Genomic DNA, 135,455 nt, shown 5'->3' with positions numbered 1-135,455 from the left:
ATGGGTATATGACTGGTGGCAGACCTTTGGAACTTCTGGAAGTATTTTCTCAGAAGTCCTCGGCTATATAAATATCATATCGTATTTTATGATATTTACTTCATATGGCTTGGAGAAGACCCTTAGGAAGTCAACAAAGCCAGGGATGTTGCAGGAAGTCGTGCAGAAACAAAAGTTCATCTTAACGGGTGTATCTAGTTTTGTTAGAGATGTTATGATTTCCATTGTAATTATTACTCTTTATTTCACATCTATGGATAACTCGATCCATATGAATCTACGGTTAGGGAGTAGCATTTATTTTAGTTATTCTTGTCCTTAATCCCTCCAGTAAAGAAATAAATAAGTAACGTAAAGATCAGATAAACAAGGAAATCCTAGGATAGTTATTTCATCAAAACTCAAGCTTTACTAGGATTTGTTGTCCTAGCGTTTATTCTCAAGTTAATAACTACATTGACTCTTGTTAATTATTTCTATCGTGTATCAACACTCATGGATATAGTATTTACACAAAGTATATAATCTAATCAAAGCTATCATCAATCAATGATTCACATTAGTCAAAGTAACAATCAATCAGTTAAAAAATAAACCAAGGAGTCTTTAAAAGTAAAACAAGTTCTAAACATTAAACAATAAAAAGAACTACATAGCGTTAATTAATCTCACCCCTTATGATGCTATGAATTTAGCCTATAGACAGACAAACCAAATTAATAATTGCAAAATAAAACATGTTCAATTTAACAAAAAATAGATAAAATCCGAAAGAATTACTATTCCTCTGCTTGATCTCCATTGAATGTTTTGCTCCTTATAAAAGATGTTGGAATTTATGTGTAAAGTCAGAGAAGGAATAAGACTCAAAGATTAATGATTTGATGTATGTTTTAGGGTATTTATAGGCTTGAAAAATGTAAATATATGGTAGAAATTGAATCCTATATAACTTCAATAGGAAAAATATTGGGCTTCATGAAAATGCTCTGCACCCGCCAAGGCCGGCTGACATTGCAATGCACGAGCAGTCTTTGTCAATCGACCATAACTTTATCAACAGAACTCGGATTGAGACGTGCGGGATATCCACACAAAGCTCTTTCGAAGACGAAGATAATGATATCCATTAAGAACTATTTTAGAATTCATTAATTTCAGCCATTATTCCTTCAAATGTCAGTAAACATGCAAATTACTAAAATGTAGAAATATATGCAATAATGAACATAATTCACATGACATGAAATTAAAACAAGCTAAATATAGGCCTTAAAAACATGTAAATGTAGTGTTGATCAATCATCAATGACTAATTTCTTGATTGCATCTGTGTAATTTCTTCTTAATATATTTTCTCTTTTTAATTGATGCAATTGTTTTTGTTTCGTGACGTTATTTAAAATATGATGAAAATTTAATTTTTATGTTTAAGAAACATTAAAAGCATGAAAAAAACTCAAGTCTCAAACATAGTTACATTTCTTCTATTATTGTAATTAAGATGATACTTGTGACTTGTGAGTATACTATATTTTAGACTATATTTTTAATGCAATCTAGAAAATATAGGAAAAACATAAACAAGCTCCTGGATTGATGGAGAAGAGCAATTACAAGGAATGGTATTCCTCAAATTTCTATTTCAAAACAACGGACACCATTAGGAGAAGTTCATCCAACTATATATATATGTATACAAGTTTTAATTAGAGGAAAATAAAAGGTTATATAATTAAAAGAATGGAGAAAAAGGTCGTGGCGAGTTTGATGGTGATGGTTGTGGTGATGAGTGATTTTGTGGCTGCGGAAAATGACGGTTTTGAACAAAGTAATGCATATCTAAGCCACCCAGCGCTCGAATTTGGGAGGGGCTTTTACAAAATGCCGCCGGCAAACGAATATCACCATGCCGTTAACGAGTGAGAAACCTGTCATCGTGTTACGGACTCAATTCCCACATTGGTTGTGAGAATTGTAATAAATTTATGTGATAAATTTGTGATAAGTTTATGTGATAAATTTGTGATAAATTTGTGATAAGTTTATATCCATGTGACCGTGGCTAAAAGAAGGTCGCAATCTGATAGGATTATCCAATCGGAGCTACCTGAGAACCCCAGAATACCAGCTACAGCGGAGACGCACGAGGGAGAGGCTCTGAAGCCGCCACGAGCGAAGGCAAAGCGACGACGAAGGAGGAATGGCCCACGACATGTGCGGTACACCGAATGAAGAATTGGAACGTATCTTAGTTACTTAGTTTATTATTGTTTTTTAATTAATTATTTGACATTTATTTAGAATAGATTGAGTTAAATCTTCTCGGGTTTTCTTCTTGATTCTTTCTCAGGTCGTAAAGTCGAATCAAGCAAAAAGAATTTTATATGCTATAGAATTTTCATAGATTGAGTCTTTGAATATTAAAGTAATAAAAATCATCTTTTCTTCGAAAAACCTAGCACCTTAACTTGCGATCATCTTCACAAACATGTGCTCTCTTCCATCGATAGGATCTCAAATCCTATCAACTGCGGCTTCATTGAGTTACTCTTCCCCCACTACGCCCGACCCGACGCCCTATTTCAATGGCGACGGAGTCTCGCGATGGATTAAGAATAATCACCAAAAATATCACAAACTGAGCAAACCGATTATGCTTAAGGAAGAGGAAAAGTCACCTAGCTAAATCTCGTATCACGGTCTATTCACCGTCATCGGCCAGAATCGTGATTCCGAGGTATCTGAGATAGTGCCGATCAGGGACGCAGCTGATGTCACAGATTTGGGCCGCGCTCTAAGATTATGCTTCGGTCTTTGAGACTCCGACGGGGCCTGCCTCCGGCACGCCACTGGGATCATCGTATCCATATAATAAACTAACTGCTTAATATCATACGTGTACAATGTCAATATTATATTGTGTTGACATACTCAAGGCATTGCGTTGATATCTTTAATACACTATATTGATAATGCGATTCAAAACCCTAAATGTAGTAGTTATTTTTATCCTTCTAATATTAAAAATGAAATTACACATGACAAATTATAGACTATTAGATCTCTTAACTCCTATGGTCATAAATTAGTTGTAGTTAACAACAATCGAATCGCAGACATCGTTTTCCTGTCTAGCAGCTCACACTCCGCTTGTTTCATCTTTTTGGGTTTGAATTTTAGAGCATAATCATTAATCTGCATCTTCCCCAAATCCGTTGAACTTCTCCATAATAATCTTTTTGTCGATTCATATCGTGATTTATTCTCCTTGAACCATAGACTCTTGATATTAATTGTTAGGAATATACAGTTAATCACAAACATAAAATAGGTGAACACGTGTGATGGGGTACGTACTAAACAAGCCCAAAAGCAGTGACAGCTCAGCTAGCCCAAGGAAGAGTATGAGTTCGGCATTACCAAAGAGTTCGGCCTCAGCCTACAGCTCGGTAAAAGCCAACCTATCAAGCTCTGCTCTCAGGTCGGCATCAAGCTCTACTCTCAGATCGGCAACCAAAGCAGGAGTATGAGTTCGGCATTACCAAAGAGTTCGGCCTCAGCCTACAGCTCGGCAAAAGCCAACCAATCAAGCTCTGCTCTTAGGTCGGCATCAAGCTCTACTCTCAGATCGGCAACCAAAGCAGTTCGGTCTCAGTATTCGACCGAACAAGGAGTTAGTGGACCCATGCAGGGTTTCCACAACTTCCAACACACCCACTACCACGTGGTGTCAACTCAGGCCACGATCGTAGGCCATGACCTACACGACATCCACGACTTAGTGATGATGTAAGCCACGATCTTAGTTCAATGTATAAATAGAACTTAGATCTGGTAGAAAAGGGTTAGAATCTCTCTAGAGATAAAACACCATATAGCAAATAGCAAGTTTGTATTTGTAAGCTGTAGAAAACAGATCAAGCAATACAACTCTGCCCCCTTTTCTTCCCGTGGACGTAGATTTACCTCAGTAAATCGAACCACGTAAATTCTTTGTGTCTGCATTTTCATTCTCTACCAGCATTTGCTAACATCAGAAATTCGCCGATTCATCACTGGCGCCGTCTGTGGGAACGAAGAACAAAATGTGTGATAAAGCGAATTTTTGATCCATTTTTTCCACCCAAAAAATGCATACCAGATCGCAGAGTACCCGTATTCCCGCCCGTGAGAACCAGGAGGAAGCCAATCCATCCCACAGGTCTGGGGAACAGCCTAGGGATAAATCCACCACCAGTTCTCATGGCGAAGGAACAAGCCGCTCCAAAAATCGTCCCACCGAGTCTTCCCAGCAGCCTGATTTGAATGAGGCTGTCAAGCTGTTCTTGGCTGAGAAGCAGGATGAGTTCTTAGCCTTCCTGCAAAAGAGCCAACAGACGAAGACGAAAACGGTAGATTCTCCTTCCTCGTCCAGACATGAAAGTCACTACCGCAGTAGTACCGTGTCTTCCAGGAAGAAGAATCCTCAACCCCGACACATTCCTGTTCCTCCTCGGTACCGGAATCACAGGAGATCTCCATCTCCTCCATACCGAAGAGATGTCGGGTTCGCCATGTACGGAGCATTGAAGACTCCGTTCTCGGACGATATCACCCGAACTCCCCTTCCACAGAACTACCGAACTCCGTCGATAACCTATGACGGACTCGTGGATCCTCATGACTTCCTGGGACGCTATCAGTATAATATGGCGAACCAAGGTCTCAATGAGGTCCATATGTGCAAGCTGTTCCCCGAGCTGCTCATCGGGAACGCCAGAAGGTGGTTCGACAGCCTTCCTCAAGGCAGCATTAGATCCTACCGAGATCTAATGGATGCTTTCCACAGGAGGTTCTTTCAGAAAGCGGAAGCCCGAAGCACTTCGGCTCAGCTGCTTTCTATACGTCAAGGTCGCGACGAAAAGATCAGCGACTTCCTGACGAGATTCCATAAGGAATGCCTACAAGTAGATAATCTCAATGATCTACTTGTCATTTCGGCATTCCAAAATGGAATTCTGCCCGGAGCTCTCTACAGAAAGCTCGTGGAATGCAGTCCGCAAACAGCTCAAGAGATGTGGGACATTGCAGACCAGTTCTCCCGAGCCGATGAGGCAGACCGTCGAAAACGGTCTTTAGACAGCTCATCTAGAGGAGACGAAAAGAAGCCCGATCATAGCGATCAGAGGCTTCCTCGCCGAACACCTTCCCCACCAAAGGAGGGATAGCGGTCATACGAGGTGATCGAAAAAGAGCAAGTGTGTTCGCAGATTGCGCTTAAAAGTGCCGAGCAATCAGTTCGGCACCATCAAGCATAGCAATCACAGCAGCCGGAGTCAGAAGCAGGCGAAATGACCGAAGTCACACCGGAGCCGAACTCAATAGTGTACGGCATTGAAGCCGTGATTCCGGTTTAGATCGGCATACCCAGTCCCCGAACTCAATTTCTCCTCAGAAATGAATGGTGACGGACTGAGAGCCGAACTAGATCTTGCCGAAGAAAGAAGAGAATTGGCCTGCATAAAAGCAGCCAAGTACAAGGAGCAAGTAGCCCGGTTTTACAACCAAAGGGTGAAGAAGCTGCAATTTCAAGTGGGAGATCTCGTCTTGAGAAACAACGAAGTAAGCCGAGCAGAAAAGCTGGGCGAGCTCGAACCCACAGGGGAAGGTCCATATCGGGTGTCAGAAGTCCTCGGCAAAGGGTCTTACAAATTGACTCACGTGTCAGGAGCACAAGTACCCCGAACATGGTACGTTTCCAACCTCAAAAAGTTTCATTTGTAAGAGACAGTCCGGTCAGTCAGTCTTATGTGTTTTCTTTGTTTTTTACTTGTTCTTGTCTCTACGTGCGTTGTGTCTGTCTATGTGAGTGTCGTCTCTTACAAATATAACTGAGGTATCTCGTTCTTCGAAGGCTGATCCCCTTTTTAGAACATACAAGCCAAAGATTGTGTGTCAAAGCTTCTAAAGAGGATACAAGACCACAATTCAGCTTAAACAAGCAGTTCGTCCGAAACGAGCTGCAACAAGCCAACGATTGTGCGTCAAAGCTTCTAAAGAGGATACAAGACCACAATTCAGCTTAAACAAGCAGTTCGTCCGAAACGAGCTGCAACAAGCCAACGATTGTGCGTCAAAGCTTCTAAAGAGGATACAAGACCACAATTCAGCTTAAACAAGCAGTTCGTCCGAAACGAGCTGCAACAAGCCAAAGATTGTGTGTCAAAGCTTCTAAAGAGGATACAAGACCACAATTCTGCTTAAAAATCAAGCACTTCGTCTGAAACGAACTGCAACAAAAGTCCGATTCTCGCGATAAAACTTGCCTGAATTAGGACAAGGGAAAGTCCAATCCATGCGATAAAACTCGCCGAATTAGGACGACCAAGTTCGGTCAAAGCAGTTTACCTCATAAAACCGAGGACGACCATGTCTAGTCAAAGAGGTTTACTGCATAAGACCACTTCGGTTAACTGGGAAAGTCCGATCCACGCGATAAAACTCGCCGAATTAGGACAAGGGAAAGTTCGATCCCGGCGACAAAAATCGCCAAATTAGAACACAGACCAAAGACGAGTCCGGTCAAAAGATGTTTATTTCATCAGACCAAAGACGAGTCCGGTCAAAGATGTTTATTTCATCCGACCAAAGACGAGTCCGGTCAAAGATGTTTATTTCATCAGACCAAAGACGAGTCCGGTCAAAGATGTTTATTTCATCAGACCAAAGACGAGTCCGGTCAAAGATGTTTATTTCATCAGACCAAAGACGAGTCCGGTCAAAAGATGTTTATTTCATCAGACCAAAGACGAGTCCGGTCAAAGATGTTTATTTCATCCGACCAAAGACGAGTCCGGTCAAAGATGTTTATTTCATCAGACCAAAGACGAGTCCGGTCAAAGATGTTTATTTCATCAGACCAAAGACGAGTCCGGTCAAAGATGTTTATTTCATCAGACCAAAGACGAGTCCGGTCAAAGATGTTTATTTCATCAGACCAAAGACGAGTCCGGTCAAAGATGTTTATTTCATCAGACCAAAGACGAGTCCGGTCAAAGATGTTTATTTCATCAGACCAAAGACAAGTCCGGTCAAAGAAGTTTACTTCATAAGACCGAGGACAAGTACGATGAAATTTTTCGCTAAGCTGTAAATACAGTGTTAGAAGCGAAAACAAAATTTCATTTTTCAAATCTTGTTCGGCACACAACTCCGCTACCCTACGAGATGGCGTTACGCTATTACAAAGGACTATTCTACTGTCCAGGGTTGCTAAAGTTGAGCCATCTATTCACAAAATCCTCGTGAAGCTGAGTTCGGGCGTTCCAGGCAGCCGCAGAATAAGCAGGTCGACGAGATGCTCTAATCGACCTGCCACCTCTTCTCTGAGCCCGGGAAGCCCTAGCACCTCGGCGGCGAAGAGTCTCTTCACGAAGCATTTGCCGATCTTGCTCACTCATAACCACAGCTCCTCTGCGAACTTCAGTCCGTCCTCGACTTGACGTCTCCGGTTGTCCCTGAGTTCGTTGCTGACTTGGAGTAGGGTTTTGAGCAAGTGAATCAGAGGTTTGAGCTGGAGTACTAGCATCTGTTGGCGGGAAATGCCGGAGGAATCTCTCAATTGAGGGACGCCGGGCAAGAACTATGTCGTACCGAGAGGCCCAGCGCCGCAATGATGTCACGACTTGTTGGCAAGCCGAGCTCTCCAGCGCATTGTTCCTCCGGAGTACATTATATTCCTCCCACAGTTCGTCAACTCGACTCTGAACATCTGATATGGTCATTCCCCCGCGCACACGGATGTAATCCTCGTACGCAGTCCTCTCAGCAATGGTCGTGTTCAGCTCGGCCTCCAGATCATTCTTATCGGACTCTAAGTCCTTATTATCGGCCTCCAGCTTCACTAAACGAGCCAGAAGCTCGTCATTCTTCGTCTGATCGGCTATAGCTCTTTTCTCAGCTTCGTCTAAAGCCGAAGAGTACAGCCGTTTCCAGTGAAGTATCTCCATCTCCTTGAGTACAAAGCAGCTACGTTAGTTCGGCATTTCAGCTTACCGAGCAGGTAGTAAACCACAACAGGAGTAAGAGAGTACGAAAGGCTAAACGAAGACACAAGAGCAGAAAGAAGATTTTTTTCATTCATAAGAAAAAATTTTTTCTATACAAGGAGGGCTTCAAGGCCATTTTACATAAAGGAAGAAACTAAACTAAGAAAAGGGAGACGAAATCATACTTCGCTAACCTCGTCTCCGCCTTCTCGGTGAGGTTCAGCTTCCTTCTCCTTATCTGCTTCAGCTTCAGCCTCTGCCTCCTTGCTCTCCCCAGCCTGTTCGGCGCCACCGTAGCCGATCTGCTGCGCCTCCTGATCGGCCTGCTTATCGCCGGCCTCCAGCTCCAGCGGCTCGGCCTCACCCTCTCCGTTGTAAGTCGAAGCGGGTGAAACGGGTCCCACGGAGGCAAAGATAGCCTCCAGGTTCTCGTCCCGATCAGCTCGACAACTCCGGACTCGGTCTGCAGAAAGCAGGACCGAGGATGAAGCGAGCTCCTCAAGGAGCGGCAGATTCTGAAGCCGAGCTGCTATCTCTCGGCTGTACAGAGGCAGCACGACGTCGGCCCCCTGCTCGCCCTTATCGGCAATTAGCCTTACCAGACTACCGACAAAAGCCGAGAACTGGCTGCTCAAAAAGAGTTTCTCCGTGTAAACACGGAGAGCCTCCCCCTGGGCAACCACGGCGGCAGCACCACTCCGTTTCGTCTGCTCTCGCTGGATGACGAGCTGGTTTTTGGCAAACTGAGCTTCATCCTGGGCCGAAATCCTAGCAGCTCTGGCTTTCTCAAAGTTTGCCTCAGCCTGCTCGGCCCGGTGACAAGCAGCCGCCAATTTCCTCTGCATCTCAGCATAGTCGTTGGACGCTTTGGAGAGTTCGACGGCGACGAGCTTGGAGAGCATGTCGTTCCTCTGAAAATGGATAAAGAAAAAAGTCAACAGAGGGCACCAAAAATACAGGAAAAAAGCAAGACCATAAAGTCAAGAAGAGAATTCACCTCGGCAAAGTCCGTGGGCCATAAAAATGGCTCAGAGATATGCTCCGAAGGAGGCGCCAAGACCACGTCTTTCTCTGGCGCTCTCGGGGGCTTCTGGGCCCTCCCCTTCCCCTCTGCCGAAGTCGACTCCGGCTTCTTCGGATCCGAAGAGGTTTTTTGCCTTTTCGGAGTCCTCTCGGCATCAGACGCCGAGCTGGTGGTTTTCGGCCTCTCCGGCTCCTGGGACTCCGAAGATTTTCGGGTAGCCTTGTTCAGCATGAACACTGCCAAAAAGCAAGAAAACAAGGTTAGTTTTCTTCGTTAAAGCAGTAGAGCATAAAGATAAAGAGGAATCCTCACCCTCGGCCTCTTCGTCCGAAGACGAGATATTGAACACGAGGTCGCCCTTGACGAGCTCAGTTTCCGAATACTGTTTCCTAATCATAGGAATCTTATTGAGCTCGCCCTCGAGCTCGGCCAACGGTTCTAACCGAGGATGGGGAATCACGGACTTCGGCCTTCTCCAAGGAAAGCCCGGAGCCGAAGTCCTATTATAAAAAAAGAAACGGTTTTGCCATTTCGGCCACTTGGTTTTGCAGAAGGCCCTAAAAGGCTGTAAGGGGATCAAGTAAAACCAAGATCCTTTCCTTTTAAACTGGAAAAAATTAAGGATTGCCCTCAGAGACAGATCCTTATCTAGCCTACGCAGTTCGGCAGCAAAAGCCGATAAGTGCCTCCAAGAGTTCGGAGTCACCTGACCTAAAGGGAGTTGAAAAAAATCAAGAAGCTCTACAAAAGGTGGGGGAAGAGGAAAACGAAGCCCGCATTCTAAGCAGGCTTCGTAAACGGTGGCATAACCCTCCGGCGGGTCGTTAGCCCTATGATCATCATCGGGAACCACCGCTTTCCCCCCAGGAAAAGAGTATTTTTCATGAAGGGATATCACAGTATCCTTACTCAAGATACTGTGAAAATACTCTACGGTCTTCTCCCCGGATTCTTTCCGGCTAGAAGACCCCTTACCCCCTTTTCCACCGCTACCAGACTCAGACGAAGAAGAAGCAGACATGGTCCTTACTCTTTGCAAAATCTGAGGAAATCTTTGAAAGCGGAAGGAAATTTTTCACGCAAAAGATAGAGAGTGCAGAAGAAGCCAATAGCAAAGGTGTTCAAACGATGAAGAAAGGCGGTATTTATCAGATTTGGAAAAGATTTCAAATCATCGCACCGTTTCATATCCCACCTTTTCAGGATTCGACGGCCGGATTTTACTGTCGCATTTAATGCCGCATTTAATGCAGTCACGCGCAAGGCACGTCCCCTGACTTCAGCCTCCCCCGTACCCTTATCCGGAATGCCGAAGTGACTCGCTTCGCCGAAGTGATTCACTTCGCTTTTCGGGGGGGGTAGTGATGGGGTACGTACTAAACAAGCCCAAAAGCAGTGACAGCTCAGCTAGCCCAAGGAAGAGTATGAGTTCGGCATTACCAAAGAGTTCGGCCTCAGCCTACAGCTCGGTAAAAGCCAACCTATCAAGCTCTGCTCTCAGGTCGGCATCAAGCTCTACTCTCAGATCGGCAACCAAAGCAGGAGTATGAGTTCGGCATTACCAAAGAGTTCGGCCTCAGCCTACAGCTCGGCAAAAGCCAACCAATCAAGCTTGCTCTTAGGTCGGCATCAAGCTCTACTCTCAGATCGGCAACCAAAGCAGTTCGGTCTCAGTATTCGACCGAACAAGGAGTTAGTGGACCCATGCAGGGTTTCCACAACTTCCAACACACCCACTACCACGTGGTGTCAACTCAGGCCACGATCGTAGGCCATGACCTACACGACATCCACGACTTAGTGGTGATGCAAGCCACGATCTTAGTTCATTGTATAAATAGAACTTAGATCTGGTAGAAAAAGGTTAAGCTCTCTAGAGATAAAACACCATATAGCAAATAGCAAGTTTGTATTTGTAAGCTGTAGAAAACAGATCAAGCAATACAACTCTGCCCCCTTTTCTTCCCGTGGACGTAGATTTACCTCAGTAAATCGAACCACGTAAATTCTTTGTGTCTGCATTTTCATTCTCTACCAGCATTTGCTAACATCAGAAATTCGCCGATTCATCACTGGCGCCGTCTGTGGGAACGAAGAACAAAATGTGTGATAAAGCGAATTTTTGATCCATTTTTTCCACCCAAAAAATGCATACCAGATCGCAGAGTACCCGTATTCCCGCCCGTGAGAACCAGGAGGAAGCCAATCCATCCCACAGGTCTGGGGAACAGCCTAGGGATAAATCCACCACCAGTTCTCATGGCGAAGGAACAAGCCGCTCCAAAAATCGTCCCACCGAGTCTTCCCAGCAGCCTGATTTGAATGAGGCTGTCAAGCTGTTCTTGGCTGAGAAGCAGGATGAGTTCTTAGCCTTCCTGCAAAAGAGCCAACAGACGAAGACGAAAACGGTAGATTCTCCTTCCTCGTCCAGACATGAAAGTCACTACCGCAGTAGTACCGTGTCTTCCAGGAAGAAGAATCCTCAACCCCGACACATTCCTGTTCCTCCTCGGTACCGGAATCACAGGAGATCTCCATCTCCTCCATACCGAAGAGATGTCGGGTTCGCCATGTACGGAGCATTGAAGACTCCGTTCTCGGACGATATCACCCGAACTCCCCTTCCACAGAACTACCGAACTCCGTCGATAACCTATGACGGACTCGTGGATCCTCATGACTTCCTGGGACGCTATCAGTATAATATGGCGAACCAAGGTCTCAATGAGGTCCATATGTGCAAGCTGTTCCCCGAGCTGCTCATCGGGAACGCCAGAAGGTGGTTCGACAGCCTTCCTCAAGGCAGCATTAGATCCTACCGAGATCTAATGGATGCTTTCCACAGGAGGTTCTTTCAGAAAGCGGAAGCCCGAAGCACTTCGGCTCAGCTGCTTTCTATACGTCAAGGTCGCGACGAAAAGATCAGCGACTTCCTGACGAGATTCCATAAGGAATGCCTACAAGTAGATAATATATATTTATTTGTGTTTTACATTATTGCAGATAGTATGACATGGTGTGTCAATTTATATTGGGATAGAAAGATAATTCCCGGAGCAGTTATTTCATATGATCCTCCTTTTTCAAAATGATTCATTATATTGGATGAAAGTGTTTCCTATGATAAGCTTGTGGAAACAATTTGTGAAAGGATGAGGATAAGCATATTTAAAAACAAAGTTCAAATAATATGGAAACGTACTATATGCGTTGGATCCGGAGTCACGTTTATAGGTATTCTACTAGAAGAAGTATGCATGCCACTAATGTTTAATGAGAGTATGACTATAGGAGGTCAAATTGAATTATTTGTTGAGTATTCGACAATTACTCAATAAAATAGTCATCATGTCATAAGTTATGATATTGGTACGTCTACGAGAGCCCAAGAACCAAGTTTCGCTACAACACAAAATTTTGATGTTGGATGTGTGCATTTAGGGGACAGTGACAATTGTCATGTGGTTGATGACATTATAGGTCCTGATAAAGCCGACTTTCTTGATCCACAATCACCTTATGATTCTGAAGATGTAAACATTGTTAGTACAGACTCAGATGGTGGTCCGTCTGATGATGAACAATTTGTTGATTCAAGTGTTGGGGTTTTGGAGCCCCTTGCACAGCGGAAGACTTGTACAAAATAAATAAATCAGACGTAGGATCTGTTTGACAGATTAGGGGATTAATCAATTCACATGTCAATACAGAATTGCATGCTAGAATGCAAATAAGTCATGATTAAAGAATATAAATCCTAAAACATGAATTCTACGGTTTAGGGTTACCGATTTGATTCTCCAAAGAATCGTTGATTGCTCGCGCCTTCTCTACGATGATCTTCAATACTAGACCACAGATCTTCTGACTGGTGTCCCGAACTGTATTCCGAAATCAGGGTGGGCTGATCTTATCAAAATACTAGGACTCGTATAAAGAAGACACAAATTCCTCACGGAGGAAGAGAGAGAATTTTCGAGCTCCTCTCAAAATAGAGGGGGACGGAATTTTTCACTTTTAAAATTCTTATCTTTCTGTCTCCTTTATTCTCCTATTTATAATAGTTCATATTGGGCCCAGTCAGGGATCTATGGAAGGTTTTGGATATGGGCTCCCTCAATTAGCTTTTTACTAATTAAATTGAACCCACAATTTAATACAAATTTATATTAGAATATTACGAGCAGCCACTACAGAAGTAATATTGAACTCCCCATCCAAATCTGAAATTACAAGTAATCCGGGTTTCCATTTTATTTACCATTTATTTCCCGTGCTTAAGATATAAATGTCCATTAATTAATTAAAGTCTGCTATGGACTTAATTAATTAACATCTTATTCATTCCAAGAGTGGACTTAGCAAGAAACACTTATTTATTATTCATGGAATAATTAAATTCCAACTGGCCAGTTTCCGAATAATAAAACCTTGTTCAAGCTCTTCTTGAGGACATTATCAAACGAGACTCACCTCGTGCACGATTCAACATAATAGCAATCCTAGCACCGCTAGATAATGATCACCACTACCCAATATACCTGGATCGTTGGGTGACGAAAAACCCGCACCTTTGGTAAGTCAAAGTAGTAGATACTCAATGTCGTATGCTCAATACTAACGTATGTAGATTAAATTAATTATCAAGACCTCGTCTTTCAGTAGATAGCATAAAGACTCGTCTTGCTGTTAGATCCATTCAGTGCTATACCACACCAACGTCATCTTATTTCAATAAGGCTTAGAAATAATCGGACTGACATTGCAACCTTTCACGATAGGTAGCCAAAGCCTATCTAGGTTGTGAAATTCTTCTTTTCTTTTACAAAGCATTGCTTAGAACCGACTGTAGTACCTTAAAGTGAGCGCAGCCCACGACCAGTCTACAAAGCAAAAGACTTAGGCTTTGTTTACTTATTATGCATTTAAATGTTTATAAAACATCTTATAAACGCACAAGCAAACACAATGTAATAATATATTGATTCTATTCGTACAAACTGCTTGAATGATACTGAATCGGGTCAAAAGTGGATTGTAGAGTTTTTCCGTAAAAACGCCAACCACGTTGGCGAGTCAATACATAATGGTTGTATTGCGTTATGTAGAAACACCCTCAAACATCAAAGGATAAAATGCCAACGGGACTGGCGTTTTTCTTAAAAACACCAACCAAGTTGGCGTGTTCTGGTAAAAACGCCTTTCACGTTGGCGTTTTTAGTCAGAAAGTTTGCCATTAAGTTTCAGCCAACCGTTTCTACCCAATCCTGCTTATTACAATGCTTATTCAAAATATTGCAATCATTCTCACTTCAAAAATATAAATAAGAATAGAAATATGAGTTGTAAAATTATCAAATATAAAGATTTTAAGGTTCACAAACACGAAGTTCAACTCAATAAACAAATAAAAATAGATGTAGTTTAGTTCAGTCGTCTCGCCTTCTCCGCATAAACAAGCCACGGATCCCATTCCCGATTCTGGAAGTAGGGAGTCTAGAGGGAGGAGTGTCTTGAACAACAACATTCTCTAAATCCACCCCAAAAAAGTCATCTCGTACTGAAGACCGAGGTGGAGAATGGTGGACATCACTGAGACCAATATCTTCACCTGTACCACCAGTGTGGCTGACAGAATGACGACCTCGAACTGCAGATCTAGGTGGAGGTGGAGGCATAAAATCTTCATCGGAATCATCTACCAAATGAGCATCCATCCTTGAAGATGATGACTCTCCACAAGCAGTTTTCCTCTTTCCACGTCGTTTCCCTTTTTGTCTCACGGGCATGTCAATGTCCAGCTCAGAGCGCTGGGAAGGACGGTAGTCCATCATCTCAGCCTCCCCAGTTATCTGCAGACCATCTTCAACCATCCTCGAAATTGTTACCAAATCTGGTCATCCTGTCATATCTTGCCCACTTAGAAAGTGACGTATTTTTTGAAGCGTCTCCACCTACAATTTTCAAAGTTAATTTCATTTCATTATATGAATTTAAATAATTAATAGTTGTTTTTATTTACCGCGAAGCTATGAGAAGATGTCGTTTCATGGAAGCCCTCTTGAGCATGCACGCCAGGTTTAGTTAAGTACACCACATTTATTCGGCGAAACCAATCCATATATTCATCAGTTGTAATAGGCTCATTTGAGTACTCCAGATCAGTCCATACCAAGTTGTGCCTATTGTCTCACTCCTGTATATGATTGGCGTGGTACTCAACCCAATTTCGGCCAAATTTACCACGACGATTCTGTTTCACAAAATCAGTACCGTGGAACCGGTTGAGGAGCGGGATATTTAAGGGGTTGGCAGCGAAAGCGTGCAACATTTAATGATCACATAAATTTGATCTATTAAGCAGATTGTTTGGACAAATTCTATTCGCGTAATTATCACATGTATCATGCTCATAACTTGAATTAAAACATGCTTTAGCATATAAAATCCCTAAAACATGCTTACTACGGAATTAGCCAATTTACCTCGTTGATATAATCAAGAATCGATGATGGCTTGCTCCGTCTCCACGTGAAGATCTTCAATACTCGACCTTGGATCTTCTGACTGGTGTCTCGGAACGCTGATATTTGTGTGGGCAAATCTCACCAACGTACTAGGACTTGAATAACGAAGACAGAACTCAGCTCACGGATGAGGCAAAATTTCGAGCTCTCTCTTTCTTAGAGGGGGGCGAAAATTTGATAGAGTAATAATGTGTATTTTCTATCTCCTTTATTCTCCTATTTATATTAAGTCACATATTGAGCCCAGTCAGGGATCTAAGGAAGAATTTGGAACATGCCTCACCCAATTAGCTTTTTACCAATTAAATTGAACCCACAATTTAATATAAGCTTATATTGGAATATTACAAGCAGCCACTACAGAAGTAATATTGCACTGCCTTCCAAATCCGAAATTACAAGTATTCCGGGTTTCATATAGTTGCATTTAATTTATTTTCTCGCGCTTAAGATAGAAACATCCATTAATTAATTATTGTCTGCTATGGACTTAATTAATTAACATATTTTAATCTCCAAGAGTGGACTTAGCAAGAAACTCTTATTTATTATTCATGGAGTAATTAAACTCCAACTAGCTAGGTTCCGAATAATAAAACCTTGTTTCGAGCTCCTCTTGTGGATGTTATCAAACGAGACTCTCCTCGCGCACGATTCAACGTAATAGCCATCCTAGCACCGCTAGATAATGATCACCACTACCCAATATACCTGAATCATTGGGTGACGAAAAACTCGCACCTTTTGTAAGTCAAAGTAGTAGATACTCAATATCGTATGCTCAATGCTAACGTACATTGATTAAGAAATTAATTATCAAGACCTCGTCTTTCAGTAGATAGTATAAAGACTCGTCTTGCTTTTAGATCCATTCAGTGTTATACCACACCAACGTCATCTTATTTTAATAAGGCTTAGAAATAATCGAACTGACATTGCAACCTTTCACGATAGGTAGTCTACGCCTATCTAGGTTGTGAAATTCTTATTTTTCTTTGTTTAGAACTGACCGTGTTACTTTAAATTGGACGACGCCCACAACCGGTCTACTAAAACAAAGACTTAGACTTTGTTACGTTTGTTTACACATTTAAATATGCAATAAACAACCATTAAATGTAAACATAACAACATTATGACAAAAAATAATCTGTTGCATTTATTGGAAAATAACAATTAGAGTTTTACAGTATCCAATCACTCGAAAGGTGATTTCTAGTATACAAAACCCTAACAATCTCTCACTTATACTCAAAACAGCTTTCGAGTATACAAAATGGTAGTGCACACGTCTAAAATTTCTCCCACTTATACTGAAAGCAAGTTGAGGTCTTGAATGTGTCGAACGCTCATCCCTTCAACGTGGCACTCGAACGGTTTCACCGCCAAAGCCTTTGTAAAAGGATCTGCCAGGTTGTTCTCTGACGCAATCTTGACCACTTGTATGTCTCATCTCTGCACTATATCCCTGATGATATGATACTTCCGCTCTATGTGTTTGCTCCCTTTGTGAGCTCTTGGTTCTTTCGAGTTTGCCACAGCACCAGAATTGTCACAATAAATGGTGATGCTCTTGGGCAGATTCGAAACCACACCTAAATCCATAAGGAAGTTCTTGAACCATGCAGCCTCTTTTGCAGCCTCTTTTGCAGCCTCTGAAGCGGCCACATACTCGGCTTCCATGGTCGAGTCCGAGATGCATTTCTGCTTCATACTCTTCCAAATTACGGCTCCACCTCCTAAGGTGAACACATATCCTGAAGTAGATTTTCTCGAGTCCTGATCAGCTTGAAAGTCTGAGTCAGTATATCCCAAAGGATAGAGCTCGACTACATTGTAAACTAGAGCATAGTCCTTAGTCCATTTAAGGTACTTGAGTATGTTCTTTACGGCAGTCCAATGTCCTTGGCCCGGATTCGACTGATATCTTGCCACCATGCCAACAACAAAGCAAATATCAGGTCTAGTACAAAGCATAGCATACATGAGACTTCCAACTGCCGAAGCGTATGGAATCCTTCTCTTTGCTTGTATCTCAGACGGCGTTTTAGGGGACATCTCTTGAGATAAATGGATGCCGTGTCTAAAAGGTAAGAAACCTTTCTTGGCGTCCTGCATGCTAAAACGACTAAGTACTGTGCTGATGTAAGGTTCTTGAGATAAGCACAACATCTTCTTTTCTCGATTCCGAAGAACCTTGATCCCGAGGATGTGTCCCACGTCTCCCATATACTTCATCTCGAACTGGTTCGACAACCATGTTCGTACTGATGACAACATCTTTTTATTGTTTCCAATTAGAAGAATGTCATCTACATATAAAACTAAGAACACCACATTCCCCTTATCAACTTTCTTATACACGCAGCTTTCACTTGGGAACTTTTCGAATTCAAACTTGCGAACAGTTTGATCGAAACATTGGTTCCACGATCTAGATGCTTGCTTGAGGCCATAAATGACCTTCTTAAGCTTCCAAACCATGTGTTCTTTGCCCTTTATGGCATATCCTTCGGGTTGTTCCATGTAGATGGCTCCTCAAGACCAACGTTTAGAAACGCAGTCTTAACGTCCATCTGCCATACATCCCAATCCATATAAGCCGCAATAGACAATAGTATCCGGATCGATTTGAGCATGGCCACTGGGGAGAAGGTCTCGTCATAATCGACGCCTTCCTTTTGGGTATACCCCTTGGCCACTAGTCTTGCCTTAAAGGCTTTAACTCGTCCATCGGGTCCACGTTTACGCTTATATATCCACTTGCTCCCAATGGCAGTACAACCTTCGAGTAGGACGGAATCGTAGACGTCTTTGTCTATCATAGATTGTAGTTCCGAATCCATTGCTTTCACCCATTCGCAATGATCGACATCTGCCTGCGCCTCCGCAAAGTTCCAGGGATCTAATACATTGCTGTCCGAGGAGTGATCCATAGATTCTCCCAAACCAATGTATCTGTCGGGCTCATTCAAGACCCTCCCACTGCAGGGCGGCACTACAATATTTTGAGTAGAAGTTGAAGTTTCGGGAATTGTTTGTACACTTGGTACTTGTTCTTGGTTAATGGAACTTGTGACAGAAGTTAGCTCATCAAGAGCCACTTCACTGCTGGGTTTATGATTCATTACATAGTCTTCCTCTAAGAATGTCACGTGAGTACTCACAATGACTTTCTTGTCTCAGAGACTAAAGAATTCATAATCTTTCGTCCCTTTGGGGTATCCTATAAACAAACATACCTCCGTCCTTGATCCTAGCTTAGTTGGATCCTTTTCCAATACATGAGCCGAGCAACCCCAAATCTTGAGATGTGCTAGATTGGGCTTGCGCCCAGTCCACAACTCACAAGGAGTAGTAGGTACGGATTTTGATGGTAAATTGTCTAAAATATGGCTTCCAGAAAGCAAGGCATGTCCCCAAAATGAAATAGACAGACGTGCATAACTCATTATCGATCGAACCATATTTAACAAGGTCCCGTTCCTTCTTTTAGCCACGCCGTTCTGCTGGGGCGTGCCCGGCGCAGTCAGTTGGGATTCAATACCCGACTTCGATAAGTAGTCCAAAAATTCGGCACTGAGGTATTCGCCTCCAAGTAGAAGAATGGAATTTTATTTCCGCAGGCGTTCGGGATCATCAGAACACTAAGTAAAAGCAGACAATAAACACGAGCACGTTGAACATATATATAGTAGTCGTGTTCATCACTCAACTCAATCCTTAATTGATTTGATAATCTTGTCTATTTCAAAACCAATTCTTTCAACTCAATTGTATCTGGTACAAATCCAAGATAATCCAGAGAAAGTTGCATCCAATAGTTGACATCCTTAGTGGGGATGTAACCCGTCAAAGCATCACCGTCAACTTTGAGGCCCCATAAGACCTCCACGTCTTCCAATGTCACTGTTGCTTCACCGACTGGAAAGTGAAACGTGTGAGTCTCTGGCCTCCATCATTCAATTAACGCGGTGATAAGATGGTGGTCAATGTCATTTGGTTGACCACATCTCAATATGTCGCCGAACCCCATCTCGTCTATTACTGCCAAAACACGCGGATATATGGGAACATCCCAAATGATTCTTTCATATCTTCTGCAACGTACGTCTTCTGATTCAACTCCTGCCCATATATTATTAGAGACGTGTTGTCTCTGAAGATACAATACGGAAGGGTCCTCAGGACCACATAAGAGTCTTCGATGAGAAGTTGAAGATGTTGCCATAATTCACCTACACAACATTCACAATTCAAATTAAACAATACACAAACCTAAACAATTTCAATAATTGGATACTATTCAACCCAATATCGCAAAATGAAACGCCAATATCAAATAAGGCACAATAGCTCGTGTCTGCCACATTACACAAATTCACCTTCATAAGATTACACAAATTCACCTACACAATATTACACAAAATTGTAACATAATTCACCTACACAACATTCACAATTCAAACAAAACAATATACATAAACCTAAAAAATTTCAATAATTTGTCACTATTGAACCCACTATCAAATAATGCAACACCAATTTAAAACCCACATAAACCAAATCAAGTTGTCCAATTTTTAAGCTAGAACAACACTACATAGTTTGGTTTTTAATCAAATTTATACCCTAACTAAACACCAATATCTCAACTAATAATCAACAATAATGTCATTGAAACAAGTCAATATGCTAAATAATAATGCAACACAGAATTTCAACTCAATTTACAACTCATTACAAACCCTAAGTAACTATCAAACAATTACTCTAATATTGTAAAAAAATAAGCATACTAACGGAAAAATATATCAAATATGCGGAAGAATAGCATCGATTCACTCCTTGTTAATGCAATTGATGGAGGGAGGGCCAAATCACCGAGAAGCCGCCGTTGTGTGTGGGTTTCGCGATGTGTGTGGTGTGGGTTTCGCGATTTGAGGGAGGATGTTGGCGTTTCTAAGTTAAACACGCCAATGATGTTGGCGTTTCTAAATTATAATTTCGGATTTATTTTATCTTAAATTTGCTTTAAAACGCCAACACGGTTGGCGATTTTACTTAACAACACGCCAATGTGGGTGGCGTTTTTCCCATAGATGGAAGAAATATCAAAATGAGTACATTTTCGTTATTATAGTAGTAGAGTGCCCCACGGATCCGATTTTCTCCACAAATGCATCTCCTTCGCCCACGCTAGTGACTTCTATGCCAGCCGAGAATAACAGCTCTATTATGAAAGAAAGCAACAAACATACTTAAATATGCTAACTACTATGTTGTATATTCCCTCTGTCCAATTAGAAATGAAACGTTTTCCTTTTTGAGTTGTTCCAATAAAAATGAAATGTTTCCTAAAATGGAAATAGCACTATCTCTACTTTTTGTTCTATCTTACTTTACTCTCTCTTCATTAACTCACAAAACAACACTGCATAAAATCCTGTGTCGGAAACCAAATGTTGCATATTTATTGGGACGGAGGGAGTATTATATAGACTGGAAGCTAGAGTGATACTCCCTCCATTCCGCTGTAGTGGTGGAGGCATTTATTTTCGGTACATGATTTAAAAAAAATATATATTAAGTGAGTTAAGTAAAGAAAGAATAAAGTAGGAAATGAAAAAGATAGAGAGATGAAAAGAGGATAAAGTAAGAGACAGTAGAGTAAGTGAGAAGAAATGTGTTGACTTTTACTAAAAAAGAAAAATAATTCTACTACTATGAAACACACAAAAATAGCAAAATGACTCTACTGCTATCGAACAGAGGGAGTACTAAGATAGTCTATTTTACCAAATTGCACATTAAAACACGTATCATTTACAAGTTAGTCTATTTTATAGGACGAAGAGAGTATTATTTTAAAAAATAATATTTTGCTTTAGTTATTTAATTTCTTATAAATCGGGTTTAAATAATGTAAAATAGATTATTATCGTGTAAATCAAGTTGAAAATTTAGATTTAATCTTGTGATACTATGCTTAATCGTGTAATATCAGGTTTTAATAGTGTAATATCATGTTCTAGTCGCTATCGTATCGTGTCGACCTATATTATATTGTGTCATCCAGGGATTCAGGTCGTGTTCAGATTTGAAGGTAGCAGGCCGAGTTCGTGTTAGGATTGACAGTTTCCTTAACACGTCGGGTTTGGGTTATGCCTTATTGGATTTAGTCGTTATCAGATTGACCCTAATAACGACCCGATCCGCATGATTTGACACCCCTAGAATAATTAAAGCATTTTGTTTGATTCATTCTGCAAAACATCTCTATTCCATTTTTCATGATTTTAGTTTCATCTATGATGGACTATAATAGTGTCATTGATTTATACTTTAATTTCGGTGCCAATCATTTTCCTATGTAATTCCGTGGACATAATAAATAAATAAAAATAACACAACTCCTCACAAAAAATAGTATAAATGGAAAACTCAGAGACTTTCGGATCAACGCAAATTGAAATGAATGGTCCTCCCCAAAAATACAAACATGCCTCTTAATTACAATCCTTTCTCCTATATAAAGCCACGAGACTATTAAACATAAAATAAACCAAGAAAATAGTGCAATTTCAGGAGGAAAAAAAAATCATCTTTACACATTAATTTCAATTTCCATTCAAAGAAAAAAAGTTGCTAGCATGGCCAAGACTGCAGCATTGATGTTAGTTGCATTATTTGCCATGAGCGATCTTTTTTCAACGTCTGAATCCGCCACTGCCATTGACTATAGTGATCTCATAGCTAAGTCCATTCCGGCCCGCCCAGGCCCAATAGACCGCGCCATAAGGCCTTGCCTAGCAATTCATCAATGCCGCGGTGGCAACCGGAAGCTTTTGAGTGGTTCGGAGATGTCAATCTCCGTGGCGGTCCAGGCTACCGAAAAAAAAGCTCAGGATTTGAAGACACAGTTCATCAGCCTCATCCATTATTGATTGATTTTGTCTCTTGAAAAATAAGCACGGACCATATTATGGTTTGTTTTCTTTCATTTGATGATTTAAAAAAAAATCGTTTCATCGATAATTGTAATTGATCATTTCGTGTAATATTATTGCGCAAGGGGATCATTTATGAATAAAGAAGATGAAATATTTCTTTTATTTGTTACCGAGTCGAATTTCGTCAAGGAGTTGAATTACTTTTTTCTAAAGGAAATAAAAGAATATATAAAAAGAGGATATTATGTAAGGGTACATTTTATACTACTACATACCAAAGGTATAAAATAATTAACTGTAAATTTTTTTACTTGGATTTATAATTTAAGATTATTCTTACAAATTAACCCGAACTTCGATTTTTTAGTATATGTTACAATAACTTTGTTCATTTTATAGCATGAGCTAAAATTTTGGCTTGTCAACACAGATAAAATGCATTCGACTATGCCATGCACTAGATTCATTAACATTATCAATTTGTGAGGTTTGTTATTCTATTTGTCTCATTAATTTAATCATAATTTTTTGGACTGTGCCGACCTGGATGAAGCATTTATTATTTTTATATTTTAATTTATTTTCTCTTCAACAATTTATTATTTCTCTCACTTTAGTATTATTTTTTTGGCAATTTTTTTTACACTGTATTTTTTTTCCGTACCTCATTAAACATCATTTTCTTAAGTTTCGTATCAAAATTAGTGTCTTAACATGGGATGAAGCGAATATATAATATTAAACGTCAAATATACTTTTATGATATACTACATCACTTGACTTAATTCTAACTCAAGCTATAAAGTGACAACAAATATAATATACTAGGGATGTGTTCGGTTTATTAGATAAAATAGTATACTACTTTCATCCGCAAAAAATAGACAATGTTATAAATGACGCGAGTTTTAATGCGTAATTGGTAAAGTAAGAAAGAGAGTGAGAAAATGTGATGGAAATAGTGTTAGTGGATTGTGAGATTCACATTTAGAATGATGTGTAAGGGTAGTATTTGTTTAAAACTTTCCATATTTAGAATTGGTCTAATTTTGGTGGACACCCAAAAATGGTAAAATTAGTCTATCTTTTGTGGACAGAGATAGTATAGTTGGATTAAGTTGTAAGATTATTTTAGTGGGAGAGAGTTGGCTATGTCTAATTATCTATCTAGTAATGAGTCGTGGGATTCAATCTCATAAACCAAACACACTACATATTTAATTCTGAGATACAATCTTGCAAATCAAATATCTTCTCAAACTATACTTATTATGAGATACAATCTTACAAATCAAACATCTTCTCAAAGTATACTTACCTTAAGTTATAGTCTTTGTGAATTGTAATTATTGTACATTTTCAATGAGAACAACCTTGTGAGGACTTAAAATCTCAATCAATGAAATGAAAGAGAATCATCTTATCAACCGAATTATCCGTCTAACTTCTTATGCATTCCAAAGAGCATAAACAGGACATCAACATTAATTCTACTTCATTTTTTCAACTAATACTGCAATATTATTCTCATTATTGTTTATTACTTCTACTGAAAATCTAATTAATTAGCAGCTGCAGATTTATCCTCGCCCCCCTTTGATAACGCTTTTCTATTAGAAGAATAATTATTAGTAGTTGTAGGTTTCACCTTAATTAATTTGCTAACTCGATGGTTTCATCTATCAACCTCACCAATCACCACCATGTTTAATTTTTCTTTTTTATTGCTCTTCGGATTTCTCCAGTTGCTCTTTTTTTATTGGGATATGCTGAGTTTATGTATAATTCCATTTTGAACTATTTAGTGTAGTAACTAATAAGTAATTATACCGAAAAATTGCTCATTTCTTCAATTAAATCGGTGTGAATTAATAGTATTTTAATTAAGCAAATAAGTACATACATACCATCTAATTTATACTCCATCCATCCGCGAATAGGAGTCATGTTTTGCAATTTTAGTCCGTCCATGAATAGGAGTCCCAGTTCATCATTACCAGTGGCGGACACATGATTTTCATAGTGAGGGGTCCCAGTTCTACATTATTACCTGGACTGTTTGGGATATCAGGAATAAGGTTGTTTTCCAAGGCCTCAACCCGAAATGGGAGCTTGAGAAAAAAAAAATTGTTTTGGCGCCTCGGCATGTGGACTCGGGGTTGGTGTAACGATTTTCCCTTCTTGCCCGGACAAATTCTTGATAATTTGGAGGAAGTCAGGAAGTGGGCAGGTTCTTGTCAACCTGAGGCTAGGTGGTAAGCTTTTCGCGGCCTCCTTGATAGTGGTTTTTCATACCTTTTGTTTGTCGTAGTTTTTCTTTTCTAACTCTGTTTGGAGAGGAGTTTGTTGCTCCTTTTCCTGCTGTTTGGATGTTTTGTTCCTACTTGTAATCCACAGCTCGCTTCTCTTGGCTCGAGCATTTTGATTAATCAAAAAAAATAGTGGGGGGTCTTGTTGCATATAAGTTGTAAATAAAATGATGTATATGAATAATGTGTTGTTTTCTGGTACGGAGGGAGTATAATCCACATGTACTATATAAATATGTATAAATTAATAGAGCTAAAGAATTATTTTCTTATTTTTAGATTATAAATCTGATAATAATAATAATAATAATAATAATAATAATAATATTTATACACATGAAGAATTACACAAATATTACTAAAGTGAAATAATATAAATTAATTAATTATTAATAAATAATGTAAATAAATGGAGTAAGGTTTAGGTAAGAAAATCAACAACAGCGCCGGGAGCAGAAATCGGATACCTGACCTCTACGACGCAAGTTGAGGCTGATGACCAATTTCACTACATTATGTGTTGTATTGTGTTCTATAAATACTGTATACATAATAAAATAAAAAATGGTTGGGGCTTCTATACAAATAAAATAAAAAATGGTTGGGACTTCCAAGAAACCCCAATGCCTCCGCTTAGGTCCGCCGCTGATTATTACTATAAATGATAAGAAGTCTCACATTCTATTAACTAATTTCACTCATAGATCATTTAAAATTAAGTATATACAAGTGTGATCTATATTCTACTAACATTTTTCTATCCATTTTTTTTTTAACATTTCTCAAAACCTGGACAGGAAAAGAATGGAACTCCTATTCGCGTAAGCAGGGAGTAGTTCTTAAGTGAACTAAATTAGCATAATTTTATTCTCCGAGAGTATTAATAAAAGTTTCCAATCACAAGACCACAATGTCTTCAAATCACTTAAATAAATATGTACTAGTATTTCATAACTTTGATTTTTCATCGTGAAGGAGCTGCGCGGTATACTCGGTATGAATATACTCCACAAAATACCTACATTTAGGCAATAAAAAATGGAATATCCATATTCTCTTTCCATAAAATTTTCTTGAATTTACATTTTCTTGAATTTTCAACACCTCTAGCATCCTAGAATTATGGTCCTCCACTAAACTTAGCAATCTTCCGTTAATAATTCAACGGTATTCATCACTATATAATGATTTGGAATTCTCAAAATAAGTTGAAAATTCAAAACACAAACTAAACTTATACGTAAAAAAAATAGATAAAATAAGTAAAACGCCAACCATGGCGAAGACGCTGCTTTTAATAATGGCCGCGCTGCTTATCATCGGCGCTAATCTTCCGTCGTCGTCAGCGCAAGATGTTGCCCGAGATGTCGCGGGGCTTGAGGCCGAGGCCGGGGACAAAGTTTCCTTGGCCGCAAGCGAGGGGATGGAGCCAAAAGATGGCTCGGCTCCTCAAGCTGAAGGTGGCTTGGCTCCCCAAGCTGAGCCGACTCCTAAAGATGAGCCGGCTAAGGAGGAGTCGGCTGAGAAAGATAAACCGGATGACAAAGATAAATCGGATGAGAAAGAGAAGTCAGATGATAAGGAAAAAGACAAAGACAAAGAGAAGGACAAAGACAAAGACGATAAAAATAAGAAAAAGAAGTGTGACAAAAAAGACAAAAAGAAGTCGGATGACAAGGACGAAAACAAGGATGAGAAAAAGGAGAAAAAGAAAGATAAGGACGAGAAGAAGGACAAGGAGAAGTCGGATGACAAAGACAAGGATGAGAAGAAGGGTAAGGAGAAGAAGGAGAAAGAGAAAGACGAGAAGAAGGACAAGGAGAAGTCGGATGACAAAGACAAGGATAAGGAGAAGAAGGAGAAAGAGAAAGACGAGAAGAAGGATAAAGAGAAGTCGGATGAGAAAGACAAAGAGAAAGATGAGAAAAAGGAGAAAGAAAAGTCAAAAGAAAAAGATGAGTCGGCGAAAAACAAGGTTCCAATGGGGCGGAGGCTGCTGGCGGACGTCGGGGACGCCGTATGAAAGATAAGGTTGCCGGCTATTTTTAATTGAGTTATTCAAGTTATGTAATAAAATGTGTTTAGCTATTATGGTTGATGATTTTTTTTTTCTTTTGGGGATAGTGGTTGATCTATATCCCCTGTTAGAATTTTTGGGCTTCCATATGACTACTTAATGTGTATGGCTATCTTTCAGTTGCCCAATTAAAGTGATCGATTAAATATTAAAGTTTGGGCTAAAGTGTATTTATTTGTTATGGTAATAAGTGTAGATACCATATGAGATTTTCTATTTGATGAGGGACCGAATATAAGCTATGGTTATGGTCTCCAGACGTCAGAAGAACATTTGATCTTGGTGAGTTTTATGGGAATTTTGTTCCGTACAGTTACCGAAAATTTTTGTTTGTTTTGGTTGATGTTATGAATTCTTTCCTTTATCGAGTTTTGATGTTTGAATCAATGTTACGTTTCGGTGGTTGTGGAATCTGTTTTCAGTTATTAAAATTGATTCTTCATATTTCAATTCATATTGTGAAGAGTTCTAATTGTGGATGTTTATGCACACTTACCAAGATTGAATGATTGACTTTGTTGTATAAACATGTTTTGCATAATTGACTTCTTTGGTTTAGGAATTGATATTTCAATTCATGTACACGGCATAAGGTAAGTCTTTTTTGGTTTACGAATTGGTTTTATGCACACAAATTAAGTCAAACTACTTGCTAATATAATTTCTCAATTCTTAGTTTCACGATTATAAACTTACGAGGCTTTGGGTGAATGAATTGAGAATTCATTCATGTTTGTCTTGCTTTGATGGTGGTCAACTGCAATTCTTTAGATGAGTTGAGAATTTATGTTTACGTATGTATACATGTTGATTATAACATGATTATGTGTTATGTTGATAATTTGCAAATTGTATATCCTTGTTCGGTGGTTCGGATTTCATGTTGATAACTTAGGATATGTATTTTGTGGATTTAGCTTAGTTATTTTGATGTTGCTTTTGGCTGTTTAGCTGTTTATGTTTGTTGATTTCGATATTGGGAACATCAAAATTCGGATTTTTATCGATTTTTGTGGAAAATTCGAAATTAGAAAAATTATGTGGAACTATTGGACTGGCCGTCAGGATTTAACGACTTGCTGAGTTTGCAAGGTATGTGACCCCAGTGTCTCGATGGCTAGCCACTATATTCCGAAAAGTTATTAACGACTCGCTTGTGAGTGTTGATATTCGGTTTTCAGTTTTATTTTTAAATTCAAATTTTTGGGTACATCTCATGTTCCTTATTTTCTACTAATGAGTGTGTATTTTAATGCGGATATTAGTCGGCCAAAAGGAAGATTAATATTTGGCACGAAATACACATATACTTGTGGTAATAAATACGTGACAATTATTCAGTTTTCTTGTGAGTGGTGTGATGCTAAAAGGTGGACGCTACTTAACAGGATCTTATTGTCAGTGTTTAACCACTATAAGGAAGTTGCCATTTACAAGTTCATATTACTGTCAAAAGACTTGATGTGGATGTTGTACTCGGAACCTCGTAATGTTTTACTAATGTTCAAAGTAGATTAGTCAAAGCTAGACGTTGCAAAAGTAACCTCTCTTGTTTAGATTTCTTTATTGCGAATGTTAGGACGGTATGTGTGTGTGTATTTTAATGGGGATGTTAGTCGGCCAAAAGGAAGATTAATGTTTGGCACAGAATACATACATACCTGTGGTGATAAATACGTGATAATTATTCAGTGTTCATGTGAGTAGTGTGATGCCAAAAGGTGGACACTACTTGACCGATCTTATTGTCAGTGTCTGATCACTACGATGAGGTTATCAATTACAAATTCATATTACTGTCAAAAGACTTGATATGGATGTTGTGTCGGTACCTCGAGATGTTACCTTCTTGTTTGAATTTTATTATGTGAGCATGACAATTATTTCGGTTTTGTTCTCTGTTCATTTATGACCTCTGCTTCTGCGGTTTCTTCCAACATGAACAATATGTTAGTGTTGAGTGGGTCTAATTTTAAGGATTGCAATGATTATATTTGATTGCTCTAGGTAGCATGGATCTGGATTACGCGCTAAGGATTGAGCAACCTACTTCTCCTACGGACGGTAGTAATTCTTATCAAAGGAGAAACTACGAGAAGTAGGAATACTCGAATCGCGTAAGTCTACTGATAATTGGGTTTAGCATCCTAGAAGCCTTTCGAGGAACTGCATCTAAGTATATCACTAAGGCAGTGAATATACCTTGCCAAAAATTAAGGAACGTTTTGCGAAAAACATTAAGGCTGAGACAAGCATGCTTGATCTCAATAAAGTATAAGGGCAAGGGCAACATAAGGGAGCACATTATGAAAATGTCTTACGTTGCTTCACTTAAGCTTGAATTCTAAAGACTTGCTTGTGCATTTGGTGTTGCACATCTGGTCAGTATCTCAAGAAATAAAGTAAAGGGCATTAAGAAAAGTGTATTGAGAATGCTACTATAAATAAGGGTTCATCATAAAAGAAACAACATAAGGATAATGATAGTTGTTTCCTTTGTGGTAATATGGATATAAAAAAAATAGAATTGTATCAAAATCACACATGGCGTGGAAAGAAAGGTGCAATTCTTGCTTTGGTCTGTTTTAAAGTTAATTTGGATTTAATCCGTAATGATATTTAGTGGGTAGATTCTGGTGCTACTGCTCACATAAGGTTATCAATGTAAGACTGTCTGAGCTACCGAAAGTCAATTGATGGGGAAAGATACATCTATGTGTGATATGACAAATCGGTGGAAGTATAGACTATTGGGCATTGTAGATTGTTATTAAAGACTGAAATTTTTCTGGTTTTGAAGGATACTCTATTGTACTGTCTTTAGACAGAATTTGGTTTCTATTTATGCTTTGGACAAATTTGGTTTCTCTTGTTCATTCAGAAATAGTAAAGTTCTTCCTTCAAATAATTTTAATATTGTGGGCATTGTTTCCTTAAGTGCATATAACAATCTTTGTATGCTCAATTATGTTACTTCAGATTCAGAAGCTTTACATGTTGAATAAAAAAAGACCAAACATAAGAAATTAGGTGCCGACAAAGGTATAGACATCTTAGAATTGATATATACGGACATTTGTGGCTCATTCCCTTTGGTTTCATGGAATGGTCAACAATATTTTATATCAAGTATAGACGACTGTTCTCATTATGGGTACCTATATTTAACTAATGAAAAGTCTGAGGTTCTAGACAAGTTCAAAATATTCAGGGCTGATGTGGAGCTCCAACTCAACAAAGGCATTAAGAGAGTCAAATCTGGCCCGTGGTGGCGAATACTACTATAGAAATGACTGCTCAGGTGAACAATATCAAAGACCTTTTGTCCTCTATTCGGAAGAGTGATCGTCCCTTAGTACACCATGTCGGGATCGCACAGAATGAGTGGTGTAGCTGAAAGACGAAATAGAACTTTTAAAGATACGTGAAGGAGTATGATTTATCATTCTTCTTTGTCACATTCGCTTTGGGGAGAGGCATTAAAGACTATAGCATATATATTCTCATTTGGTCATCCAGAAAAATTTAGGGATTTTTAAATTTTATGATCCCACAAAATGAACTAATTTGGGACGAGATATATAGTATTCTTTGAGGATGTTGAGTTTGGGGGGAAGAATGTATTAAGGAACATTACTTCTGAGGAGGAGTCTGTATAGACACCTACTACTGCTTCTGACAATGTTCAGGTATCAATTACTATCATTGAAGAAGAAGCAAATTAAGAACCTCAAGATAATAATGTTGTAAACATTCAATCTCATGTGGATGATGTCATTTAAAGTCAATCTCAACAACCTCAATTAAGACTCTCGTAAATGGTACTACAAATTTTATAAAGTAGTTCTTTTATTTGGATTCAGAAAGAATGCTATTGATGGTTGTGTGTATCACAAGTTCAGTGGGAGCAAATGCATCTTCTTGGAGAATATTGCACAGCACCAAGAATCACTCTCGAAGAAATTTGAGGTGAAAGATCTTAAGAGAACCTCTTTTGTATTTGGAATCGAAATAAATTAAGATAGCTCTCGAGATATTCTTCGGTTGTCACAAAAGGGATATATTGAAAAAGTGTCTAAAGTATTTGAGATGCATAATTGCAAGTAAAGAAATACCTCTATAACTAAGGGAGACAAACCTAGTCTCATTCAATGCCCTAAGATAAATCTTGAGACTTAGAAAATGCAGAAGGTTCCATATGATTCGGCGATTGAGAGCCTAATGTGTGCTCAAGTGTGTATTAGACCCAATTTGGTTTTAATTGTTTATATGTTGGGCAGATATCTCAATAACCCGACATGGATCATTAGGAAGCAGCAAAACGGGTTATGAGATATTTACAGAGAACTAAACATTACATGCTCGCATACAGAAAATCAGATCATTTGGAGAGATCTTTTGGCATTTTGATTCTGATTTTGTTAGATGCCAATACAGTAAATGATCTATTTTAGGTTACGTGTGTCTGTTGGCTGTGGAGCCATTTCGTGGAGAAGTGCTGAGCAAACACTTGTAGCTACTTCTGCCACGACAACAAAATTCGTAACTTGTTTTGGGCATCTAGTTATTGAATATGACTATGAAATTTTGTCACTAAGCTGCATATTGTTAAAGGTATTGAAAGACCACTAAAGTTATGTTGTGACAATAACCCTGCAGTATTCTATTCCAAACGACAATAGCTCTGCTATGTCATAGTTTCTTGGTTGTAAATTAAAGTTAAGAATGGACAAATACCTATTGAGCATGAGGGATCGCATTTGATAGCAAATTCATTCACTAAAGGACTAACACTCAAGGTCTTTCATGTGCATGTAGCCCAAATAGGTGTTATGTTGTTTAAGGGTACTTTCGTTCAGTGGGAGTAATTTTGGTTATTGCTCTAAATTGTGTTTTAAACACGCAGTTATAAAACTCATGTTATTCTCTGCAGAAATAAAGTATTATGTTTTGTCCATTATTTGTGTTATTTGGTTTGGGTTTGATCTCATTAAGAATTTGGGAGGACCAGTTGGAAATAGGCATGTATGATCACCTTGCATGAAATTTTCATGCTACACTCCATAATTGATCTGTTGTTGATTATATTTGCATATGTGATTACTGATGGGTTTAATCATGAAAAAATATGGTGACTGCCTCTTTAGTCCTATGCTGGTATGGTTGATAATAAGATTGTTCGGGAATACACTATGTGATAGCACTTTTGAGCGCTCATTCGGTTAGTACACATTTATTTGGTGTCATGTATTGCCCAAGTGGGAGATTGTTAGAATTTTTGGGCTTCCACATGACCAATTTAATGTGTATGGACATCTTTCAGTTACACAATTAAAGTGATCTATTAAAGATTAAAGTTTGGGCTAAAGTGTATTTATTTGTTATGGAAATAAGTGTAGATACCATATGAGATTTTCTATTTGATGAGAGACCAAATAGAAAATAAAGGGGTTTATATTTAATATAAATATAAGCTAGGGTTATGGTCCCCAAGCGTCAGAAGAACATTCGATATCTCCGGCAGACTATTGCGAAGAATGTCTCTGATCGTTTGGAAGATCCATAGTCGCTGCAAAACAATTATGCCTTTCAATTCGTTATAGATCAAGGTACGCTTCCGCTCTACCGTTTATGCTCCTTCTTCATCGTTCTTAGTTAATCATCATAGAGAGCTTTATGTAATTGTTCAATCAATTATTCCAACCTCCCCTCATGCAACTCATCTTATTGTGGGAAATTATTACACAATATTGATGGTAGTGTTTTTTATGGAGTTAGTTGGCAAGGTGAAATTTTTGTTGTTGTTTAGGATTTAATAATAAATTAAAATTCAAATATTTGAGATTGTGGAAGTAATTAATAAAATGTAGATGTATTATATTTATTTTTTGAATTAATTAGTAGTATTACATATTTGGAACTGTTTTGGTTTTTGTTACTCGTTGCACTTCCACTGATGTGAAAATACCACATTCCATTTATCACTAAGTATTTTTTTTTATGTTTATAACCCCTAATCTGTTTTGTAATTTAATGTTTAGTTACTATTTTATGTACTTCTTAGTTAGGGTTTATAGTTATTTATACTTTTTTCCAGTAGTTGATAACTGAATCTATTATTTTATTAAATTATTTTCAATTGCAGTTATTTTAGTAATGCGTTCACTATTACTGTTAGGATCTCTAATTATAGAATAAAATTTACATTTTTTAGTTTCATTCATTTGGGTTGATTATTCTATTATATTATGGTTTGTAGTTATTTTAGCTTAGTTAATGATAATAAATATTTTCATATCATGATATAATTTATTCTTATTGCATCTTTAGCATTATAGTTCTTACTTCTTAATTCATAGTGTTGCCGGACATTTTAATTGAACGTGGGTGGTTGGAATAAAAAAACACGAACTTAGAAGAATAGGTTGACAACAAACATAATTTATTTTGTCACTTACAACACAAACATAATTTATTTTGTCATTCGAATGAACTCTGATTCAAGACCTCAAAAGCACAGGCTGAGCTTTGACAGTACCAAAATTTAAGAAATTTGGAATATAGATCAACAAACAACCCTAGTGTCCAGCAATTAATTAGTTTTGATGTTTAATTTTATTAAGTTGCAACAAAAATAGAAAAGTTGAATACTTGTTTGATACGATATTAAAACTAAGTATGAGATTACAAACTACAGTACTCCGTCAATTAAAAATAAAAATAGTCTTATTCATAGACAACACGAGTTTTAATGCATTATTAATAAAATAGAAGAGAAACAAACAAAATAAATATGAGATTAAGGAAAAAATTTAATAAATAGAAAGGAGACTAATTTAGTCAAACGAAAAAAATGAAAAAATAAGACCATTTCCATGGACGAAATGGAGTATTATAAGTAGAAAGATTATTGTAGGAGAATTACCCGTGAGGTAAAAAAAATGAGTATCATTTAGGTTTAGCAGTAACCATAAAATATTGATTGTACAAATTTACAAATAAGTTCAATATATCAGAATCATCCCAGGTAGGACCTGAAGCCACCCACCTGCCTCATGGACAAGCCAACCCTATGTTGGGTTGGCGACGATGACTAGTTCTTCTGATGGACAGCGATTTGGTGTATATCCATGTCCTTGAGCATCACGGATCGCCCACATGAATCACACGGTGCAGTTCTAGATCCGCACACACTCTCGTGTTCTGATAATCCTCTGATACGGTCTCGGGCATCATCAGCAGACCTCCCAGCCTGAACCATATCTCCACAAAACCGGCATGTAATGAGGCGCAAGGAGCAAGTCGAGGACTGGTGTTGCACCTGCAGAGTACACATCGGATTAGTCAGGTCGAAAAGGAAAACACCTGCATTGTATATTCGACAAAGATCCGCATGCAGGGTTCAATGCAAGGTAGTCTAACTGCAGCCTCGCCTTCTGAATTGTAGCAAAATATATACGTCTATCAGATAAAGGGAAAATTGTGGTGACATGATTTTTTTCAAGATCCAACAGCTTGTTTTCTTTGTATTTCTTGGGAAAAAAATCATGAATCATGCCACAACAATTTCCGTTCATCGGATAGCATCTGGTATGCTACAAATCAAAAGGTGATGCCGTTATTGAAACAAGTCATTTATGAGACCCCACTACGAGTGAGACAAAAGCCTTAACTACATAATGAAATGAAGTTCAGTTGGTTAGACACAAGCCCTCCAACCAATAGGTTGGGGGTTCGGATCATATAGTGTGGGTGAGACAGTAGGTGTAGGTGTAGGTGTGTGAGAGGTGTACAGTGATCTACCATCATAAAGCTAAGCTATGCAGCACATTTCATAGACACAAACAGTGGCACGATTTATCTCATGGGAATGGGCAAATACCAGAGATCACAGAAGAAATCGAAACAATAAGCCAAAGAGCAGACGATTAAAAACAAGACGCAAAGAGCTTAGTTCTTACCATTTCCTCCTTCTCAAGAACAATCCCACAAGGGCAATGAAGCGGCTCGTGAAAAACTTTCATATGTTTCTCGATCTCTTCCCTTTGGAACGCTTTACTGCATTTTTCACAATGAACATGCCTCTCACTCTCCTCGATCCTCAAAACAACCCCACAACCGGGATGCTGGCAAATGGTATTATGCCTACTACAATAGGCTTCGTGAAGGGAAATTGTTCTTGATGGGATATGACGCTTACAGTTTCTGCACTCCACAGTATCTACCTCCCCTGACGAGGTTGAAGAAGCAGAATGCTGCCCCACCCTCTGCGTAGCAACGTCTTGAACATTCACTGAGACCTCGTACTTTGATGTCCCTTTGTAGCCATACACAGCAATGGTGTATGTACCTACTCCCAAGTTCTGATCCTCAGCCCCTAGCAGTAAAGCTTTCAAACCCAAATCATGAGACGACCACATGTGTTGGTGCTGAGTCGGGAACAAAAGGGGATGCCTAGAAACATACAGGTCGGTGTCTCCATCCTGTATCTGTGTCTCCAAACTAACAAAAACATTTGCATCCTTGGAAGAAATTCGTTCCCAAGTCTCTCCATCCAAGGAGAACTTATAATACATGTACTTCCCTTCCTCAACCACCCCTTGCTCCGATTTTCCCAAGGCGAGAGGCCTCAGCATATACTGGTTTGAGTTATCTACCGACTCTGGACCTATGATGTCGACCTCGATATCCGTTTCCAGAACAGATGCACTCGGCGAAGGCTTCAGCTCGAGAACACGCAGATGATAAGTCAGTGCACCATGATTGACAATGAGGAGATCCCCTTGAGAAAGAGTCGCATGCTGTCGAAGACTTGTCTCCAACACCGCCTTGTGATTGGGAATGTCGGAGAAGCCGAATTCCACAGTCTGAAGTTTCGCATACGTTCCTTTGGGGAGCCAAACATAACGCACTTCCACTGCAGCAGAGCCCGGAGCCTCATCCGGGAATAGATTGCTCCAACAGTGCTGAGGAAGAGCTACAAAACCTTCCTCGACTGTGAACTCGAGGACACCAGCATGTGTAATCCGGGGCGTTCCTTCATGACCACCATCTATGTGCATAGCGCCCTCGGGACGAATCAACGATAGAGAGAAATGCAGAGGCCCTTTGTCAAAAGCTCCCTGATCAGAAAGCTCAGTGAAACAGGAAGGCGGAAGTTTGATCTTATCTCCGATGCCCTGATAAGGCACGGCTTCTAAAATACGAGAGAACATAACTCCTCGGCCAGCAAGTGAGCTCTCCTCTGCTAGCTGATTAGCCTGAGATAGAAACATATCCATAATCATAAAGAAAATCGCTTCAAACATGTGATTATTGATTTAGAAAGAACCGTAGAGTTTCTAAATATATTTCCTAAATCCTAATTTCCAACATGAATTCTATACAATCACAGAATCACTAGACTATAAATTATACTAACATAATCTCGCATCACAAAAGAATATTCATTTTCCTCCTTTTCTTGTTATAGAATGCAAAATTGGGAAAGAGATCTCCACATACACACAATAGATCACATTTCACTAAAATTCCGCAGCAATTAAACATCCAAAACATTACAATAAAGGTTTTCAGCAATTCACTAACCTAGAAATTTCTACCTCGGAATAGCACTCTACCAACTGAAAATCAAATCGAATTTAAACCCTAAAAGAAGTGCAGCAGTAAAGGATCAGTGGCGGAGATCAAATCGAACCTTGGATTCAGCTTCCGCGGCATCGAGGCGGCGCTGCCGCTGAGTCGCTTCTATGGCTTCCCGCTGACGAGCGGCTTCCTGCTTAACCTTCCTTTCTTTATCTAACTTGAGCTTCGCCCTCTGTTTCCTATCCCTTTGCTCCTTCTCCAGCTTCTCCGTTGCCCTCCTCAATTCGAAATCCATTGCACAATTAGGCAAAGACACACAATAAAACCTCTTTTTTAAACAAAGAAAATGATCGATCCGACTAGAATTCCTTAGATTCAATGATATATACACAACATTTCTTGGACAGAAAGACTTCGTTGATCGCTGAAATTTCAATTGCAAAAAAAAAAAGAAATCGAATTCTGCTACCTACAAATAAACAATTGTAAACTGCAATTCGAGAAAGATCTGGGCTTTTCGAGAAAAAAACCCCATCAATTTGGGCTTGACAATTTAGCCCGTTGTTAAAACCCGTTATCGATTTGGACTGACAATTTGGCCCATTAGAATACTATTTCTTTTCTTTTTCCTTTTTCTAAATCGATAGATATCATTTTTCTAGCACCTAAATTTTGAATTAAAAGTTTTGAAAATCTTAAGGTATTTAATTTTTTTTATTTTCAACAAATTTGGCCATTTTTCTATATGAAAGTTAAAATTCTGAATAGATTATATTACCAATATGTCAAATAAGAAAAAATGGAGTAGAAGATTTTGGAGGGTCATCTTTTTATTTGAAAAAAATATGTTTTGCAATGTTTGGAATTAGATGAACAAATATAGTGGCCATATCAGGTTGAATTCTATTTTGAGATTAGCATTTAAAAGAGCAATAAACATTGTTTTTTGTGAATTCAAGTTAACGATCTATTAACAAACTATACATATAATAAAAAAAATGCACCACATTTTTCATTGTTATCATTGATTGTCACGTTCCTAAAGCAAGGTCAGGTCACGTTTAAGGTGGTTATATGCGTCGAGGGCTGCTCTGTTCTTAGCAATGACTCTCTTGGCTTTATATTCGGCTCTTCCAACGCATGCGTCGTCAATCACAAACTCGACAACTCCATCGTCTCTCCACGAGTCTCTCATCTTCAAACTCAACCTTCTGCTTTGACACAGTTCTAGCAGCTGCGAAACCGGATGTTTTGGTAGAGTTGCCAGAGTTATTACCGGTTCCAACAGCTTCTTCACTACCTGAAAAACAATTAAAAATAACACTAAAGTCCAAAATTGATCTCGTACATTTACTAAAAAAACCTTCTTCCTACTCATTAATTAAGTATGTTGGTCTTAGACAATATATTTTGGTTCATATTTAACAGTTTTGGCCAACCACATTTTGATCTAATTAATGAGTTAAATATGAACCGATTTTATGCAAATATACGAGACCAATTTTGAACTTTAAAACACAATTTGACCCTTAATTTTTTATATAGTTTGTTTTGGACCAGAATCCAATATATTTAATGTATATAAGAACAAAATATCTTTGGTAGAAAGAAAGTACCTCCCATGTTGTGTCAAAAGAGCTTTTGCAGTCAAGAAATATGGCTCCTATCAAGGCTTCAAATATGTCTGCCAACACTTTTGGGGCATCAATTAAACCTGATGAATGCAAAGGATATTTCGCGATTGCCTCTCTAAATTCTTCTATCTAAATACAACAAACAAATACTATGCGTTACGCATTTATTTCACAGTAAATAAAATAACTACTAAAATTCAATATTTATATTTCTTAAATTCATCTCTTAAAATTAGAAATTTTCTATTTAAAAAATATAGTGTATTTCTTTTTAATGAGACTCATTCTCACTTGAAAGGAATAGTATGAACAACCTCTACAATACTTAAGAATTCCCTAACAACTTGTGTCTTTTTAAACAAAAGTCGAATTTATTGGCCTAACAATTCAAATATCTGCCAAATTAATAACGCGTCATCAAAGAACTCAATAATTTGGGGATAAAAAAAACTGGTGTTTTTTTAATCAATTACTATCAATTAAGTATAATTTGGTACAAATCTCAGTTTATAAAAAAATTAAACTAATTCGGGATATGTTCAAACTTCAAATATTATTAAAAAAAAAACTTACTTGGGGCTCAAGTAAAAATATGTTATGCCGTAGAAATTCGTGCAGTTCGAGCTTCAAGGTGGCACGTGCGAGCTTCTCGGTGTCCACGTTGGCAGAGCGGAGCCTGGTCAGCATACCCGGGTCCAAATCCGGGTAGAGAACACACTGGTCTTTGGTGACCGCAAAAGTCAAAATCGCATCACCAATATACGCAAGACGGTCCAACGAGGAGCAACCCTCCTCGTAGGAGTGGTGCGTGAACGCTTGCTGCAAGATCATCGGGTCGTTGAATTCGTACCCGATGATCTCTCGAACATCGTTCACCCGCCTAAAGCTCTCTTCTCGCCCTTGTGAGAGAACGAGGGTTTGGAACGAAACAAGCATCTCTTCTTCTCTCATGACTATCCTATCTGTGATTGTAATTATGATTTATGTGAAATTCCTATCGGTAGTATATTTATATCCTACTAAACATTGACAAAAATAGCATGAAAAGGGCAGGAGTTTTAAATTGTGATGAATAGTCATTCGCAGAATATATAGTTTTTTAATGCGCCGCCCTCAATAATTATTACGTAATGTATATCAATAAGAATAAGTCTTAAGTTAGGTAATAAAATTTTAATTAGGGTAAATCATTGTTATTTAGGAAACATTCATTATACCATCTATATGGACAATTGTATTATCTTAAATATAAAAATTAGTAGTAATATTTTTTAATTTCCTATATATATATATATATATATATATAGAGTTGTGATCAATGTCGAACCAATTTTAAAGACCGAACTAGAGACCAAATCTGGGTCATTAGATCTAGTTTTTTTGATGAGATGTGCTGCTGTGTAAAATTTTCGGTCTTCATTACAAGCTCATTTTACTTCATTGTATAGGTTTATTACTTCATTCCGTACGTAATACCTTGAAACTACAACATATTTTTACTTTCTTCTAGTACGTTTTGAAATGATTCAACATATGTTTCATTTGAATTCATTGACTTGAGTTTTTACTTTATTTACATTAAAAAATGCAATTTATTCAAGTGTGTTTATTACTTCATTCAGAAACGTTATTACTTCATTGTATAAGGTTTTTACTTCATCCCAGTAGGATTTCAAATGCTTCTACAAATACTTCATTCCAATAATTTATTACATCATTCCATGTGTTTATTACACCATATCAACGTTGTGGCGGTGGTGATAGATATTGTAGAGAGAAAGAACGGCACGCGATGGCGAAACCGCATTTACGTACTGGAATGAAGTAATAATCATATGGGAATGAAGTAAAAACCTAATGGAATGAAGTTAAATCTTCGTAACATGTTAGTATGACTTATTTACCTTCGGATGAATTAAAATAGGCTCGTGATGATGGCAAAAATAATTGATAAATTTGTGTCTCTCATCCATAAAAAACTAGATCTAAAAACCCTAATTTGGTATGGTTCGGTGGTTCGGTCTTTAAGAGTGGATTTGTGAATAATGGGACTCTATATATATATATATATATATATATATATATATATATATTGGTTGAAATAATGTTGGATTATATTTTAAATTTAAATAATTATTAAATAAATTTAAAAGATATTAATGTCAATTCTTACAGTATATGGTAGTTACAACTAATTATATTTTATCTCCTCAAAATCATTTTAAAATTTTAAATTTACATAACTCTCTCGATTTAAATTATATTTTCGTAAAAAATATATCAAATGGAAGTAATTTTATAAGGATTCTAACGAGAATTGTATACGTTCTGACGATGATCGGAATATAAAATTTTATACTCCCTCCGTCCTGGCTAAGATGACACATTTCTTGGCCGGCACGGGATTTTAGGAGTTATTGGTTAAAGTGTTTAATTGGAGAGAGAAAAGGTGGGTGAAAGTATTAAAATAGAGAGAGAAAGAAATAAGGATATTTTAATAGGAGTAAGAAAAAGTGGTTGGGTGTATTAATTGGAAAGAGAAAGTTTCCAAAAAATGAAATGTGTCATCTTAGTTGGGACAAACTAAAAAGGAAAATGTATCCAAGCCCCTAGCTCAAGTGGTTGAGAAGGGTGGTAAGGATATGGCACCATCCTTGAGGTCTTGAGTTCGACTCCTGGATGGCGCGACTTTGGGATTAATTTCCCTGTGGGCATGTTCAAGGTTGTTTCCTTGGAGCTTGGCAAGCTTTCAAGCCTGAACGCATCTGAGGGTGACGGGTAGTCTACCGGGGTTGAACTCGTCGGAGGAAGTGCAGTCTACGAGCCAACATTGGCTAGTTCACGCCCGAACCCGTCAGAGGGAAGCTAAAGTATTCGAGCCACGAGGGGCTGTGGCGGGCTAGTTCGCTTGCTGAATGTATCTCGAACTCCTATGTATGAAAAAAAAAACTTAAAAGGAAAATGTGTCATCTTAAGCGGGATGAAGGGAGTAATTTCTATTTCAATTTCGTATATGTTGATAAGCGGATTTTATATCAATAAATGTGTCGAAAAATTTCAATACAATGCAGGTACAATATCAATAAAACTGTGTTGATATTTTCGGGTACTTTGTGTTGAAATTCGCATGTCATTATGTTGATATTTGTAATAGATTTATGTTGATAATAAAAAAACCATGAAAGTTGTTAATTATAGCAGATTGACTATCTTACCCTGTTGTTGATATTTTGTCTACTATTTATTGAAATTCGTGAGTTTTAATTTTATCCACTCATTTAAGATCTAATGGTGTATAATTGACCTTATAGTGGATTGGAGTACTACATGTATTTTATCATGACCCACACTATATACTTAACATATTTATATGTGCACATAGTTGTGATTAATGTGGAACTAATTTTAAAGATCGAACCTGAGACCAAATTAGGACAATTACATCTAGTTTTTTTATGAGATGCGCTGATGTGTAAATTATTTCGGTTTTCATTACAAGCTCATTTTTACTTTATTCTAGTAGGTTTATTACTTCATTCTGTTCGTAATACCTTGAAATTACAGTATGTTTTTACTTACTTCCAGTAGGTTTTGAAATAATTCAACACATGCTCATTCGAATTCATTGTACTGAGTTTTTACTTTATTTCACTTTAAAAAATACAATTCATTCCAGTATATTTTTTACTTCATTCAAAAAACATTATTACTTCATTAGACAAGGTTTTTTATTTCATTCCAGTAGGACTTCAAATGCTTCTACACATACTTCATTCAAATACTCATTCTGTCCGCGAATAGGAGTCCCGTTTTTTCATTTTAGTCTGTCTGCGAATAGGAGTCTCGGTTCACTTTTACCATAAATGGTAATAGGGTCTCACCTTCCACTAACTCATTCTACTTACATTTTATTTGAAACTAATATATACAAGTGGGATCCTATTCCCAACTTTTTTCCAACCACTTTTCTTAACATTTCTTAAAACCACTTGTCGCCCATAAATGAGACTCCTAATGGCGGACTAAGGGAATAGTTTATTATTATATCATTCGAGTGCTTATTACACAATTCAATTAAACTATCACTTCATTTTGTTGTCATAGCTGAAATTTCGAGACTATCGCAACGTTGATGAGATGGTCTTGACGTCTCCGTCTGCCGACACCTGCCGAGAGAACGAATGGAGACAAGACTGATCACGGCGCTGATGTGTGTGGAGTTGATTCACAACAGCGACTAGAGAGTGCTACGGCAGCGGGATAGACATTGCGATAGAAAGAATAGTACTCGACGGAAAAACCGTCTGCCTATACGTACTGGAATGAAGTAATATAGTATTCTAGAATGAAGTAATATAGTATTCTAGAATGAAGTTAAATCCTCCTAATATGTTATGACTTATTTGGCCTGGACTGAAGTAAAATAGACTTGTGATGGAGGCGGAAATAATTTATACATTTGCGCATCGCATCCATAAAAACTAGATCTAAAAACTCTAATTTGATCTATAGTTCTGCAGTTTTGCAATAACGAGTGGATTTGCATATAATGAGACTCTACTCCTTACTTTATCAGTTGTACATTAAAATCAATTGTACATTAAAACCACCCGTGACGTTTCAATTATTACTCCACTATATTAGTGTAGAAAATCCAATACGGAATAAAATATAAAATGAAACTATCGTTTTATTCAGTATCTATATCTATGTTCAATTTGATGGCTTAACAAACCACCTGTTTAAATACAAGCAACTGTATAATACACACACAAAAACATCTACAAAAAATAAATATAGAAATACATACATGTATAATACAGTACAAGATGGATTCTCCGATAGATGCTCATCTCTAGATGTTACCTCCCAGACATGAGATTCAAGAGGTTCTGGTTGCCGTAGAAATTGCCGACATCCCAATTATCCGTCGATGACGACAGCGTCATCAATGCAACCACGATCGAACGCATGCTCGGTCGTAGTTGTGGATTCTCATGAGTACAAGCTCTGGCAAGCTGTGCAACCTATGATCACATCGATACCTCATGATCACAATCACAAAACCACAACGACACAAAAAGAGAAACGAAAAACAGATTTTAGAGATACTGACTTTGAGGACAGAGTCGAGCGGGTAGTTATCCCCGAGCCTAGGATCGATCAGCTTCTTCAGATCCTCAGTCAGGTCGGGCTGAGTTAGAGTGTCTTCAAACTACACGAACAAGGCTTATAAATAGCCAAGTCTAGCATTGACAACAACAACAAAGTCTAAGAGAGTCGAGCAACTTACCAAAGCAACAAGGCCTCTCGAGTCTGCTGCATTCCCGTTTTGTTTAACTATAGCCTCCTTCGCCGATATAAGCTCGTAGATCACGACACCAAAAGCATACACATCGACTTTGGGGGAAACATCGCCATATTGTGCATACCTGAATGAATTCACAGTCCTTTAGACAGTAAAAAACCTAAGGGCTCTTGGAATTTATTGCAGTTAAATCAACCAACTATAGGATAAGCAGAATCAATCATTCGTATCTGGGGATTTTCTTGATTTTTGGAACTTAGCTTAAATTAGATAAGAATTGTGAAGAGCCGCAGGCAGACTAGCTAAGTATAGCCCAAATGGGATCGATAAATGTGAAGAGGATCGGAGAACCTACTCAGGAGGCATGTAGCCGAATGTACCCACAAGCCGCCCCGTTGGTAGTGAGTTACTTCCGACATCAGTAAGTTTCGCCAAGCCAAAATCTGCAACCTGCAGAAATAAATCACACCGTTGATTTATTAAACGAGTTGTTAAGTTTGACTAATATAGGTATGCTAGAGTCCCAACCTTGGCATGCGAATTCTTGTCTATCAAAATATTTGCTGGCTTGATATCTCGATGGATGTACACAGGGACCGTGTGCTCATGGATATATTCGAGACCTCTAGCTGAATCAAGAGCAATTTGTATCCTAGTCGACCAAGGGAGCGGCTCCCTGCCTGCAAAAGGACACAGTAAGAAACGTACTCCACAAATTCTATAGTTTAGTACAGTCTGAACCCATCATCCATACCAGATCCTCGGAGATGCTGGCTTAAGTTTCCATTCTCAATGTATTCGTACACAAGGAAAAGAGAGCCCTCGGTACAGTATCCTATCAGGCGCACCTGTTGGCAGCGATCATATGTAGATTAATCACACAGTCAGTGTAGATTCTTTTCCCTTACTTACGACCTATGAAACTTACTAGCGAAACCAATTTGCACAAATGAATAGTAAGAGAGCAATTACCAGGTTGAGGTGATGAACATTCGTCAAAACCTTCAGCTCAGCGAGAAACTCGTTAGTCGCTTGCATATCCATTTTCTTGATCGCCGCTTTCTGCACAGAAGAGAAACTTTTGTAGCAAACACCAGGAACTGATTATGCAACGGAACTTTCGGACTTCTTTTCAGGTTAGGGTAGACGAAATAAAATCAAGAATATACTCACCTCGCCTCGAAGCTCAGCGTAGTAAACAGCACCAAATCCACCTTCACCGATCTTATTAGCCAGGCTGAAGTTTTCAGTTGAGCTAGCAAGTTCTTCATATGAAAACTCAACAGATTTTTCAACAGTAATGCCAAGAGCTGGAGATGCACTAGCGCGAGTACTACCAGAATCTTGTGGTTTGAAATTAGAGCCGTCGGTACCTAATCAAGCAGATGTAAATAACTAACCAGCAGAGCTATATACGGCTCACCAAGCAATTAAGGGGCAGCTAACTTTGAGCAATAAGATGTCCAGAGCCTTTGTCTAGCGGCAAAGAGCTTAGACATTATTGCATGAGGTGCCGAGTTTGAGCCCTCTTGACATCAGTTATAATTTCCTCCTATCTATAGTATAGGAGTTTATTTGTAATTTCCTCCCTTATATAGGAGTTAATTTAAAAAAAAAAAAAACTTTGAGCAATAAGATGTAAAGATAAAAATCATCCAAGCGAATCCACCAACTTAACCTTCAAATACTCAATCATAGTAATTTCTATCAATCTACACAAATTATTACCACCATGAACCTTACAAACATACAAAGAAAAAATCTTCTTTTGTGATCCACAAACAATAGAAAAAAATAGCAATGCTGCCAACAACATGCTAAAGTTATTTGCTCATAACCGCATCACTTTACTAGTTTTCAGCTAAATCATCATCAGCCCAAACTAAAACGCAAAGCATTTGCAAGCAAGCACAACTAGACCACACGTTTCAACGATCTGGGAAATCTCAACAGCGAGTTCAATGCAACTGACCTTCAGATGCTGAGAGTAACTTGATCTTCTCCTTGTTCTTCTTCCTCCGCAGCACTACATATACCCAACCAGAAACTACCACTGCCCCAACTACTACTGCAATCACTATCCCAGCAATGGCGCCACTAGATAGTCCTAAATTAGTGAAAACCAGCAGTTATAAAATAAATAGCTAAAACAATTTCATAGATGATAGCAGAAACCATTCTAAGAGGAGAACACCAAACCACCTTTGCTGCAAAAAATTGGAAAAGATTGTATAAGTATAAGACTTTTACATAATATGCTATAAAATGTGCAGAAAACAGTAAAAGGAAGCACAAAACTAATACAAGATCAAAGATATAAAGCTACCTGCTCGGTATAGGCGGAAATATCCTATTTTGATCTGCAAAGAAATCAAGATAATCATAAGAATGAAACATATGGATAGTATAAAACAATAATAGGTTATGGTTTTTCACACCATTAACGAACTTAAAAATCTGCTGCCATTACTTAACTTTTAATCTAATTTTGATAATGAGCTTGGATTCCAGCAAAATGTTCCCATCAATGTTCAAACTGCTAATGGTTAATTATGTGTGAAATTTAATGCAAAATTGGTGATGTTTCGGCAGGTAACACCAGCAGATTTAGCCAACTGGTATTTTCAAGCAGCATGTCAACATTGAATTAGGCAGGAATCCAACTCTTAGCAAAAAGATGTGAAATTCAAATTTATGCAATTATAAAGTACACATTTAAAGTACAAACAAGAAAACCATACCAGACTTTTACATCAGCTCCATACATTCAACAACAAATATGTCAACATTATAACTAGAAAATCATAGTATAATTAAATTAAAAATTATCTTAAGAAAATAAGCTACTGACCTCTTCCTGGAATATACACCAATCCACTGCCTGAGTTGAAATTAGCTGAAGGATTATACCTACTAACTATATCGGCGGTCAAATTATTAGCCGCCGCGACCGATTCCAGCGTATCCCCCGGCCTCAAAGGCCACGTGATGAACAATCCATAATCCTTGGAGACATTCTCATCCCCGCAGCTGCAATTCACCACCACCTTCAGCGTGACGCCGGTGTCAGGAATATTCGACGCCGGATACGTATTGAACCTCTGCAGCGAATCAACCGTCGTCAGATTCGAATAGTAGGTTTGCGCGATCGTCAGGTAAGTGACGCCTGGAAAAGTCGTGAAATTGAACTCGTGGCCGAGGAATTCTCCGTTTTCGAGGCAATCACACCGGAAAGGAACGTTGACGCGTGCGCCGGCCTGAACGCTGTCCTGATTGGGGATTGAAGGGTTGTAGGAGAGGATTGTGGGGATTGGGGTTTGAGTCATCCGAGAAACGAAGGTTAAGTTGGAATCCAGCCACATGTAGTAGGAGGCTAGCGCGGTGTCGCAGCCGCGGCTGCAGCGGGCGTCGGAGGCGGCGGCGAGGATCGCGATGAGGAGGATTCCGGTGAGGAGCTTCATCGGCATTTCGTCGAATGGGTCGTGAGCATAGCTGGAGAATCGTTGAAGGGGAAAAAGGAAATGATTCAAGTCGACGGTGGTCAGAGTTGACTTGAATGGCTGCTGCTGCGCATAACTTCCACTATTTTTAAATTCTATATGCGGAATTTGTTTATATTATCTAAATACCAATTTTAAAATTTTGTCTTTCTTATTATGGTTTTAGACTTTTAGTTCTATTAAATGATCTCATCTATTTCCCACTGCATTTAAATATTGGTATAACTTTCTTGAAAAATATCCATCGCAATACATGGTTTTTATCTGGATTAAAAATATAAAACTATCTTCATAGTACACTAGCATTGCATTATAGTTGAGTCATTCTCTATTTCAATCTTACACGTTTTTACTATGTCTGATAGAAATTCATGGGTTCCATCTTAAAACCAATTGGTGATAAGAGGAGAGGCTCATGAGACTTATATAGTAGATTAAGTTCTTTGTGTACACCGATGTGGAATACTATTATATTCATTTTTATGTTTCAATTGCCAACACCCTCCCTCAAACCCTTAAAGGTGAATCTTGGAGGGGTTGGACCCCTTCAAGGTGAATCTTGGAGGGGTTGGACTTTTTTATGATCGATTGGACAATCGGCCCAATTTTTTTTCGATCGGTTGGACCACTGGCCCAAATTTTCAGTCCAGTTATACTGCTGGGTCAGTCATTTTTTTTTCGGTTTCAGCCTAGATATACTGCTGGGTTAGTTAAATATGACCCACAGTCGGCGACCCGCTCTGATACCATGATAGAAATCCATGGGTTTCATCTTAAAACCAATTGGTGATAAGAGGAGAGGCCCATGAGACTTATATAGTGGATTAAACTCTTTGTGTACACCGATGTGAGATATTATTATATTCATTTTTATGTTTCAATTGCCAACAATATCTATAGTTGATTTGTTCCATAAGTAACCTTTATTCAACTTTTATCTTTTCTCCAATTAGTACAATAAACATTTTCTAAACTATATGTCCAAAAAAAATATCTAAATACTCCATTCGTCCAATTCTAAGTGCATATTTTTCTTTTTGAGACTTCTCACTCTAATTATCATATTTCGAAATATAGAAACATCAATTTTTTTCCATTATTTTTTCCTTTCTTACTTTATTCTATTTACATTACGCATAAAAATTTTTCTATTATTATAAAATTCAGAGTGGAACGGATGGAGTACATGATAGGAAAGAGAAGTATATGTTGAATTGTGATAACCGAGAGAGGGAAGAAACGCTAGAAGACATGGTTGGAGGAATTTCTGTGTATCTTATTGATCGAATGTAGCAACTCTCTTAATATAGAGAGTGCCCTAATTTACATATGGAAGGAGATCTCCTTAATTATGATTGTATCAATTACATACTAATCCCATGATTTGTTCCCTAATTATAGTTATTTTATTCCCATATTCTATTCCATATTCTAACACCCCCCCTCAAGCTAAGTAAAGGCATCTCCGATACTTAGCTTGTCTAGTACTTCTTCAAACATCCTTGAGTTGACTGCTTTGGTTAGAATGTCTGTCAGTTGGTCTTCTGAGCGAACGAAGGGTAGTTAAATGATTCCTTTTTCTATCTTCTCCTTGATGAAGTGGCGGTCGATCTCCACATGTTTTGTTCGATCATGTAGGACTGGGTTCTCGGCTATACTGATTGATGTTTTGTTGTCACATAATAGTTTGCTCTTCTGGGTGGGCGGAAAGCCAATCTCGGTCAACAGTCTTCGTATCCATAGGATTTCAGTGATCCCGCTCTTTACCCCTCGGAATTCTGCTTCAGCGCTAGAAAGTGCCACTACTTTCTGTATTTTGCTTCGCCAAGTGACGAGGTTATCACCTATGAATGTGAAGTATCCGGCAGTTGACTTTCGGTCGATCGGATTACTCGCCCAGTCAGCATCAGTGTATCCTGAGACTTCTAGGTGCCCTTCATTCTTCAGTAAAATTCCATACCCTAATGTGCCCTTCAGGTATCTTACCACCCTCATAGCTGCATTCATGTGTTCCTCTTGTGGATTGTGCATAAACTGGCTTATCACCCCTACCACATAGGCTATATCTGGTCTGGTATGGGCTAGGTAGATTAGCTTTCCGACTAAGCGTTGATAAAGTTCTTTGTCTGTGGCCCGTGCTCCTTCTTCTATCTTCAGGCCGTGATTCTGTACCATAGGCGTCTCGGCGGGCTTGTAGTCAAGTAAGTCGGTTTCTGTCAGAAGATCAAGCACATATTTCTTTTGTCGTAAGAATATGCCCCTTTTAGATCTTAGTACTTCAATTCCGAGGAAGTATTTCAGCGCTCCCAGATCCTTCATCTCAAATTCTTTAAACAAGTTTGTTCTTAGCTGCTTGATTTCTTCTGTATCATTTCCTGTAATAATCATGTCATCCACATATATAAGGAGACACGTCATTTTGTTACCTTCCCTCTTAAGGAATAGAGTGTGGTCTGAGTTACTCTGCTGGTAGCCATACTTCTCCATTGCTTGACAGAACCTTCTGAACCATACCCTTGGGGACTACTTTAGTCCATATAAGGTCTTCTTCAGGCGACAGACTTGCCCTGGTGCAACCTCGTCTGAGTATCCAGGAGGAACCTCCATGTATACTTCTTCTTCCTTCTTCAATTCTCCGTGGAGGAAAACATTGGTTACGTCAAACTAGTGAAGTGGCCAATTCTGATTTGCGGCAACAGTTAGTAGAACTCGAACTGTACTCATTTTCGCCACAGGTGAGAAAGTCTCAGCATAGTCTACCCCATAGGTCTGAGTGTATCCCTTTGCGACTAGTCTAGCCTTGTACCTGTCAATGGATCCATCAGCTTGCCTTTTGATCGTGAAGATCCACCTACATCCAACGGGTCTCTTCCCCTCTGGCAATGCACACTTCTTCCAAGTGTTGTTCTTTAGCAGTGCATCCATCTCTCGTTTCATGGCATCCCTCCAATGCTTATGCTTCATTGCTTCTTCCATAGAATGTGGAATCTCCTCCTCATACAGAGCTGCTTCAAAAACCTTCGCCATTTCGGTCATATGAGCTTTCACGGAATTCACAATGGAGTATTGTGTCTTTCATCCCTTCCAATCCGGGGAGTACCTCTTCGGTGGAACTCCTCTGTTCGTCCTTGGAGGCAATTTTGGTTGTTCTGTGCTAGATCCTTCGCCTTCCTCACCAGTTGATCCTTCTCTATGATCATGATTAGCCTCAATTGATAGCAATTCACTAAGCTCAAAAGATTCCCTTACCTCAGGATTATCAGATGAGGCGATTGGTGATATGTTACCAGGTTCGATGCACCCAACTGGTGTGTTTGAAACTTGCTCGGTGGTAGAGCTAACCTCCTATGTTGGATCCACTTCAGGAACAGGACTTGGCACAGGACTAGAAGTAGGACTAGGAGTAGGAATGGGGTTAGGCAACAAACTTAGCGGGTCATTTAAGGTATCTGTTTGGTTTTCTCCCCCTGACTGCTAAGTTGGTTGTAGAAGTACTCGTTTTCGACAAAGTCACAGTTCATTGTAATAAACATGCGTTTTGATTTTGGGTCATAGCAACGGTACCCCTTTTGGTTTTTCCCATATCCCACAAAAACCCATTTCACAGCACACGGAGAGAGCTTGGTTCTTTCATGTTTTGGTATATGAATGAAGACAGAGCACCCAAATACTCGAGGGTCAAGGGTTAGGGGTAATGGTAGTTTTGTGTGACTTGATAAGACTTGGATGTGTGATTTTCGGTCAATTTGTAGGGAGTCGGTTTAGTGTATAGACAGATGTGGCTAAGGCTTCAAGCCAAAAGGATTTTGGGACTTTAGAGTCTATAAGGAGGGCTCGTGTCATTTCAAGTAACTTCCTATTTTTCCTTTCTGCTACCACATTTTGTTCGGGTGTGTGAGGACAAGTGGTTTGGTGTACAAGGCCATATTTTGCAAAAAATTATTGCATCTGGGTATTGACATATTCCCCCCATTATCGGACCTAAGGATTTGAATTTTCTTCTTATATTGGGTTTGAACATAGGTGTAAAACAATTTGAATTTCTCAAAGACTTCAGATTTAGAATTTAGGAAATACACCCATGTCATACGAGAGCAATCATCAATAAAAAGCAGAAAATACTTAAATCCCTGGCTACCCGTAACTAGTGCCGACCCCCAGACATCAGAGTGTATAAGAGAAAAACAAGATCCATACGAGTGTTATTAATCTTAAAGGAGTGTTTGTGGCTCTTGGCCAAAAAACAGGTATCACAATCCATACTAGCAATGTTATCAAATCTAGGAAATAAAGTTTTAAGATACCCTAATGACGGATGCCCTAATCGGCGGTGCCATAGTCAGGCCTGTTGATCCGTGGATCCGTGAGTCAGCATCGCACTACTCTGTTGAGCTATCTCATCCACATAGTAGAGTCCATCTCGCTCAGTGCCACGCCCAACAATTGTCCCCGTCCTGATATCCTGCAGCATGCAAAAAGATGGTTGCATTAGTAAGGTGCAATTTAGTTCTTTCGTGACATGACTGATTGATAACAGTTTATGAGACAGTGTTAGGACATATAAGCAGTTCGAGATTTTCAGAGTAGGTGAAATTTTAATTGTGCATGCTCCTCGAACTGAGAGTAGCTCTTCATTGGCAATCTGGACATATTGAAAGAGCAGGTTTGTGTCAGGTGTCGTTTCGAGCAAAGGATGTATCCTACTAATCAGGATGGAAATCCCAGCTAAGCCTGAACCTGGTATAAAAAATTCCTCAACCCACTTCTACTGACTAGTATAGTGGACGTAAGGGTCGAATCCCACAGAGATGATGCGTTATGGTATCGTGGTGATATTCTGGAAGGTTTGGTTAGCTACCACGGTTTGGGTTGAGACTTAATCTAGGCTGTAATTTAAGATGGTACTCTACTAACTAAGAGGTGGGAGAGATGTTTGACAGGCGGCGGTGTACGTGAGAGTGGGAAACATGATGTTTCAGAAACATATGGAAAGTACGAGTTTACTATAAAAGGCTAAACGGAATATCAGAGGAAAATAGGTAGTTAGGTGACTAGGCCTACAGATCTGAAAAGTAACAGCTGAAAAGTAAAGGACAAAAGTAAAAGTGGTTAAAAAGCAAAAGTGGTCCCAAAGTGGATGGAGATGTATTCTTCTTCAACATGAATCAATTCAAATCAGCAAATCCAGACTTATCACCATAGAAACACATATTAACAACTTCATGAACACAGATCTACAATTAAAACTTCAAATCAAAAGATCAAACACCGAAACTGCAACTAAACTTACTGAGTGACATGCAAGGTAGCAGAAACTACGTAAACTAGGCCTTCACACTTAACTATTTCAGATCTAAAATCTAATAGCAAACTGAACTCATAAACTTAGATCTATCAATTCGGAAATAAAAACATGCTCGCAACAACTGGAAATTGGCGTAACAACTGGATCTAAGCTATCTAGGCAGAAAAGAACGAAATCAAACAAGAACCGATGCAGAAAAATAGCTTCGTATCATAAAATCGTTTGGATCACAACTAAGACTTTAAAGTAAACAAATATTGAACGTGCAACAGTTCCAACGTAAGAAAACAAAGTGCGATTAACTAAGAAAGCAAGTAAAGATTATTTTGCCACTCTGGGCGATGAAACTGTTAACACTACGAAACACGCTGACTGGAACGAGAGGATGGGGAACTCCGGCGAACTAATGAGCTTCAGGTGACCATGGCTGTGGCGAGGAACGAGAATATGAAGGATAATGCTGAAGGATTGATCTACCGAAGAGAGATTTCTAACTAAGCGTAGGAGTTGATGAACTAATTGATTATATTCTCTCTCAAAGTGGCTTCCTTTTATAGGGAGGCCTCCCTTGATTTTTAGGGTAGACCCTCTTCATTAAATGACTCTTTTGCCCCTTGCTTGCGGTTGATATTCCCAGCTATCCTTCTTCTCCATCTCGAGCCTTTTTGGCATGCATCCTGGTCAGTATTGCACCCTACTGACGCCCTTTTCACCTGAATTATCCGAACATTCGCATACTGGCTAGAACTCTTTCCCTGCACACTTTAGCAACTGTTTTGCAGATATATTCCAATTATGCACATTATACTGACCAGTAACCAAGGCTTAGAATACGACTTATCAAACTGCTCACACTTACCACATGCTTGTCCTCAAGCGTGAAGAACAAACAAAAAGCAATAAGTCGAATTCTAGCCTGGTTACACCCCTGATCGACTCTATCCTAACCTAGACTCTAAACTTGACACAAAGAAAAACACATAAACAACGACAAAACACACATAAAAGACAAAAGAAAACACTTAAACACATTAAACGCATCAATCGGGCTATATTTTCAACTATCCCTCCCCCTGGGATCAGGTGCAATCCGGCCTTAAACAGCCTTGAATTTCTGCCGCCCCACTTTTCCCTCCCAGTAAGTACATCTGCTCGTCAAGATCACCCATACTCGTGGCCAAACACCAGATTCACTCAGTCACTCATTCCTCACCGGGATGTTAGGACTGTATTCTCTCATAATGTTGAACCACAGATGCTTTGGACTTAGATCTCACGTGCGGCTCCTAAAGGGCTTAAGGCTTGTAACGGGGCTGTTGGCTTGTAGTGTTTGGGTGGTTGTTCTTAAGGCTCTAAGATTCAAAAATCATTACTTTATTCTGATGCGGGGGAACTGTGTGCGCTCGGGCTCTTGGCTGTCACTTCTGCTTGGCTGGAATTTTTCTGAAGTTGCTTCCCAACTGGTCAGTAGCGTCTTGGGGCTTTGCCACCCTTGTTCCTTCTCATTTTTTTTTATTTTTTTGTGGTCAAGTATTTTCGACCATTTTCTTCATATTTTTTTCTTCTTTTCGTGGCTTATCCACCCTTATTCCTTCTTGTGTTTTTTTTAAAGACCTGGAATGATTTCCTGGTCGATTTTCTCCTTGCCTCTCAATTCCTTGCTCCAGTTGGTTTCTTTCTTGTATGTCCGTCTGGCCAGTGCCCTCCTTGCCTCATGCCTTGCACACACACAGCAGTCCCAGTGGCTAGGGGTTATATCTGGGTAAATACGGCTAGAGAGTGGGGTTCTACAGGGTGGTTTTTTTTTTGGGGGGGGGTTTCCTACTGCCTTCAGTGTTTGCTACACGTGGTCACTTCACCCTAGGCAACTTGTGGCAGCCACTCTTTTCTTTCCTGAATTAGTGGAAAGTGGTTTCACTTTAGGCTTTTATCTCACATTTAAAGAGGGCTTTTGTGTTTGGGCTCTAAGGATGGGCTTTTCTCTCATACTCGCATCATCTATACTGACTAGGAGATACTAAGAGGGTCGTTTCCATTTTCCAGCATGTCTTATCTCCTTCAATTCCCCTCACCGCCAGTTCGAGGCAGTTGAGTTTTAAGCCCAATCAACACTATAACAGACCTAAAAACTGGACCTAGAAAGAAACTAACACAAACACTAAACAATGAAAACACATATGTACACATGTCATACTGGCCATTGCATCCCCCCTCCCACTTCACAAGTGTCTGCCCTCAGATAAGGCTGTGAAGTGGAAAAGGTAATGATTAGTATGACTGACACACAGACATACCAAACAAGAAAACACATGCTTCTACTAAAAACTTCTCACACTTAGACTATATAATAGGCTAAGTGGGAGAATTTTAAAACCTAAACAGAACCCAACAAACACAAACACATATATACAAAAACTTCTCACACTTAGGCTACGTAGTAGGCTAAGTGTGAGCTAACATGCGCTCAAAAATAAAACACATAAACAAAAACACATGCGCTAGAAATAACAAACCATTTACTTCTCACACTTAGACTATTGTATGGGCTAAGTGTTATGAAAGGGATTCGCTCACATACTATGCAGATTATATTACCTAAAAAACACACATAAAAACGAAAAATGAAAAAACTAAAACTTAAGAAAAACTAACTTGTAAGGTGGGGTGGTGGTCACGCGTTTCTCCTGCTCCTCCTCGGTGCAGGGACTGGTGCAGGTGGTTCCTCCAAATCCTCTTCCTCGTTTTCGGATGGTTCTTCCTCAGATTCCTCTTGTTCAACTTCTTCTTTCTGCTCTGCTTCTTCTGTCTCGGGTACTACCTCCTCTGATACTCGTGGTTCATTAGTTCGGCCTCCGTGGCCACTCGGTCCGGCTCCTCGTACTAACTTTCCTTCCGCTAATTCCTTCAGAATTCCTTCCATCACGTTAGTCAGGCGAGCCAATTCCGCCCTAGCTTGTCGATTCTCTTCCGCCAACTCTTCCACTGCCTTCTCTAACCTCTCATGTCTATGCTCTTGATCGTGTGTTCCCTGGCTTGTTGTAGTTTTCCCAGTCAGTATAGCTTCCTTACCCATCGCGTAAAAACGCGGTACTCCTTGTCTCATGTGCACAGCATTCGTCCGGACGAAAAATGGGGTATCAAACAACCCAGGGGGATCTACCATGATTTGGGAGGATAAGCCTTCAGCTTCTGTGATGATGATGTTGTTTCTGACGAACACTCCCAAGATATGGCAGAGAGTGAGGTTTCTCGCTGGGTGGGTGGCAATTAGATGGCATTGGTAAGCGGTCCAAAAACCCAGATGTAATTTCCTTCCGCGCTTGGCGCACCAGAGAAGGTATAACTTTGTCATTGATGTTCTTACCGCGGAGTTCGACTGCCCCAACAAATTGAAGTCCAAGTGAAGCTGGACTAGGCGTAGGATTGGGTTATTGAAATGGATTGAGCGAGAGAGAGTGGATGCAAATTCCCCAAAGACTGGGTGAGTTAACTCCTCCCATGCCTCCTGGGGCTCGAAGTCTACGTGTCTACGGGGAATTCCCCGTTCCCTGCTCTGCCACTCCGATCCTATCGTCTCCTCCAGACTGCACATCCCCAACCTTACTGTCCACTCAATCAGATTCATACATATTTCCCCTCCAAACAACCGAAAGCTAATAGAAACCTCGTCCAAATCTGTGGTGACCCTAAATCTGAATGTAGTAAAGAACTCATTTGCTAGGCTAACACTGATATTCGGGTTCCCATTCTTCAACAACCATTCGAATCCTAATGCATGCAAATAAGAGAGAAACTGCACGCGGGCACCCAACTCATCTAAAGAAGGAATATGAAGTACATTCCCTCTCTTCACTTGCTTACTCCCTTCATCTTTGCTATCGAAAACTTTTTGTAGCTCCTTCAACTCGAATAGCTTCATCTCCTCCACCAGATCATCAGTAAGGTCCACTGTCCAGCGTCGGTACCTCAGTCTCTCTACCGGGGATGTACTGATCGTGCGGAAGCTGTTGCTCACTGTACTCCTCATTTTCCAAGGAAATATCACTGTCCGATTCTGACTCTTCACTGACAACGTATTCGCTATCACTTTGTTCCCTCCGGTGTTCCTGGACCCGTTGAACTGACTCAGTAATGACTATGCCAGTGTTCACTGTACGTGGCTTCTTGTTGCTGGGCTTCTTCTTCATATGGGTCGTCCCCTTCTGTTTTCTCTCTGCGCGGTATCTAGCTTCCTCTCCATCATCCTTGTCTTTCTCTTCTTCGGGTTCCTTCTCAGCTTGTGTTGAAAATTGATCCTGGGCAGTAGGACTGGTCTCCTTGTGGCCTACTGACCTGGATGCGAGGTCCAGACCCTCAGCCATCCCGTCAGCCTCTTCACCTTGGCCACTCAGTGTTGGAGAGACCGCTTCGTTTTCCCTTGCAGTATCCTCTAAGTCAGTAGTAGGTAAAAACTCCTCCCTAGGTTTTGTAGGAGTAGCCCTTTCCTCATCACTCAAGATCTCCACCGGATCTGTCTCTGTGTTTACCTTTGCTTTACTGGATGCCCACTTCCCTAAGCATCTTTGCGACACCCTCTTCGGCTTCGGCTGTTCTGCCCTAAGGTCGCCCTTCAACACCAACTTCCTCTTGACAGCTTTTGGTTTTATCACTGGCGGTACCACTGGTCCGGGTACCTCAGTTCTTGCTACTGTTTTCTCATCCTCGATATGCACATTACTCTTCCCCGCCTCCACCTGGGGAGTTGTTGACTCTGTCCCTTCTTCTCTAGTTTGGCCTCCCACCACTTCATCTACTGGCCGTTCGGTTAGGCCTTCTGAGCTGTTCTCTCCATCGTCCTTCTCACCCTCTTCTACTGCCCTTGATGCGAGGTTTAGACCCTCAACCATCGTGGCTGTACCATCTTCCGTCCGATTTACTTCATTCAGAGGAGCTTGAAATTCTTCATCAGTCATTAGGCCCTGCTTTCTGGCCGTCTCATTTAGATCTATCTCTTCTCTTGCCGTTTCTTGAGGAATGGGCTCCGCTGTCGGTGTTTTCTCTGGTTCATCGCCTCCCTTCTGGCTCTTTTCCTCCTTTCTTCTTCTCGCTTCTCTTTCATTTGGGTCAGAATCGTAGTAGGCGGAGATGGGGTCAACATCCATTGAGTCGCTTCGTTGGAGAGTTTGGGAGGATTCCGAGGGTTTGGTTGCCGAGGGAGGTTCCCCTTCCGGTGCAATTGTTGATGAAGTCGGAATGGAAGTGGGTGGTTGTACGGTGGGCTGCACGATCGGTTCTGCTGCAGTTTCTGCCGGGGCTTCTCCAGTTGTGCTCGATTTTCCCCCGACTTGGCTGAAACCGGCCAGCACCACCGCCCAATCTCTATTAGGGTCCTGCTGTCGAAGGAATTACGCCATTGCATCCAAGGAGACCATTGTTGGCGCCTGAGGAGTCGGCTCCGGTAGTTGCGATTCTGGTTGTAGGCTCGGCGGCCGTCCTTCCCGCGGCGGTGGTGATTCTGGAGTTTCTTCCCTGCGGGTTGAAGTGGGTTTGATTTTCTTTGCCCATGCTTTCTTTCCCATGGCTTAGATCTGTGATTTTCTGTATGTAATGTGGGGGTTTGGTGTTTGTGGAGAGATGGTGAGAAATTTTGCAGAGAGAAATTGTAGGTGAGGGTTTTGAAATGAAATGAGAGAGACGGTGTGGTTATGAGAGTAGAATGGGTAGTTGAGGGTTTGTAACCGGCTATAAGCGATTTCCAGGTTGGCGTCGATTCGTGTGGGAGGCGGTTGAGCGCGATGCTTCCTGATTGGACGTCGTCTGTCCTTTTCTGCACATGCGCCTTGCTAGCCACTGTCACTCTACAAAAGCTGCAACAAAGTCCCAATTCAAATTTGGCCCTTTAATGATTTCCCCCTATATTTTCCTAGATTAGAAACAAAGTAAAAAGGACACTTAAATAAAATAGGAGTTTCACCAAAATGGGTTTCTGATGGTCAGTGTATACTCCAAATTAATAGTTAAGGTCTGAAAATATTTTTGGGTTTTCTTAAAATTAACTAACAGGCAAAGATTAAATTAACTATTACGTATTTACGCTATTTACATCTCCCTTATGAAAATTGGAATTCTACTTTGTCAGCATATGTAAATTACGCTAAAAGGAGCTAGCCCAGTGGAATTCCAATCCCCATGCTACCGGTCAGTATGAAACCTGAGTATGTGGTTGCAGTGGAATCTCATCCACCATAGCCATATCACTATTGTCCCTAAATACTTTTAGCATATGTCCATTAACGATAAAAGGTTCAGAGTTGGGAAGACTCCCTGAAATCTCCACTGCTCCATTAGAACGGAGTGCGGTGATGACATAAGGCCCTGTCCACTTCGACTTGAGCTTCCCAGGCATGAGCTTCAGTCTCGACTGGAAAAGTAGTACTTTCTGCCCAACATGGAGATCCTTGGTCCTCAGATTCCTGTCGTGCCACAACTTGGTTCTCTCTTTGTACCACATGGCTGAGTCGAACGACTCCAATCTAAGTTCCTCTAGCTCCCGCAACTGCAGCTTCATTTCCTCTTCACAGGCTGTAGTATCCACATTTACTTGTTGTACTGCCCAATATGCTCGGTGCTCAATCCCGACGGGTAAGTGGCACATCTTTCCGAAAACAATTCTGTATGGGGACATTCCTATGGGAGTTTTATAGGCTGTTCGATATGCCCATAGAGCATCCTCTAACCTCACGCTCCAGTCTTTCCTAGAAGGATTGACGGTTTTTTCCAAAATCTTCTTTATCTCTCGGTTAGAGATCTTGGCTTGACCGTTTGCTTGCGGATGGTAGGGGCTGGATAATCTGTGGTGCACACCGTACTTCTTCATCAAGGCTTCGATAGTGCGGTTACAGAAATGGGTGCCTTGATCGGATATTATGGCCCTTGGTACTCCGAACCGACTGAAAATGTTACTTTTGAGGAACTTGGCAACCTCTCTTGCTTCACACGTGCTCGTGGCCTTGGCTTCTACCCATTTGGAGACGTAGTCAACTGCTACTAAGATATACAAGTTCCCATACGACGAGGGAAAAGGCCCCATGAAATCCATCCCCCATATGTCGAACAACTCACAAACAATGATCGGGACTTGTGGCATTTCATCTCGTGCTGATATTCCACCGGTCAGTTGACAACGCTCACAACCTCTACAGAATTCGTAGGCATCTTTGTTGAGGGTTGGCCAATAAAATCCGCTATCCAGATTCTTTCTTGCCGTTTTCCTGGGACCGAAGTGTCCTCCACATGCCAAAGAGAGACAATGCGTCAATACGTCCCTCTGCTCCCAGTCAGGAACACATCTTCTAATCACTTGATCGGCTCCTACTTTCCAAAGGTACGGGTCGTCCCAAAAGTAGTATTTCGTTTCACTCTTGATCTTCATTCTTTGAGCTTTGGTGACGTTCGACACTTCTGGAAGCTCTCCTGAAACTAAGTAGTTGGCTAGGTCCGCATACCATGGCTCCTGCTCTACTCGTTCCTTTCCTTTCTCTGTCACATCCTGGCCAGTAAGCTTCATCACTCATTCCCAGTCAATTTTTCTAGCGGCGAAAATCACTTCAAACAAGTGTTCCTCAGGAAATCGATCTCGCACCTCCTCGTTGCTCCCACTATCCTGCTCAAATGATCCACAACTTTGTTTTCGACCCCTTTCTTGTTTTCGACCTCTCAATCAAACTCTTGTAACAGGAGTACCCATCGGATCAAACGGGGTTTGGATTCTTTCTTGGTAATCAAGTACTTAATGACCGCATGGTCAGTGTAAACGATGACCTTAGATCCCAACAAGTACTGTCGAAACTTCTCAAATGAGTACACCACAGCCAGCATCTCCTTCTCAGTGGTATCATAATTCCTTTGAGCTTGATTCAAAGTTTTAGACGCATAGAAAATTACATACCTTTTCCCGTCGATCTTCTGACCCAGAACAGCTCCCACCGCGTAATCGTTGGCATCACACATCACTTCGAACGGATGATCCCAGTCAGGAGACTGGATAATGGGTGCAGATACCAGCTTCTCTTTGAGGAGGTTGAAAGCAGTCTTGCACTGTTCATCAAAATTGAATTCCACTTCGTTTTGAAGAAGTCTGGTAAGGGGCTAGACGATTTTGGCGAAGTCTTTTATAAATCGTCGATAAAATCCTGCATGCCCCAGAAAACCCCTTATTCCTTCTGGTCAGTAGGGAACGGTAGTTTGGAAATGACGTCCACTTTGGCCTGATCCACCTGGATCCCTCTCTCTGACACCACGTGCCCTAGGACGATGCCCTCTGTGACCATGAAATGACACTTCTCAAAATTCAAGACTAGGCTCTTCGCTCGACACATCTCCAAGACTACATCCAAATGACGAAGTCATGAGTCGAAAGAGTCTCCGTAGACTGTGAAGTCATCCATGAATATTTCTATAAACTCCTCAATTAGATCGGAGAATATGCTCATCATGCATCGCTAAAATGTTCCCGGAGCGTTGCAAAGACCGAACGGCATGCGTCTGTACGCATAGGTTCCAAACAGGCAGGTGAAGGTGGTCTTATCCTGGTCTTCAGGGTTTACGTAGATTTGAAAATACCCGTTGTACCCATCCAAAAAACAAAAGTACTTCTTCCCAGCCAGTCGCTCCAACATCTGGTCGATGAACGGTAGAGGGAAGTGGTCTTTCCTGGTCACGGCGTTCAGCTTGCGGTAATCTATGCACATCCGCCAACCAGTGACTAGCCTTGTCGGTATCAGCTCATTCCTCTCATTTTGAACCACCTGAATCCCGGACTTCTTGGGAACCATGTGCACAGGGCTGACCCACTCACTATCGGGCACCGAATAGATAATCCCTAATGACAGCAACTTCAAGATTTCCTTCAATATTTCCTCCCGCATGTTGGGATTCACCTTTCTCTGCGAATCTCGATGTGCCTTCGCCCCTTCTTCTAGTCTAATATGATGCATGCAGACGTCAGGGCTTATTCCCACCAAATCTGTAAGGCTCCATCAAATTGCTTTCTTGTTCCTGCCTAGGACGGTCAGTAGCCTTGCTTCTTGCTCCTTTGTTAGGTTGCTGCTTATGATCACCGGATATGAATTTTCCTCCCCGAGAAAGGCATACTTCAGGGTTGCTGGTAACTTCTTCAATTCAACTTGTAGGAGAAGTGTGTCTGCTGGTAGAGGGTTTCTTGCAGCATCCCCTTCCTTTTCTAATTCTCACTCTGAAAATTCATCTGTACTGACTGGTAGCTTAGCCCCTGGGGCTCCAATAAATTCTGATTTCTGGCAGAAGTCCTTAATAGCTCCTTCTATCTCTTCATCAGTTAACCCTTGGCTACTGATCAGGTCACACCATGCAGCTGCCTCTACATCAGCCTGTCCATACACATCCAATGCTTGTAGCTTTTCCTACAATAATTCGGTCTCAAGGAAATCTTGGACTAAGGGGTCAATTACATCAACATAGCATAGATTTTCAGAATCGATAGGCTTTTTCATGGCCTCATCGATATCGAAGGTAAACTTTTCTCCATGAAAATCAATGCAAATTGTTCCCTCAGCCATATCTACAATCGTCTTGGCTATTCGCAAAAACGGTCTCCCTAGCAAAATACCACTAGATTCCCTAGCTTCAGACTCACTCATCTTGATCACGTAAAAGTCAGCAGGATAAGTAAAATCATGTACTCTCACCAACACATTTTCTAATACACCCTCAGGACTTATGCATGATCTATCAGCCAGTTGGATCAACACCCTAGTGTTTGACAACGTTACTCCCTTAAGCCGATTATAGATTGACAAAGGCATAACATTAATAGAAGCTCCCAGATCACACATTGCATGCTCGAATTTTACATCTCCTACAGTTATGGGCAAAGTGAACGTACCTGGGTCTGCTCTCTTGGGCGGTAGCTTTTCCTGCACAATTGCTGATGCTATCCCTTCCACCATGATCTTTCCCTCCTCCTGGGCCTTCCCGGCTATGAACTCTTTAATGAACTTCCCAAGTGGGGGTAGCTTCACGGCCTGGAGGAATGATATGGTAACATCCAGCTTCCCAAAAATTGACATGTAATCCACTGGGTTTTCCTTCTTCCTCTTAGTCACGAACCGGTAAGGGAATGGTTTTTTCCTTCGCCTCTTCAGTCGGTCCTTCAACAGCCTTCCCGGAGTTTTCCTTGGGTACATTCTGGGCTGGAGCCTCCTTCGTGGGTTCCGTTTCCTTAGGAGGGTCTCTCTTGGGCAGTACGCCTCTTGTTTCATTCTTTTCCAACGGTGCTTTATCCAAAAAGAATGGATCCTGCATCTGAGGTAGAGGTCTGTTGAGCTCTCCCTCCGAGACGACATCCTTCAGTATATTCGTCCCACTAGGCTCTCCGTTGGACTTCTTCGGTTGGGGTCCTTCATAGGTTGTACCGGACCGCAATGTGACCTTGCTCACGTTCGCCTTTTCAGGAACATGGACTGTAGATGGGAGTTTTCCTGAATTTCCCTTCATTTCACCCATGGAACTCGCCAGCTGAGCCAATTGCCTATTCATCGTGTCTATGTTCGCCTTATGCTCCTTCTGGGCATTCTGCATCCCCTACACTACTTCATTATTGGACTGCAACTCACCCTTGATACTTTGCTGCGAAGCGAGCAATTCTCCCATCATGTCCTCCATAGATCTCCTCGACCTGTTAGGATATTGGGACTGATTTGGTCCTTGGTGATGGTTATACTGGGGGTTTTGGTTGGGTTGGTAATTTTGGAAGTTTTGTTGGTTCTGGTTAGATGGGTAGTGGTTATACTGGCCAGGAGAGTTGTACTGGTCTTGATGATATTGCTTCTGGTTCTGGCTTTGGAACTGGTTGTGGTTCTGCTGATGTTGGGAACCTTGATTATGCTGACTCTGGTAATTTTGGAAGTTTCTCTGGTGGGGTGGTACATAGACAGCGTTTGAGTTTTGGTTCTGTGGGTTCTGGTTATGGGTTTGTTGGTTCCTTCCTGACCAGTTGGCCTGGTGGTCGGGATTTGCTGGGCCACGGTTGGGATTCTGGTTCGGGTGGGGGTTGTATTGGTTCTGACCTTGACCTTGGTTCTGATTTTGGTTCCCGTCCCCCCATCAAAAGTTCGGATGGTCCCTCCATGGTGCGTCCCGCTGCCTTCCCTTGATCCAATGCCCACTAGAATTGTAGTACCCGACAGCATTAACTTGCTCCATATTGACGAAATCATTAGGCTGATCATAGCCCGGTCCTTGATTCCCTTGTTCCGCACCCTTGTAGTTCCCAGCTGGGGAAGTTGGTGGTGCGTTCTTCTCGATCGCGCTCAGGAGTGTCTTCTTCAATTCGTCCATCTTCAAATCCATCTTCTGTTCTATCTTATGCTCCTAGTCAGTAGACAAGGCACTCGCAATCCTTTCTCTGCTGTAATCATCTCTTGAATTGTCGTACTCCTTCTTTGCGCTCAAGAGTTTCCCTAGGACCCTCTTAGCTTCACTGACCCGTAACTGCGTGATGTATTTCTGACGAGGAGTTTGCCAGATCCTTTGTTGTCTTGTTCATCCCCTCATAAAAGGTATGATGTATTTCTATATCCGCCATACGATGGTTCGAACATGCATCCAAGAGGCTCATATACTTTGCCCAATAATCACTCAAGGGTTCATCGTAACCTTGCTTCACACTGGTTATCTCTCTCTTCAGTGCACTCATCTTAGATGACGGAAAAAATTCCCCTAAGAATACCGACTTGAAATCTGCCCAACTCTCAATGGAATTGGGGGGCAGTCGCATGAACCAGGTGTTAGCCTCCCATTTTAGAACGAACGGAAAAGCCTTCAATCTGTAGTCATCCTCTGTCGCCCCTGCTGGTCTTCTCTGTGCCCTACAAATCTTACAGAACTCATGAAGGAATTCGTAAGGGCCTCCATAGCTCTTTCCGCAGTACGTGGGCAGGATTGCAATAACATGGGGCTTCACATCACAAGCTGTCTGCCCCGGGGTGACAACTATAGCTTGCGGCGATTCTCCTTCGGTATGCGCATTCAGCGTTCCTATCTCCGGATCATCCTCTCCTTGGGCAGCCATTCTCCTTGGGTTACCCTCCAACTGTAGTACCTGTTCTGGTATTCCTCCCTCTATGGTGTCTTGCTCTTCGTCACTACTCGTACCTAGGTCAGACAGGGCTGTCGACAGGCCAGAACGAGTGGTCACAAGTATAGTTCCTCGCTGGAGTAACTTCGGTCTCCAATGGTCAGGAGCTGAACTGCTTCTCATAAACTGAAAGAAAAATAAAGAGAAAAAATTATGAACAATATATACGCTAAAGTATCACACACAATAACAGCTAATAACGCCATTCATCCCCGGCAACGGCGCCATTTGAAAGAGCAGGTTTGTGTCGGTGTCATTTCGAGCAAAGGATGTATCCTACTGATCAGGATGGAAATCCCAGCTAAGCCTGAACCTGGTATAAAAAATTTCTCAACCCACTTCTACTGACTAGTATAGTGGACGTAAGGGTCGAATCCCACAGAGATGATGCGTTATGGTATCGTGGTGATATTCTGGAAGGTTTGGTTAGCTACCACGCTTTGGGTTGAGACTTAATCTAGGCTGGAATTTAAGATGGTACTCTACTAACTAAGAGGTGGGAGAGATGTTTGACAGGCGGCGGTGTACGTGAGAGTGGGGAACATGATGTTTCAGAAACATATGGAAAGTACGAGTTTACTATAAAAGGCTAAACGGAATATCAGAGGAAAAGAGGTAGTTAGGTGACTAGACCTACAGATCTGAAAAGTAACAGCTGAAAAGTAAAGGACAAAAGTAAAAGAAAAAGCAAAAGTGGTCCCAAAGTGGATGGAGATGTATTCTTCTTCAACATGAATCAATTCAAATCAGCAAATCCAGACTTATCACCATAGAAACACAGATTAACAACTTCATGAACACAGATCTATAATTAAAACTTCAAATCAAAAGATCGAACACCGAAACTGCAACTAAACTTACTGGGTGACATACAAGGTGGCAGAAACTACGTAAACTAGGCCTTCACACTTAACTATTTCAGATCTAAAATCTAATAGCAAACTGAACTCATAAACTCAGATCTATCAATTTGGAAATGAAAACATGCCCGCAACAACTGGAAATTGCCGTAACAACTGGATCTAAGCTATCTAGGCAGAAAAGAACGAAATCAAACAAGAACCGATGTAGAAAAATAGCTTCGTATCATAAAATCGTTTGGATCGCAACTAAGACTTTAAAGTAAGCAAATATTGAACGTGCAACAGATCCAACGTAAGAAAACAAAGTGCGATTAACTAAGAAAGCAAGTAAAGATTGTTTTGCCACTCCGGGCGATGAAACTGTTAACACTACGAAACACGCTGACTGGAACGAGAGGATGGGGAACTCCGGCGAACTAATGAGCTTCAGGTGACCATGGCTGTGGCGAGGAACGAGAATATGAAGGATAATGCTGAAGGATTGATCTACCGAAGAGAGATTTCTAACTAAGCGTATGAGTTGATGAACTAATTGATTATATTCTCTCTCCAAGTGGCTTCCTTTTATAGGGAGGCCTCCCTTGATTTTTAGGGTAGACTCACTTCTTTAAATGACTCTTTTGCCCCTTGCTTGCGGCTGATTTTCCCAGCTATCATTCTTCTCCATCTCGAGCCTTTTTCGCATGCATCCTGGTCAGTATTGCACCCTACTGACGCCCTTTTTCACCTGAATTATCCGAACATTCTCATACTGGCTAGAACGTTTTCCCTGCACACTTTAGCAACTGTTTTGCAGATATATTCCAATTATGCACATTATACTGACCAGTAACCAAGGCCTAGAATACGACTTATCACATATCTTTTCTTAGATTCAGTAATCCCAGTAAAATCAGAAACGTCAAATGATATAGTATCTGTTGCTCCACAATCAAAAATCCAGTCTTTGTCCCTGTATGGTTTTTCGGAGACACTACATGTAGTAGATAAAGTTTCAAGGGCAACAAATTGATTTGTGCAATGTATTTGGGGCTGTATTTCAAATTTCTCGCTACTAGAGGGCCTTTTTCCTATAATATGCAAATGGTGGGGTCTGTTTTCACAATTTGGAGACTTGGGGGACTGGTTTGGCAAAGGGTGGGGTTCTGAGTGTATTTTATTGAAATTCAGGGGTGAAAAATGTAAGGGTGTCGAAGCTGAGGGGTTTAATTCAAAATTAAACCCCTCTATACCTTTGCAAATCCTAGCCGCGGCAACAACACCTTCCGCCGCCACTGTGCTGGGTTTTTCTCCATCCTCTCATCCATTCGTCGACGCGCCAGGTCTGCCCACTGCGTTTGCAGCGCCGGTAGTCCGGTCGCTGGTGGCTGGGGTCCCTCGATTCCCTTGGTTCTATCTTTTGCGAGCAGCCCTATTCTTCTTCATTTCATCCCACCAATCGAGATACCCGACTAGGAGGAAACACCCATCTCGGGTGTGTTTTCTTCCTCCGTAGTGACTGCACACCAATTTGTTCCGGTCATCTTCAATTCGGCGGTCCTCCCCACGACTTGGGTTCTGCCCGGGCCGTCCGCCGCTACGTGCTGCCAGCCCCACTCCGATGCCTCCGTTCACTTGGGTTTCTCGTACATCGGCGGTTACGGGCTTGAGTACTCCGTCATTGGTGGCTTCGCGGCGGACGGTGGCGTAGGCGTCCCTTACAGTGGGTAGAGGGTCCCTTTTGAGGATCTCCCTTCTGGTGGATTCATGGATGTCATTGAGTGCCATCTAGAACTGGAATAGCCGGATTTCTTGTGTCTCTTTGTTGTGTGTTGCGATGTCCTCCGCACACTTCATCGGGTTGGGCTTTTTCCGGTTGATTGACATCTAGATGTTTTGGAGTTTGTTCCACAGTTGTTCAAGCGTCATCTCCCCCTGTTTCATATTGCCCGCCTTTCGTTGCAGGTCGTAGACCTGTAACGAGTCTCCTCCGCTACCATATGTCACCGCCAATCCCTCCCATAGCTCCTTTGTCGTTGGATATTGCGACACCTCGTTTACGAGTTCGGGTTCCATATTGTTGATTATCCACCCGAACACACAGTGATCCAACTTTTGCCATGTTTTGTGGTTGGGATCGGTGGTCGGAGGTGGCTCTGAATCCCGTGATATGTGGGAGGATAATCCCTTCCCACCAATCGCTCGTTTGATGAGGTTCGCCCAGAGATGATAGTTATCTCCCGATGATTTGGTTGAGATAACAATTTCCCCTAGGTTGTCCGGGTTGGCTGCCGGTTTTGGAGGTGGAGTTGGGGAGCTTTGTATGCTCTGCCGGATGAATTCTGCAAATTTTGTTGCAAAATCGTCTGAGAAGTTCATGATTGGTTTTGGGGTCTCCTTTGGTTCCTCTGAATCTGACATAATCGTGGTGTTTGTTTTGATGCAGGTTTTCTGCCTCTTGGTCAGAAGGTTTGAGATTGGTATGTTTGGACGATGATGATATATAAATCTGAGTCCCTATTGTTCAACCTGCTCTGATACCATGTTGAATTGTGATAACCGAGAGAGGGAAGAAATGCTAGAAGACATGGTTGGAGGAATTTCTGTGTATCTTATTGATCGAATAGAGCAACTCTCTTAATATAGAGAGTTGCCATAATTTACATATGGAAGGAGATCTCCTTAATTATGATTGTATCAATTACATACTAATCCCATGATTTGTTCCCTAATTACAGTTATTATATTCCCATATTCTATTCCATATTCCAAAAGTATATAAATCTAAAGTAGGAAATAAAATTAAATAGGAGAAAAAAAATAAGAGAAAAAAAATATATTCAATTTTGCTAAAATATTACTCCCTCCGTCCCGGACTACTCGCACATTTCATTTTCGGTATGGAGATTAAGGAATGAGTGTATAGCAAAGTCAACAATTGCGGCTGTAGGTGATAATTTTTACTAAAAATAGAAAGAGTGCAAATAACTTGGGACGCCCAGAAAGGAAATAAGTGCAAGTAGTCCGGGACGGAGGGAGTAGTAAATAATTTAATTATAATGGGACAGCTTAAATTAAAATGGAATATGATGCATACGAACGAGACCGATGAAGCATTTGATAAATTTTCAATACGATGAAGGTTGATGAATAAAACAAAGCAAGGAATATAACAAAAATCAAGTGAACTCTTTATCTTTCTTTTAAGTGAACTCGATACGTAATAGTAATGTGCTCAAGTTGAAATTGCTTAAAATCAGTAGAGCTCTATTTTGAAAACAATCGAATATACGTGTTTGAAACATTTTAAGTATTATAAACTAGTCTTTACATATATAGTATATATAGCATGAGGAATATGATCAAATGCAAACTTTAAATATTGTACAAACTTCAAATTATGATCTGAATCGTTAGAAAATGTGAACAGATGGCAAAATAATAGGTATAAAAAATGTCAACGGTTGATGCTGTGTTGAAATTGTGTTGACATTTTATTGACATTTTTTATTGTTTTTATTTTGTCATCTGTTGATATTTTTTAATGGTTCAGATCATAGTTTGAAGTTGATACAATATTTAACGTTTGCATTTTATCGGTACAGTCCTAAATACAATTCATTTATAAGGGAATTCAGAATGCTAATACAACCTTTATTCAATGTAGTGTACAGATGCGAAATGACCTACAAGAAAGCCCAAATCTCCAAATGCTTTTAAAAGACCAATAATCTCCAAATTCTTTAAAAAAATAGGCCCAATGCAGAATCCAATTCTGCTGGACAAGTTCGATTCTGTGGCTGTGATAATCTATTGATCCAGATTCCATATAACAATTCTTTTAACAAAAAAAAATAGTACTTAGCAATATTTTATATATGCTTTCCTTATAGAACTAAAAATTAGGTACGACTTATATCAATTCAACTCCGTATATAACCATAGTAGCCAACTTAAAATTGCATACAATTTTTTTTAAAAAAAATCTTTGTATGCTTCAAAGTTTGAACACATTTAAATACAAGAAAGTCAAAACATATCCTTTTTCCTTTTCCTTCTTAAACTACAATTTGATGGCAGTTATGAAAATTTAAAGCGAAGATTCATCGTGTCCATAATAAATTAAACACCAATAAATTAAACAAAGCTGATGATCAAGTAACTAATGAATTCCAAACATTCTCAAAAAAATTATCCATCCCAAACAGATCGCAAATGTAATACTATCATTCTAATTAGCATATCTGCGATCTCATATTTCAAAATAACCATTATTTAATACAACCACCAATCACTATCATTTATGTACCTATCATTCTCTATCACCCACATTACCTGAAAATAATTTTATTCAATGTGTTTAGCTATGTTCACATTTATACATTTGGTGTGTTTTAATTCCTACAATTACACACAATCTGATATGGACTTAATAAGTCTAAAGCGAAATCATTAGAAAAATTGTACTTCCTCTTCTATAATAAAGAGTTTCTTTTTAAACATTAGGGGTGTGGTTTAGTAGTATAGAACTCTTTTCACTTTTAACCAAATGGCGAGGGATCGATTCCTATACCTCTTGATCTCACCCTTTTAAGTGCCAACAGTTTTTCCAAAATAATACACCTCAACTCCTTCAATGAAACAACATAAATATATGTTTTGCAATAAAGAAAAATTGATATACTCCCTCCCTACATACATTTGTTTAAAAATATCAATAATATTTTTTAATGTATTAAAATCAAAGCAAATGTATAAAAAAAACTCAATTTGCTAATTGATTGGCCTTCCTCCACATGTATAAAAGTAAAGATCATAAAATACCTCCTTATACCAAAATTATAAGTATTTATTTTACAAATATCCTCACACTTGCACTTGGGAAAATAACAAAACTAACCTGTATATTACACTAACCAAATAACCTGTATATAAACGCGACAAATACAACAAACAAACATACATACAGAGATAAGACATTCAAGATTTGGCACCCAATGTTCTTGAAAGCTCCTTAAACAGAGGACTCTCCTTCAAATTTCCTTCCTCTTCTAAATGCCATTTCTTTGATACTTCCTCAGCCTAAAATCAACCAAATTTAGCAAGAAATAGTTTAAAAAAGGCACAATAATTTAGATTCCTTCCTTTCTATATGTTCTAACAGACTATACCTACCCGATTCCTTAGAGGCGCCAACCGCTCTTTCAACGTCTCGAATCTCGGTTGAATTAAATCCTTTCCTCTATCCCTAATGTCATTCGTCTGTAAACAATGAAACATAGTTAAGTATCTAATGTCGTTAAAGAAACGTGAAACAGAATGGATGTCGATAGTCGCCTTCAAACTTGTAAATGCATAGAAAAACAATAAAAAGAAACAAAAGTTATCGGGATGCAGTCCAAAATGTAAACCTATATCAATTCAAGGGAGTTGTTGGAGTGTCGTGACCTCCATTTCCAGCACGGACTGCTTCTAAGAATTGTGGCTCTCGGAGGCAACATAGATTAAATAGAGTGGATGTGCCAATCAAGAATCGAGATCGTTTTTAAGTATTTATTGCAGAATCCTTAAGTTTTCACATGAACTTCCCTAATCGCTCTTATTCAATACGGTATATGAAAGCCAAAACTATAAAGATCAATGTATTCGTTATATTCAACCATCTCAGATATTTATACTTACGTTATGCACCTGGAGCCTCGATGCTGCCAGCCCAAAGATCAAGGCAGCACCACCGAAGACAATAGCAGTCGCAACAGCAAATGCAGACCCAACTGCAAACGAAGAGAGCCCGGAGATATATATCAGCTTGTTCCAATTCAAGAAACCACAGGATTAAAAAAAGCTCATGAACATCTGAATATCCTAAAAACGACACTATGGCCACAATAATAGCTCTAATGCCTCACGAAACTGACAATCGGTAACGAACAAACAATAAACCAGAGCATACTTTGAGTTAGCCCTGCTGCTGCAGCCTTCAACTTCTCCGGGTTGATAGGGGCGTACTTGTCTTGCCGCAAATCATTTGCAGTCGAGGCTACAACAGCGCCCTCCGAATTGGGAATCTGCCATCTGAGTATCAACAGATATTAGTCCATCCACATTGCAAGAAAAGATCCCAAAAATGATAAGAGCCAATAATGTACTACTCCCTCCGTCCCGCTACAAGTGAGGCGTTCCAAATCGGACGTTGTTTTGCAAAAATAATAATAAATAGTTAGAGTAGAGATAAAATAAAGTAAGTAAGATAATAATGTATATACGACTCTCTTCTATATTATTCTCTCTCTTACTTTATTTTCTCTTCACTTTAACTATTTATTATCATCTTCGCAAATAAACGCCTCACTTGTAGTGGGACAGAGGGAGTACAAAACATAATGATTTGATCATCACAGTGTAAAACAAAACAAAATAAAATTTCCCTTTCAATGATGCGATCAGAGCTAAAAACTAACCACCTTAATCTCTATTCATTTTTCTCAGAGATTAAGAACATGTACAAACTTCACAAAATATAATCCCAAAATCTCATCTTTTTTCAGCCATGAGAAGTTTTATAGTAGAAATCTAGCAACCAAAAATCACAGTAGTCATACAAACTTCATCAAAAAAAAGGAACAATAGCATGTAAATTACTGAAATTCAACCAAATACTAAATTCACACACCAAATTAACAGTCGATCAACGATAATCATCAATTAATTAATCAAAACCAATTTACAATTATGTAGAAGGGAAAAAGAGAAGACCTTTTAGGTCCAAATGTGACCTGCGGCAGAGAAACGTAACCCCTGAGGGGATTCATAGCATCGGCCGACACCGACACGCCGCCGCTTTTCGGATCGGGCTTCAGGGCCCATTTCGAGGCCGTGGATAAAGAAGAGCCCGGATTGGCCGGGTCGGAGCTGAAAATCTTGGAAGGGAGATTGTGCCGCAAAACCTCCGGCAGAACATCGGCCGGCGATGAAGAAGTTTGGCTGCTTTCGGCAATCGGTGTGATGAGATTGTTAGCAGCGGAATTCCTCTGCTTTTCGCGGAGTTTGGTGACAACTTGCTTGGATTCTTGCAGGAAATAGGAGCCCTCTTTGCTGGCTAATCGCCCGGCAAGAAAACTCATTTCTTCTCTAGTTGTGTAGTTTGCCGCGGAGTCAATTTATTGGAAAGAAATATACTTGGTGAACAAGTACTCCACACAACCATAAAAAATTACTACCTCCATCCCATAATATATACATTGATAGCACACTTGGATAATAACACGAAAATTTAAGAGACGTTGTTTTGTGTATTAAGTGAATAGAGAAAATAGTATATTTACATTATTGTGAGAGAACTTTTTTTCATTTTTTTTGTTGAACAGACTAAAAAGAAAATATGACATCTATAAGATCGTATTGACGTATATTGGGAAGCTTATTTTTTTAGAGCATCTGCAATGGCGGATTTACCGGCGAACGTTCGACCAGCGTGTCGGATGTCCGTGCGGGACGTCCACCATTAGGCTTGGGAGGGACGGATGCGGAAGGCCGCAGCGGACACTGCAGATCCGCGGCTTTCCGGCGACGTCCGTTGTGACGTCCGCCATTGCGGTGCCAGGACGGACGTCCCGATTTTTTAAATTTAAAAAAAATCTATATATACGGCTCGTTGAACTTCATTTCATTTGCACCACTTGTTTTAACGTTTCTCTCTCTCTCTCTCTACGTTTCAATTAGTATATCCAAAATGGCTAGTGGTGGTAGTGGTAGAAGTAGTGGTGCGGGTGCTGATGACTTACGCCGGGGAATTAATGAAGAGGTGCTGGCCGTTACGTCCAGGGAGATAATTGCCTGATACAAGCGGCCTTGCAGCAGCAGCCTACCTCGACCCATTCATCGTCAAGCTATAGTACCCCGGGACCACATCGCTGCACACCGTCGGTTGTATGAGGACTACTTCGCTCCAGAGTCGCGATTTAGAGATAACATATTCCGGCAATGTTTTAGGATGCATCGTCAGCTATTTATGGGTATCGTGAGCGCTTTAGAGCGTCGATACGAGTATTTCAAGTTCATGGAGGATGCGGTTGGTAAACCCGGTCACACGCCCATACAGAAGTGCACTGCCGCAATCAGGCAGCTGGCGTACGGAGGCGCGGCCGACATGTTCGACGAGTACCTCCACATCGGCGAGACGACTGCCCGCGATTGCATGAAGTATTTTTGTGAGGGCGTTAGGGAGATATTCGAGGATGAGTATCTTCGGAAGCCTACCCCCGAAGACTACCAGGCTCTGATGGATATGCACGGGGGTCAGCACGGGTTTCGTGGAATGTTGGGCAGCATATTTGCATTGGGAGTGGAAGAACTGCCTCGCCGCATGGAAAGGAGTGTACACTACCGGCTTCAAAAGTAAGAATCCCACGATTGTCCTTGAAGCTGTAGCTGACTACCGGTTGTGGATTTGGCATGCGTATTTTGGAGTAGCCGGGTCGAACAATGACATCAACGTCCTCCAGTCGTCGCCCCTTTTCAACGTCATCCAATGGCAACCAGCACAATATGGGCTACTATTTGGCGGATGTGATATACCATATGTGGCCCGTCTTTGTGAAGACGATCAGATGCCCATCAGACGAAAAGAAGGTCTATTTTGCGGGACGTCAGGAGGCAGTGCCCAAGGATGTGGAGCGAGCATTTGGTGTGCTCCAGGCTCGATGGACGGCAGTGAAGGGTCCATCACGGCTGTGGTATATTGATAGCATCGCTGATGTCATGTACGCATGTATTATCATGTACAACATGATTGTCGAAGATGAAGTTCCAGCACTGACTGATTGGGCCAATGATAATGTTGATGCTTTCGGTCCAAGTCACGACGTGGCCACCGCCAACGTACGTATGGGGATACCCCATGGAGAGGCCGATCGAGTCCGTGCATTTGCCGACATGCGCCAACGACAAGCTCATATTCGACTCCAGAACGATATAATTGAAGAGCTATGGACGCGGAGGGGTGCACGTTGATATTTATAATGTAATTTGTTTAATTTTTTTTTGAACTGTACCTTTTTTTATTTTTTTTAATTAATCAAATTATCATTGCACTCGTCCGTATTCGTGTCGAAATTTTAATTCTGTAAATTCTTTAATTTGGTGAATTTGTGATTTTTTTTTATTGTGGATGTCCGTCATTGTGCAGTGGGATGTCCTTATGACGTGGCAGTGCAGTGGGAGGTCCTTATGACGTGGCAGTAAGTGTTTTTAGGAAGTCCGCCGGGACATCCGCACCATTATGGATGCTCTTAAATTAAGAAGTGATCTCATTAATTGAAAACACATACATCTTATGTGTCTCAGTCTCTCATTTCCATATAAGGTCGCTACCACGGTAGATTTTATGCCGCCAAGGCATCAGAGGGATATTCGGAAGCATGGTTGATCTGCCTCTAACGTTCAACCATCGGAGAATTGGGCTTCACAAATGGTGGGACTAGCTGCCGTTGGAAATCGCATTGAACCGCGTATGACGAGGGGGAATTGGGGATATGAAATGAGTGACAGTCTTATGCGTCTCTAATAAATGAGACGCATAAGGCTCACTTCTAAAGAATTTAAAAAACATGCTTCCCAATTTGGTAAGCTTATATCTATATTGTACCAGAATTCGCAGTATATTGACATAATATAAATAAAATTTAATAAAAAAAAATCCAAATTGCTTTGTGATAATATGAAAAGAAAAAGGTCTAAGCTTTTGTCCAATTGAAATGAAAGGAGAAAAAAAAATAGGCCTTGGTAAACAAGAAATCTAATTTCTTTGTTGTGCATATGGAAATTTGAATCCATCTACCCGAGCACCTATATATTTCCATTCTTCAAAGTACAAATTTTTTCTTAATGATTTTCAGGTTAATTCATAATCTAGACTTCCTAGAAACCTCAGCTTCCAGCAATCTTCGAGCAACTCTTCAAGCAGGGTAGAGCCGAGCACGAGGTTGAGGTAGGTACACGGCGTTCGATCAAGAGGGTCGGAGGTGGAACCAACATGAAACAAAAACTTATTCGACATAATACAATTCCAAAAAGAATAAAATAAAATAGAAGAAAGAAAGAAGTACCCATAAATAGAACTACTAAATTGAAATTATAAATAGATAAAACAAAATCGTATATCAAGTCTAGTTGTGCAAGATCTCTTTCTGCAAAACGAACGGCCCTAGTAGTCCTGCGTCGTAATTAATCTCATAATTCTATATTCGTTATAGCTTTTAGCAGAATTAGATCTCATATTCGAACTTTTAAGAAGTTGGCATTGAGATATTTCCAATAATACATTTGCCGGAGTTGAGTCGAATTTCAAAACATATAAAAAATTCGGGTATTTTTGACCAAAATTATTTATCTGATTATAAATCAATATCTGCCTGTATTTACATGAATGAACTCTCTAGTCAATAATTGGGGTGTTTATGTCGCAGCCAAAGCCCACTCATCTTTATGCCATTGACGACGCCGTTTTAGCATTTATAGATTTTATTGGACTGATTAGCATATGTTGTGAGACTAGAGTGGCTTTTTTGCAATAACAACTCTTGGAAGCTCAAGTAAAAGAATTCACAGCTCTTTGTATTGTGGATAAACCTCTCTGTTCCAGCTGAAGGGTTTTAAGAAAAACGTTAAGCTTAAGGTAAAGGTAATTCTTCTCCATCATTTGGCCCTTGCGTTAATCTAGATATCGTTTTCTCTCTCTGCACAAAATTGCGCCGCTGTTTCTTCTTTTTTTCGCTAACTAGTTCTTCAATCGGCAACCACTCTCCGTAAATCAGGCAAGTCCTTGCTTCTATTCGAAATCCCATTGCAAATTTTAGAAACTTCATAACTACTGCATCTTTGGTGTATTACTGTTCAAGAAATGGAAAAAAGGACAATTTGGGATGGGATATGGAGTATGGTTGGAGGTCAATTGTAGGAAAATTGTATTGGGTTTTTCCTGTTAAAAGATATTGTGCATTTATGTTGTAGGTGATAGGCACATCTTGCTTTTGAACAAACAAAATTAGATTTTGTTTGTGATCTATGATAATGAGGCTATCTGAAAAGGGAACAATGATTTTCCCCACAAAGAAATGCATTTCTGTGTTTATGCTTTGGACGAACAAAATAAACTTGATCGTTTATTCCTGTGTTTCTGTGCAGTTGCTGCATCCGACTGATATGGCTAGTAGTATCACGGCTCCGATGCTAGCACTCTCTTCATCTTCTGCCAAAAAGCACAAAAGTTCCATTCCTAGCCCGAGGCAGTACCAGCCTATACTAGCAATGAAGGTGGAGAAACCATTGGAGGAGCTCTACAACGTGAAGGTAGAGAGGAAGGTCTCAAAGGAGCGCCTGGCAGAGCTCGGTGTCTCGAGATGGTCTTTGTGGAAAACGGGCAAGTGCCAGCTCCCATGGGACTGGCAGGTCGATCAGCTCGTTTATATCGAGGAAGGGGAAGTGAGAGTGGTGCCGGACGGGAGCAAGCGCTACATGAGCTTCGTAGCAGGCGACCTTGTTCGCTACCCAAAGTGGTTTGAAGCCGATCTCTTCTTCAATGATTTCTATCAAGAACGGTATTGCTTTAGAGCATATGGTGATGATTAGCAGGTGTTGATGATCTTCATTCTATGTTGTATGTTGTCCAGAAGAAAATTGTTGTATTTTGAGTTAAATTTATGATATGAATGTTGAAGATGCTTCATCTCTGGCTATTGATTTCCAAATAAATTAGTAGTATTAAAATATTTGATTTATATCAGAAAAAAATCCAGTGAAGAAACAAAAGGAGATTGGAAGACTACATTAGAAAACAGAACAAATTACAAATCACACTTCCAAATTGCCATTTTACCATATTAGGAAAACTAGGGTTAATGATAGATTTCAATCAACAATTTCAATGTTTTAAGGGGAATTGTACACGCACATACCAACAATGGTGAGTAGTACTACTAACTACTTAGTCTGCACAAAGATACAATAAATAGATGATAATAATAATTAGGCTACCATAAATTAGAAATAAGCCTCAGACCATGTCTTGTAGTTTCCACTCTCTCTGCACTGTACAATTCCATGGTACAACAACAAATAGCGCGCTACTATGCAAGAAAACTCGTACATACTCGTGCACGACTCATTCACCTCTTTCTTCGCTTCGCCTCCACCTAACAATTGATCGTCATCAAGGGGTTAGAGATACTTGAATAAGTATTTTGCATCTCAAAATAGAGAGAGTCGAAGTAAAAAGTGTTCCAAACTCGCTCTTAACCCTAAGTGCATTTGTTAAGACGGATAATGTTGTGTGTGCGCACATGTGTGTGTGTGTGTGTGTCTAATATACGAGTATAGTGTGATTCACCAGAAACCTTAAAAAGTTAGATAAAGACCACTTCCGTTTCTCCTGTAAATATTTTCTCAAGAGAAGTCGTATTTGTTACAGCCAAGGTCAATATTTCAGGATAGGGGAATCTACTGCTACAAGTATGAGGAAAGATGAGTTCAAAGAGGACAATCGTTCTCACCTTTGTCTCAGCAGCCGGTGATACGGGAAATGAGTTCATCGACCTTTTGGTATCGTCATCAGATGAACAATCAGAGCACAAGAACTGATCCAGCTTCTTTGCCTCTTCAATAGTCATGCCCATACAAGAAGGATGAAACCTTCAATAAGAAAGACACATCAGAAACACATCCTCTAAAGGGGTGTAAGGAAATAACGTCCCCATTCGATCAAGTGAAATACAATTAATGTTAGAAAGCTGGCCCCTAAAAGAGGAAATGCCAAACATTAAACACGTGTGTTTCTAAGCTTGCCCCTAAAAGAGGAAATGTCAAACATTAAATACGTGTGTTTCTAAGCTTGCCCCTAAAAGAGGAAATGTCAAACATTAAATACGTGTGTCATGAGCATTAGAAAGTACTTGCCAATTTGAGGGATTTTGGCTCTCTCTAGTCTCTATCCTCTAATACCATAAGTTATTCCAAACCAACCCGAATTTAGAACAAGAAATTTATTTGGCTCTAATAGTAGAGGATACCAAACTGCATTCCATATGTAAAGGCATATTGCTCACTGTTTTAAACTCAAATATATGTTATATGACTGGTAAGAAGCATACCAATATACCAGAGAAACACACCAATTTACATGTTCCAAGAGCCTGGGCTAAGGAGGACAACTGGATATTTTTTTTATGGCAATCAACCTATTATTTTTTATAATCTTTTTATAAATGTAAAATTGGCTCAAAACCAGCTAGAATCGATTTGTCAAATTGGTAAACATGATGAACCTCAACTTGGCTGCATCATATGGAAGGTATGGATTTGCAACAAAGGGGGCAGTGGCGGATCCAGGGGCATGAGGGGGCGGTCACCCCCTCCCTTGGCCACTGGCGCAGTCACAAAGAAGAAATGGAAAATAAAGGAGTTGCCAGAAATCTGTTACATTGAGATAGTTTCTTCAATTATTTGAGGTTTTCAAGAGGCTGTCCAGAGATTGAGTGGTGTGGGTGGTAGTGATGAAGTTTTTATCTTTCTTTTGTGTGTGGGTGTCACTAATTAGGAAGAAGGAATGAGCAACTACTTTTGACTTTCTGTTTTAATTCTTTTTTAGTTATTAAAAATTTACTCTTTTTACCTTAGGTGTTGTAGCTGTGTAGGTTTCTAGAGTGAGAGAGAAAAACAGAGTTTTCCTTTTTTAAGTTTTTATTGTGTGTCGATAAGGCAGACACAATTGAAAGCTTTAATTATATTCCATATAGTATATTTTAACTTTATCTAACATAAATTCAAAAAAGTAACACTTGGAACTAAAATGATTTCATTATAATACATATTCAATTATTTATAAATTATGCTTATATTTTTCATAAATTAACTTATCAAAATTTCTTAAATAGACCAAATCTCTTGATTTACTAAAATTCAAAAAGTATAACTAATCATTCAAGTAATGATCGAACTACATGATACCATAAGGACCCGTTTTATAGAGTGAGTGGGTTATAGCAAGAGGATTAACATAGGATAAAATTTTCGGGCCAAATGTAGGATTTATGTAGGATAAAATAAACCCACAAGAGGATAAAATAAACCCACAAATTTTGTGGGTCACATTAACTAAGCCCAATAGTGAAAACGGGCACTATTCACGCGGGCCTGGCGGGCCGCCGCAATTTTTTTCGGGCCTTGGATTGCATTTATCCAGGCTGAAAAATTGTATCAAACATTGGATTGTGGTGGGTCCCACCAACCTTAACCTTGGTTTATCACCTATAAAACGGGTCCTAAAGGGTGAAGGCCCATTCATCTATTATAGTTGCTAAAAGAGTTGTCAAACACTACTATTAGAGTGTATATAACGTTAAAAAAGATGCTTATCAAAATTTGAAGGTTGTGTTAGCGATATTAGTAGGTTTTTTCATTCCGCCCCCTCCACTAACCAGTTCTGGATCCGCCACTTGGAGGGGGAGAGAGTTGAAAATTCCAAATTTGCTTAAATAAATGCCTAATTTCATATTGTAAAAAAATGGCTGAAGGATATATGACATACCAATCTTTACATCCTTCACATTGCACCATGAGATCGTCTGGGTTATAAGGCATCTCACACTTGCAATATCTTGAAACAAAATCACCAAATAAATACGTAAGAATTAAAAGAAAAGAAGAGGAAAAGTTAGCATTACTAAGATGCATCAACTAATCATCAAAGCTTTAATAACCGAGACTCACACAGCAACACGGTCGGGAGTGAAGCTTCCGGTAGCAGCCTTATACTCGAACCTGCAAAAGTAATCCTCCGTCCCCACATTCTCTAGCTTGGTGTAGTTCTTAAAGGTATGAACAATGCACTTTCCTTCAATGGTATGAGCACTCTGTACGTCATAGTGGTCCGACAAGAATAACTCCTTGGCACCGTGGAACTGCCTACGGCCTCCAATTGATTCCTCAGGGCGGTAGTACCACCTCACCCGCACTTTCATGTTATTCCTGTGGTCAGCCTCAATCTTCTCGACTCTTGCCACATACGGTGGCTTGTCCGAGTCAGATGGTCTCATCATCACATAATCACCAGCTGCATAAACACTCCTATATATCAGTCGAGCTCAAACAAACCAAACGAGCATATAAGCCATACAAATCCAACAATCGAAAACTCGACACAAAGTGGCCGAGGTGGATAATAGAAACACCAAACTGTTCAAAAACATTGCCTATGACAGTAGGACGAAGAAAACAAGTAAAAAACAACACCAAAACGTGTATTTCCATTTGAATTGAGCTCATTTTCCTATCCGGAAACAAGCTAAACCGACAGCATTTAATTATTTAACTTGCTAGTAACTAAACAGAAATGGATTAAACAGAAATAGGTTAAAAAAGATTTAAAAAAAAAAACAAAATTGCATCAGCAGTTAGGTAAACAAAATCATAAGCAGCTTTAAATTCTAATAAACACCAAACAAACATTACCTAATTCCAGGAAGAAACTAATTAGCACCACAAATCAAGAGACATAAATATCAAAACAAACACCCCCAAAACCCTACATTTGATACCTCAGCATACAAAAAACGACAAAATCATGTTAATCAGCAACCAAATCGACGAATCAAAAATGCAAATAAGAAGAAGAAGAAAGACGCAATCAAAGATGGAGAGAAAGGGGGTGAAAATGGGAATACGTCTGACAACTTTGTTGGTGCCCTTTATAGTGTATGAATCGACGTCTTTTTTGCCCGGCTTCGTCTTGGCCATCGCGACGGGGTCGATCGAAGGAAGTGCAGGGGATATTGGGTTGAATTTAGAGGTGAGGAGAGAAACAGAAACCCTAATTGCTGGGTTGAAGAGAGAAATTCAGTGGCGTGGAGAAATTATGTCGGAAGACAGGGTTCAGCCCTGACCGCGGGCAGCTTTGGCAAATGTCATTAATAGATCTTGTCAATTTAATTTGATCATTTATGGATATATGCTCTTTTACCACATTAGGCTAATTTTATTAAAATCATCTTTACACTTGAGTTTTGAGGAAAATAACACATAATTTTTATATGTAGATAATTAGATTTCGTCTACGGGATTCAGTAAAAAAAATTACGCATTAATAGAGTAAAAAAATGAATTCATTGTTGTCGTCCAACTTATCTAAGAAAAAGCCAAAAAGTATGAGTATCTTAAAATTTATTTGAGGATCACGATGTGTATTAATGTGACAAACAATATAAATACTTTTTGGCTTTATCCCGTAGATTTCGTCTACGGGATTCAGTGAAATGCTTAAAACAAATTACGCATTAAAGTTAGGGGGGGCATGGGAGAGCCACGACGGCGGCTCGGCCGCGGCACTTGGGGGAGAGCTGTGGCTCCCTATTGTGGCGGCCGAGAGCAGCGGCTCACCCATTTTCAAATTTTTTTTTCAATATTTTCAAAAAAAATTTATAAATACCTCATTCCACACATTTTTAGTCACACACATTTTACACCATTCTCTATAATTTTATAATCTTAAAATGCAAGGTGGAGATGATAATTCCCCCGACTATGGAGATTCGGGATACGACAACTTTCCACCTCCCCAACACAGGAGATCGAGTCCCACCCCCCCTCCATCCCAGATGTGGAGTCTGCCATCGCCGGCACCGTGGCAACAAACACCCCAAAACCGGGGTTAGTCCCCCTCTCGTCAACAGAGGTACGTGGGTCGTCCCCAATCGGGGTTGGGCGACTAACGACCCAACATGGACGCAATCAACTTTCCACGTTCTGACATCCCTTCTCAATTCCAATCCTCCCAATTCCATTCCACCCAATCTCCTCTGGATGAATCTGATAGATTCACATGGGAGGAATTGATGGGGACACCGGAGAACCCGACGTCCGGACGTGTGGAGACGGGGAGAGAAGGTGGCAGCTCGTGGGGGGAGGGGGGGAAGCGGCGGGGGGCGAAGCCGCAGTGGCGGGGGGAGACGAGGTGGCGGCAGTGCGCGAGGCGCCGGCCGCGACGAAGAGCAGCAAGGCGGTGGCGACCGCAGAGGGGGCGGTGACGGAGATGGCGATGGCAGTAGCGGTCGACGGAGGACTCTGTACAGAGGCGGAGTCCGTTGCTATTGCCAGGGTCTGGGATGCGGTCACGACGGATTCCATAGTTGGCACGGATCAGACCGACGTATGCTTCTGAAAGCGCATCCTGGCGGTGTACAATGAATTCAAACCGCCAGGCAGCGCCGAGCGTACACACGACCAGGTCCGGAAGAAGTTCGGCAGGATCACTAAAGCCCTCAAGAGGTTCATTGGCATATATGAGAACCAAATGTGCACTGCTGAGAGCGGCCGCAGCGTAGCCGACATAAAAGCGTTGTCGATGCAGTTGTTCAATACTGAAGGCTTCCCCAAGTTCGGCTACTGGGAAGAATTCCTCGTTCTGCGGGACTCCCCGAAATTCAGAGCCATCTGCGAGGAACAGAGTGCTCCTGGTTAAGGATGTCAATGTAACCCGGAACCCGCAGGCCGGCCAGAATAACCCGATAAAAATACAGGGTTAGGGTTGTAATTTCGCAGACCGAATTTAAAATCGGGCCATTCGGGCTGACCCGTTCGGGTTGTCGGGTTAGGTGGGCTGACCCGTTCGGGTTACGGGTCGGCCCGTCGGGTTGAAGGCTTCTGCACAATGAGCAGTTTTTGTAACGGTCATAACTTTCTCTACAAAACTCCGATTGAGGCGTGCAATATATCCACGCGAAGCTCTTTCGAAGACGAAGAGAATGATATACATTAGAGGTTTATCAGACTTCAAAATCGCGAGAAACATTGACTCAAACAAGGTTGGTGCACATCCACATATTTTGTGTACATTTTCTAATCCATTTTCTATCATTTCTCAACAAACATGTAAACATACCAAAATATAGAAATATAATCAAAATCATCCAAGACAACCCTCTAAAACCATGCAAAATCTAAATACGTCAACCGACTATATAAGATCACGAAAAAAATCACTATGTGGTTCATGGATTCATAAATACTTGTATACAAAACCTTCTTTTAGTATATTTCCAATATAATAGTGCAAAGTGTTTTGACGCCGCTTCGTCATTGAATTATGCGTACTTTGATGATTCTTAAAACAAAGATAAATTATTATTTGACTTATTTACAGCTGGAATAAATTAAATTTGACCAATCATAATTCAAGAAAACTTAGAGTTACTCCAATTAACTAGCACCTTGATAGTTCACTCTTTAACAATTAAAAATATTTTTGTTACATCTACGATGCACCTCTAACGTTATGAAAATTTTATTCAATTTTCTACGAATTGATTTATGTTTGAATTTTGAAACAAAGTGTTGATTTATGTTTTAAATACATAAACATAAACATACTATTGATAGATATTTTGTAAATAATTATGTAATGAATAAGTTATTGAAATTTAAATAACTTAATCTTTTTAAAATATTAAAGAAAATTAAAAATACGTATTTCATTATTGAATGATTAATTAAAAATATGTATATAATTAAAGAAAATTTAAAATACGTATTATTATTTTAAAAATATTAAAAGAATTAAAAATACGCATTGGCCCGAATAACCTGGTGGGTTAGCCCGAAACCCGAAGGGTTAGGGTTAGGGTCGAACTTTTATAACCTGAAAAAATCATAACCCGAATAGCCCGTACCCGAATGGCCCGACAACCCAAATGGGTTGGCCCGATTGACATCCCTACTCCTGGTGCAAAGCGTACAAGACTCGGCGTCTCCGGCAACTACAGCAGTAGTAGTGGCTCTCGTCCCTTCGACCTCAACAATGATGTGTTGGAGGAGCCCCCTCGTCACTCTCCCTGCGCCCACGTCCACACGGCCAGCAGTCCACAATCCGAGACGCTACATCCTCTTCCCACTTCTCTGCTGCGGGCGCGTCTGCATCGCGCCCAGCACCGGCCGCGGCTGAGTTGACCAACACCCTAGAGGTGCAGATGATGAAGCAACTTCTAGATACTTTGTCCTTGTATGAGAAATCGGCCAACCCGCCCACCAAGTGGATGTACTACGACCCCATACTGAGGCTGAGGTCGAGGTTGGGGTGGTAGTAAGCGGCGGCGGCGGGAGCGGAGGGCGGCGACGGTGACAACGATGGCGATGTAGCTGGTGAAGAAGAAGCGGCAGATTCTGATGATGCCACCGAGTAGGCGGCGGTGGCGGTGTTTTTCAGTGTTTTTTTAGTGTTATTTTTAGTGTTTTTTAAAAAAATTCGTTGTATAATTTTACCCCTTTCTATAATACAACGAAGATTTGGTTTTAATTTTTTTAATTAAATTATGCATATTTTTATATTTATTATAGTCCGATAATTTTTATTCTACTTAAATTAAAATACCTCAAAAAATGAAAAAAATTATTATTTGTTTGCTTGGGTGATAAGGCTAATTTCATGCATCAGTTAGGGGGTTAAATTCAACAATTTACGGGGTCTAACACATCTTTTAAGCCAGGTGTGTAGAAGAAATCGCCAGGTCCAGGAATGAAGGTAGATAATCGCCTGGCGAAGGATTTGGCGAGAAAGTGAGCATAATGAAGGAAAAATTGTCAGACGGAGGAGATCGCTAGCCGGAGGGCAGAACAGAGATTTCAAGAGAAGGCTTCTAGAAGATCGCCTCCACATCTATAAAAGAGAGAGCATGCAACATGAATGAAAAGGACTTTTGGCTCTGAGCTCACTCACACACACTTCTACGCACACTTGGGGGATCGGAAATTTGGGGGTTTTTGGGTTCATTTTCGGTTGATGTTGTGCACCACCGTCCTTACGTAGGGCGAAGAAACAATTTACTGCTTTCAATTTAGTTCTCTGTTCGATTTTTTTTCCTCCGAGTCTTCGCTGTTCGAAGCTCGGCTTCCGTTAACTGTTGAATCTCATTTAGCTATATATGGAACTTCCATTTTCTGTCATGAATGATGTTGATGTTGAGGTTTGTTTGTATTTGATTATGAGTTTGTGGTTTTTTACTTGAATGGATGCTTTTCGCACTTGATCTGGTGAATCGGAGTTGAATCGAGGTTGGATTGTCGTTGATCCGAGTGGATCTGTTGAATCGGAGCTCATGGAGTTGTTTCTGATAGTAGTTAGGTTCGGATTGCTTGGATCCGAAGTGGATTAAGCGTCCGACGTGTGGATCTGAAGCTGAGTTGGTTGATTGTGCATGAAGTTGATGACTCGTTTCTGTGTTTCTGTTTCGCTTCGTCTAGTATATGTAGATCTGTTCTGTTTCCGATTAATCGCCAGTTTCCGACGTCCGAATTATTATATTTTGTTTGAATCTGGATCATTAATCTGTTTTCTCCATGTTCGTGTTTGAATCAGGTAACGAGATGCAGGTCGTTGTCGGTTAAATTCATAGTTTGTTATTTGCAGCTTTTCATCCGTACTTTACCTTTTTTGGAAATGGTCCCCAGCTCGTTTGATCGTTGTTCAGTTAGTTTAGGAAGTCGTTTACTCGGTCGAAGAAGTTTGTTTTAGATATTGAAGTTAAAATGATGTCCCATGTCCGCATGATATTTTCAGTTTCCTAGGTCTAGTGTTAGTTTTTATTCCCCGGCCTAGTTATAATTTTCTTCTCAACCCAAAAATTGCTTGGCAGCAGCCAAATCCTTTTCCAGAATCCCTTAAATTTCTTCTTACGCATCCATCTTCGTGGGATCGATCCCTACTTCCCTGTACTAATTCATAGTATAGCGGGTTGATGTTTTTTTTAACGCGGAATTTGTGTGTCCGACGACAGAGACTCCCACGATCCTCTGAGTTCCTAGACCTTGTGATCTAGCGGATTCTCTGGACTTGAGAGGCTTGATCTAGCACAAAAGCACACACATATTCTATAAAATACAAGCTTTCATTGAGCATGTCCACTATTAGGGTAGACAAGTTTTTTGGTGGCCCGGCCAAGTTTCATGGCCTAGGCCAAGTTTTGTGGCTGGACATGGCCACGAGCTTAACTATTGCGGATACCCTAATAGTGTGTTTTAAGTGTGTCATCGCATCCTGCAAGCGTATTAATTACTTTCAGTTTGCATGTCAATCCTAGTAGCTGAATTAATAAGAGAAAGTTAGAAGATTTAAAATGTAAACATACTTATTATTTGTATGGCAAAATATTAATAGAAGTTTAAACTTGTTCGTTTGTTCGATATCTTAATCTGATTCATATATATTTCAGAAATAATGTACATTGTACTAGATCAATTGGAGCATTAGTAGTTTATAGTTAAAAAATATACTCATTCTATCACATTATAATTGAGTTTGCACGTTATTTAAGAAAAGGGACTAAAATATAGTGAGTTAAATAAGTTAAATGAAGAGAGAATAATGTACATGAGTAAAGGGAGAAAATAAATTAGTACTTATACTAGAAAAGAGAATAAAATAGATTGAAATATTATGTTTTTTGCCAAAAAAGAAATATGACTAAATTATAGTGGGATGATTATAAAAAGATATGACTCAACTATGATGTAGTTCCATCAGTCGATGCTGACGATGACCAAGACGTTAAAAATGTCAATTGTGTCGGAATGGCGCGAAATTCACAAGATTCTCGCCAAATGAACTGACGAGCCAAACTCATTGTTTTCACCATGGTGTACAATTAATTTCAGGCAACTGACATCGTTTAATTGACGAAATCATCATTTTGTTACTATAATTTTTTTAAGGTTTTTTTTAAATCCCTAATTTCGTTCATAAGATTTCCAAACCACTTACGAATAGCATTTTGGTTGTTTTACAATCAATTCTAACTATTATTATTATTATTATTATTTTTATTTTTATTATAATATTTTGAATTCAGGAAACCAGGGTATATGTTTTTTTTATGAAAATGTGGTCATTCTTATGGTACGTTTGCATTAAATTTAACGGGGCAGAAGGAGTACACAAGTGAATGACATAAAACAAAAAGAAATAACACCTCGAAAATTCAAAGAAAATTATGTGTTTCTTGTTCTCAAAGAGTCCTATTTGATGGCTCATTGATCACTCTCAAGTCTCAAGTCACAACACTTCCAAATAAAAGTAGATACAATGATTAATCTTCATTTTCCATTCGTTATTCAAAATCTTAGCACCCAAGAAAGTTTGACAAACTCACAAATTCACCACTATATAATTTGCTTAGCTTAGCTATCTTATAGTATCAAACCAAACTCCTCATTTTTAATTTATAGTACTATCATTTTAGCTATGATGAACCAAAAACCATATTCATATAATTTGCTTTCTTCAATTCCCTTGTTTGGGTGCGTTTGGGAGTCTTTAGAGCATCCACTAGCTGTCCCCCACCGTCCCTTAAACTATTATTTGAGGGCTCCACTGTACTTTTTTTACTCCATCCATTAACTAAGGGACGGAACCTGCAACGCTCCGTCCCTTAACCGTCCCTTAAATTACTATTCATTCAATTTCATTTTTTATTTTTATTTCCAACTCAATTCAATTAAAACAAACACACTTCATTAAAATTAAAATAATATTACAACATAAAATAAAAATACAACTTAAAATTCAAAAAAATAAAAAAAGACATAATTAAAAATCCTAAAAAATAAAAATGACATAATTTAAAATATAATTTTATAGAGACATTCTTGAATGTTTTATGTTTCACTTTCGATGTGGGACAAAATCATTCAAGGATGTCTCTATAAAAGAGAAACAACCAAGAATGATTTTGTCCCACATCGAAAGTGAAACATAAAACATTCAAGGTTTTCTCTATAAAAGAGAAACAACCAATAATGAGTTTGTCCCACATCGAAAGTGAAACATAAAACATTCAAGGATGTCTCTATAAAAGAGAAACAACCAAGAATGAGTTTGTCCCTCCGCGACGGAAGGCGGGACGGTGGCGCGCAGATTCATTTTCGAAAACATCAACACATCAAGACGGCATAATCATGACTTTTGATTTCTTCCATTTTCATCTATATATACAGATGTACTATAATAGTTTTGTCAGATTTTTATGAATTTAATTAGAGTGTAAGAGCATATGCAACGGTGGACGGACAACGTCCGTCCGTCTGTCCGTACCGCTGGCAAGGACGAGCTCCGCCGCCGCTGCGCTCGCGCCGCTGGCACGGCGCTACTCGATGCATCGAGCACGTCCGTGCCAGCGAGCAGCTGACGTGGTGCGCAGTGAATGGGCAACGGCATAGCCGTTGCCTTTGAATTTTTTTTAATTAAGAGTGAACTACATAAACCATCCCTGACGTTTCCATTTGTTTCACTCCAGACCCCTGGCGTTTAAAAATATCGCCACAAGTCTCTGGCCTTTAATATAATCACATATTAGGTTTTTTCAGACTAAATTACCCTTCAGCCCTAAAAGGGCATTACGGTCATATCACATTGCGTTCTGCAGTGGCAGCCTGCAACCTGGCTTTGATTTGACGTGCGTCAGCCGTCAGTCGTCATGATCACTAAGGGAGTTCACTCTTTACTCTAAGGGTAGTTTCCAAACAATTTTACAGTCCATTTCGATGCTAAGATACGCCGGCAGAAAAGCGGACACAGGCTTCCGGCGTCTGGCCCACTCATTGGCTCAACCTGCGTCGTTGGCCACCGCCATCAACCACCATTTCCGTATCACATTGCCGCCGCTGGAAAATAATAGGGGATCTCATTTGATCGATTCGCCCTTTTCGGCGGAGCTATGAAGCTGATGGCGGTCCCCAAGAGGAAGGTCAATTTTACTTTCGTGAGATGAAATTTGATATACTGAAATTTGATATAGATTTAGATGTGATCATTTTTACCATATTATGTACTCCTCTTTGCTTGCCATTTCTACTTCTGTTAGTAGTACTCAGTAGACATCTTGTCGTTGTTGAGCAGGATGAGGCTCTCTGCTCAGTTCTAAACAATGCTTATGATGAATTTTGGCCTGTGTTATGATTTATAGATTTTGGAAAATGATTGTATTTCATTTATTTTGGTTTTAATTACCATAGATCGAAAGTATCATAATTAAACATAATTACAAGTTCTACAACGGTACAAACTCCAATTGCAATAAACTCTGTTAAAAGTTTCAAAATGGTATTGACGATGAGAGTTTAAACTATACTTTACAAAATAATAAATTTAAATACATGTATTTAAGTGATGGAGGATAAAAATGGCATGCAACATTTAAAGAATGAATTAGAATTGAAAAATGAAAGTGGCGAACGCCATTATACAAGTTTCGAAGCTCTGAAGATAAAGTTTGGATCTCCAAGAAAAGAATGCAGTTTGTCTGTTAGCTTCAAGTAACTGTCCTGCCGCAGTCGACTAAAGAGAAGGTATACGTGTTAGCAGAAGGTGGGAAGATCGGTGGTAATAATAATATTAATAATAATCAAATCTGAGTTGGGAAACAATGGGAAATTTCATTTGTGAATCATGGGAAATTTCATTTGTGTATTTTCCCCCCAAAAATACACATTTTCATCTATAAATACCCTCACTTTCACACCAAAAAATTCACACCACACTACACAATTCTCATCTTCATTCTCACATATCCATTCTCATCTTCATTCTCTCATATCCATTCTCAATCTTTCTTCCACTCCTACAACATAACAATGTCCGGCCAAGGCAATAACCCCCGGGGCTCCCACGGTTGGAACCCCGAATGGTTCTCTTCACAACCGTTTCCTAGTCCGGAAACGGAATATTCGGCCCCTCCTCAAACCCAAAGTTCGGGCATTCCGGGTGGCTACCGGCAATACCCAATCGACGACCAAGATGCCCCCAAAGGACAATACGGGTGGACACCCGAACCTAGGCCGACTGCCCCCTTCCAAACTCCGACTCCTCCTACTCGCGGTGTCCGCACACACTACACTCCGGCGGAGACGGATAAATTGTTTGCGGCGTACTCGGAAATCCCTGAACATCCGATGGTTGGCACGAACCAATCCGGCGATCACTTTTGGTGGCGCATCGCTCACCGGTACAATGAAAACCGGCCGCCGGGAACAATCGAGCGCGAGAGTATAGTGCGCAACGCCATCTACCGAGCCAACGAAGAAATTGGCAAGTTCAATGGCTATTTCCTCCAGGAAGAGCGGTCGGCGGGGAGCGGCCGGAGCGAGGTCGACATCATCACTGCCGCGATGAGCACCTACCAGTCCATGAACTACAAGCCATTCAAGTACCTCAACGTTTGTCAGGAGACGCGGACGCACCCAAAGTATAGGGGAGGCATAACATCCTCCTCTAGCGGCTCCTCCAAACGGTCAAGGTCGGTATCCCTATCCGACGCCTGCTCCGAAGAAGTGGCTAGCCAACTCGCCGGAGCTAACTTGGGTAGCCTCGACGCCGGCTCGAGCGGTTCCCAACGCCGACCGCAAGGAAGGAAGAAGGCGGCGGCCAACCGCCGTCGCGCCGCGGCTGCAACCGCCAATGCTCCCGAACACGCTCCCGTTCCATATGCGCCACCTCCACCCCCCACCAACTCGTTGTGGACCCTCTTGGCCCAACCCAATATGGTCGATAGGTCAACTATGACCCCCCTCACAACTTCGATCGCATGAGGCCATGATATTGGGCCTCCAAAGACAATTGGGGGTAGTGTCGCAAGATAAGTAGTCTTCCACGGGGTATTTTTAGCTTTTAATTATGTTATTTTTAATTATTAGGAGTTTAATTATGTAATTTTTAATTTTTAGGATTTTAATTATATCGTTTTTATTTTATTTGTCATTTGTAATATTATTTAGGTTTTTTAATGAATTTTAATATTATGGAAATGTTTTTGTTTAATTGAATTTTAAATTGAATTGTGCTCGTCCTTGCGGAAGAGCACAGCTGTGGGTGTTGTGCTCTTGCCAGAGAGCAGACAGAAAAAGTGGGGCCGGGCCCACAACCGTGCTCGCTGGCAAGAGCACGGTTGTGGGTGCTCTAAAAGTTTAAGTTTCTGATTAATTGATGAGTTTTTCTAGCTTTTGTGGAAAATAATTGAATGATGCATATTTGAGGGAAAATGATACAACCAAGATCGATAATTAGCATATCATAAATGTTTTAAGAAAGAATAAGTAATTGTAGTTTTTTCTAACAACATAGGTATATAAACCAAGATTATTTATGGTTTCATCGTCAACTGTAAAATAGTGATATATACATGCACAAGTAGTGAGTTATAGTTAAGCTATAAATGGAAGAATGTACTACTATTGTGTAGAACATTTTATCTGATTACGTTAATGAAATATCCTCTTCTCTCTGTGATTCAATCCTAGTCTTTGGTAGCAAGTTCCGTTGATCTCTCGATTGTCGTTCCTTTTCCGATAAACTTGACGACCATCGATCCCCAAATACACGAAAATTGAAGTGGCGGAATTTATTCATGTGCAAAAGAGGAATTTTGGGGAAAATAACATAAATGACATGATGGAGATTTGGATCAATAAAAATAAATAGATTTAAATCTTAATAAACAGAAGAATACGAGATGAAGGTAATAAATCTAAATAAAAGGTTTTTTTATTTACTATGATAATTGAGAGAAGTTAAAAAATTTTGAACGAGGAATGAAAAAGATTTTGAAGGTGATCTGATATTTTTGTTTGGACTATAAATATATGGCATTTAGGTGCCATAAATCTATTCACTTTAACAAATAAGTTACATTATATTCTTCTTTCAATTTGTAGCAAAATTTTGTCTTCTGTTCGAAGTACAAAATTACTACTCCTACATTTTAATTTTATATTCTAATATATTCTTCTTTTTTCTGTTCTTTAAAGTATTTTCGACGTATACTTGGATCTTAGAGCATCCGCACCGGTTCTCTCTGGGACGGACAACGTCCGTACCGCTGACGCGGCGACACTGTGTCCGCCACTGTGCTCTTGCCGCTGGCATGGCGCTGCTCGATGCATCGAGCACGTCCGTGCCTCTGAGCAGGCGACGTAGCGCGTTTCTATTCGCCAACGGATTAGTCGTTGGATTTTCTTTTTTTTTTTAAATCGAAAATAATACCAAATTTTTTTTAAAAAAAACATATTTTCGAATTCCCAAAAATATAGCAGTTTTATTACCATTTTTTTGACATTTTTTTGATTTTTTTTAAAAAAAATCCCAAAATCATCTATAAATACATACATTCATCATTCATTTTTCACATCAAATTATCTCTCATTCATATTTTTTCATACAACTCATCTACATCTTCCTCTCTCACTCAAACCCTCTCTAGAAATTCAAAAATGGATTTCACCGATATCATGGCGGAAGCGGTGCGCGAAGAACAATAATACTATGAACAATATCGTGCCGCCTATGAAGCCTATGTCACCGCCGCTACCCCCGCCCCTCCTCCTCGACCAACTAGATCAAATCGCCGCTACATCCCTCGTGACCGGGAGGAAGCCCACAAAAGGCTCGTTGCCGACTATTTTTCCTACCAGCAGCGGTTTCCGGAAGATTACTTTCGGCGCCGTTTTCGCATGTCAAAACGGTTGTTTATGCGTATGGTCAACACACATTCCGCCCGTGTTGAATACTTTCAATCACGTAGAGACGCAACCGGTTGACAAAGTCTCTCGACGTTGCAAAAGTGTACTTGTGCCCTCCGACAACTTGCTACCGGGCAAACGGCTGACCTCTTCGACGAGTATTTGCATGTGGGTGAGTCAACTGGAATCCTATGCCTCAAAAATTTTTGCGACGGCGTTCGTTCTGCTTTCGATGAGGAATTCCTTCGGGCACCCACCACCGAAGATTGTCAACGGTTGCTTCATCTTCACGAAACAGTCCACGCTTTTCCCAGTATGCTTGGCAGCATTGACTACATGCATTGGAAGTGGAAGAATTGCCCGAATGCTTTGAGGGGGCAACACTTAAGCGGCCACAAAGGTGGCGGCCCAACGCTTATCCTTGAAGCGGTCGCCGACTACCGCCTATGGATTTGGCATGCATATTTCGGTGTTGCCGGATCCAACCACGACTTGAACTTGCTCTATTCTTAACCACTCTTCAATGATGTTTTGAATGGTGTAGCACCGGTGATCGACTTCACCGTCAACGGAAATCCATACCACATGGGTTACTATCTCGCCGATGGTATCTACCCAAGGTGGTCGACTTTTGTGAAGTCGTTCAGCAATCCGCAAGACCCGAGACGGGTTCTTTTTTCGCAGCGTCAAGAGTCTGCTCGGAAAGACGTCGAAAGAGCTTTTAGGGTCCTTCAAGGCCGATTCAACATTGTGAAGGCCCTGTCTCGGCTATGGTACGTTAAGAATATCGCCGACATCATGTACACATGTATTATCTTGCACAATATGATTATAGCTGACGAAGGACCGAGGGCGGCTAACTTTTACGACGAGCATGAAGCCGGAAGGTCAACCACGAGGTCTCCCCCACTCCGAGGTGTGCATACAACGGTGCACGAGAGGATCGAAACAAGACACACAATGCGCGATACCAGAACCCACATTGAGCTACGTGAAGACCTAATCAAACACATTTGGGCGAAATTCGGCCACGAGTAGTGGGTTTTTTTAATTATATGAATTTAATTATGTAATTTTTAATTTTTAGGATTTAAATTACGTAATTTTTAATTTTTATGATTTTAATTATGTAATTTTTAATTTTTAGGACTTTAATTATGTAATTTTTAATATTTAGGATTTTAATTATGTAATTTTTATTTTTTTTAGTAATTTGTAACAGTATTCCGGGTATTTTTAATGCATTTTAATATTATGAAAATGTTTTTATTTAAATTGAATAATAGAATGGTGAAACCCTTGAGCATGTCTTTGCGGAAGAGCATGGATGTAGGTGGATGTGGGTGTTGTGTTCTTGAGGAAGAGCAAGGAGTAAAAAATGAATAAAAGTGGGTTCGAGCTCACTTCCATGCTCTTGCCAAAAAACATGGACGGGGATGCTCTTACAAGTGATGTAATTTTGGCGATTGTCTTAACATAATCACTCATATATAATCAAAATAAAAACTCTATAGCTCATAAACTTCTTCACCATAGCTTCCGTCGAAGAATAGTCTGTTTTATTATTATCAAACATATGTAACACCAAAAAAAATACTTAACCACACCATATACCATATATTGAGTGGAATTGTTGGTGAGTTTTAGCTGATGTTAATTACTTTTGCATATAAAATCGACGGCATATACTATCAATGATCGATGAAACGAGGGGCCATATCCTTCTTCTCCGTTGATGAGAGCTGGTTCACGCAGATAAACAAGCTCCGGTGGCTGCCCTACTACTTGCCGGATCAGCAACGAACCAAGCTGCCATGTAGGAGTTACCAGAGTTCACTTCATAGTTTTTCCGGCCATTGTTTTTAAGTTGCGACAAGAATCAGAATCTGACCAAACTTCATGAATTTTCCAACAATTTACCTCAACTAGTTTCTTCATTATGATAAATATGCATATACGCAAAAATCGCATTACGGTTCGGCCAAATAAAACTGAAATCAATGGACTAATCAAGAAGTAGAGTAATTGGTTTTCAACAGAATATACCACCATCTGTTTCTTAAGCCATATATAGTCACTGCAATATGATACTTGTAGATAACTCTGCCAATTACCATACCGGGGCTATAGTTTCTGGATCACAACAGAATTCGCAATTCCAGCTTCATCTATCGTCTGGTCCAGATCAGCAAGCTGTTTGGGAGGGAAGCCCATGGATTGCAGTTGATAATTCCTTGGTCCATCAGGTCGTGATGCATCAATGAAGCCCCGGATGTCTCTGATTGTGTGGTGGTTGTTGAATCGTGAAACCATGCGTGTACCATCAGCCAACCTCAGCTGGATAGACGTGGAAGGCTGCCCCTGATCAACAACCAGGCCAGGGGATGGCGTGGGAGCAGCAGTCAGCACAGTATGAACGCTGCCCGCCTCCACTGGCGCTGCTGCGTCACTGGTGCTACCTAATGTTCTTCCAACACCTCGGAAGGGAAGGCTCTTTTTCGGTGGCTCCTGTATTTACAAAAGCATGAGCAACTATCAAGATGAAAGACTGCTATATTGAAGCAGTTTCTGGTGAAACGAAACTGATATAAAATCGTTAGAAATGAACATGAACCTTGTAGTCTCCCTCCTTCCTTGTAAGATTAACATGAACAGCAGACCTCATATCTCCGGGAGCGGGTGCAAGCTCCCTCGGGCACTCAGACTTTGCAATGCTCTGCATCATGATATATAGTATTTAAAAAGACCACCATTGTTTCTTTAGAAAGTTTAGACACAACAGAGTGTATTAGAAATATCTAGAGTTATAACAAAAGGATTCCTGATCTAACACGACAAAACACTGGTCTAAACCAATGAGACAAACCACCTTGCCATTACTCGTAATCACAAGAAAGAATTCTACACGTAGAAAAGAGCTTCAAACAAATTCTAAAGACCAAATGAACAAAAAATAGTGTGAATCATAACAAGACTAATCTACTTGGGGCTAGGACCAAACGCAATAAAAACACTCGTCTTAACCAATGCGCCATACCACCTTGGGAATTACTCATCATCACAAGAAGGGCAGGCATAAAAACAGCTTGTGTAAAAGTCGAACGAACAAAACTGCAAGAATGTACCTCCAAGAAAGGGGCGTTGGCAGGGTCATCCAGCCTCCTCAGAGGTCCATCATCAACTGTGAATCCATTTCTCCAAAAAGTGATGCTGTGGGTAACAATTTGAGGCTGCTCCGGCTCTGGGGTAGCAGACGACACCTCCCCAGAGAGTAACCTTCCTGTCCCAGCAAAGCTTCTTGAGCTCGAAGAAGGCAAGTGGTGTTCAGCTGCTGCTTCTACACCTCCTGATTGTCTTGCATGATTGAATATTGCGTCCACATCAGTCTCCTTTGGTGGACCACGAACAAGCATTCCACTATTGCATACAAGAAGGATAGCATTAGCTATAACGAATTGGTGCATAAACAACAATTTTATTAATCATTAGTACTAACAAGCTAGGGTTTGGAATTCATCGTTTCAGAGATATAATCGAATTTATTATCAACAGACACACAATTTCTTCACTACATAATGAACTATTATTTGATCAGTTAATTTGTAACCTAATCACAAATAATAGTAATACGAAATTTCATCTTAATTAGCCACTAAAGGCATAGTTTACCTCTTTTCTCCGCCAGTGTAGTAGTCCTGAGGATCGAAATCGGGATCACTATCAGAATCCTCATTTTTAGGGTTTTTATTCAGATCGGAGAGAGTCCTAATTCCACCGCCTCCACGTCTCGCGCCTCCAGCAGCCGAACCGCCAGCACCACTTTTACCGGTGGAGCGGAGACTATACGGTCGGGAAGTACGAGACGGCGATGGGGATCGCGACCTGGAAGGCGACGGCGACAGCGACTCCGAAGGCGAATAGTGAGAATTCGACTGCGCCGCGGGGGAAGCCGGAGCGGCTGCAGCGGGCTCGATGTGATTAGCGTCTTCAATGAAGGTGGAGACCGCGGCGTCCACATCGAAATTGTGCGATTCGAGGAAAAATAGGGCTTCGGATTTGGAGGCGCAGGCGGTAATCTCGCAGAAGGTGTTGATTAGGCCAATATGAGGGTGACCGTCGAGGGTTGCGTCTCCGGCGAATTCCGGCGACTGATTAGCCATTGTGGAAGCTCTTTTTTAGGTATATTCTTTTTGTTGAGGAATTTTTGTGTGGGATTTGGATATATAATAATACTTATATATGAACCGAATCAAGGGAATTGATAATTTGGCCAAATAATCAATTTCGCAATTTTATTTTTATGTTGTCACGCTTAAATTTTTTTTTCAACCACGTCGTCTCTAGTAGTAATATCAATTCTTATATCAATCTCATTTTCATCCACAGTTTAATCAACAATTTTATTAATTGAAAAAGAAAAACTACATTCCTAATTTGTTTTCGACCATCTGGATTAAATGTTCACAGAAACGGCACTTGGCTTCATTAAAGTCGAAGGGTTCCCTAAAGTTTTCCGACTTGTACGTCTTAAGAAGTATCGCATCACCTATGTATTTCATGACGGATCCAACTTGGTGGCATCTTGTGCGGGGTAGATGCACTCGGTGTTATAGTTGTCCCGTTGGTCTTTCTAGCTCATGGGACGACTATTGGAGGACGAATGTGTGTCAAACCACTCATCCATAGAAGACTTCAGGTCGAATTCCTCGTCATTTCTAGTGATGTAGTGAAAGAGTGTACAAGATTATTGCATGAATTGGGTAAACCTAGGCATCTAAACCAACCTATCCAACGACAGGTGCCATTGCAAAAGGGTTGAAGAAGCTATCAAGAAACAAAAATTGTGATTCAAGAACATGTCCAAAATTGCAATTTTTTTGCCTAATTGGTGAAATCAAGTGTAAAAATGAAATTAAACCGTGATAGATGGATAGTTAGATAGATTGATAGAAAGATCGATCTCAAAAGCCTTGAATAAATGCTAGAAATGATGGCGTATAAAATATTTGCTTGAAATCCTTATGATAAGCAAGCGAAACTAGTCCTTGCTAATGACTTCGGTAATGTATTTTATCGATTGTAAAATTTTTAGCTTTTAGGTGATAAATCATAGCTTCAATTAAATCTAAACACGAAACAACATTCAGATACGTAATAAATGGTTGGACCTTCTAATTTGTTCAAATTATTTGCAACATTTAGGGTTTGACTATAGTACTTATAGATAGTCAAAATCATTATCCACCTAAATTCTCAAAAGCATAAAATTCGGAACTACAATTAAATTTAAGAGTGATGATTTAGAGACATAATGTCTCCAAGCCATAATACCCCTATGTCAATTTGCCATAAGCCAAATTATAATATGGACTAATATACCCTTATTTTGAATTAAATAATATTTGAATAAATAAATATATATCAATTAATCATAAAAGGAAATGCAATTCATATCAAATTACTATCTTTTATCTAAATATACATCAATCAAATTATTATCAAAAGTCTAACTCATATCAAATTACACTCTTTTACCTAATACACTCAATCAAAAATAAAGATTAACAACTGCAGAAATATCTTCACTCCTCCATCCGTCGACCAGCCTCCACCGTCTCCGTCCGGCCCTCCGCGTCGCAGGTTGCGGCATCTTCAGCCTTGTTCACCCAAATCATTGGTGCCACGATATAAGAAAACATCAAAGGTACCGCCCCTATGCTCTTATTAATATGTGTTTTAGGCTTCGTATACATGTTCATGGTCAAACATTTCTCCTCACCTCAATATGTTCAATCACTTATCCTCTTGAAAACTTGCTTTCACTACGTACAATCATTATTTATTGTCTGCTTAAATTGGTATTTCTATGCATTGATCACATATAAAAGATTGAAACCCGAAGCCTGAACTGACTAGTTTTTACTAACTACAGGTGTATTTTGTTTCTTTCTCTCTTCTTGTTGTCAGATTGTCTTTTTCTTGTTGATAACATATTTGCATTTACTCCAATGTTGGCTTAGGTGCGAGTTCGATCAGATCCTGTGTTCAGGTATGATGAACGAGATATATGAGGAAATTTTTGGTGACAATCATGAGTTATCGGAAGAGGATAACAACAATGGTGAAGAAGAATATGATGTGACAGTGGAAGAGGAAGGTAACAACAATGATGAAGAAGGAGATGATGTGATAGAAGAAGATGACGAAAATAACAACAGAGAAGAAGAAGCTACTGTGATCCTAGATTCTAATGGTGTAGACGGCGACGATGATGATGATGTTTCGGGTGAAGATCTTATAGCCAACATGAATCCTATGAAGGGAATGGAATATGATTCAAAAGAGAGCCTTATGAAAGTCTATCAAGATTATGCGAAGCTGCAAGGCTTTTCTATTGCAATACGTAGATCGTCGTCTAAATATTACGTGCTTGCTTGCTTCAAAGGGCGAAAGCCTAAGGATGTAATTATGAAGTTTACCAGACAAACGCAGTGTCCGGCTCGTGTTAATTGCATTGTGAAGACTAATGGTAAAGTGATTGTGTCGAATGTTGGGTTGAATTACAGTCACAGTCTTGAGCCGCAATTGTCAATGTGTATGCCGGGTAACCGAGAGTTAAGTTTGCACATGAAATGCATGCTGGAAAGTCGAGATATTGCAGGCTATAGGACTTGTAAAAACGTGAGGACTCTAGAAGTTATGGCCGGAGGTCCTTAGAATCTAGGTGTCACTGAGCGAGTCTTTAGGAACTTCATAGATAAAAGGAGAAGGTTGAGACTTGGAGAGGGGGATGCCAAAGCTATACACGAGCTATTTTTGAGAATGCAACTGCAAGATAAAAACTTTTTTCACATTATGGATGTTGATGATGAAGGACGTCTGCGTAATGTGATGTGGGTACATCCTCGTAGTATAGCTGCGTACGAAGAGTTCCACGATGTTGTGAGTTTTGATACAACTTACCTTGTAAACAAATACAAGATGCCGTGGGCGACGGTTGTCGGAGTTAACCAACATAACCAATCAATATTATTGGGATGTGGTTTATTGAGTCATGAGCAGTCCGAATCATTTAAATGGTTCTTTAGCAACTGGTTACTGGCCATGAAAGGTGTTCAACCTACAGCAATGCTGACAGATCAATGTGAGAGTATAAAGATTGCCGTGAAGGCAGTTTTTCCAATGACTATACATAGACTTTGTCTATGGCATATTGCCAATAAAATTCCACAGAAGTTCAAAGGTATGGCTGATTTTCGTAGTTGTTCGTCTGATTTCTACTCAACGATATATGATAGTCTCAGTATTGCAGAATTCGAGTCAAGGTGGACAGATTTTCTATCTAAACACAGTCTTCATAACAATAGGTGGCTGAAAAATTTGTTTGATGAAAAGAAGAATTGGGCACCCATCTATTCGAATCATATTTTTTGGGCTGGTATGGTATTGACCCAACGAAGTGAATCTATGCACGCATTCTTTGATGGTTTTGTGAACTCAAAGAGCATGTTGAAACCATTTGTGGAACAATACGAGATTGCTATTCAAAACAAAATTCAGAAGGAGATGAACGCTGATTACCAGTCCAAGTGCGTGATGCTGAAACCGGTGTCAACTTTTCAATGGGAGAAACAATTGCTAGGTGAATACACTCATAACATCGACCTCTTGTTGCAAGTGGAAGTCAAGAAAATTAGCAGTTGTAATGTGGAAGATGTCGCAATTGGGGAAGATGGTGTGAATCGTTGCAAGATAAAGGAGATGCGATTAGTGCAGAATGTTTTTCACAAGGAATACACTTACACTGTCGAGTATCGTCCTTTTGGGGAATAAATAAGCTGCAACTGCCGTAGGTATGAATTTAAAGGCATATTTTGTGTTCATATCTTCAAAGTCTTGGTGTATGAAAGAGCAGGTTTGCGTAGGTGTCGTTCAAACAAGGATGTATCCTACTGATCAGGATGAAACAATCCCCTGCTAAGCCTAAAGCCTGGTATCAATAATTCCTCAACCCTCTTCTACTGGGTAGTATAGTGAAGGTAGGGGTCGAATCCCACAGAGATGGTGACGGTTGGAGTGATTGTGGTGATATTCTGGAGGGTTTGGTTAGCTACCACGCTTGGGTTGAGTCTCTACCTAGACAAGAAATTGAAAGTGGTACTCTACTGACTAGGAGGTGGGAAAGATTCTGATATGCAACGGTGTACGTGGACATGGTGAAACGGAAACATTCGAAAAGTACTGGGTTTCTATTTTGGGCAAAACGGAATATCAGAAGGTAGTGGTAGTTGTGGTGACTAGGCTGACAGGTCTGTAGGGTACCAGTTGAAAAGGTAGAAAAAGTAAAGGACAAAAGTAAAAGTAACTAAAAAGTAAAAGTGGTCTCAAACTTGGATGTGGATGTTATCTTCTTCAACATGAATAAACTCATATCAACAATCTCAGATTTCATGAACGAGAAACACAGATTGACAAACTTCACGGCTCAGATCTATAATTAAAACTTCGAATCAAAAGATCGAACACTGAAACTGCAATTATGCTTACTGGTCAACATGCAGGGTGGCAGAATAACGTAAACTCGAATTTCACACTAAGACACTTCTGGAAAATAAATCTAAAAAGCCACTGAACTAACAAATCACAGATCGAACAACTCCAAATGAAATCATGCTTCCAACACTTAGAAATTACTGCAACAACTAGATCTAAGCTACCTAGTCAGAATGAAACAGATTTGAACAGAAAGAGATGCATAAAAACAACTTCATTGCATAAAACGTTTGGATCTCAACAAAACACTTCAAAGGATGATAAGTACTGAAAATGCAGCAGATCCAACGAAAGAAAACAAGTAAAGGTTAACTAAGAAAGCGAATAAAGATTGTTTTGCCACTCCGGGCGATGAAACTGTTGACACTGCGAGACACGCTGACTGGAACGAGAGAATGGAACTCCGGCGAACTGATGATCTTCAAGTGACCATAGCTGTGGCGAGGAACGAGAATTACGAAGGATAATACTGAAGGAGGGATCTACCGAAGAGAAATTGCTAACTAAGCGTAAGAGTTAACTAACTAATTTTTTTTCTCTCTCTCCAAGTGGCTTCCTTTTATAGGGAGCCCCCCCTTGATTTTTAGGGTAGACTTCGAACATGAAATGACTCTTTTGCCCCTTACTTGCGGCTAATCTTCCCAGCTATCCTTCTTCTCCATCTCGAGCCTTTTTGGCATGCATACTGGTTAGGATAACAACATCCTGACGCCCTTTTCGCATGAAGTATCCGAAGCTTTGTCTACTGGCTAGAACACTTCCCTGCACACTTTAGCAACTGTTTTGCAGAATATATACCAATTATGCACATTATACTGACCAGTAACCAAGGCCTAGAATACGACTTATCAAACTGCTCACACTTACCACATGCTTGTCCTCAAGCGTGAAGAACAAACAAAAAGAAGTAAGTCGAATTCTAGCCTGGTTACTCCCTTGACCGACTCTATCCTACCCTAGACTCTAACTATGACGCAAAGAAAAACACATAACAAAGACAAACACATAAAAGAAAACTAAAACACTTAGACACATTAACACAGTAATTGTGCTATATTTTCAACCATCCCTCCCCTCGGGATCAGGTGCAATCCGGCCTTAGACAGCCTTGAACTTCCGCCGCCCCCCTTTTCTCTCCCAGTAAGTATATCCGCTCGTCAAGATCGCCCAAACTTTCGGCCAAACACTAGGTTCACTCAGTCACTCATACCTCTCCGGGAATATTAGGACTGTTTTCTCATAGTGCTCAACCACAATTGCTTCGGACTTAGATTTCACGTGCAGCTACTGAAGGGCTTAAAGGCTTGCAACGGGGCTATTGGTTTGTAGTGTTTTGGGTGGATGTTCCTAAGGCTCTAAGGTTCAAAAACTTCTATTTTATTTGATGTGGGGGAACTGTGTGCATTTGGGCTCTTGGTTGTTGCTTCTCTTGGCTAGCGCTTCTGGATTTGATCTCCAACTGGTCAGTAGCTTCTTGTGGCTTCGCCACCCTTATTCCTTCTCTTTTTTTTTTGTGGTCAAGTGTTTCTGACCATTTTTCTTCATATTCTTCTTTTTCTTTTTCCCTTGTGGCTTTGCCACCCTTATTCCTTCTTTTTTTTTGGACCTGGGACGACTCCCTGGTCGATTTTCTTCCTTGAGCCTTCAATCACTCTTGCCCAGTTGGATTTTGCTTTCTTGTACACCTTCTGGCCAGTAAGCTTTACTCGTCTTATGCCTTGCACGCACACAGTTCCAGGGGCTAGGGGTTATATCTGGGTATATGTCTGGCTAGAAAGTGGGGTTCTAAGGGTTGGAAAAATATTTTTTTGGGGGGGGGAGGGTTTCCTACTGCCTTCAGTGTCGCTACACGCGGTCACTTCACCCTAGGCACCTTGTGGCAGCCACTCTTTTCTTTTCTGGATATTGTGGAAAGTGGTTCCACTTTAAGCTTATAACTCACATTTTAAGAGGGCTTTGGTGTTTTGGCTCTAAGTGTGGGCTTTTCTCTCATACCCGCATCATCCATTCTGACTAGGAGATATTAAGGGGGGTGGTTTCCATTTTCCAGCATGTCTTATCTCCCTCAATTCCCCTCACCGTCAGCTCAAGACAGTTGAGTTTTAAGCCCAATCAAATAAAAACTAGACCTAGACACTACGCAAACACTTAAACACAGATAACACATATGTACGAATGTCATATTGGCAAGTGCATTCCCCCCTCCCACTTCACAATGTCTGTCCTCAAATGGGGCTGTGAAGTGGAAAAAGGTAATGGCCAGTATGGTTGACGCACAGAAATACCAAAACTCAACAAAACATACTTATACTAAAAGCTTCTCACACTTAGACTATATAATAGGCTAAGTGGGAGAGTTTAAAAATCTAAATAGAAACCAACAAAACGAAACATGTATATACAACAAACTCCTCACACTTAGACTATATAATAGGCTAAGTGTGAGTTGACATGCATACAAGAAAGAAAAACAGAAAAACACAAACACATGCGCCAAAAATAGCAAACCCTTTACTTCTCACACTTAGACTATTGCATAGGCTAAGTGTTATGAAATGGGTTTGCGCACGTACTACACAGATTATACTACCTAAAAAAAACAAAACACAATTAAAATACGAAAAACTAAAAACTGAAAATAAAAAGAAAACTAACTGGTCAGGTGGGGTGGTGGTCACTTGTTCCTCCTGCTCCTTCGCGGGGCAGGTTGTGGTGCAGGTGGTTCTTCCGGTTGCTCCTCCTCATTCTCGGACTGCTTGTTCCCAGATTCTGCCGACTATTCGGCTTCTCCTTCCTCTTGTTTCGCCTCTTCTTTCTGCTCTGCTTCTTTCGTCTCGGTTAATACCTCCTCTGATACTCGTGGTTCATTTGTTCGGCCTCTATGGCCACTCGGTCCAGATTCACGGACCAACTTCCCGGTTCCCAACTCTTTCAAGATTCCTTCCATCACAGTTGCCAAACGGCTTAACTCCGCTCTTGATTTTCGATTCTCTTCCGCCAACTCTTCCACTGTCTTCTCTAGTATTTCATGTCTATGCTCCTGATCTTGTGTTCCCGGATGTGCTGCAGATCTCCCAGGTGGTATAGCTTCTTCTCCCATTGCGTAGAAACGTGGTACGCCCTGCCTCATGTAAACGGTGTTCGTTCGGACGAACAAAGGTGTATCAAAGAAACCAGGAGGATCCACCATGATCTGGTCGGATAAGTCTTCGGCCTCCGTGATGATGATGTTGTTTCTGACGAACACTCCCAAGATATGGCAGAGAATGAGGTTTCTCGCTGGGTGGGTGGCAATTAGATGGCATTGGTAGGCGGTCCAAAAACCCAGATTAACTTCCTTCCGTGCTTGGCGCACCAGAGAAGGTATAACTCTGTCATCGATGTCCTAACAGCGGAGTTCGACTGTCCCAACAAATTGAAGTCCAAGTGAAGCTGGACTAGGCGTAGGATTGTGTTATTGAAATGGATTGAGCGAGAGAGAGTGGATGCAAATTCTCCAGAGGCTGGGTGAGTTAACTCCTCCCATGCCGCCTGGGGCTCAAATTCCACATGTCTGCGGGGAATTCCCCGCTCCCTACTTCTCCACTCAGGCCCTATGGCCTCCTCCAAACTGCACATTCCCAGACGCACGGTCCACTCAATCAGATTCATCAGTATCTCTCCGCCAAACAGGCCCTATGTGTGTATAAGTAGGTTGAAAAGGGGAATGTAGTGTTCTTAGTTTTATATGTAGATGACATTCTTCTAATTGGAAACAATAAAATGATGTTGTCATTAGTACGAACATGGTTGTCAAACCAGTTCGAGATGAAAGATATGGGAGACGCGGGACACATCCTCGGGATCAAGGTTCTTAGGAATCGAGAAAAGAAGATGTTGTGCTTATCTCAAGAACCTTACATCGAAACAGTACTTAGTTGCTTTAGCATGCAGGACGCCAAGAAAGGTTTCTTACCTTTTAGACATGGCATCCATCTATCTCAAGAGATGTGCCCCAAAACGCCGTCTGAGATACAAGCAATGAGAAGGAATCCATATGCTTCGGCAGTTGGAAGTCTCATGTATGCTATGCTTTGTACGAGGCCTGATATTTGTTTTGCTGTTGGCATGGTGGCAAGATATCAGTCAAATCCGGGCCAAGGACATTGGACTACCGTAAAGAACATACTCAAGTACCTTAAACGGACTAAGGACTATGCTCTAGTTTACAATGCAGTCGAGCTCTGTTCTTTGGGATATTCTGACTCAGACTTTCAAGCTGATCATGACTCGAGAAAATCTACTTTAGGATATGTGTTTACCTTAGGAGGTGGAGCCGTGATTTGAAAGAGTGTGAAGCAGAAATGCATCGCGGACTCGACCATGGAAGCCGAGTATGTGGCCGCTTCGGAGGCTGCAAAAGAGGCAGTATGGTACAAGAACTTCCTTATGGATTTAGGTGTGCTTACGAATCTGCCCAAGAGCATCACGGTTTATTGTGACAATTCTGGTGCTGTGGCAAAATTCGAAGGAACCGAGAGCTCACAAAGCGAGCAAACACATAGAGCGGAAGTACCATATCATAAGGGATATAGTGCAGAGAGGAGACATACAAGTGGTTAAGATTGCGTCAGAGAACAACCTGGCAGATCCTTTTACAAAGGCATTGGCGGTAAAACTGTTCGAGGGCCACGTTGAAGGGATGTGAGTTTGACTCATTCAAGACCTCAACTCGCTTTCAGTATAAGTGGGAGAAATTTGACGTGTGCACATTGTTTTGTATACTCGAAAGCTGTTTTGAGTATAAGTGGGAGATTGTGAGGGTTTTGTATACTAGAAATCACCTTTCGAGTGATTGCATACTGTAAAACTCTAATTGTTATTTTCTAATAAATGCAACATATTATTTTTGTCATAATGTTGTTATGTTTTACATTTAATGGTTGTTTATTGTATATTTAAATGTATAAGCAAACGTAACATAGTCTAAGTCTTTGTTCTAGTAGACCGGTTGTGGGCGTCGTCCAATTTAAGGTAACACGGTCAGTTCTGAACAAAGAAAAATAAGAATTTCACAACCCAGATAGGCATAGACTACATATCATGAAAGGTTGCAATGTCAGTCCGATTATTTCTAAGCCTTATTGAAATATGATGACGTTGGTGTGGTATAGCACTGAATGAATCTAACAGCAAGACGAGTCTTTATGCTATCTACTGAAAGACGAGGTCTTGATAATTAATGTCTTAATCAATGTACGTTAGCATTGAGCATACGATATTGAGTATCTACTACTTTGACTTACCAAAGGTGCGGGTTTTTCGTCACCCAACGATCCAGGTATATTGGGTAGTGGTGATCATTATCTAGCGGTGCTAGGATTGCTATTATGTTGAATCGTGCGCGAGGAGAGTCTCGTTTGATAACATCCACAAGAGGAGCTCGAAACAAGGTTTTATTATTCGGAACCTAGCTAGTTGGAGTTTAATTACTCTATGAATAATAAATAAGAGTTTCTTGCTAAGTCCACTCTTGGAGAATAAAATATGTTAATTAATTAAGTCCATAGCAGACATTAATTAATTAATTGATGTTTCTATCTTAAGCACGGGAAAAGAATTAAACAAATAAAAGGAAACCCAGAATACTTGTAATTTCGGATTTGGAAAGGCAATGCAATATTACTTCTGTAGTGGCTGCTTGTAATATTCCAATATAAGCTTATATTAAATTGTGGGTTCAATTTAATTAGTAAAAAGCTAATTGGATGAGGTCATGTCCAAATTCTTCCTTAGATCCCTGACTGGGTCCAATATGTGACTTAATATAAATAGGAGAATAAATGGGACATAAAACATAATTATTTGTGCTAGAATTTTCGTTCCCCTCTAGAGAAAGAGTGAGAATTCGAAAATTGCTCCCTCCGTGAGCTGAGTTCTGTCTTCATTATTCGAGTCCTAGTATTCTGGTGAGATTTGCCCACACAAATATCAGTATACAGTCTGGGACACCAGTCATTAGATCAGAGGTCGAGTACTGAAGATCTTCACGTGGAGACGGAGCAAGCCATCATCGATTCTTGATTGAATCAACGAGGTAAATTGGCTAATTCCGTAGTGAGCATGTTTTAGGGATTTTATATGCTAAAGCATGTTTTAATTCAAGTTATGAATATGATACATGTGATAATTACGCAAATAGAATTTGTCTAAATAATCTGCTAAATAGATCAAATTTATGTGATCGAATTGCACGCTTCCGCTGCCAACCCCTTCATTATATACTTAATTTATACTTGTACCATCTAATGAAAGGATAAAGTCATTTGCGTCAAATTATTTTAATAGTATTAAATAATTACTAAAATTCTGAATCATAAAAATGATTGCATGCATATACATGCTTAATTTCTTAGTGTCATCGTTCAACGAAATAGTAATAGTCACTCACATCAACTTTTTTTTTCTATAACAATGTTTAAATTTCTAAATGTAAAATAGTACTCCAGTAGTATACATATGTTATATACTTAATTTCTAATTGTACCATCTAATGAAAGGATAATAGTCATTTGCGTCAAATTATTTTATTAGTATTAAATAATTACTAAAATTCTGAATTATAAAAATGATTGCATGCATATACATACTTAATTTCTTAGTGTCATCGTTCAACGAAATAGTAATAGTCACTCACATCAACTTTTTTTTTTCTTCTATAACAATGTTTAAATTTCTAAATGTAAAATAGTACTCCAGTAGTATACATATGTTATATACTTAATTTCTACTTGTACCATCTAATGAAAGGATAATAGTCATTTGCGTCAAATTATTTTATTAGTATTAAATAATTACTAAAATTCTGAATCATAAAAATGATTGCATGCATATACATACTTAATATCTTAGTGTCATCGTTCAACGAAATAGTAATAGTCACTCACATCAACTTTTTTTTTCTTCTATAATAATGTTTAAAATTCTAAATTGTAAAATTCTAAAACACATTATTTTGACACCATGTAACAATTTAATTCTAGTATACAAATTTAAATTGTTGTTCCCTAACATTTTGTCCATTAATAAAATAAAGCATGTATAAATTTCGAATCTTTATTTGATGCTATAAGAACTCAAGCAATTAAATTGATTTATTAATTTTATAAATATAAATTCTAGATTCAATAATGTTTTGTAATAATAAAATTAAGATTGAGTATCAAATCTATTAAGTACCTATAAGTTTAGAATTTAAAAAATTTAATTGTATAATGTATTATTTAAAATAAAGTTTAAATTCTTTATATTAGATTAATTTTTTTAAAAAAATTCGTGATTGAAGTTAGAATGAATAATTCAAAAGTTTAGCTCCTTGATTTCGGCCGTATTTTCCTGAACTGTGATTCTGTTTATGAGCTTAATGCATGAAATTGAATTTCTATTTAGGGATTGCTTATTTTTTGAAGGATGGACTAGCATACAATTCTTAAGATTTTTTGTGGTTTATCATTTGTCTTGATAGTGGTTTGGGGGGTGGTTTTTGTTTTCTCTACATTTTTTATGGTTGTGTGTGAATGGTGATGACATATGGCATGTATTGTGCAAGTCTTCGTGACTCGTGTTAGTAGTATTAAATCAAGTGGAATTTTGGAACTAGAAAAAAATGGTAAGATTGTGGACTTCTTCTTAGAGCATCTCCAATGGCGGACGTCCGGTCGGACATCCGGTCGGACGTCGCGACGGGCGACCGGGACGTCCGCCATTGTGGCGTTTAGGGTCGGATACGGACGTCCCGTGAGGACGTCGGGTGTCCTCAGACGTCGGCGCGACGGGCGGGCGGACGTCCGCCATTGTGGCGTCCAGTCGGACGTCCGGTCGGACGTCCCGTTTTTAATTTTTTTTTTAAAACTCTATATATACGGCTCGTTGAATTTTATTTCATTCGCACCACTTGTGTTAACAAGTTTCTCTCTCTACATCTCTAATTTCAAAAATATCTAGAATGTCTAGTGAAAGTGATAGCGAGAATGAGTTGGAGGTCGCTGTTGAAGGTGCGATAGAGAGGCTGCTACAACAGAGGTTGCAGCGGCGGCAGCAGGCGGCGGTACCTCGGCCGATCCATCGTCGAACTCAAGTACCCCGTGACCACATTGCTGCACATATTCGGTTGTATGCGGACTACTTCGCTCCGCAACCGCATTTTGGGGAAGTCTTATTCCGGCGACGCTTTAGGATGCATCGTCTGCTGTTTCTGCACATCGTGGGTGCTTTAGAGAGAAGATACCTGTATTTTAGGATCAGAGAGGATGCAGCTGGCAAACCCGGACTCACGCCCTTGCAGAAGTGCACTGTCGCAATCAGACAACTGGCGTATGGAGGCGCGGCCGACATGTTTGACGAGTACCTCCACATTGGCGAGTCGACAGCCGTCGAGTGTCTACAGAATTTTTGCACGGGCGTGAGAGCGATATTCGGGGAGCGGTATCTTCGTAGTCCGAGCCCCGAAGACTGCCAGATGCTGATAGATATGCATGGGTCGGTGCACGGGTTCCCTGGGATGTTGGGCAGCATAGATTGTATGCATTGGGAGTGGAAGAACTGCCCCGCCGCCTGGAAGGGGATGTACACTACCGGCTTCAAAGCCAAGCATCCCACGATGATCCTTGAAGCTGTAGCTGACTACCGGCTGTGGATATGGCATGCTTATTTTGGAGTCGCCGGGTCCAACAACGGCATCAACGTTCTCCAGTCGTCGCCCCTGTTCAACGCTCAGTGCAATGGCGTTGGTCCCGCCATCAGTTTCGTCGCCAACGGCAACTAGCATAATATGGGGTACTATTTGGCGGATGGGATATACCCAAACTGGCCCGTCTTTGTGAAGTCAATCAAGCATCCGCTCGGACAAAAGAAGACATACTTTGCGAGCCGTCAGGAAGCAGCGCGCAAGGATGTGGAGCGGGCATTTGGTGTGCTCCAGAGTCGGTGGGCGGTTGTGAAGGGTCCTGCACGGCAGTGGTATATTCCCAACATCGGCGATATCATGTACGCATGTATCATAATGCACAACATGATTGTCGAAAATGAAGCTGCGGAACTGACTCAGTGGACCAACGAAGATGATACGGGTGCAGGTCCAAGTCACGGCGTGGCCACCGCGAATGTGAATATGGGGGTACCTCATGGAGAGGTCGCGCGGCTGCGTGCATTTGCCGACATGCGGCAAACAGATGCCCATGTTCGACTTCAGCAGGATATCATCGAAGAGGTTTGGACTCGGAGGGGTTGACGTGATAATGTATGAAGTTTTTTTTTATTAGTATGTAATTTTTTTTTCGAATAATGTATATTTTTTCCGATGAAGTTGTTAATTTTTCCCGTTCGTATTCTCGGTCAAATTTTATTTCCGTAAATGTAACTTATTTTATTTGTAAATGTATGATTTTTTTTATTGCGGGATGTCCTAGTGGGAAGGGCGATGGGAAGGGCGGATTGTGCAGGGGATGTCCTAGTGACGTGGCAGTGGGGTGGGAAGTCCTAGTAACGTGGCAGGAGGTGTTTTTGGGATGTCCTAGTGGATGTCCTAATGGGACATCCGCTCACTGGAGATGCTCTTAAACAAAATAGTGGAGTATAAAATTAAACCCAATATATGATGCAGCCGATGATTAGGTAGAGAGATTGGAGATTATGGTGAGATGATTAGAGTATATATTTGCTTAAATCATGTCATCCATATAAATGCACACAACTTTCCTAAGCAAGTAATTCTTAAATATAAAAAATATTTTTATATGCACAAGAGTAGTATGGTATATGTACAAAATATTTATTTAAATAAAAATATAAAACAATCTAAAATGACTATTTTAACCTCATTATGTCTATCCAAAACATTTTTCTAAATTTAAATGGGAGGGCCTTTGTATTGTAGGGTAGGTAGCTTTAGAATTAATTATACGATAGTGTAAAATGTTCAATTGATTCCCTAAATGATTGACCATATAAGTTTCATATGAAACTTTTAAATGGGAGGGCCTTTGTATTGTAGGGTAGGTAGCTTTAGAATTAATTATACGATAGTGTAAAATGTTCAATTGATTCCCTAAATGATTGACCATATAAGTTTCATATGAAACCGCAATTCAAAGTTCAATGGCATACTTGAAAAAAGAAAATGAGTAGTGGTAAATTTATACCATTATAATTTTAAAATTGGTCAAGTTATCATTATACTACTAACGTAATCTATAAAGACCACTCAATACCAAATGTATCTAATGATGTATGAATTCATGATATTATATAAAAAATAATAATAATATTCAAATTATATAAATCATCATCTTATTTCCATAATAACATGCTCCATATAAGACATTCGACGATAAAAGTGTGTAACATAAGATCCTCAAATATAATTGGTAAAGATCATAGAAAAACTGATATTATAAAAAATCAATTTATTACCAGTCAGCCCTTAAATGTATAATTAGCGTATGTATTTATGAAATTATAAAAAATTTACATTAAAAATTACATTATACTCCCTCTACCTGTGATTAAGTGGCATAAATTGACTTGACCGGATAAAACTTAATGAAAAGTGAGTAGAAAAAATTTAGCGGAATGTGAGTTCTATTTTTATATAGTAGTTTTATAATGAAATGTGAGTGTGATGAGTTAGTGGAATGTAAAGAAGACAATTAATTCTGAACTGACGACAAATGAAACTTGAGGCACTTAATCGTCTGACTAATAAATTGATAAGATTGTAGAAGAATTGATATTAAAAAAATAAATAATATCATTATAATTTTGAAATCCATTAATTTATTACCATGTCATATCATAATAATAATCAACCATCAACAAGAACATGCAATGGCAGAGCCAGAAATTTTACTGTGGGAGCCCAAATTAGCATGAAAATTTGTTAATTGTGTTCAATGCTGACGACACGGAAACAGCTCGGACGTGAGCAATATAAAAAGGCACACGTGAAAAATGGATGATGAAAAAATTAATTAATAAATAGATTTTTTTAGAGCATAGCACCGATTTATTAGATCAAAGTTATTTTCTAGTATTTCAGATTTTTTTATAATAAAGGGCATCATATTGATTTTATTAATAACATATAATAGTGTTTTAAAATATTTATAGATTCAAAGAATTATTTTCTATTCTTAAATTATAAAAATCATTTTTTATGATGCTATTTAAAAATGATTTTTACAAAATTACTAGTGAAAAAATTCGATAAAATTTTTTAATAAAAAATCAATTAAATATAAATGAATATGAGAAAATCAACAAAAATTACTAATTTGATAAAAAAAAATGCAAATGAATTAGTATAAGCATAGCTTTAAAATCAATCTTACTAATAATATAAATCTAATAAAATATGAATCCAAAATAGAGGAACAGATCACCAAAAAGTAGAATGCTCCAAGGGATATTCAAACTTGGTACCTATCATATAGAAGGCCGGAACCCTGACCAAATGCACTAGCAATATGTTAAACATAAATAGCATAGTATTATATATAGGTATTATCCAAATGGCTGAGGGGCCTAAGAGCCCCTGAGAACATGTACTCCCTTCGTTCCAAGGAAAATGACTCTTTTCTTGGACGGTACGAAATTGTATGCAACTTTATTTTGAATGTTAAGTAAAGAAAATAAAGAAAAAACACAAAATAAAATAATTTTTTTCTTTTTTATAAAAGTTATCTTGAAATAAAAAAAGTGAGTCACCACAAATATACTTATGATCGGAGCCCAAACCTAACACGTGACACTCGCCACTTGGCTCTCTATCATCAATTATACTATGTCTATGTCTAAACTCTAATGCATTGACGTGTAGAGGTGTGATCAAATACAAACCCATATCTATAATACAAACGATCAACTTTAATCCTACACATTTCTTGTAAGTAATCAACGGTTAGCAATGGGATTCATATGTCAATGTCAATGTCAATGTCAATGTCAACGCCTAATACAAATTCTGTCACTGGGGGGAATGTCGGAATGTCAACAATGTCAACGCCTAAAGTTTGTATAGTTTGTATTATAGAGGGTTTGTAGTTTATCATGACCCTTGACGTGTATTATTATATAAAAAGAGATAAATTAGTAATAAAGTAATAGTAAAACTAATTATGGACTAAAATATTATGTATATACAATCATGTAAATCTTGCTAAAAAAGTATTTGAGGGAGAGAACTTTTAGGAAATATATCACCATTCCTCAACTACATGATATCTTATTCACATAACCAAATTTTCTTCTTTTTTCCTGCAATACCACCCATTGCCCCCCATCCCACCCCACAACCCCGAAAAGGAAAAAAGAGATTGAAGAATGCCAAAAATAGTCTCCCTCCAATTCCCATTTTGTTCTTGGCTGAACTAACTTTCATTATTTTTTTCTAGAATTCCAAAAACAAACATCAAGAAAGGAAAAAATAAAATCAAGAATTGACCATTTCTTTAAAAATTGAGAGTGGTCATTGTTGATGATGAGATATTGAAAATTCCCACCATCAACAATGCCAAGCAAACTTCAAAGAGCAATTGGTGCAGTCAAGGACCAAACCAGCATTAACCTAGCCAAGGTTTCAAACACCACTTCCTCTTCCCTTGAAGTTGCTGTGCTCAAGGCCACCACCCACGATGACGACCCGGTCGATGAGAAGTTTGTCCGCGAGGTCCTCCTCCTCGTCTCCTCCAACAAGTTCAACGCTGCGGCCTGTGCACGTGCCATTGGCAAGCGCATAGGCCGCACGCGGAACTGGATGGTGGCGCTCAAGTCTTTGATGCTTGTACTCCGGATCTTTCAGGACGGCGACCCCTACTTCCCTCGGGAGGTCTTCCACGCCATGAAACGTGGCGCGAAGATCCTCAACCTCTCCTCCTTCCGAGACGAGTCGAGCTCGAGCAGCCCGTGGGACTTCACGTCCTTCGTCCGGACCTTCGCCCTCTACCTAGACGAGCGCCTCGAGTGCTTCCTCACCGGCAAGCTCCAACGGAGAAGGCACGTTAACGGGCTGGTCAAGGAGAGCCCGACCTACCAACGTGTCACGACCCGCGGCAGGCGGTCTAGCGAGCCGGTTTTAGATATGAAACCGGCAATGCTCCTCGACCGGATCACGTATTGGCAACGACTGCTTGACCGGGCAATCGCCACCCGGCCAACGGGAGAGGCCCGGATCAACCGATTAGTCCAAACGTGCTTATACGACGTCGTTCAAGAGAGCTTCGATCTATACAAAGACATCTCAGATGGCCTCTCTCTCATTCTTGATAACTTCTTCCATCTACAATTCCAAAATTGTGTCAGTACCTTCCACGCTTGCGCCAAAGCTGCAAAGCAATTCAAAGAGCTAAACAATTTCTACACTTTATGCAAAAGCATAGGTGTTGGGCGTAGCTCTGAGTATCCAAGCATTCAATCAATATCGGAACACCTAATTGAGGCTTTGCAAGAATTCTTGAATGAACAATCCACTTCTCTATCATCCAATGCAAAGGCCATTCAAGACAAAGAAACAGAGAGAGGTAATCAGGGGGAGAGATCGTTGTCCGAGGTGGGATCACCGTGCACCTCGCTACAAGACCTAATCAATGCCACAGCGACGAAGACGTCCGCGTGCCCAGCTATCTCCATCGATCTCGAGGCCTACGAGGAGCCCCCACAGCGAGACGAGGCGTTCATGATGAGCGAGACGTCCTCGATCAGGTCCCTCCCCGTCTCCTACTCCATGGTCGACCTCATCTCGCAGTGGGACGGGTCGGACCTCGATGACCGAGAACAACAACGACACCACAGATTCCCACAATCGTCGCCCTCCGACAATTGGGAGCTCGTGTTGACCGAGACACTAGCCTCGCCATCACCACTATCCTCACCCTCAATACTGCCAATGTCTGACAAAATGCCAACACATGCTGCAGAGGAGGCGGGCCCCTCTGCGGCCCCTACTGGCAACTTGTCAGACAATTGGGAGCTTATTTTATTCGAGCCGGACCTACCGCCGAGGCAATCTCAACCGTACCAACAAGTACAGAGCCACCCAATGCCACCAAACAACTACTACAATCCATTCTTAGATGATCCAATTGAAGCACCCATCCTTCAACATACGGTTTCAATGCCTACATTCCGTGCAATTCCTCAATTTCCAATGCAATTTCAAATTCAAAGTCCATTTTTAGGACATAATGAGGTGGAACATTTTTCAAGGAGTAATTCATTGGACCAACAATTTGTGGCGCGTGAGCAGCAACAATGGTTGATGAACCAAAACAATGTCACATGCAAGTATATCTAACTTGGATTATTAGTATAGTTGGTGGAGGGACGATCTCCTGACGAGAGACTATTACGAGTTCGATTTTTACGGATGCCATCTAATTCTCACTTAGAATTTTACTTCAAAAAGCAGTTGAGAGGGAATTCTATGTATACTTGAGACTATTGTTTGCTTTCTTGATTTTGTTTTAATTGGTATTGTTGTATGTTTGTTTTTGACTTTGTATTATTCAAGAATAGGTTTTGGTGTAATTTATGTGTTTAATTATTAGGTAACCCCACCATTTGTATTTTTGAATTCTCATTGAAATAAATGTATGTATGACATAGAAAGTTGCATCATGCCTTTAGTGTAATGATAGGTGGAGACTAATCGAGACCAGTTCAATGTCAAACATGAATTTAAAAGCAGAAAGTAGAATTTCCCTCCCAATTAATTAAAATTGGAGTCTAACACCATAAATTTCTTCAACAATGATTCCTAATAAACTTCAACACCATAAATTTCTTCAACAATGATTCCTAATAAACTTCAACAATGTCAAACCACATGTACCACGAGCAATGCTGCACGAGCGGCCTAATCGGATCCGTCTGATCGAGCAACAAATTGGGTGGGAGCGAGAGCCTCAAACCGAGTAGCCGCAATCCTGTTCAACAAAAGGCGCGAAGAACATAGCCAAGGACGAAGGGGAAGACAAGCTTAGCCAGTGCTGCGAAGGCAACAACACCATGAGAATCAGACAATGTACTATATTTTTCAACCATGTAATTTTAGAAATATAATATATTTAAAAAAGTCTCCGCCTTGTTCTCAGAATATTCCAAAGTCATTCATTTCCATAAATTCGTAGTCTTACACTAAAAATCGAAATAAAAATCCTAGTTGTAGCTTATTCGAATATAGTTAGTAAATAGCACATGAAAAAAAAATCCTAGTTGTAGCTTATTCGAATATAGTAAGTAAATAGCACATGAAAAAAAATAATTGATCACATCATTATTGTCAGATATTGCAAGTGGCGGGAAGCTTCAGAAATACCGAAACTACCCTTATCCGGTTCATAACGTCAACCCGTTTCTCTCTCATCAGACCAGACAAAACTTCTCCTCTCTCTCACGCAGTAAACGTGTCCCCCTCTCTAGGCCAACACCGCTATGCCTCTCTATCCCCTCACCAAAAACCTTTGCTCCAAGTCCAAAAATCCGAAATTCGACTTAAATCCGCTGCAATCTCTCCCTCCTTCGCATTAATTGCGAATTTTCCTCTCTAATTCTAGGCATTTTCTGTCGCATTTTATTTTATCGACGCGCGTGGCTCCAGCAGTTGTTGTTCTTATCCATTGATTGCGCCATCAAAGCGCCGATCGCAGCCTTTGGCTGCCTCTCGCTGTTGATTTTTATTTATTTTGAACTTTTTCTGTTTAATGAAGTTCTGTTGTAGTGCCGCCTGCCTTTTCGATTGTGCTCCGCAGCAATTGTTATGGAATTCGCATGATCAGCTCACACTTGCATTGTCTACCTCAGGTTTTGATTCCTTTGATTTGTTGTAGTATTTTTTTGAGTAGTGTGTTGGGATTGGGATCGAGCGCGTCTGAGAATTTTGTTGTTTTGATGGAACAGTTGTGTTTTCGAGAAAGAACGGAGATTCAGATGGCGAATGGAGACAATGGCCGCTGCGTGTTTCCGTTGACAGGCTTACAAATTGGGTAATTTTTTAATTTTTTTTGTTTTGTTTTGATGTTTCGGTTTTTTTTTTCTCTCTTTCTTATAAGCGGTGGAATATTTGAAAATATTGAAGTCGTGAAGATATGTGGCGTGATCTTGTTTGTAAGGCTATTTTGACGTTTTTATCTGTTTCTTGTCGCCTTTGCATGTGTTGGATGATTTTTGCTGATTTTATGTTTGCTGAGTTTTGATTGAATTGAATTCTCTTTCAGAGTTATTTGTTCCATTAGTATAATTATCAGTTGATTGTATGTTTGCTGAACTTTTTGTTAGTTGAATTCACTTTCTTAAAGTAGTTCCATCAATTAAGTGGAGTATTAGTATAGTGTACGTTTGCTGAAATTTTGTTGAATCAGATTCTCTCTCTAAAAGTAGTTCCATCAATAGCTGATTGTGTGTTTTCTGTTTTTTGATTGAATTGAATTCTCTCTATAAAAATAGTGATGGGGATGGGGATTTGATGATGGATATGAAAGTAGTTCTATAAAATGAAGAAATTGAAGTATTCTGGTAATTTTGAGCAGGGATTTGCAGTCCTATCTTTCACATCTGAGCCTATTTATGGCCTCTGACAGTGAGAAGTTCTACATCTTGGTGGACAACCGGCCGTGGTTGAAGGATCTTGTGTCACGGCCCACACATTTGTGGCAGCTAATGGTCACTAAGGTTGCTGAAACATCTCTGGTTGATTACATTTTTGTAGCTTTGATTTGTGGCCATTGGCTCGGGTGACTTGAGTGATTCTGGTGATTGTGCTGCAGTCCAGGTTGTCCCCCTTTGCAAACACGAAGAGGAAGGAGGGTAGGAAGTTGATGAAACAACTTTCGGATTTAGAGACTTCTCCCTCGTCAAGCACAAGTAAATTGAAAAACTTCAAACAGTGGTTCTCATTAATTGATGCGGTGACCTTGTCCCGGAAGAGGGCTTTGTTACCTGTGAAGAAGCTTAAAAATTCTTTGATTGCGAACAGCAAGTTGCACAGAACCTTGTATGGATTTATTGTCTTTGAGGTTGTGTGGAGTGATGTACGTGGTATTAACTATTTGAACGAACTTCAGGTAGCTAATCTTTTTTTTTTGTTACAATTGACGCATGCAAATCTATTCAGTGACTCAAAGTATCCATTTCTTTTTGTTTCATGGTAAGACTGATACCTCGCTTGCAATTGAGGCTAAAGTCATGAGAAGGTGGGAATTTGATAGCTTAGCCCAAGCAGCAGACTTGATTCATTCATGGTTCCCTGGGACCCGCAACGAACGGAGCCTTTTGAAAGACCATTTGGATGCTACAATAGGTAGTGATGAATTTACCTCCTAACAGAGTTTTGCTCTACATTCTTAATTATACTCTTGTCATCTCTCTTGCTTCTTGCATTTGATCATTATGTGGATCTTCAACGAGCAAGAGAAAAAAAAACATCACTGAGTATGTACATCACCACTGCTCCAAGATGATGAACCTTAAACAAAAACATCGGATGACTTATGTGTGTCTGTGTTTTCTTAGCTTTAGTTTTCTTTTATTTCTTTATTTGGGAGGGGGGGGGGGAGATGTTAATGTTCCTTGTACATATGCAGTCTAATTATATATGTGAATATCTCCTGTCATACATCTAATTGATTATTCTTTAATCTTGAAAATGGACTGCATCGAAGTTGCGAAAAATGATGGATGTTACTTTGAGCAATACTTGAACCTTAGTTGTCAGAATCCAACAATCCATTTTCCCCTTTTGAAATGTGTTCTACAAGAAAAACCTATGTTAGGTTTGCCGTTTATCATGTGGTTTTTCTGTTATCTACAATCACAGTGTCTCATCTTTATGTATGTTCTGTCACCCAATATATTCTCCAAATTGTTCCTAAAATCGGCCTTGTGACAGGGGAAGTTTTCCATGATGCACACGAAAGTTTCCCAAAGACTGACAAGAAGGCCGATATCACAAGTGATGGCACGAGTGTTGAAGCTGAATCTCCATGCTCTTCGAGTAGTAGTTTCAGTGTGTATTCAGTACAGATACAAAACCTGACACATAGACTGCACACGCCTCCTCCTGATGGTTCTCCTTACAAAAGGCGGAAACTTACAAGTCCTGTACACTTTGATCTCGGAACATCTTCTGAAGAAGCAGACACCGAAAATGCTGAGGTACAGTCTCAAACCCCAGATATGAGTGACTGTGAAGAAACACTCCAGCCTTCCATGTACCGTGATGTTCTCATTTTGTTCCGCTTCGATGATCGTGACCTTCCTTTCAAATTAAGAGACATAATTATGTCTGATGTGCGGTTACTCACTTTACTTGAAGCTGGGCTTCCATCGTGGGTTATTTTCCTTCAATCCTATCCAGTGTTCTGCCATCTTTATCGTCCATGGATGTGTCCCTTGGCCAGAGCTTGCTACGTGCTTATATCGGTCATCACTGTCCTCATTGGGTTTTACGACTTGTACAAAAATGTACCTCTCCTTAAGGCCACAGCATCTAGGTTGTTCGGGCCCCTGTTTGATTGGATAGAATCACTGGAAATGATTTCAAGAATCAAGTATTTAGGGACCATGTTATTCCTTCATAATTCTCAAAAGGCAATTAGGTGGTTTCTTTCTGCTACACGAACTATTCGCTCATTTTTCACATTAGTTATAGAGCCAATGGCTGGGCCATTTGGTGAGTTCTTGGAATTCTTACTTCCTCTTTGGACAGTGCTAGCGGAAGTCGCCGAGAATCTCTTTTCAGTCACATGGATGGTGGCTGGGTCTTGTTTCACAATGATCGGAGACCTCATAGAGATGTTACTGCTGCCATTGTGGTATATCTTGTCTCTTGTATGGAATATTGGTGAGTATACATCTTTCTTTTTTGTTCTTTGGATTTCTAAGTTGTTTTACGCAAATAATTTTGTTTGTATATTAATGTTGTGTTTGATTGCAGCAATATCAGTTATATATCCCTTATTCTGGATCCTGTGGGAACTCCTTTACGCTCCAATCCGATTAGTCCTTGGATTTTGTAGTCTCGTGGCATCCTTATGCACACTCGTTTATGAAATGGTTGGAGATTTGTTGCTATTCGCCGGCAGCCTAGTTAGTTTTTCTAGGGATGTTGAATCAACAGTGAGCTCGTATGAGGTTTCAATCTGGCGCTCTTTGTGGAACGACCTTTTCTCTCAGGTAGTTCGTTGTACTATTCTACCCTTGCCACTTGAGTGTGCCTGTTTATTTTTTCTTTCGCTCATTTACAGTCTTTTTTCAGATTTTCCGTGCTCTCCGGAGTATCCTCAACGGTTTTGTGGCTTTCTTCACCGCGTGCAACAGACACCGGCTAAGGTATTTTTCCCACACTTAGTCGTGTTATCTCAGTATGAAAAACAGCATATCTAATGTTAAACTTAGTTTAATTAGGGTAAATGGTCGTGAACATACATTAATAACAGAATTCATGAAAGCGCTGTTCTCATATTCAGTGGTGAATATCAGATTGATGATTATAGTTTTGTTTAACGCATTGCGTTTTTACTGCAGCACGTATAATCATATGAAGGAGTTATACCACAGATTGTCACGTAGACCTGGGAGAGCAGGTGCTCAGAAGGCCGAACAAGATCCACGCGCTTCTGCAACAAGTATAAGTGTAAGTACATCTCCCGCAGCATCTCATAGATGATAAGGTTCAGTCGTAACACCCCCTGCACGTAACGTGGATGCATATTATTCTTCATTAGTTTCATTCACATAGTAGCTTGGATGTAAGTTTGCCATTTATGAAAAAAAAATTACTTGTTACAGCGAGGAGTTAGGAAAAGTCCCATCACCAGGACCAGGTTGAGCCCAGGAATGGTTAGATGACATCGAAACGTGACAGAATCTCAACGGGTATATGCCAAGTTGTACATGTGAGAGCTTGTCCATAAGAATGTGTGTATCAGCTGTGAAATTAGTAGTATATTACTAGTAGTAGGAGTAGTACATTTTTCCTTTTGAAATCTCTGCTAACGCTGTAAATATTTGTTGGTGTTGTCTGTAGAAATTTTGAAGGTAATTTACATGTTTTTATTCAATGAAAGGCTGTGGCAAGAACTAATTTTTAGATTTCACTATGGTAAACAGAAATGAACAAATTCAAAACATCTCTTATGTTCATAGTGTATCAAGTAAATTAAAAACTATGCTTGAGGAAATTGACAGAACAAGCCTTCGATATTTTGGTATTACTCCCTCCAAATACCATTGATCTCAAACTCACTGTTCATCATTTCTAAAAAGGCTAAATTTTTTGGTTATTCACTAACCTGTACATGAATGGACTCGCTTTTACTACCAACCAGATTTGCTCATCTGTTGTGAAGTTGGGGATATTAACTTGAGCCTTCCCTTCATCTTTCTTGCCCTGAAAGTTCATAGAAGTGGATTTTCTTCCTTTTTATGCTGTAAGAGTTGGACACACGGCCTGACATGTTTTTAAATAACATTCATATATATCACAAAAAGAAGCATGTTTTAAAATACTATATCGTAACATAAAAAGTACCTAAATCATAATTATCTTTTCCAACGACCCACGAAATTGTACTACAAAAGATGCTAATTTTGAAGAGATCACAATAAATTTAAACTACAAGAAATGAAAATTTGAAAATACAGAGTACTATTTCAAGAGGTGAGTGCACATGTCTACAGATCAGATATGAAAATCATTTCAAACCATCCATACATATCTAATACTACTCCAGTTATACATTCTCCCTCACAAGATTAGAAAATCTATGGGATTAATGGCACTTGTCAATTTGCAGTGGCAGTATCAATTAAATCTATGGAAATTAATTTGGGGAAAAAAGTTGAACGGGAATGAGAAACTGAGCGCAGCAGGGTCATTCATAATCTGTATACAAATTGAGCACGAAAACTCCTCCTCCGCTCCCGCAGCTGGATCTCCTCCGTGCTCCGCCGCCCGCACCGTCAAACCCGTCGGTGGGTCCTCCATTCCGCGTGTGATCTGAGATTTTACAATTTTACAGTCATATCCGCCATGGTTAATTCATGGAATTTTTTTGCATAGAAAAACAAAAAAGAGATTTTGATTGACGTCACGTACTACCTTTGGTCTATTTTAGATTCACGTTTTGACGTAGATACGAGTTTTAAGAAAGATAAAGACAATTGAATTGAATAAGTACGTGGATATATATTAGTTTTATATTAATAAAACTAGTATCACATCCGTGCTTTGCATGACCATTCTATTTTCCTCGTGTTAATATCACATTGTTAAATAAAATAAATTTATATATGATACATATAAAATTAGAGGTGCATTAAACTCCTTATTACCTCTTAGTGTAAAACATAGGTCTAATATAATCCATAGCATATATTAATATGATGGTTTAAATTAATTATTAGACGGTACATTATGTTGGTGTTTACCTACATTAAAGGACAAATTAGAGATCAAATAATGAGGCGGTTCATTTTAAAAAATGCAGGTTCGAGATTTCAGGGATTTAAGTTCATCGATGATACAACTCCCTCCCACACTCTCTCTCACCATTCCTTCCACCTTCTCTCCCTCATTAATCGTTATTCCTCAGGAACCCTAACCGCTGCTTCACTCAACCTTCTTCTCCTCCCCTCGAAGCGTTTCTCAAGTCGTAGTCGACGCAAATTAGTCCCTATCAGGACGCGTTTCTCACGGTGTAGATGACGAAGAATTGGTTCGGACGATGTTGAATCGGTCGATTCTCTAGAGCTCCGACGGCGACATTAAAGGTAAAGCCAAAAACCAATAAAAATTCCTCAAATTTCAGTTTATTCTAAACTTCTGGAACCGGTATTTTATTGTTTATGTACATTATTTGATATCAATTTTGATTTGTATTGTAGTTTATGTTCAAGAGGGTTTGTCACTAATTGAGAGGGCTATTTGGGCTCTAAATTCATGCTTTTGTAATTTTCTGTTGTTCTGCAATTTCGTTCTGATCTGTACAATTTTTGAGTTTTGTGGATTCCAATGTTTTGAATAGTACATGAATACAGTGGCAGACGCAGAAAAAATTCTTGGCAGGGACTTCACTAGTATATGAAAAATAGTACTATTTTCCATGATTAATTTAAGATGACTTATTTTCTTTTTGACACCATCTCTATTTTTTCTTTCTTAATTTAACTTTGAATAGAATGCCATATAAAATCTCATTTCTAGAAAGAAATTTCGCTTTAAGCAATATATTAAACCGATTCATGTTGTATTTATATTTGTTATTGTTTGATAGTATTTATGTATTTCTATGGATTGAATTATATATTTTCTGAAGAGTGTAAATATGATTTGAATCTACTTCAAAATATTCAACCTAAATAACTTAAATTCTAACCTAGCATAAAAATTTTAAACCTAATATTTTAAAGTCAAGCAAAATAATCATAAATTATAATTTTTTAATAAATTATACAACTTTATATGAATTATACTATTACACGTCCGATGCTTATTTTTTATATTGTATTCTCATATTTCAATAATAAAGTAAATATAAAGAATTATAAAAAAAATTAATGTTTACATAATTGAATAAAAAGAAAAATCATGATGAAAAACTGAACTTAAATCAAAATTGGATAAAAAGTTGAGCCACTAAATTTCCCACAAACTATTTGATCAACCTTGATTGTTTTTTTAGTCAATTAATGTGATTTATCATTTATATATCAGTTTACGGATTTTTTTTAGTGAATTAATCACTTATAGAAATAAAATAGATATATTAGTTTTTGGAAAGTGAAATTATTTGGTAAAGTCAATAAATGTAATAGGCACAACAATCAATAATATAATATAATAATCCTATATTGATGGTCATCTTCTTCCTTCAGACGTTGGGCGGCCATTTTATTTCTTTATTTTTCTCAGTAAGTTTTCAATTTGCAGGTTCAATTCAGCGCTTCCTACCAATAAATTTTTATTGATTTATTCTTTAATTGCACTATCTTGGCATGAGCTGAAGCTTGCTTTTGAAATTTACAAAAAGTTTTGAAGTAGAAAAAAGAGAAGAAATTAATTTGTTGGCAGGGGCTTAAGCCTTCCATTCTCTCTTACTGTGTCCGCCACTGCATGAATAGTCTCGTGCTACATCATGCAGGTAGTTCTCTACATCATATTTTAGTACATTATATATTCAAATATGTACATTACTTAATACCAAATCTGTACATTAATTGTTGCGGTCATTGTACATTATTTTTGTTCATTATTTTCATAAAAAAATGCTACATTAAGGGGTTCTGTAATTACATTATTTTCCGTACATTATGTTGCTAAGAAGTGCTACATTATATAGTCGTTTCTAGATCAAGCACACATTTTGAATTTTTTTTCATAAGCATCCTTTCTAGATCAAGCACACATTTTGAATTTTTTTTTATATCTCACAACTTGCACTTTTCTATGTTTAAGCACACTACTTTTATAACTTTCCTCCTTATCTCTCCAATTCCTTTACAAAAGATAATAAAAGCTATACTAACCCAAGGAATTGTCCTCATTTATTTGGCTTCCAAAGAATAGGCTTAAAGGTTCAAAATTGGCTCTAAAGGGAAAAATTTGAGAGGGTCGAAAATTTGGGAATAAAAGTAGCTAAGAAAAGATGGCCTAACATCCTCCTTCATCAACTTAAACACTATGTAAACTTAGGCAGACTAGGAGCAAGTTCTAGAAACATATACATGCATGCAGATAAATCACACAAGAAAGAAATAAGGCTCAAATCTCACAAGGTATAAGCATGATTCAAAGCGAACAAACAATTCACTAATTATGCACCTTTTCACCAAACCATCAAATCAACACGTTAAGCCATACTTTAACACAGATGATAAGAATTAAATATCATTGGCAACTCAATCTAATATGTCCCTATACACGCGTGTTTCTAAAATTCTCCATGTTATGCTCATGACACAATTCACCTCGGGTTTGAAAAACAAAAGAAAAAAAAACAAAAACCTAAACTCACGGTCCACCACTTCATCCCCCCAAACTTATTTGCAAAAAAAGAGTAAAATAAGTTTGTAAAGTCGGTAGGGACGAGAGTAAACAACTAAAACAGAAAACATACCTTGAAATTTTTCGCGTGGAGGCTGGACGAGAAAAAAAATTCAAAAAATTCAAAACATTGCGTCTGGAAAACTGTAAATGGGCAGCGGTCACCGAGAGTTCTCCAACGGTCGCTACGACGAGTCAGATCGTTTCCAGTGAGTGCCCAGCGGGCCGCTGTGAACTCTGCAGCGGTCGCTGGGGAGAGTCCAGAACCTGTGAAAATTTTCAATTGACACAAAATGAAAATTAAACACAAAAGAAACTTTTAAAAACTGGAAATAAATGGTTGGGTTGCCTCCCAACAAGCGGTTATTTTTCATCTTTAGCTTGACGTTCATTGAAGCTCATGAGTTATCCCCCATCGTGGGAATTCCGTTGGGATGCCTTTGTACCTACAAATTCGCAATGTGAGCATAGAATGAAGAAAATTGTAGTAGGATACAACACATAATATTTGGCAATCCCCCAAACTTGAATCAAATCAAGGTGTAAAAAAAATAATCATATGCAAGACCAATTAATCTACCTTGATTCAAAAAAATCATCCCCCCATCATGATCTCTATCCCCCAATAATTTGCAAGAATTTTCAACAATAGACCAACATCATGCAAAACAATATAAGTTCAAAAATATACATAAGTCATGCAAGATAAAATAGCCTCACAATGCTATGAACATGAACTATGCGTATCAACAATCAAGTCAACGGGGTATTCAAATTTCATCCACAAAGAGGCTAATTCAAGCACAACCAACAATGATACTCAGCAATGATTAAATCCAACAAATCCAACTCAACTCAAAATTGGTACACCTTCATTGTTGAGCTCTTCGTTCTCCTCAAGTACCTCGAAAAATAAAAAAAACAAAATTAAATAATGATACACTCTAAATTAGTATTATCAACATTTCTACAATATCAGCTTAAGCAATAATATTCCCCGGCAACGACGCCAAAAACTAAATGCACTATTTTTTAGCACTATAACTACTTGCAAGTATATAAGGCAGAAATATTATAGCTAAAGGTCAGTACCGGGATATCGAACTCAGGGAATATAATTGCAACTGACTATCATGTACTAAGCGTCAAATACTATCTATAGAAACAAGAGTTTTGAGTTTTAAATGAAGAAACTAAATAAAATAAATAAAATAAAAGAAACAAAGCAATTAAGATAGAATTAGGCAAATAGAGGAATTTTAAGGATAATGATTTCACTAACTCTTTTGCTATTCTATTAGTTCTACGTTCATCCGACTCAAGTTTTACCACCATTTCTCCCTATCATGCATCAGTACTCATGTCACAATTATTGTATGAACATATAAGATAAACCTATCAAAGCTATCACCGATCAAAGATTGACAATAATAAAGGTAACAGCCAATTAGTCGAACAAAAGTTCAAGAAAAATCAAATGGAAACGAGTTCTGAACGTTAAACATAAAAAGAACTACATAAAAATCAATTACTATCAAACCTCAAAATTGTATTGTTTAGTAATCCATAGACAGATGAACTAAAACAATTATTAAAGTACGAGACAGGAAATAAACAAACAAAACCCAAGGTTGAATCTTGAAGTCTTCATGCTTCTCTTGCCTTGCGTCACTCTCCAAGAATGATGGAAGAATTAAAATATGGAGTGGAGAGGGAGGAACCTTGGAGGCTCCCCTTTTGGGTGCTATGGAAGGGTTAATATTATGAATTAGGTTATGAAGTATTTATAGGCTAGAAAATGATTTAAACTTGGTAAAAAGTTTCCTCCAAGTAATACTCCCTCCGTCCCACATAATTTGACCCAGATTTCCATTTTGGGCCGTCCCACATAATTTGACCCATTTCACTTTTACCATTTTTTGTAGTGGACCCCACATCCACTAACTCATTCCTACTCACATTTAATTATTAAACTAATACATAAAAGTGGGACCCACATTCCACTAACTTTTTCAACTCACTTTTCATTACATTTCTTAAAACCCGTGCCCGGTCAAAGTGTCCCAAATTATGTGGGACGGAGGGAGTAGTATTTAAGGAATTTTCGTGCCTCATAGGTTAAGGAAAAGATTTGGCTTCATAAGGTAACGTCTTCTTTCCTTATTTGAATTTCCTCCTAAAATCTGCACTTGACAGCTTTGAGTGACTTTGGTAGAATGGCCATAGCTTTTTCCGTAGAACTCCGATTGGGATGATCAAGGTACTAACGTGAAGCTATTTTAAAGACAAAGAGAATGATATGTAGCACGCCTTGATCGGGCAAGGGCCCAGTGGGCCGCTGGATAGCTCCAGAACTCTCTGGACTCATTGCAGCGACCGCTGGCATGGGTCCAGCGGGCCGCTGGGTTGCGCTTCAGTTCTAGCTTCCAGACTTGACGTTTTTATGCCCTTTTTCAGCTCTATTTTTCACATTTCTCACAAAACACGTCAAAATACCAAAATGGATAAAATATGTAAATAATGGACATGTAATGCAACTTTGACACTCAAAACAGACCAAAAAATGGCCTTAAAATAGTGCAAAACCCGAGGGTATCACCAACGCAGTCAAAGCCCATTTTCATCGTCCGTTCTGCTTATCCGCAAAAAAGATGGGACCTTTAGATTTTGTATTGATTACAGAGCACTTATCACTGCCATAGTGTCGGACCACTTCCCTATCCCCACGGCAGATGAATTATTCGACGAGCTTGGCGGGGCGAAATTCTTCACAAAATTGGATCGACGAGCGGGCTATCACCAAATCCGTATGCACTAGGAAGACATATTTAAGACAGCCTTTCGTACTCATGAGGGCCACTATGAGTTCTTGGTCATGCCCTTCAGTCTTACCAACTCACCTTCAACCTTCCAAGCAACAATTATCAAGGTAGAATGGCCATAACTTTTTCCATAGAACTCCGATTGGGATGATCAAGGTACTAACGTGAAGCTCTTTTAAAGACGAAGAGAATGATATGTAGCACGCCTTGATCGGGCATGGGCCCAGTGGGTCGCTGGATAGCTCCAGAACTCTCTGGACTCGTTGCAGCGACCGATGGCATGGGTCCAGCGGGCCGTTGGGTTGCGCTTTAGTTCTAGCTTCCAGACTTGACATATTTATGCCCCTTTTCAGCTCTATTTTTCACATTTCTCACAAAACACGTCAAAATACCAAAATGGATAAAATATGTAAATAAGAGACATGTAATGCAACTTCGACACTCAAAACGGACCAAAAAATGGCATGGGTCGAGCAGGCCGCTGGGTTGCGCTTCATTTCTAGCTTCCAGACTTGACATTTTTATGCCCTTTTTCAGCTCTATTTTTCACATTTCTCACAAAACACGTCAAAATACCAAAATGGATAAAATATATAAATAATGGACATGTAATGCAACTTTGACACTCAAAACGGACCAAAAAATGGCCTTAAAATAGTGCAAAACCCGAGGGTATCACCAACGCAGTCAAAGTCCGTTTTCATCGTCCGTTCTGCTTATCCGCAAAAAAGATGGGACCTTTAGATTTTGTATTGATTACGGAGCACTTATCACTGCCATAGTGCCGGACCACTTCCCTATCCCCACGACTGATGAATTATTCGACGAGCTTAGCTGGGCGAAATTCTTCACAAAATTGGATCGACGAGCGGGCTATCACCAAATCCGTATGCACTAGGAAGACATATTTAAGATAGCCTTTCGTACTCACGAAGGCCACTATGAGTTCTTGGTCATGCCCTTCAGTCTTACCAACGCACCTTCAACCTTCCAGGCAGCAATGAATGGTATCTTCCAACCCTGCTCCGGAAATGTGTAATTGTATTCTTCGATGACATACTAATTTATAGTTCTACTTTGGAGTCTCACGGAGTTCATCAGGCCGGCGTCCTAGCTCTCCTCCGCGATCACCAATTTTTTGTGAAACTTTCTAAGTATTCATTCTGTAGCAATTCGGTTGAATATTTGGGACACATTATTTCGGAGGGCTTGTTAAAGACGGACCCAGCAAAATTGGAGGCTATGTCTGCTTGGCCAACCCCGAAGAATGTCAAACAGTTGAGGGATTTTCTGGGCTTGGCAGGGTATTACCGACGATTTATTGCGCAGTATGCGATGATCGCAGCACCGTTGACGGATTTGTTAAAAAAGATTCTTTTTGTGTGGACGGAGGTAGCGACGGAGGCGTTCAACCACTTGAAGACGACAATGACAACGACTCCTGTCCTTCGACTGCCAGATTTTACAATCCCATTTTGTATAGAAACGGTCGCATCTGAGACAGGCATTGGAGCGATTCTTCTTCAGTCAAGTCACCCTCTCGCCTTTTTCAGCAAAAAATTGGGGCCTCGGAGGAAGATGGCATCTACGTATCACAAGAAATTATACGCTATTGTGGAGGCAGTTCAAAAATGGAGACAGTACCTCCTCGGTCGGGAGCTTATCATACGCACTGACCAGAAAAGTTTGAAGGAGTTATTGCAGCAGGTGGTACAAACACCGGACCAACACTTGTATATACGAAAGCTAATGGGATTCAAATTCAGAATAGAGTATAAGCGGGGCATCACGAATAAGGCAGCGGATGTGTTGTCCCGGAATGAGGGAGCGGTCCCTTGCCTGACACACGGTCACGACGGGCAGCGAGGGAGAGGACGATCTCGAGTCCCGAGATGTGACTTCGTTGATGGCTCTGGCAGCTGGACCCGTACCGCAGGTATTGGACCTCATTCGAGAGGAAACAACAACTTTTCTGGACCTGGTGGAGCTCACCCGCCAGATTAAGGCGGGCGAGGTGCCTCGACATTTGACTTGGGTGGATGGTCTTATTTACTTTAATAGGAGGGTGCTGGTGGATGCGAGTTTGGCAGCGAAGCGTGATTTATTAGCCGAGCATCATTGCACGCCCATGGCCGGTCCCAGGGCATGAGCGCACATTCCGCCTACTTGCTGCAGCGTTCTTTTGGCCTAAGATGCACAAGGATGAGAAGACATTTGTGGATGAGTGTGTGGTGTGCCAGTCTACAAAGTACTCGACACAGAAACCGGCAGGGTTGCTGCAGCCGCTGCCCGTTCCTTCGCAAGTTTAGGAGGATGTGTCAATGGACTTTATTACAGGATTACCGCGATCCCGAGGGTACACGACGATTATGGTGGTTGTTGATCGGCTTTCGAAGTACGGCCATTTTGCACCATTACCTATGCGTTTTGATGCTTTACGGATTGTTCACTTATTCGTTAACACAGTGGTGCGTCATCATGGGTTTCCCAAAACCCTTGTTTCGGATCGTGACACAGTGTTTTTGAATGCTATTTGGGAGGAAATAATGCGGTTGAGTGGTACGAAGCTCAACTTTATCACAACTTATCATCCGCAGTTGGACGGCCAGACGGAGGTACGTAATAGGGGATTGGAGCAATACCTCCGTGCTTTTACGGCAGATAGGCCATCAAAGTGGGTAAATTTCTTTCCATGGGCGGAATTTGCCCTTAATTGTTTCCATCATGCGGCGTTGGGCACATCGTCGTTTCGCGCGTTGTATGGGAGAGAGCATCCCTTATTAGTGGCTGCACCACCATCGTCGAAGACCCCACCTAAAGTCGCCGACATGATTCGTCAGCGCGGTGAACTTCTCATTGAATTGCGACAGAATTTAAAGCGAGAGCGTAAGAGCATGGCTGCAACGGCTAATCGCCATCGCCGACATGTGGAGTTCGAAGTTGGCGATTTGGTGTGGTTGAAGTTGCAACCATATCGCCAACACTCGGTAGCGAGGCCGCTATCGGCAAAACTGAGCAAGCGATTTTATGGACCATTCAAGATCCTGGATCGGGTGGGGACCAGTGGCTTATCGTCTACGCCTGCCGGAGGGGAGCCGCATTCACAACGTGTTCCACGTGAGCTTGTTAAAAGAATTTGTTGCGGGAGAAGTGCCACAGGAAGGAGTGCAGCTGCCAGAGCAGTTTATAGGCGACTGACCGGTAGTCTCGTCGGAAGCCATTATGGAGTAAGGTAATATGGCGCGATGGGAAGCCGACTAAACACATTTTGGTACGCTGGTCGGACGGATTGGGGTCAACAACGTGGGAGCCGGTGGCGCCACTTATGGAGAAATTTCCAGACCTCTTCCTTGAGGACAAGGAAGCTTCTAACGAGTGGGGAGTTGTTAGGAACGCCCCAGACGTGCCAACGACTACAACGACGACGGATGCAGAGAACACAAGTATGGAGAAAGAGAAGGAGTTGGATGAGGAAGATGAGATGAGGCAGTACCTGATGCAAGCGATCGAGTGGAGGAACCGGACAAAGCCTGCACGACGGCGGCTAGAGAGTTGAGACCAAGAAAGAACCTCAAACCGCCGGAGAAGTACAGTGGCTTTGCCGCAGAGTAGAAGAGAAGTATTTTAGTATTTATTTCCTTGTTTAGTTATTTCTGTGTTTTGTTAAACTATTTTATTTTATTTGAGTCGGGCCAAACTATAAGCCCCGTTCGGGTTTTCTTTGTTAGTTCTTTAAGATATGTGAATCCCTAAAATATCTAAACAAAATATGAAATATGCTCGTATCAACTCCCCCACGGTTGAAATCCACCTTGTCCTCAGGTGGGAACTTCGACACAATGAAGAGAGTCGAAAACATCAGCTTTGGCGGGCTATTGACGGTGTGATGTCGGGCTGCGGAAGTAGGGTTGTCCGGCGGCTAGAGCGCGGCGGACAGGCGGGACTCGACAACCAAATCTGGTGTTGTCCGCTTCGATTGGTGTTTTGGAGGCTGAGATCGTGATGAAAGCACCAATTTGATAGGATAAACCTCCTATCGGGCTGATCGGTGTCCGTAGATCAGCGATCGATAAATGTCTGTACCGGGCGAGTGCCCGTCGAGCAAGACGGCTTTCTCACTTTGGAGAAGCCAATGAACGATAAAATAATATTGATATTCTTGATTGCCTTCAATTGATTACAATGACTCCTATTTATAATGCTAATAACTAACTTAATGAACAAGAAAACAAAGATATGGAAAAAATATGTGAATCCCTAAAATATATCTAAACAAAATATGAAATATGCTCGTATCAGATTTACAGTCTTTATTTGACATGTGAAGAAGAACAATAAGTTCTGATTCTACCAGATCATGTTTTATAGAGTAAGTAAGAGATGTGCAAAAAGACAAAACACTCACCATCTTCATTCAGTTTGATTAAGAGTTGTGCCATTGTGGGAAAGGCATCAAACATTCCTGCAGTCACGTCTTTTCTAATGGTAAATCCATGGTGAGAAGAGAAGACTGAGTAAACTTCTATAGCTTGATCTTTTAGGGAATTTCTCATCTTTTAATCAAATAATTTTGTAATTATTTGATTTTTGATTTGTTTTTGTAATATATCTTGTGAGTTTTTGTAATTAGATTATTATGTCTATAGGGAAAGTTTTTGTTAAAAAGTTGAGCATATATTCAATATACATATATAAAATTGTTCTTTTCAGTTACTAGAAAAATAGAATTTGGAAAGCAACAAAATCTAAAAAAGTACTCCACAGACTCGTGTGAAGGTGCAAGAATATTTCAGAGTGAAAAATACCTAATCCCAATTCGACGTGAATTGTTCATCTAGCAATGAATTAGTTTATAACATAGATCCCATAGGCCATAGATTCAGCTCTAATCATTGGACAATTGTTCTTTTTATAACATTTACTATGGTAATTATATAGGAATATTTTATAGAAGTAATTTTATAAAGTAGGTCGAAATAAAATCGTGTCTTATCCTAAAAAAATTCAAACACGGAATCCTCAATACAATCCAATTAAGAAAACCAACAACATCAATACAGTATAAAATTAGCACATAAAAAAAGAATAAGAAATTTGCACGCATTAACCATCTGATCAACTCTTTCCCCAAAAAAAGAGTTTTAAGAGAAAAAACAATAAATATTGGCATAAAAAATAAAAAACGGGAGTAAGTATTAAAACAAAGTGTCACAATAATATACCTTTCAAAAAAAATAGACCACCACAGAGATGGTGATGGAGAGTGGTTACAGGCTTACAGCCAGCTGCGCCACAGCGCGTCAGTCAGACTCATCGTGATAAACATCGGACGAGGCCTTCGACGAGTGCGGGAGCGAATCTGAAAGGCTCTTGGTGTTTGAGTATTGATGATTCTTGTTGCTTGCAGTTGTTTCCTTCTAGATCCAGTCACTCAACTAGGATGATTTGGTTGGTGAGACGTCAGCTACGGGCACCAGGGACGCTATTCTCTGATATGGGGCTGGGGACGGGTAAGCAAAGGCCGTTGGAGGGACACTGAGGCCGTATGCGTAGTTGTGCCTGTCCATTGGGTGGTCGAATCTGCAGGCAGTGCCGTAATTGCATATTCCATAGAGGCTATAATACGAACACACAGGCTGACCCTGCATTTAAACAGATGTTGAACCATCACAATTCAGAACCAACGAAACCTGCTAACGTATCATGAGCGACCTACGGGTCTTAGAGGAAGCCCGAGTGGGACAATTGAAGTTGAAACTAATTGTGAGAGCTTTTCTCTGGGATGGTGATATTTGCACTCTGATCCGTATTTACAACTCCCGTATTCCATAAAATATCGGCATTCTGGCTGATCCGGTCTTTCTGGAAGATACAAGACAGATTGCTGCCTGTTCGGTACTGGACCAGTTAGGACACTAGAGACAGGCAACGGACTGGCATTTCCCTAGCAATCGGAAAAGGGAATGCAAAATAAGATAATCCCCAATAGTGAGCCAAAATCGTTTTAACGAAAATGGCATACCATATAGGTGTTCCATCCTTGCGATTGAGGTAGAAATAATGGCAAGTAGCTTTGTGGCAGTGAGCTAGCAAAATAAGTTGCCTTTGACAAGGACGCTCCTGAAATACTAGCAGATGATACACCAGATGAAGGAACTACTGCAGAGCCGCCCGAACCATAGACAGGTCCCATTACAGGTAAGACATTTGAAGCAGCTAATGTAGGTTGGGGATGATGGAACTTGCAAGCATATCCATATTTACATAATCCCATGCGCATATAAAAAGGACAAGGCTTTGCGTCCTGTACAATATACAACCACTTTAACTTCGTCTATAGTAATTCATGCTCGTGGTTTGACTGTGTACCAAACCTTGAGGGATAAAACCTAAATGAAACGACCGGATTATAGAAGATATAACCACCTGACGCATTGGTAATCCCAACATATTCAACAAGAAATCAGCTTGTCTATCTTTGGGATGATGATATCTACAGGTTGACCCATACTTACAGGTGCCCGTCTTAAGATAGTGCTGAAAGAACATATTTATCAGAATCAACACAAGCCAACGAAACATATCTCTTCACATATCACAAGCTCACTGAAAGCTTGATCATTTGATCAACACATGGCCAGAAAAAGAAGTTAGTAAACAGAGTTCATTAGCGAGCATAAAAAATGACATACCTTACTAAGCTTAGCCAGAAAATTTAACTCGCCTACGACAAGCCAATTACCATAAGTGTAGGCAAATAAATGCATCTGAACTAAATTTACTACACAGCTCAATAAGATACAGCAATGTTGCTGCATAGTGTGGTAGAGCTAGGAACTAATGCCTCATTTGCTATAAGCAATAAAAGAAATTATCTTCGAGGAACAACCATTATAGACCACTAAGCAATAAAAATTAAAAATACACAAAGACAAGAGAAATCGAACAAAAGAATTATAACCATGAACCTAAAGAATTATAGCAAGATTATAACCAAAAGAGCTTGAAAAGAAATCGAACAAAAGAGTTACCCCACAATCCGGCTGTCCAGCCCTTTCGGGAAGCTCACTGCAGGCTTTAACACCATGAACCTAGCCATCCATCGCCAAGAATGACAACAAACAACAAACAAAACCATTCAGAAAACATCATAACAAAAACGCCAAACACAAAACACATAATGCAAAAAAACATGATAGTAGTAGTATTTATC

The 135,455-nt window shown here is 39.9% G+C and overlaps 12 protein-coding genes across 16 annotated transcripts in view; 5 read left to right on the top strand and 7 right to left on the bottom strand.

Moving 5' to 3' along the window:
• The first annotated feature begins 26,119 nt into the window (after nucleotides 1–26,119).
• On the top strand, nucleotides 26,120–26,866 carry LOC121784125 (protein PXR1-like). Its single transcript, XM_042182308.1, has one exon. It carries the CDS (start codon nucleotides 26,120–26,122, stop codon nucleotides 26,864–26,866), a length of 747 nt encoding a protein of 248 aa, XP_042038242.1.
• A 6,848-nt stretch (nucleotides 26,867–33,714) lies between these two features.
• Nucleotides 33,715–36,926, bottom strand: LOC121785000. Its single transcript, XM_042183321.1, has 3 exons — nucleotides 36,618–36,926; nucleotides 34,882–36,180; nucleotides 33,715–34,241 (listed from the first exon to the last, which is right to left on the bottom strand). Exons 1-3 carry the CDS (start codon nucleotides 36,798–36,800, stop codon nucleotides 34,014–34,016), a joined length of 1,710 nt encoding a protein of 569 aa, XP_042039255.1. The 5' UTR covers nucleotides 36,801–36,926; the 3' UTR covers nucleotides 33,715–34,013.
• A 516-nt stretch (nucleotides 36,927–37,442) lies between these two features.
• On the bottom strand, nucleotides 37,443–39,098 carry LOC121784015 (ribonuclease 3-like protein 3). Its single transcript, XM_042182194.1, has 3 exons — nucleotides 38,713–39,098; nucleotides 38,122–38,268; nucleotides 37,443–37,805 (listed from the first exon to the last, which is right to left on the bottom strand). Exons 1-3 carry the CDS (start codon nucleotides 39,088–39,090, stop codon nucleotides 37,545–37,547), a joined length of 786 nt encoding a protein of 261 aa, XP_042038128.1. The 5' UTR covers nucleotides 39,091–39,098; the 3' UTR covers nucleotides 37,443–37,544.
• A 3,713-nt stretch (nucleotides 39,099–42,811) lies between these two features.
• LOC121783537 (chitin elicitor receptor kinase 1) lies at nucleotides 42,812–47,033 on the bottom strand. The gene is made up of 12 exons (XM_042181636.1): nucleotides 46,299–47,033; nucleotides 45,774–45,807; nucleotides 45,650–45,654; nucleotides 45,420–45,554; nucleotides 44,621–44,820; nucleotides 44,420–44,509; nucleotides 44,202–44,295; nucleotides 43,976–44,127; nucleotides 43,803–43,897; nucleotides 43,433–43,571; nucleotides 43,256–43,354; nucleotides 42,812–43,166 (listed from the first exon to the last, which is right to left on the bottom strand). The coding sequence occupies exons 1-12, from the start codon at nucleotides 46,912–46,914 to the stop codon at nucleotides 43,002–43,004; spliced, it is 1,824 nt and encodes a 607-aa protein (XP_042037570.1). The 5' UTR covers nucleotides 46,915–47,033; the 3' UTR covers nucleotides 42,812–43,001.
• Nucleotides 47,034–70,047: 23,014 nt separating this feature from the next.
• LOC121783207 lies at nucleotides 70,048–72,433 on the bottom strand. The gene is made up of 5 exons (XM_042181208.1): nucleotides 72,005–72,433; nucleotides 71,202–71,323; nucleotides 70,931–71,022; nucleotides 70,424–70,510; nucleotides 70,048–70,330 (listed from the first exon to the last, which is right to left on the bottom strand). The coding sequence occupies exons 1-5, from the start codon at nucleotides 72,370–72,372 to the stop codon at nucleotides 70,229–70,231; spliced, it is 771 nt and encodes a 256-aa protein (XP_042037142.1). The 5' UTR covers nucleotides 72,373–72,433; the 3' UTR covers nucleotides 70,048–70,228.
• A 3,337-nt stretch (nucleotides 72,434–75,770) lies between these two features.
• Nucleotides 75,771–76,973, top strand: LOC121783334. 3 transcript variants are annotated; one of them, XM_042181380.1, is made up of 2 exons: nucleotides 75,771–76,062; nucleotides 76,433–76,973. In XM_042181380.1, the coding sequence occupies exon 2, from the start codon at nucleotides 76,451–76,453 to the stop codon at nucleotides 76,874–76,876; it is 426 nt and encodes a 141-aa protein (XP_042037314.1). In that variant the 5' UTR covers nucleotides 75,771–76,062; nucleotides 76,433–76,450; the 3' UTR covers nucleotides 76,877–76,973. The 3 variants fall into 3 exon arrangements, with proteins under 3 accessions (XP_042037314.1, XP_042037315.1, XP_042037313.1); XM_042181381.1 differs by having other exon boundaries at nucleotides 75,772–75,923; XM_042181379.1 differs by having other exon boundaries at nucleotides 75,773–75,929.
• Nucleotides 76,974–77,125: 152 nt separating this feature from the next.
• On the bottom strand, nucleotides 77,126–81,199 carry LOC121783333 (chromatin remodeling protein EBS-like). The gene is made up of 5 exons (XM_042181378.1): nucleotides 80,965–81,199; nucleotides 80,012–80,354; nucleotides 79,830–79,898; nucleotides 77,797–77,935; nucleotides 77,126–77,439 (listed from the first exon to the last, which is right to left on the bottom strand). The coding sequence occupies exons 1-5, from the start codon at nucleotides 81,035–81,037 to the stop codon at nucleotides 77,413–77,415; spliced, it is 651 nt and encodes a 216-aa protein (XP_042037312.1). The 5' UTR covers nucleotides 81,038–81,199; the 3' UTR covers nucleotides 77,126–77,412.
• A 13,571-nt stretch (nucleotides 81,200–94,770) lies between these two features.
• On the bottom strand, nucleotides 94,771–97,001 carry LOC121785476 (plant UBX domain-containing protein 4-like). The gene is made up of 4 exons (XM_042183920.1): nucleotides 96,464–97,001; nucleotides 95,920–96,211; nucleotides 95,409–95,510; nucleotides 94,771–95,302 (listed from the first exon to the last, which is right to left on the bottom strand). Exons 1-4 carry the CDS (start codon nucleotides 96,952–96,954, stop codon nucleotides 94,919–94,921), a joined length of 1,269 nt encoding a protein of 422 aa, XP_042039854.1. The 5' UTR covers nucleotides 96,955–97,001; the 3' UTR covers nucleotides 94,771–94,918.
• Nucleotides 97,002–99,649: 2,648 nt separating this feature from the next.
• Nucleotides 99,650–100,627, top strand: LOC121784124 (protein FAR1-RELATED SEQUENCE 4-like). The gene has a single exon (XM_042182307.1). It carries the CDS (start codon nucleotides 99,650–99,652, stop codon nucleotides 100,625–100,627), a length of 978 nt encoding a protein of 325 aa, XP_042038241.1.
• A 13,169-nt stretch (nucleotides 100,628–113,796) lies between these two features.
• LOC121783976 (clathrin coat assembly protein AP180-like) lies at nucleotides 113,797–115,920 on the top strand. The gene has a single exon (XM_042182158.1). It carries the CDS (start codon nucleotides 113,892–113,894, stop codon nucleotides 115,671–115,673), a length of 1,782 nt encoding a protein of 593 aa, XP_042038092.1. The 5' UTR covers nucleotides 113,797–113,891; the 3' UTR covers nucleotides 115,674–115,920.
• An 816-nt stretch (nucleotides 115,921–116,736) lies between these two features.
• LOC121783219 lies at nucleotides 116,737–121,460 on the top strand. Of its 3 annotated transcripts, none has more exons than XM_042181229.1 (10): nucleotides 116,737–117,181; nucleotides 117,278–117,363; nucleotides 117,958–118,048; nucleotides 118,144–118,440; nucleotides 118,529–118,676; nucleotides 119,265–120,218; nucleotides 120,312–120,550; nucleotides 120,633–120,706; nucleotides 120,902–121,010; nucleotides 121,166–121,460. In XM_042181229.1, the coding sequence occupies exons 1-10, from the start codon at nucleotides 117,149–117,151 to the stop codon at nucleotides 121,223–121,225; spliced, it is 2,091 nt and encodes a 696-aa protein (XP_042037163.1). In that variant the 5' UTR covers nucleotides 116,737–117,148; the 3' UTR covers nucleotides 121,226–121,460. The 3 variants fall into 3 exon arrangements, with proteins under 3 accessions (XP_042037163.1, XP_042037162.1, XP_042037164.1); XM_042181228.1 differs by having other exon boundaries at nucleotides 117,907–118,048; XM_042181230.1 differs by lacking the exons at nucleotides 116,737–117,181; nucleotides 117,278–117,363 and having other exon boundaries at nucleotides 117,929–118,048; nucleotides 118,149–118,440.
• Nucleotides 121,461–133,242: 11,782 nt separating this feature from the next.
• LOC121783208 (zinc finger CCCH domain-containing protein ZFN-like) overlaps nucleotides 133,243–135,455 on the bottom strand; it is a 2,770-nt gene continuing 557 nt past the window's right edge. Inside the window, exons 3-7 of the mRNA XM_042181209.1 lie at nucleotides 135,274–135,333; nucleotides 134,669–134,779; nucleotides 134,265–134,546; nucleotides 133,959–134,186; nucleotides 133,243–133,884 (exon numbers count right to left, since the gene is read on the bottom strand). Coding sequence (XP_042037143.1) covers nucleotides 133,678–133,884; nucleotides 133,959–134,186; nucleotides 134,265–134,546; nucleotides 134,669–134,779; nucleotides 135,274–135,333 — 888 coding nt within the window. The 3' untranslated portion in view covers nucleotides 133,243–133,677. The remainder of the gene's footprint in view (nucleotides 133,885–133,958; nucleotides 134,187–134,264; nucleotides 134,547–134,668; nucleotides 134,780–135,273; nucleotides 135,334–135,455) is intronic.

The sequence above is a fragment of the Salvia splendens genome, chromosome 21 (assembly GCF_004379255.2).
Source record: "Salvia splendens isolate huo1 chromosome 21, SspV2, whole genome shotgun sequence".
NCBI lineage: Eukaryota > Viridiplantae > Streptophyta > Magnoliopsida > Lamiales > Lamiaceae > Salvia > Salvia splendens.
The sequence above is the reverse complement of the archived record's forward strand: the minus strand, read 5'-3'. Positions and strand labels throughout refer to the sequence as shown.

Bases quoted from the DNA above. Each gene is read 5' to 3' on its own strand.
- LOC121783219 (XM_042181228.1), top strand. From the start codon at position 117,149: ATGATCAGCTCACACTTGCATTGTCTACCTCAG. The intron at 117,364-117,906 runs GTAATTTTTTAA...AATTTTGAGCAG, and splicing joins TTGACAGGCTTACAAATTGG to GGATTTGCAGTCCTATCTTT. The intron at 120,707-120,901 runs GTATTTTTCCCA...TTTTTACTGCAG, and splicing joins TGCAACAGACACCGGCTAAG to CACGTATAATCATATGAAGG.
- LOC121783334 (XM_042181380.1), top strand. From the start codon at position 76,451: ATGGCTAGTAGTATCACGGCTCCGATGCTAGCACTCTCTTCATCTTCT.
- LOC121783207 (XM_042181208.1), bottom strand. From the start codon at position 72,372: ATGAGTTTTCTTGCCGGGCGATTAGCCAGCAAAGAGGGCTCCTATTTC. The intron at 71,023-71,201 runs GTATGCTCTGGT...CTTCGTTTGCAG, and splicing joins AGCAGCAGGGCTAACTCAAA to TTGGGTCTGCATTTGCTGTT. The intron at 70,511-70,930 runs GTAAGTATAAAT...CATTGTTTACAG, and splicing joins CGAGGCTCCAGGTGCATAAC to ACGAATGACATTAGGGATAG.
- LOC121783976 (XM_042182158.1), top strand. From the start codon at position 113,892: ATGCCAAGCAAACTTCAAAGAGCAATTGGTGCAGTCAAGGACCAAACC.
- LOC121785476 (XM_042183920.1), bottom strand. From the start codon at position 96,954: ATGGCTAATCAGTCGCCGGAATTCGCCGGAGACGCAACCCTCGACGGT. The intron at 96,212-96,463 runs GTAAACTATGCC...TGTATGCAATAG, and splicing joins TACACTGGCGGAGAAAAGAG to TGGAATGCTTGTTCGTGGTC. The intron at 95,511-95,919 runs GTACATTCTTGC...ATCATGATGCAG, and splicing joins CCAACGCCCCTTTCTTGGAG to AGCATTGCAAAGTCTGAGTG.
- LOC121784015 (XM_042182194.1), bottom strand. From the start codon at position 39,090: ATGAGAGAAGAAGAGATGCTTGTTTCGTTCCAAACCCTCGTTCTCTCA. The intron at 38,269-38,712 runs GTAAGTTTTTTT...TGTTGTATTTAG, and splicing joins TATTTTTACTTGAGCCCCAA to ATAGAAGAATTTAGAGAGGC. The intron at 37,806-38,121 runs GTACTTTCTTTC...ATTGTTTTTCAG, and splicing joins CTTTTGACACAACATGGGAG to GTAGTGAAGAAGCTGTTGGA.
- LOC121785000 (XM_042183321.1), bottom strand. From the start codon at position 36,800: ATGGATTTCGAATTGAGGAGGGCAACGGAGAAGCTGGAGAAGGAGCAA. The intron at 36,181-36,617 runs GTTCGATTTGAT...TTTCTATCTCAG, and splicing joins CCGCGGAAGCTGAATCCAAG to GCTAATCAGCTAGCAGAGGA. The intron at 34,242-34,881 runs GTAAGAACTAAG...TGTACTCTGCAG, and splicing joins TTCTTGAGAAGGAGGAAATG to GTGCAACACCAGTCCTCGAC.
- LOC121784124 (XM_042182307.1), top strand. From the start codon at position 99,650: ATGGATGTTGATGATGAAGGACGTCTGCGTAATGTGATGTGGGTACAT.
- LOC121784125 (XM_042182308.1), top strand. From the start codon at position 26,120: ATGGCGAAGACGCTGCTTTTAATAATGGCCGCGCTGCTTATCATCGGC.
- LOC121783537 (XM_042181636.1), bottom strand. From the start codon at position 46,914: ATGCCGATGAAGCTCCTCACCGGAATCCTCCTCATCGCGATCCTCGCC. The intron at 44,296-44,419 runs GTAATTGCTCTC...CGCTGCCAACAG, and splicing joins ATGTTCATCACCTCAACCTG to GTGCGCCTGATAGGATACTG. The intron at 44,128-44,201 runs GTATGGATGATG...GTCCTTTTGCAG, and splicing joins CCAGCATCTCCGAGGATCTG to GCAGGGAGCCGCTCCCTTGG.
- LOC121783333 (XM_042181378.1), bottom strand. From the start codon at position 81,037: ATGGCCAAGACGAAGCCGGGCAAAAAAGACGTCGATTCATACACTATA. The intron at 79,899-80,011 runs GTGAGTCTCGGT...TTTTGTTTCAAG, and splicing joins ACTCCCGACCGTGTTGCTGT to ATATTGCAAGTGTGAGATGC. The intron at 77,440-77,796 runs GTGAGAACGATT...ATCAATTGTTAG, and splicing joins CACCGGCTGCTGAGACAAAG to GTGGAGGCGAAGCGAAGAAA.